Source organism: Catharus ustulatus, chromosome 33, assembly GCF_009819885.2.
Source record: "Catharus ustulatus isolate bCatUst1 chromosome 33, bCatUst1.pri.v2, whole genome shotgun sequence".
Lineage (NCBI taxonomy): Eukaryota > Metazoa > Chordata > Aves > Passeriformes > Turdidae > Catharus > Catharus ustulatus.
Window position 1 is genome coordinate 467,396 of NC_046253.1, and position 110,273 is coordinate 577,668.

A 110,273-nucleotide genomic window follows, 5' to 3' on the forward strand; every position below is an offset into this window, starting at 1 on the left:
TCCCGGTAACATCAGGATCCCAGTAACACCGAGATCCTGGGAACATCAAAACCCCAGTAACACCAGGATCCTGGGAACACTGAGATCATGGGAACAATGAGATCCCAGAAACACCAGGATCCTGGGAACAATGAGATCTCAGTAACACCAAGATCCTGGGAACACAAGGATCCTGGGAACAATGAGATCCCAGTAACACCAAGATCCTGGTAACATCAGGATCCCAGTAACACCATGATCCCGGTAACACCATGATCCAGGTAACACCAAGATCCCGGGAACACCAGGATCCCAGTAACACCGAGATCTCAGTAACACTGTGATCCCAGTAACACCGAGATCCAGGCAACACCGAGCTCCCGCGGTGCCAGTCCGTACAAGGGCCCAGCCCCATCCATCCCTGCCCTTAGGGACACTTGACAGACTCGTTCCTGAAGTGCGGCCACACCCGCAGCAGATCCCGCGGCCAGTAGTGGTGCACCATGACCAGCCGCGAGAAGCGACACTTGTCGTAGTCCAGCCGGTACATGTTGAACGCGCCGGCCGGCGGGTCGGTGACGGGCACGCCCAGGGCGTGCAGGCAGATACCCACGAACGCATCCTCCATGTTGATAACGGGCAGCAGCTGCGCCACGGCGAAGACCCGCAGCGCCAGCGGCCCCGAGAGCACGTAGGCCGGCCCGCCGCAGTACGGCGGGTACGTGTCGTTGGGGTACACCTCCCGCGGCACGAACCACTTGTAGGCCCGGTTCCGCAGCGGCCCCGTGTGCCGGTACACGTAACCCGTGGCCAGGTCCGTCCTGACCGGCCGCAGCAACCGCCACAGGAACTCCAGGTTGAGGAAGACGTCGTGGTCGGCCTTGACCACGTAGGTGGCGTTGGGGCAGAAGCGACTCACCCACTCCAACCCCATCAACGTCTTGAGCGTCAGGTTGTTGTAGGTGTCCAGGAAGTCCTGCTGGATGAGATCCCCGTAGAGCTCGTCCTCCTCGCGCAGCACGGAGCGCAGCTCGGCGCCGAACACGGGGTGCAGGCCCAGCAGGAAGAGCCGCAGCACGCTCAGCCCCGGCACCGCGCTCTCGTCGCCCCACGTGCGGCGCACGGCGTCCCGCGCCGCCAGGTCGGCCGGCGACGACACCACGAGGAGCACGAGGAACGGCGTGCGCTCCCGGCACTTGTCGGGGTGGTTGAGCAGCCAGCGGTACGGGTACGGGTACGGCGGCTGCAGCTCGTGCCGCGGCGGTCGTGGTGGTCGCGGCGCCGTCGTGGCGTTGCCGGAGCGTTGGGGGGCGGCTCTGGGGGGCTCGGGGGTGCTGCTGGGAGGGGGCTCCGAGCGTTGGGATTGCAGGGCCAGCAGCGCCAGCGCCGCGGCCGCCGGCAGCAGGAGCAGGCGGCAGCTCTGGGAGAGTTTCATGGTGATACCTGGGGGGAAAAGAGGGGTGAGGGTGGGGTTGGGTCTGGGGGGGGCAGCAGGAGCCCGGCGACACCGGAATGGCACCGGGACCAGAACCCCAATGACACCAGAATCCCACTGACATTGGAATGGCACCAGTACCAAAATCCCAATGACACCGGAATGGCACCAGGACCAGAACCCCACTGGTACCAGAATCCCACTGACACCGGAATGGCACCAGTACCAAAATCCCACTGGTACCAGAATGGCACTGGTACCAAAATCCCACTGACACTGGAATGGCACCAGGACTGGAATGGCACCAGTACCAAAACCCCACTGGTACCAGAATCCACTGACACCAGAATGGCACCGAGATCAGAATGGCACCGGGACCAAAACCCCAATGACACCAGTATGGCACCGGTACTGGAATGGCACCAGTACCAGAAACCCACTGACACCAGTACCAGAATCCCACTGACACTGGAATGGCACCAGTACCAGAAACCCACTGACACCAGTACTAAAATCCCACTGGTACCAGAATGGCACCAGTACCAAAATCCCACTGGTACCAGTACCAGAATCCCACTGACACCGGAATGGCACCGGGACCGGAATGGCACCAGTACCAGAAACCCACTGGTACCGGAATGGCACCAGTACTAAAATCCCACTGGTACCAAAACCCCACCAGTACCAAAATCCCACCAGTACCAGAATCCCACTGGTACCAGAATCCCACTGGTACCGGAATGGCACCAGTACTAAAATCCCACTGGTACCAAAAACCCACCAGTACCAAAATCCCACCAGTACCAGAATCCCACTGGTACCAGAATCCCACTGGTACCGGAATGGCACCAGTACTAAAATCCCACTGGTACCAAAAACCCACCAGTACCAAAATCCCACCAGTACCAGAATCCCACTGGTACCAGAATGGCACTGGTAACAAAATCCCACTGACACCAGTATGGCACCAGTACCAAAATCCCACTGGTACCAGTACCAGAATCCCACTGGTACCAAAATCCCACCAGTACCAGTATGGCACCAGTACTAAAATCCCACTGGTACTGGAATGGTACCGGTACCAAAATCCCACTGCTACCAGAATCCCACCAGTACCAAAATCTCACTGACACCAGAATGGCACCAGTACCAAAATCCTTCCAGTACCAGAATCCCACTGGCACCAGTATGGCACCAGTACCAAAATCCCACCAGTACCAGAATGGCACCAGTACTAAAATCCCACTGGTACCAGTACCAGAATCCCACTGGCACCAGTACGGCACCAGTACCAAAATGCCACTGATACCCCAATCCCAATCCCACCCCATTCACCCTCCCCATTCCCGGACCCCTCCCCATTTCCATTTCCCCATTCCCGACCCCTCCCCATTCCCCATTCCCCATTCCCGGACCCCTCCCCAACCCCAATCCCTCCCCATTCCCGGACCCCTCCCCATTCCCAATTCTCCATTCCCGGACCCCTCCCCATTTCCCTTTCCCATTCCCGACCCCTCCCCATTCCGCCCCCCCCTCCCCCCCCCCCGTTCCTGATAAGGCTCCACACGCGATAAGGGCGGAGGCGCCGCCGGGGCCGCGCCAGTTCCACCAGTCAGACCAGTTCGGGGGTCTCTGGGGAGCGCTGGGGGGCGCTGGGGCTGAGTCCAGCTCTGCCCAGTTCATCCCAGTTCATCCCAGTTCGCTCCTGGGCTTTCCCAGTTCATCCCAGTTCACTCCCGGGCTTTCCCAGTTCACTCCTGGGCTTTCCCAGTTCACTCCCAGTTCATTCCTGGGCTTTCCCAGTTCACTCCTGGGCTTTCCCAGTTCATCCCAGTTCGCTCCTGGGCTTTCCCAGTTCATCCCAGTTCACTCCTGGGCTTTCCCAGTTCATCCCAGTTCATTCCTGGGCTTTCCCAGTTCATCCCATTTCACTCCTGGGCTTTCCCAGTTCGCTCCTGGGCTTTCCCAGTTCATCCCAGTTCATTCCTGGGCTTTCCCAGTTCATCCCAGTTCACTCCCAGTTCACTCCCGGGCTTTCCCAGTTCGCTCCTGGGCTTTCCCAGTTCATCCCATTTCACTCCTGGGCTTTCCCAGTTCACTCCCAGTTCACTCCTGGGCTTTCCCAGTTCACTCCCAGTTCACTCCCGGGCTTTCCCAGTTCGCTCACAGGCTTTCCCTTCCAGTTCACTCCTGGGCTTTCCCAGTTCACTCCCAGTTCATTCCTGGGCTTTCCCAGTTCATCCCAGTTCACTCCCGGGCTTTCCCAGTTCGCTCCTGGGCTTTCCCAGTTCATCCCAGTTCACTCCTGGGCTTTCCCAGTTCATCCCAGTTAAACCCAGGTGCTGCTCCCATTTTGTTGCAGTGACTCACAGTGTATCCCAGTGCATCCCAGTTCATCCCAGTTAACTCCAGGTGCCATTCCCAGTTTATCCCAGTGCATCCCAGTCACTCACAGCGGCTCCCAGTTCAGTCCAGGCGCAGCTCCCAGCCCTTCCCAGTGCTCCCAGTAACTCCCAGTGATTCCCAGTAACTCCCAGTGCGTCCCAGTCACTCCCAGTAGCTCCCAGTTCAGTGCAGGTGCAGCTCCCAGCCCTTCCCAGTGCTCCCAGTAACTCCCAGTGTATCCCAGTCACTCCCAGTGTATCCCAGTTTATCCCAGTAACTCCCAGTGGCTCCCAGTTTAATCCAGGCACAGCTCCCAGCCCTTCCCAGTGCTCCCAGTAACTCCCAGTGATTCCCAGTTAATTCCAGGTGCCCTTTCCAGTGTATCCCAGTGCATCCCAGTTAATTACAGGTGGCAGTCTCAGCCCTTCCCAGTGCTCCCAGTGATTCCCAGTAACTCCCAGTGCGTCCCAGTCACTCCCAGTAGCTCCCAGTTCAGTGCAGGTGCAGCTCCCAGCCCTTCCCAGTGCTCCCAGTAACTCCCAGTGCATCCCAGTGCATCCCAGTCACTCACAGTGGCTCCCAGTGAAGTTTAGGTGCAGCTCCCAGCCCTTCCCAGTTTATCCCAGTAACTCCCAGTGTATCCCAGTTTATCCCAGTGTATCCCAGTGGCTCCCAGTTCAGTCCAAGCGCAGCTCCCAAACCTTCCCAGTGTATCCCAGTCCATCCCAGTCACTCACAGCAGCTCCCAGTTCAATCCAGCCGCGGCTCCCAGCCCTTCCCAGTGCTCCCAGTAACTCCCAGTGATTCCCAGTTAATTCCAGGTGCCCTTTCCAGTGTATCCCAGTTTATCCCAGTCCATCCCAGTCACTCACAGTAGCTCCCAGTAGCTCCCAGTTCAGTCCAGGTGCAGCTCCCAGCCCTTCCCCGTGCTCCCAGTAACTCCCAGTGTATCCCAGTGGCTCCCAGTTAACTCCAGGTGCCATTCCCAGTAATTCCCAGTGATTCCCAGTTTATCCCAGATTATCCCAGTCATTCACAGCGGCTCCCAGTTCAGTGCAGCCGCGGCTCCCAGCCCTTCCCAGTGCTCCCAGTAATTTCCAGTGTATCCCAGTTAACTCCAGGTGCCCTTCCCAGTGTGTCCCAGTGTATCCCAGTAATTCCCAGTGTGTCCCAGTCACTCCCAGTAGCTCCCAGTTCAGTCCAGGCGCAGCTCCCAGCCCTTCCCAGTGCTCCCAGTAATTCCCAGTGTATCCCAGTCACTCACAGTGTATCCCAGTTTATCCCAGTAACTCCCAGTGGCTCCCAGTTTAATCCAGGCGCAGCTCCCAGCCCTTCCCAGTGCTCCCAGTAACTCCCAGTGATTCCCAGTTAATTCCAGGTGCCCTTTCCAGTGCATCCCAGTCCATCCCAGTAACTCCCAGTCCATCCCAGTCACTCACAGCGGCTCCCAGTAGCTCCCAGTTCAGTCCAGCCGCGGCTCCCAGCCCTTCCCAGTAACTCCCAGTGTATCCCAGTTTATCCCAGTGTATCCCAGTTCAGTCCAGGCACAGCTCCCAGACCTTCCCAGTTTATCCCAGTCCATCCCAGTCACTCACAGCAGCTCCCAGTTCAATCCAGCCGCGGCTCCCAGCCCTTCCCAGTGCTCCCAGTTAACTCCAGGTGCCATTCCCAGTGCATCCCAGTTTATCCCAGTGCATCCCAGTCCATCCCAGTCACTCACAGCAGCTCCCAGTTCAGTGCAGCCGCGGCTCCCAGCCCTTCCCAGTGCTCCCAGTGTATCCCAGTTTATCCCAAAGGCTCCCAGTTCAGTGCAGCCGCGGCTCCCAGCCCTTCCCAGTTTATCCCAGTCCATCCCAGTCACTCACAGCAGCTCCCAGTAGCTCCCAGTAACTCCAGGTGCCCTTCCCAGTGCTCCCAGTTTATCCCAGTTTATCCCAGTCCATCCCAGTCACTCACAGCAGCTCCCAGTAGCTCCCAGTTAACTCCAGGTGCCCTTCCCAGTAATTCCCAGTGATTCCCAGTTTATCCCAGTGCATCCCAGTCCATCCCAGTCACTCACAGCAGCTCCCAGCAGCTCCCAGTTCAGCGCAGCCGCGGCTCCCAGTGCTCCCAGTGCTCCCAGTGCTCCCAGTTCCCGTCCCGCGCTGCCTCTGCGGTGGCCGTGCCCGCAGGGACAGAAATTTGCGGGCTCGGGTGACGCAGGTGCCACCACCTGGGCCGGGCCACGCCCCGGGGCCACACCCAGCGCTGCTCAAACTTCCGCCTGCGGTGCCACCGCCGGGTGACAGCGACACCGAACCGGGGTCACCCAGCTGGGGACACCGCACGGGTGTCACCACGGGCACGCGGGTGTCACCACAGAGAGGGGACACAGGTGACACTGACCACAGGTGACACCACGGAGAGGGGACACAGGTGACACTGACCACAGGTGACACCACAGACAGGTGACAAAAACCCCAAGTGCCACCACAGAGATGTGACACAGGTGACAAAGACCCCAGGTCCCACCACGGACAGGTGACACAGGTGACACTGACCCCAGGTGCCACCACAGACAGGTGACACAGGTGACACTGACCCCAGGTGACACCACAGAGAGGTGACACAGGTGACAAAAACCCCAGGAGCCACCACAGACCCCAGGTGACACCACAGAGAGGTGACACAGACCCCAGGTGACACCAAGGACAGGTGACACAGGTGACACTGACCCCAGGTGCCACCACAGACAGGTGACACAGGTGACACCGACCCCAGGTGCCACCACAGACCCCAGGTGCCACCACAGAGAGGTGACACAGGTGACACCGACCCCAGGTGACAAAGACCCCAGGTGCCACCATGGACAGGTGACACAGGTGACACCGACCCCAGGAGCCACCACAGACCCCAGATGCCACCACAGACAGGTGACAGAGACCCCAGGTGCCACCAAGGACAGGTGACACAGGTGACACTGACCCCAGGTGCCACCACAGACAGGTGACACAGGTGACACCACAGACAGGTGACAGACCCCAGGTGACACCAAGGACAGGTGACACAGGTGACACCGACCCCAGGAGCCACCACAGACCCCAGGTGACACCATAGACAGGTGACACAGGTGACAAAAACCCCAGGTGCCACCACAGAGAGGTGACACAGGTGACACAGAGGTCAGAGGTGTCCCTGTCACCCCCGGCCTGGTGGGACAAAGGGACAAGGGGACAAAGGGACAAAGGCCATCGTGGGAATGTCACCTGCAGGGAACCCCCTGCCAGTCCTGAATCCTCAGAAAGTGTCCCCAAAATGTGTCCCCAAAGTGTCCCCATTGTCTCCAAAATGTGTCCCCAAAATGTGTCCCCAAAAAGGGTCCCCAAAGTGTCCCCAGTGTCCCCAAAATGTCCCTAAAAATGTCTCCAAAAAGTGTCCCCAGTGTCCCCAAAGTGTCCCCGAAGTGTCCCAAAATGTGTCCCCAAAAATGCCCCTAAAAAGTGTCCCCAAAGTGTCCCCAGTGTCCCCAAAATGTCCCCAAAAAGTGTCCCCAAAAAGGGTCCCTAAAAAGGGTCCCCAAAAAGTGTCCCCATTGTCCCCACTGTCCCCAAAATGTCCCCGAAGTGTCCCAAAAGTGTCCCCAAAAAATGTCCCCAGTGTCCCCAAGGTCCCCAAAATGTCCCAAAAAATGTCCCTAAAGTGTCCCCAGTGTCCCCAAAGTGTCCCTAAAAAGTGTCCCCAAAATATGTCCCCAAAAATGTCCCTAAAGTGTCCCAAATGTCCCTAAAAAGGGTCCCCAAAAAGGGTCCCTAAAAAGGGTCCCCAAAATGTGTCCCCAAAAAGGGTCCCCAGTGTCCCCAAAGTGTCCCCGAAGTGTCCCAAAATGTGTCCCCAAAAAATGTCCCCAAGGTCCCCAAAATGTCCCAAAAAATGTCCCTGAAGTGTCCCCAGTGTCCCTAAAAAGTGTCCCCAAAATATGTCCCCAAAAATGTCCCAGAAGTGTCCCAAATGTCCCTAAAAAGGGTCCCCAAAGTGTCCCCAAAATGTGTCCCCAAAAATGTCCCCAAAGTGTCCCCAAGGTGTCCCCACCCCCACCGGAGCCGTTTCCCTTTTCCCTCCCGGACTTTTTTATTTCCCTTAAAAAAAAAAACCTCAAAAAAGTAAAAACAAAACAACAAAAAAATTTTATAAAAAAATATCCAGAGAAAGAGGGGGGACAAAGGGGGGGCTGAGAAATGAGGGGGGGGGGGTCCCTGGGAATGGGGGGGGCTCTGGGGGGGTCCCCTCAATCTGGGGGGTCCCTCCTCAATCCAGGGGGGCTCCCCTCAATTTAGGGGTCTCCCCTCAATCTGGAGGGTCTCCCCTCAATCCGGGGGGGCTCTGGGGGGTCCCCTCAGTCCAGGGGGTCCCTCCTCATTCTGGGGGGCTCCCCTCAGTCTGGGGGGGCTCTGGGGGGCTCCCCTGAATCTGAGGGGTCTCCCCTCAATCTGGGGGTCTCCCCTCAGTCTGGGGATGTCCCCTCAATCCAGGGGGTCTCCCCTCAATCTGGGGGTCCCCCCTCAATCCAGGGGGGCTCTGGGGGGTCCCCCCTCAATCCAGGGGTCTCCCCTCAATCTGGGGATGTCCCCTCAGTCCAGGGGGGTCTCCCCTCAATCTGGGGGGTCCCCCCTCACTCCAGGGGTCCCCCCTCACTCCAGGGGGGCTCTCCTCAATCTGGGGGTCCCCCCTCAATCCAGGGGGATCCCCACAGACCCCAGAGCCTCCCGTGCCCGGGGGGGGTCTCCCCTCAATCTGGGGGGGCTCTGGGGGATCCCCTCAGTCTGGGGGTCTCTCCTCAATCCAGGGGTCCCCCCACAATCCAGGGGGATCCCCACAGACCCCAGAGCCTCCCGTGCCCAGGGGGGGCTCCCCTCAATCCAAGGGGCTCCCCTCACTTTGGGGGGGCTCTCCTGAGTCTGGGGGCTCCCCTCAGTCTGGGGGGGCTCTGGGGGTCTCCCCTCAGTCCAGGGGCTCCCCCCTCAGTCCAGGGGGATCCCCACAGACCCCAGGGCCTCCCGTGCCCAGGGGGGGGCTCCCCTCAATCCAGGGGTCCCCCCTCAATCCAGGGGGGTTCTCCTCAATCTGGGGGGGCTCCCCTCAATTTAGGGGGCTCCTCTGAGTCTGGGGGATCCCCTCAATCCAGGGGTCTCCCCTCACTCTGGGGGTCTCCCCTCAATCCAGGGGGATCCCCACAGACCCCAGAGCCTCCCGTGCCCAGGGGCGGGCTCCCCTCAATCTGGGGGGGCTCTGGGGGGCTCCCCTCACTCCAGGGGGTCCCCCCTCAATCTGGGGGTCCCCCCTCAATCCAGGGGGGCTCTGGGGGGCTCCCCTCACTCTGGGGGCTCCCCCCAATCCAGGGGTCTCCCCTCAGTCCAGGGGGATCCCCACAGACCCCAGGGCCTCCCGTGCCCAGGGGGGGCTCCCCTCAATCCAGGGGTCCCCCCTCACTTTGGGGGGGCTCTCCTGAATCTGGGGGGGCTCCCCTCACTCTGGGGGTCCCCCCTCAATCCAGGAGGATCCCCACAGACCCCAGAGCCTCCCGTGCCCAGGGGGGGGCTCCCCCCCTCCCCCCGTACATCCTCTCCATGAACTCGCGCACGAACTCGGGGAAGCGCCGCTGCACGATGCTCTCCCTGATGGATCCCATCAGCTTCATCTGGGGAGGAGGGGGGGGGATTCCAGGGGGGTCAGCGAGGTGTTGAGACCCCCCAGCCCCTCCTCACACCCCCCAGAGCCCCCCCAAATCCCCCCCAGCCCACCTGGTAGGCGATGTTGTGCAGGGTCAGCAGGTGCAGCGCCGCCGTGTTGGAGCGCAGCAGCGCGTGCAGGTACGCCCGGGAATACCTGGGAAAGGATTTTGGGGAGGGGGTTTCTGGGGGGGTTCAGCCCCACTCTGGACACCCCCAGGTATCCCCCCGAGCCCCCCACACCCACCTCTGGCAGGTGGGGCAGCCGCAGTCGGCGTCGATGGGGCGGAAATCTTTGGCGAATTGGCGATTCTTCAGCTGCAGGGAGCCCCAGGGCACCAGGGCGGAGCCGAAACGCTGCGGGGTGAGGGGGGGGTCAGGACGGGTTGGGGAGGGGTCCCAAACCTTGAGGAGGGGTCGGGGGTCCCCAATCCCCCCTCCCAGACCCTCCCAGCCCCCTCCCCTTACCGCAGTGCGGGTGGGGAACACGCAGTCGAACATGTCGCAGCCCAGCGCCACGCACACCACCAGGTCCGTGGCGTAACTGGGGAGGGGGGAATTTGGGGGTGATTCCGGGGGTCTCCCCAGCTCAGAGCGCTCTGAGGGGGTGCTGGGGAAGCCCCCAGACTCACCCCACGCCCATCAGGTAGCGAGGTTTGTCCCTGGGCAGGAGCTCGGCGCTGAACTTCACCGTGCGCCAGAACTGAGCCTTGTCCTCGCCCCCGCTCAGGCCCCCGATGGCAAAGCCGGGCACGTCCCGCTGGGTCATGGCTGGGGAGGGGGAGAGACCCCTCCTCAAATCATCAATGAACCCCTGGGACCCCCCAGGTCACCTCTGAACCCCCCAGGTCACCCCTGAACCCCCCAAATCACCCCTGAGCTCCCTGAACCCCCTGAACCCACCCAGAGCCCCCAGTGCAGAGCCGGGCACGTCTCGCTGGGTCATGGCTGGGGAGGGGGAGAGACCCCCCCTCAAATCATCCATGAACCTCTGAGACCCCCCTCAAATCATCCATGAACCTCTGAGACCCCCCTCAAATCATCCATGAACCTCTGAGACCCCCCTCAAATCATCCATGAACCTCTGAGACCCCCCTCAAATCATCCATGAACCTCTGAGACCCCCCTCAAATCATCATGAACCCCCCAAACCACCCCTGAGCCCCTGGAGTCACCCCTGAGCTCCCTGAGTCACCCAGATCCACCCAGAGCCGGGCACGTCCCGCTGGGTCATGGCTGGGGAGGGGGATGGAGACCCCCCCCAAATCATTCCTGAACCTCTGGGACCCCCCTCAAATCATCCCTGAACCCCCCAAATCATCATGAACCCCCAATCACCCCTGAGCTCCCTGAGACCCCCCAAACCCATCCAGAGCTCCCAGTGCAGAACTGGGCACGTCCCGCTGGGTCATGGCTGGGGAGGGGGAGAGACCCCCCCTCAAATCATTCCTGAACCTCTGAGACCCCCCTCAAATCATCCATGAACCCCCCAATCACCCCTGAACCTCCTGGGATCCCCTGAGTCACCCTGAGCCCACCCAGACCCACCAGTGCAGAGCTGGGCACGTCCCGCTGGGTCATGGCTGGGGAGGGGGATGGAGACCCCCCTCAAATCATTCCTGAACCCCAAATCATCCTGGGACCCCCCCTCAAATCATCAATGAACCCCTCAAACCACCCCTGAGCCCTCCAGGTCACCCCTGAACCCCCCCAAACCAGCCCTGAGCTCCCTGAGACCCCCCAAACCCACCCAAAGCTCCCAGTGCAGAACTGGGCACGTCCCGCTGGGTCATGGCTGGGGAGGGGGATGGAGACCCCCCCCAAATCATCAATGAACCCCCGGGACCCCCCTCAAATCATTCCTGAACCTCTGGGACCCCCCTCAAATCATCCATGAGCCCCCCAAACCACCCCTGAACCTCCTAAGTCACCCTGAGCTCCCTGAGCCCACCCAGAGCTCCCAGTGCAGAGCCGGGCACGTCCCGCTGGGTCATGGCTGGGGAGGGGGAGAGACCCCCCCTCAAATCATCCATGAACCTCTGAGACCCCCCTCAAATCATCCATGAACCTCTGAGACCCCCCTCAAATCATCCATGAACCTCTGAGACCCCCCTCAAATCATCATGAACCCCCCAAACCACCCCTGAGCCCCTGGAGTCACCCCTGAGCTCCCTGAGTCACCCAGATCCACCCAGAGCCGGGCACGTCCCGCTGGGTCATGGCTGGGGAGGGGGATGGAGACCCCCCCCAAATCATTCCTGAACCTCTGGGACCCCCCTCAAATCATCCCTGAACCCCTCAAATCATCCATGAACCCCCCAATCACCCCTGAGCTCCCTGAGCCCCCCCAAACCCACCCCGAGCTCCGAGTGCAGATCCGGGCACGTCCCGCTGGGTCATGGCTGGGGAGGGGGATGGAGACCCCCCCTCAAATCATCAATGAACCCCTGGGACCCCCCCCAAATCATTCCTGAACCCCTGGGACCCCCCCCAAATCATCAATGAACCCCTGGGACCCCCCCCAAATCATCAATGAACCCCCCAATCACCCCTGAACCCCCCAGCACCACCTGAGCCCCCTCAGGACCCCCCAAGCCCCCCCTGAGCCCCTCCCAAGCAGGGTGAGGGTGATGAGGGGATGAAGGCCCAGGGCTGAGGATGAGGATGATGATGATGAGGAGGAGATGAAGGCCCAGGGCTGAGGGATGAGGATGATGATGATGAGGAAGGGCGGATGAAGGCCCAGGAGTGCAGGGTGAGGATGATGACGAAGAGGAGGGGGGGGATGAAGGCCCAAGATTGCAGGGTGAGGATGATGAGGAGGGGATGAAGGCCCAGGGTTGATGATGATGATGGGGGGGGGGGGATGAAGGCCCAGGAGTGCAGGGTGAGGATGATGAGGAGAAGGGGGGGATGGAGGTCCAGGGCTGAGGATGCTGATGATGAGGGTGCTGAGGATGATGAGGAGGGGATGAAGGCCCAGGGCTGAGGGATGAGGATGATGAGGAGGGGATGAAGGGTCAGGGTTGATGATGATGATGAGGAGGGGATGAAGGCCCAGGGTTGAGGATTCTGATGAGGATGCTGAGGATGATGATGAGGGGATGAAGGCCCAGGGCTGATAATGATGATGATGATGAGGAAGAGGAGGGAATGAAGACCCAGGGTTGATGATGATGATGATCAGGAGGAGGGGATGAAGGCCCAGGGCTGAGACTGATGATGATGAGGGGGAGATGAAGGCCCAAGGATGATGATGATGCTGATGATACTGAGGATGATGATGAGGGGATGAAGGCCCAGGGCTGAGGCTGATGATACTGAGGATGATGATGAGGGGATGAAGACCCAGGGTTGATGCTGATGATACTGATGATGATGACGAGGGGATGAAGGCCCAGGGTTGATGATACTGAGGATGATGATGAGGGGATGAAGACCCAGGGCTGATGATGCTGATGATGATGATGAGGGGATGAAGGCCCAGGGTTGATGATGATGATGAGGGGATGAAGGCCCAAGAATGATGATGATGATGGGGGGATGAAGGCCCACCTTGGATGCAGCGCCGCCGCAGCTCCAGGTCCAGCCCCCCCTGCACGATGGCGAAGAGCAGCTGCTGCTGGGGACGGGAGTGAGCGGCCAGGCAGCGATCCAGCCAGCGAACCGACCTGGGGAGGGGGACAGGGGGTCATGGGGAGGGGTCTCAGGGGGTCATGGGGTCATGGGGAGGGGTCTCAGGGGATCCTGGGGGGGTCTCAGGGGGAGCAGCTGCTGCTGAGGGCGGGAGTGAGCGGCCAGGCAGCGATCCAGCCAGCGAACCGACCTGGGGAGGGGTCAGGGGGGGTCAGGGGGTCATGGGGAGGGGTCAGGGGGTCATGGGGAGGGGTCTCAGGGGGTCCTGGGGGGGAGCAGCTGCTGCTGGGGACGGGAGTGAGCGGCCAGGCAGCGATCCAGCCAGCGAACCGACCTGGGGAGGGGTCCTGGGGTCATGGGGAGGGGTCCTGAGGGGTCAGGGGGTCATGGGGAGGGGTCAGGGGGTCATGGGGAGGGGTCTCAGGGGGCCCTGGGGGGGTCTCAGGGGGTTCAGGGGAGGGGTCAGGGGGGTCCTGGGGTTCCTGAGGGGTCCCAGGAGGGTCTCAGAGGATCCTGGGGGGTCAGGGGGAGACCTGGGGGGATCCCAGAAGGGTCTCAGGGAATCCCAGGAGGGTCTTGGGGGGGGGTCTCAGGAAGGTCAGGGGGTCCTGGGGAGTCTCAGGAGGGTCTCAGGGGTTGCTGGGGGGTCTCAGGGGGTTCCGGGAGGGTCTTGGGGGGTCCTGGGGGGTCCCAGGAGGGTCTCAGGGGATCCTGGGGGGTTCTGGGGAGGGGTCTCAGGAGTTCCTGGGGGGGTCCCAAGAGGATCTCAGGGGGTCTCAGGAGAGTCTCAGGGGGTCCTGGGGTTCCTGAGGGGTCCCAGGAGGGTCTCAGGGGGATCCTGGGGGGTCTCAGGAGAGTCTCAGGGGTTGCTGGGGGGGTCTCAGGGGGTCCCAGGAGGGTCTTGGGGGGTCCCAGGAGGGTCTCAGGGGATCCCAGAAGGGTCTTAGAGAATCCTGGGGGGGATCCCATGATGGTCCCGGGGGATCCCAGGAGGGTCTTGGGGGTTCCTGGAGGGTCTCAAGGTGTCCTGGGTGGTCTCAGGGATTCCTGGGGGGTCCTAGGGGGATCCTGGGGGGGTCTCAGGGGGTCCCAGGGGGTCCCCACCTGTGCATGGCCTCCTCCACGCGCGGCCCCGTCGTGGTGCTGCTCACGACATCGTCCAACTGCATCACGATATCGGCCCCTGGGAGGGGGGGCAGGGTCAGGGGGAGCCCCCAGACCCATCCCTGATCCCCTGAGACCCCCCCAGACCCATCCCTGATCCCCCTGAGACCCCCCCAGACCCATCCCTGATCCCCCTGGGGTTTTGGGGAGCCCCCAGACCCATCCCTGATCCCCCTGGGGTTTTGGGGAGCCCCCAGACCCATCCCTGATCCCCCTGGGGTTTTGGGGAGCCCCCAGACCCATCCCTGATCCCCCTGGGGTTTTGGGGAGCCCCCAGACCCATCCCTGATCCCCCTGGGGTTTTGGGGAGCCCCCAGACCCTTTCCTACGGGGTTTTTTGGGGGCTCACCCAGCGCGTTCTGGATCTCCATGGATTTCTCCGGGCTCAGCAGGATCTGCTCCCCGCCGTGGGGGGGCTGGAACCGAACCCCCTCCTCCGACACCTCCGACAGCTCCAGCAGGGAAACCATCTGGAACCCGCCGCTGTCCTGGGGGGACCCCAAAACCGGGAATCAGCGGGGCTCGGAGCTCCGGGACACCCCCGGCCCGAAAATTCGGGGAGTTCTGGGGGTCCCCCCTCACCGTCAGCAGGTTGTGGGGCCAGTCCATGAAGCCGTGCAGGCCCCCGGAACGTTGGACCAGCTCCGCGCCCTGCGGAGAGAAAAGGCGGAGATCGGGAAGGGCACCGGGAACCGGGAACCGAGGGGAACCGGGGAGGTTCCACTGGAAATTGAAAACGGAGGGAGCTCGCAGCCGCCAGTCGCGGCTTTGCGAGGGAATTACGAGGCACGGGGTGGAAGCCTGGAGCTCCCCGGTGCTCCCGGAGCCCTCCCGGTGCCCCTCACCGGCCGCGTGCCCAGGTGGAACGTGTTGCCCAGGCAGATGCGGCAGCCGAGCGCGGCCAGCTGCGCGGCCGTCAGGCCCTTGGCGGTGCCGCGGGTGCCCACGGGCATGAACACGGGGCACGGCACGGTCCCGTGCGGCAGCCGCAGCTCCCCGGCCCGGGCGCGGCTCCGCCCGCACTCGGCCACGACGCGCAGAACCGGGACCGGCAGCGCCGGGCCCGCCGCGGGCGCCGCCATCTTGGGAGCACGTGACCGGAAAATGCGTAAGAGGCTGCGCCGGAAGTGACCGTTACCACGGCAACGCGGCCGCCATGTTGGGCCTGGTGGGGCTGGGGAACGCCCGAGCCTGGAGACGCCCAAAACGCCCCCAGAAATGGCCCAAATTCAGCATAGAGCCCGCTAAACTCAGGCAGGACAGGGAGCGGAGCCATTTCCTGCTGTTTGTAATCCCTGGGGGGGTCCCAGGAGGTTCCCGGGGCGTTCCAGCCCCGGGTCTTCGCTTCGGGACTGTCGTTCCCCGTGAGCGAACACACGACGCTCGACAGTCACGGGAGGGGCAGGAAACAGCGGAACAGCCAATCGGCGGGAAGGAATTCGGGATTGATGGCTGGCTGATGCATTGCGAGAGGGTTTTCTCTCCCCTACGGTTCCTCTCTCGGTTGCATTGGTCAGACCGGTGGAGGGGCGGGGAGGGAAGAGCAGGGCGGGCTCGGGGCAGCGACTGCGCCGCGGCGCTGAGGGGAAGTTCTGCTCCCCAATGAAATGGCGGAAACGCCACTGGGGGGCGGGACCACAGCCCTGCCGCCTCAGCTGACACAGCAGCGCCGCCTCCCATTGGCTGACAGTGATGAGCGACGTGCGGCAGACCAATAGGAAACGAGCAGCGCTTCCCGGTGCCGCCCTTTGCCGTGATTGACAGCGCGCTGCTCCTATCCGCTGCGCGCGCTGTCCTGACGGGCAGCCCGGCCGGCCAATAGCGCGCGCGCGGCGGGAGGGGGCGGGCCCGGCCCGGCGGTGCCGGATGAGGAGACTCTGAGGGGAAGTTTGGCCGCCGCCGCCGCCGCGGGCCCCGTGAGGAGGAGCCGCCGCCTCCAGCGCGGTCCCGGCACCTCCGCGCCGCCATGGGCAACCGGGGCATGGAGGAGCTCATCCCGCTGGTCAACAAGCTGCAGGACGCCTTCAGCTCCATCGGGCAGAGCTGCCACCTGGACCTGCCGCAGATCGCCGTGGTGGGCGGGCAGAGCGCCGGCAAGAGCTCGGTGCTCGAGAACTTCGTGGGCCGGTGAGCGGCGGCGGGGCAGGGCGGCGGGAGCGGCGGGCGGATCGGGCGCAGCGGCGGCGGAAGGGCGCGGCCAGGGAGCGGGGCCGGGCCCGGGACTCGTCCGGGAACAGAACCGGGGCTGGGCCGTGCCCGGAACGGGAGGGGTCGGAGCGAAACCGGGGCCGGGCTGGGTACCGGGAATGCGTCCCGGAACGGAATCGCGGCAGGGCACCGGGAACGCGTCATGGAATGGGAGGGGTCGGAGCAGAACCGGGAACCTGTCCCGGAACGGGGAGGGGTCGGAATGGAACCGGACCCGGAACCGGGCTGGGAACGCGTCATGGAACCGGACCCGGGCCTGGGAACGCGTCATGGAACGGGAGGGGTCGGAGTAAAACCGGGAATCCATCCCGGAACGGGAGGGGTCGGAACGGAACCGGGAACCCGTCCCGGAACGGGAGGGCTCGGAATGGAACCGGACCCGGAACCGGGCCTAGGAACCCGTCCCGGAACAGAACTGGACCCGGAGCCGAACCAGGAACGGGAGGGCTCGGAACGGGAGGGCTCGGAACGGACCCGGGAACCCGTCCCGGAATGGGAGGGCTCGGAACGGACCCGGAACCGGCACCGGACCCGGGCCGGGCCCCCAGAACCCGTCCCAGAACGGGAGGGCTCGGAACGGAACCAGAACCGGGGCCGGGCTGGGCACCAGGAATCCGTCCTGGAACGGGAGGGCTCGGAACAGAACCGGGAACCCGTCCCAGAACGGGAGGGCTCGGAATGGAACCGGACCCGGAACTGGGCCTAGGAACCCGTCCCGGAACGGAACCGGGGCCGGGCCTGGAACAGGAGGGCTCGGAACGGACCCAGAACCGGACCTGGGAACGAGTCCCAGAACAGAACCAGGACCGGGGGAACCCGTCCTGGAACGGGAGGGCTCGGAACAGAACCGGGACCCCGTCCCAGAACGGAACCGGACCCAGCACCGGAGCCGGGCCAGGCCCCCAGAACCCGTCCCAGAACGAACCGGACTCGCTCGGAGGAGCCGGAACCGGAGCCGGAACCGGGGCCGGGCGGGGCGGGTTCGGCTCCGTTCGCTGTCCTGGCCAGCCGGGTTCGGTCCCGAATAATTCGGGGCAGTCGGTCCCTGGAGCGGGTCCGGTTCCTCCCGGGATTCCTCCCCTTCCTCCTCCTCCTCCTCTCGGCGGGGCTGTGCCCCGAGATAGCCCCGGGTGGCCGCCGCCGATAACGGGAGCGCAGAGCTCGGTGCTGTCCCGGCAGGGCGAGGGAATCGTGGCGGAAAATCCCCCCAAAAAAATAAACGGGGTGTGGGTGTGGCAGCAGAGCGCTGCTGCTGTGGGTGTCCTGCACAGTATGTGGGGCAGGTGTGACCCTATAGATCAGCTGTGTGTCCCTATGGATCAGCTCTGACCCTATAGATCAGCTCTGACCTTATAGATCAGCTGTGTGCCCCTATAGATCAGCTCTGACCCTATAGATCAGCTCTGACCCCATAGATCAGCTCTGACCCCATAGATCAGCTCTGACCCTATAGATCAGGTGTGTGCCCCCGTGGATCAGCTCTGACCCCATAGATCAGCTCTGACCCCATAGATCACCTGTTCCCCTATAGATCAGCTCTGACCCTGTAGATCAGCTCTGTGCCCACAGATCAGCTCTGTGCCCCTATAGATCAGCTCTGTGCCCCCATGGATCAACTCTGACCTCTGACCCCATGGATCAGCTCTGGGCCCCTATGGATGAGCTCTGACCCTATAGATCACCCGTTCCCCTATAGATCAGCTCTGACCCTATAGATCATCTCTGTGCCCCCATGGGTTAGGTGTACCCCTATGGATGAGCTCTGTCCCTATAGATCAACTCTGATCCTATAGATCACCTGTTCCCCTATGGATCACCTCTGTGCCCCTATGGATGAGCTCTGACCCTATAGAGCAGCTCTGACCCCATAAATCAAGGGTGTGTCCCTATGGATGAGCTGTGACCCTATGGATGAGCTCTGACCCTATGGATCAGCTCTGACCCTATAGATCACCTGTTGCCTATAGATCAACTGTTCCCCTACAGCTCAGCTCTGTGCCCCTATAGATCACCTGTTCCCCTATAGATCAGCTGTGTGCCCCCATGGATTAGCTCTGATCCTATAGATCAGCAGTGTGCCCCTATAGATGAGCTGTGTGCCTATAAATCAGCTCTGACCCCATAGATCAGCTCTGACCCCATAGATCAGCTGTGTGCCCCTATAGATCCCCTGTTCCCTATAGATCAACTGTTCCCCTATAGATCAGCTCTGTGCCCCTATAGATCCCCTGTCCCCTATAGATCAGCTCTGATCCCATAGATCAGCTGTGTGCCCCTATAGATCAGCTCTGCCCCTATAGATCAGCTCTGTGCCCCTATAGCTCTGCTCTGACCCCACAGATCACCTGTCCCCTATAGATCAGCTCTGTACCCTATAGATCACCTGTTCCCCTATAGCTCACCTGTTCCCCTATAGATCCCTCCCCCCATCCCCCTAAATCCCAAATTCCCAGCCCGGATTTGGGGCAGATTTGGGATTTCCCACCAGCCCTGGGCAGGACCATTGGGATTTTCCCCCATCCTGAATTCCTGCCAATTATCTCCCCTTTAATTAACTGCTAATTAACCCCCAATCCCCCCCCCACCTGTCCTGCAGCTTGTGTTAATTAGGGTTAATTAGTGTTAATTAGGGTGTGGCTGCTCTCACCCCAAATTTCAGGAGCGATTATGGGATTCTCACCCCAGGTTTATTTTTTATCCCAAATTTATCTGGGATCCCATTGATCAAAATCCGCCCCTGGGGCCGCCAATCTCTGCAGCTCTTGGAAATTTATTTCGATTTATTTCGATTTATTTCGATTTATTTCGGTTTTTCCGAGCCTGGGTCCCTGCTGGGAAATCACAGCTCTGGTTTTGTGGGGTTGGCACCTTCAGGAAATCCCAAATTTGGGGGGGTTTGGGGCTAAATCTGTGAATTTGGTGTGATTTTGGGTCTCAGTGTCCAAATTTATTGGGATTTTGGGTCTCTATCCCTAAATTTAATGGGATTTTGGGTCTCAGTCCCTAAATTTAGTGGGATTTTGGGTCTCAGTCCCCAAATTTAGTGGGATTTTGGGTCTCAGTCCCTGAATTTAATGGGATTTTGGGTCTCAATCTCTGAATTTATTGGGATTTTGAGCCTCATTCTCCAAATTTTGTGAGATTTTGGGTCTCAAATCCCAAATTTAATGGGATTGTGGTCCCCACTCCCCAAATTTATTGGGATTTTGGGTCTCACTCCCCAAATTTTGGGGGATTTTGGACCTCAGTCCCTGAATTTAGTGGGGTTTTGGGTCTCAATTCCTGATTTTAGTGGGATTTTGGGTCTCAGTGGCCAAATTTATTGGGATTTTGGGTCTCACTCCCCAAATTTTGTGGGATTTTGAGCTTCAATATCTAAATTTAGTGGGATTTTGGGTGTCAATCCCCAAATTTTGTGGGATTTTGAGCTTCATTGTCTAAATTTAATGGGATTTTGGGTCTCTATCCCTAAATTTAATGGGATTTTGGGCCTAAATCTCTAAATTTAGTGGGATTTTGGGTCTCAGTGTCCAAATTTATTGGGATTTTGGGCCTAAATCTCTAAATTTGGTGAGATTTTGGGTCTCAGTCTCCAAATTTAGTGGGATTTTGGGTCTCAATCCCCAAATTTATTGGGATTTTGGGTCTCAGTGTGTCAATTTATTGGGATTTTGGGTCTCAATCCCCAAATTTAATGGGATTTTGGGCCTCAGTCCCTGATTTTAGTGGGATTTTGGGTCTCACTCCCCAAATTTAGTGGGATTTTGGGTGTCAATCCCCAAATTTTGTGGGATTTTGAGCTTCAATGTCTAAATTTAGTGGGATTTTGGGCCTCAGTGTCCAAATTTAGGGGGGTGTTGGGTCTCAATCCCTAAATTTAATGGGATTTTGGGCCTCACTCCCCAAATTTTGTGGGATTTTGGGTGTCAATCCCTGAATTTATTGGGATTTTGGGTCTCAGTCCCTAAATTTAGTGGGATTTTGGGTCTCAGTGTCCAAATTTATTGGGATTTTGGGCCTCAATCCTCAAATTTAATGGGATTTTGGGTCTCACTCCCCAAATTTTGGGGGATTTTGGACCTCAGTCCCTGAATTCAGTGGGGTTTTGGGTCTCAATTCCTGATTTTAGTGGGATTTTGGGTCTCAGTGTCCAAATGTAGTGGGATTTTGGGTCTCACTCCCCAAATTTAGGGGGATTTTGTATCTCTGTCTCTAAATGTAGTGGGATTTTGAGCCCCACTCCCCAAATTTAGTGGGATTTTGGGTCTCACTCCCTGAATTTAGTGAGATTTTGGGTGTCAATCCCTGAATTTATTGGGATTTTGGACCTCAGTCTCTAAATTCAGTGGGATTTGGGGTCTCAGTCTCCAATTTAGTGGGATTTTGGGCCTTAGTGTCCAAATTTAATGGGATGTTGGGTCTCAATCCCTGAATTTATTGGAATTTTGGGTCTCAGTGTCCCAATTTAATGGGATTTTGGTCCCCACTCCCCAAATTTTGTGAGATTTTGGGCCTAAATCTCCAAATTTAATGGGATTTTGGGTCTCACTCCCCAAATTCAGCAGGATTTTGGTTCCCACTCCCCGAATTTCCCTGGATTTTGGCCCTCAATCCCGGAATTTCCCGGGATTTTGTTCCCCCCTCCCCGAATTTCCCGGATTTCACCCCCGGACAGGAGCTGGCCCCTCCCTGGGACTCTCTGCTCCCTGTCCCAGCCCCGGCTCGGGGACAATGGGGCCCTTGTCCCCAGGCTTGGGGACAGTCCCGAGGGCTCCCGGCCTCAAAGGGGCTTTGTGAGCCCGGGGGTGGGGGGAGGATGGGGGTCCTGACCCTGGAATCCCAAAAGTGGGGATGGGCACCCCAAAAATGGGGATGGACACCCCAAAAATGGGGATGGACACCCAAAAATGGGGATGGGCACCCCAAAAATGGGGATGGACACCCCAAAAATGGGGTTAAATCCCCCAAAAATGGGGCTAAATCCCAAAAAAATGGGGCTAAAATCCACAAAAATGGGGATGGACACCCCAAAAATGGGGATGGACACCCCCAAAATGGGGCTGGACACCCCAAAAATGGGGCTGAACTCCACAAAAATGGGGCTGAACCTCCAAAAATGGGGATGGACACCCCCAAAATGGGGCTGGACACCCCAAAAATGGGGCTGGAATCCACAGAAATGGGGATGGACACCCAAAAATGGGACTGGACACCCCAAAAATGGGGCTGGACACCCAAAAATGGAGCTGGACACCCCAAAAATGGGGATGGACACCCAAAAAATGGGGCTGAAATCCCAAAAATGTGTCTGGAATCCACAAAAATGGGGCTGAACTCCACAAAAATGGGGATGGACACCCAAAATGGGGTTAAATCCCCCCAAAAATGGGGTTGAATGTCCCCAGAATGGGGCTAAACCCCCCAAAAATGGGACTGGACACCCAAAATGGGGCTGGAATCCACAAAAATGGTGTTGAACCCTTCTCAGAATAGGGCTGAACCCCAAAAATGGGGATGGACACCCCAAAAATGTGTCTGAAATCCACAAAAATGGGACTGGACCCCCCAAAAAATGGGGCTGGACACCCCAAAATGGGACTGGACACCCCAAAAATGGGGATGGACACCCCAAAATGGGGCTGGACACCCCAAAAATGCTTCTGAAACCCTCAAAAAATGGTGTTGAAAGCCCCAAAAATGGTGTTTGTGTCCCCCCTCAGGTGTGTCCCCTCTCAGGTGTTTATTCCCCTCTCAGGTGTGTGTGTCCCCTCTCAGGTGTGTCCCCTCTCAGGTGTGTGTGTCCCCCCTCAGGTGTGTCCCCTCTCAGGTGTTTATTCCCCTCTCAGGTGTGTGTGTCCCCTCTCAGGTGTGTGTGTCCCCTCTCAGGTGTTTGTGTCCCCTCTCAGGTGTGTGTGTCCCCTCTCAGGTGTGTGTGTCCCCTCTCAGGTGTGTGTGTCCCCTCTCAGGTGTGTCCCCTCTCAGGTGTGTGTGTCCCCTCTCAGGTGTGTCCCCTCTCAGGTGTGTCCCCTCTCAGGTGTGTGTGTCCCCTCTCAGGTGTTTCCCCACAGATTTCCCGGATTCTGGGAAGTTCCCACGTCACTTCTCCACCCTGAGTCCTTTGTCCCTGTGTCCCTTTGTCACTGTCACACCTGTGTGTGTCCCCTCTCAGGTGTTTGTGTCCCCTCTCAGGTGTTTCCCCTCTCAGGTGTTTCCCCTCTCAGGTGTTTATTCCCCTCTCAGGTGTTTATTCCCCTCTCAGGTGTTAATTCCCCTCTCAGGTGTGTCCCCTCTCAGGTGTGTGTGTCCCCTCTCAGGTGTGTCCCCTCTCAGGTGTTGATTCCCCTCTCAGGTGTTTCCCCACAGATTTCCCGGATTCTGGGAAGTTCCCACGTCACTTCTCCACCCGAGCCCTTTGTCCCCGTGTCCCTTTGTCACTGTCACACCTGTGTGTGTCCCCTCTCAGGTGTGTGTGTCCCCTCTCAGGTGTTGTGTCCCCTCTCAGGTGTGTCCCCTCTCAGGTGTTGTGTCCCCTCTCAGGTGTGTCCCCTCTCAGGTGTTGTGTCCCCTCTCAGGTGTGTGTGTCCCCTCTCAGGTGTGTCCCCTCTCAGGTGTGTGTGTCCCCTCCCAGGTGTTTGTGTCCCCTCTCAGGTGTGTCCCCTCTCAGGTGTGTCCCCTCTCAAGTGTTTGTGTCCCCTCTCAGGTGTTTGTGTCCCCTCTCAGGTGTGTCCCCTCTCAGGTGTTTGTGTCCCCTCTCAGGTGTTTGTGTCCCCTCTCAGGTGTGTCCCCTCTCAGGTGTGTCCCCTCTCAGGTGTGTGTGTCCCCTCCCAGGTGTTTGTGTCCCCTCTCAGGTGTGTCCCCTCTCAGGTGTGTCCCCTCTCAAGTGTTTGTGTCCCCTCTCAGGTGTTTGTGTCCCCTCTCAGGTGTGTCCCCTCTCAGGTGTTTGTGTCCCCTCTCAGGTGTTTGTGTCCCCTCTCAGGTGTGTCCCCTCTCAGGTGTGTCCCCTCTCAGGTGTTTGTGTCCCCTCTCAGGTGTTCCCATCCCCTCTCAGGTGTGTCCCCTCTCAGGTGTTTATTCCCCTCTCAGGTGTGTGTGTCCTCTCTCAGGTGTGTCCCCTCTCAGGTGTGTCCCCTCTCAGGTGGGTGTGTCCCCTCTCAGGTGTGTCCCCTCTCAGGTGTGTGTGTCCCCTCTCAGGTGTTTCTGTCCCCTCTCAGGTGTTTGTGTCCCCTCTCAGGTGTGTCCCCTCTCAGGTGTTTATTCCCCTCTCAGGTGTTTCCCCACAGATTTCCCAGATTCTGGGAAGTTCCCACGTCACTTCTCCACCCTGAACCCTTTGTCCCCGTGTCCCTTTGTCCCTGTCACGTCACACCTGTGTGTGTCCCTTTGTCCCACCTGTGTCCCTGTCACGTCACAGCCGTGTCCCTTTGTCCCACCTGTGTCCCTTTGTCCCTGTCACGTCACACCTGTGTGTGTCCCTTTGTCCCACCTGTGTCCCTGTCACGTCACAGCCGTGTCCCTTTGTCCCCATGTCCCCGTGTCCCTGTCACACCTGTGTGTGTCCCTGTGTCCCTGTCACGTCACAGCCGTGTCCCCGTGTCCCTGTCCCACCCGTGTGTGTCCCCAGGATCCGGCCCGGTGCCGTCACTGCGGGCTGGGCTCCTGCTGGGCGGGGCCTGCCCGGAACGGGGCAGGGAATGGGGGCTGGGGGGGTTATTGATTAGGAATTGATGGGGTTAATTCATTATTGATCAGGAATTGATGGGGTTCATTCATTTATTGATCAGGAATCGATGGGGTTCATTCATTTATTGATCAGGAATCGATGGGGTTCATTCATTTATTAACCCAGGAATCAATGGGGGTTAATGAATTTATTGATCAGGAATTGATGGGGTTAATCCATTTATTGATCAGGAATCAATGGGATTAATTAATTTATTGATCAGGGATCAGTGGGGTTAGTGAATTTATTGATCAGGAATCAATGGGATTCATTATTGATCAGGAATCAGTGGGGTTCATTCATTTATTGATCAGGAATCAATGGAGTTCATTCATTGATCAGGAATCAGTGGGGTTCATTCCTTTATTGATCAGGAGTCAATGGGATTAATGAATTTATTGATCAAGAATCAGTGGGATTAATGAATGAATTAATTGCCCCAGGAATCAATGGGAATCATTCATTTATTGATCAGGAATCAATGGGGTTAATTCATTATTGATCAGGAATCAATGGGATGAATTCATTTATTAACCCAGGAATCAGTGGGGTTCATTAATTTATTGATCAGGAATCAGTGGAATTAATGAATTTATTGATCAGGAATCAATGGGGTTAATTCATTTATTAACCCAGGAATCACTGGGGTTCATTCATTTATTGATCAGGAATCAATGGGGTTAATGAATTTATTGATCAGGAATCAATGGGGTTAATCAATTTATTGATCAGGAATCAGTGAGGTTAATGCATTTATTGATCAGGAATCAGTGGGGTTCATTCATTTATTGATTAGAAATCAATGGGGTTATTGAATTTATTAACCCAGGAATCAGTGGGGTTCATTCATTTATTGATCAGGAATCAGTGGGGTTCATTCATTTATTGATCAGGAATCAGTGGGGTTAATTCATTTATTAACCCAGGAATCAATGGGGCTAATCAATTTATTGATCAGGAGTCAATGGGATTAATGAATTTATAGATCAGGAATATATGGGATTAATGAATGAATTAATTGCCCCAGGAGTCAATGATTAATGAATGAATTAATTGCCCCAGTAATCAATGGGATTAATGAGTTAATTGCCCCAGGAATCAATGATCAATTAATGAAATAATCACCCCAGTAATCAGTGATTAATGAATGAATGAACTGCCCCAGCAATCAATGATTAATGAATGAATTAATGAATGGATTGCCCCAGTAATCAATGATTAATTAATAAATTAATGACTGTATTACCACAGTAATCAATGGTATTAATAAATGAATGAATTACCCTAGTAATCAATAATTAATTAATGAATTAATGACTGTATTACCCCAGTAATCAATGGTATTAATGAATGAATGAATTGCCCTAGTAATCAATGATTAATTAATGAATTAATTAATTTTTATTTCCCTCCCTGCAGGGATTTCCTCCCTCGAGGCTCCGGCATCGTCACCCGGCGCCCCCTGATCCTGCAGCTCATCTTCTCCAAGACAGGTAATTAATCAATTATCAAAATATCCAAAATTAATCACAATTTATCTCAGAATTTATCAGAATTTATCACAACTCATCCCCAGCTCATCTTCTCCAAGACAGGTAATTAATTAATTACCAAAAATATCCAAAATTAATCACAATTTATCTCAGAATTTATCACAACTCATCCCCAGCTCATGTTCTCCAAGACAGGTAATTCATTAATTAATTATACAAAATTAATCACAATTTATCTCAGAATTTATCACAACCCATCCCCAGCTCATCTTCTCCAAGACAGGTAATTAATCAATTATCAAAAATATCCAAAATTAATCACAATTTATCTCAGAATTTATCAGAATTTATCAGAATCCATCCCCAGCTCATCTTCTCCAAGACAGGTAATTAATTAATTATAAAAAATATCCAAAATTAATCACAATTTATCTCAGAATTCATCACAACCCATCCCCAGCTCATCTTCTCCAAGACAGGTAATTCATTAATTAATTATCAAAAATATCCAAAATTTATCACAACTCATCCCCAGCTCATCTTCTCCAAGACAGGTAATTCATTAATTAATTATCCAAAATTAATCACAATTTATCTCAGAATTTATCACAACTCATCCCCAGCTCATCTTCTCCAGGACAGGTAATTCATTAATTAATTATACAAAATTAATCACAATTTATCTCAGAATTTATCACAACCCATCCCCAGCTCATCCTCTCCAAGACAGGTAATTCATTAATTAATTATACAAAATTAATCACAATTTATCTCAGAATTCATCACAACCCATCCCCAGCTCATCTTCTCCAAGACAGGTAATTCATTAATTAATTATACAAAATTAATCACAATTTATCTCAGAATTCATCACAACCCATCCCTAGCTCATCTTCTCCAAGACAGGTAATTAATCAATTATCAAAAATATCCAAAATTAATCACAGTTTATCTCAGAATTTATCACAACCCATCCCCAGCTCATCTTCTCCAAGACAGGTAATTCATTAATTAATTATCAAAAATACCCAAAATTAATCACAATTTATCTCAGAATTTATCACAACCCATCCCCAGCTCATCTTCTCCAAGACAAGTAATTAATTAATTATTCAAAGTTTATCAGGATTAATCACAATTTATCTCAGAATTCATCACAACTCATCCCCAGCTCATCTTTTCCAAGACAGGTAATTAATCAATTATCAAAAATATCCAAAATTAATCACAATTTATCTCAGAATTTATCACAACTCATCCCCAGCTCATCTTCTCCAAGACAGGTAATTCATTAATTAATTATCCAAAATTAATCACAATTCATCCCAGAATTAATCAGAATTTATCAGAATCCATCCCCAGCTCATCCTCTCCAAGACAGGTAATTCATTAATTAATTATACAAAATTAATCACAATTCATCTCAGAATTAATCAGAATTTATCAGAATCCATCCCTAGCTCATCTTCTCCAAGACAGGTAATTAATAAATTATCAAAAATATCCAAAATTAATCACAATTTATCTCAGAATTTATCACAACCCATCCCCAGCTCATCTTCTCCAAGACAGGTAATTCATCAATTAATTATACAAAATTAATCACAATTTATCTCAGAATTAATCAGAATTTATCAGAATCCATCCCCAGCTCATTTTCTCCAAGACAGATAATTAATTACCATAATTTCACCATTATAAGCCGCATCTTGACTAAAATTTTGGTCCAAACCCAGAAGTGCAGGTTATACTCAGTGCTTTAATTATGCTGTACTTTAATTACCTATATTACCGTAATTACCGTAATGACTGCTATTACCATATTTAGATATAATTCCAAATATTACCGTAATTACCGTAATTACCGCTATGGGGGGGCACCAGGAGAGGTTGTGGGGGCACTCAATTTTTGTAATTATGGTAATTTTGGTAATTGCAGTAATTTGGGTGGCAGCGACAGTACACACAGTAAATTACGGTAGCTGCGGCAATACACGGTTAATTACGGTATATACGGGAAATTACGGTAGAGCGCGTGCATATACGGGAAATTACGGTAATGCGTGTATATACGGGAAATTACGGTAGTGCGTGTATATACGGGAAATTACGGTAGAGTGCGCGTATATACGGGAAATTACGGTAGAGCGCACGTATATGCGGGAAATTACGGTAGAGTGCGCGTATATACGGGAAATTACGGTAGAGCGCACGTATATGCGGGAAATTACGGTAGAGCGCGTGTATATACGGGAAATTACGGTAGTGCGTGTATATACGGGAAATTACGGTAGTGCGCGTGTATATACGGGAAATTACGGTAGTGCGCGTGTATATACGGGAAATTACGGCAGTGCGCGTGTATATACGGGAAATTACGGTAGAGCGCGTGTATATACGGGAAATTACGGTAGCGCGTGTATATACGGGAAATTACGGTAGCGCGTGTATATACGGGAAATTACGGTAGCGCGTGTATATACGGGAAATTACGGTAGTGCGTGTATATACGTGAAATTACGGTAGTGCGCGTATATACGGGAAATTACGGTAGTGCGTGTATATACGGGAAATTACGGTAGCGCGTCTATATACGGGAAATTACGGTAGTGCGCGTATATACGGGAAATCACGGTAGTGCGCGTATATACTGGAAATTACGGTAGCGCGCGTATATACGGGAAATTACGGTAGCGCGCGTATATGCGGGAAATTACGGTAGTGCGCGTATATGCGGGAAATTTCGGTAGTGCGTGTATATACGGGAAATTACGGTAGTGCGTGCATATACGGGAAATTACGGTAGTGCGCGTGTATATACGGGAAATTACGGTAGTGCGTGTATATACGGGAAATTACGGTAGCGCGTGTATATACGGGAAATTACGGTAGAGCGCGTGTATATACGGGAAATTACGGTAAAGTGCGCGTATATACGGGAAATTACGGTAGAGTGCGTGTATATACGGGAAATTACGGTAAAGTGCGCGTATATACGGGAAATTACGGTAGAGTGCGCGTATATACGGGAAATTACGGTAAAATGCGTGTATATACGGGAGATTACGGTAGAGTGCGTGTATATACGGGAAATTACGGTAAAGTGCGCGTATATACGGGAAATTACGGTAGAGTGCGCATATATCCGGGTAAATACGGTAACAAGATTTTGAGTGCACGCATATTTGGGTAATTACGGTAACAAAATTTTGAGTGCGCCTATATTCGGGTAATTACGGTAATTTTTTTTTTTTTTTTTTTTTTTTTTTTTTTTTTTTTTTTTTTTTTTTTTTTTTTATCAGCATCCATCCCAGAATTAATCACAATTTATCAGAGTTTGTCCCAATCCTTCCCCAGCTCGTCTTCTCATTTTTTCACCTCAAATTTCTGGGTTTTTTTCCCCAAATTTTCTGGATTTTTCCCTTCAGAATCTCCTTTTCTCCCCAAAATTTCTCATTTTTACCCAAATTTCTCATTTTTTATCCCCAGAATCTCCTTTTTTCACCCAAATTTTCTGGGTTTTTTCCCTCAGAATCTCCTTTTTTTCCCCCAAATCTCCCATTTTTTACCAAAATCTGTGTTTTTCCCCCCAGAATACGCCGAGTTCCTGCACTGCTAATCTCCCAGAACACCCAAATTTCTCATTTTTTGCCCCCAGAATCTCCTTTTTTCACCCAGATTTCTCTGTTTTTTCCCCCAGAATCTCATTTTCTCCCCCCAAATCTCTCATTTTTTCCCAAAATCTCTGTTTTTTCACCCCAGAATACGCCGAGTTCCTGCACTGCTAATCTCCCAGAACACCCAAATCTCTCATTTTTTCACCCAAATTTCTCATTTTTTGCCCCCAGAATTTCTGTTATTTCCCCCAGAACACCTAAATCTCTCATTTTTTCCCAAATTTGCTGTTTTTTCCCCCCAGAATACGCCGAGTTCCTGCACTGCAAGTCGCGCCGTTTCACCGATTTCTCACCCCAGAACACACAAATTTCTCATTTTTTCCCCCAAAATTTCTGGTTTTTCCCCCAGAATCTCATTTTCTCCCCCAAATCTCTCATTTTTACCCAAATTTCTCATTTTTTCCCCCAGAATACGCCGAGTTCCTGCACTGCAAGTCTCCCAGAACACCCAAATTTCTCATTTTTTCACCCCAAATTTGCTGTTTTTTCCCCCCAGAATCTCATTTTTTTTCCCAAATTTCTGTTTTTTACCAAATTTCTAATTTTTCACCCCAGAATACGCCGAGTTCCTGCACTGCAAGTCTCCCAGAACACCCAAATTTCTCATTTTTTACCCCAGAATCTCCTTTTTTCACCCAAATTTCTCATTTTTTCCCCCAGAATCTCAATTTTTTCCCCCAGAATCTCATTTTTTTTCCCAAATTTCTGTTTTTTCCCAAATTTCTCATTTTTTCCCCCAGAATACGCCGAGTTCCTGCACTGCAAGTCGCGCCGTTTCACCGATTTCTCACCCCAGAACACCCAAATTTCTCATTTTTTCCCCCAGAATACCCCAAATTTTTTGGGTTTTTTCCCCCACAATCTCATTTCTTCCCCCAAATTTCTGTTTTTACCCAAATTTGCTGTTTTTTCCCCCAGAATACGCCGAGTTCCTGCACTGATAATCTCCCAGAACACCCAAATTTCTCATTTTTTCCCCTAAATTTCTGTTTTTTCACCCCAAATTTCTCATTTTTTACCCCCAGAATCTGCGTTTTTTCACCCAAATTTCTCAGTTTTTCCCCTCACAATCTCATTTTTTTTCCCAAATTTCTGTTTTTTACCAAATTTCTCATTTTTCACCCCAGAATACACCAAGTTCCTGCACTGCTAATCTCCCAGAACACCCAAATTTCTCATTTTTTCACCCAGAATCTCCTTTTTTCACCCAAAATTTCTCATTTTTTACCCCAGAATTTCTGTTTTTTCCCCCCAGAATCTCATTTCTTCCCCCAAATTTCTGTTTTTACCCAAATTTCTCATTTTTCACCCCAGAATACGCCGAGTTCCTGCACTGCAAGTCGCGCCGTTTCACCGATTTCTCACCCCAGAACCCCCAAATTTGCTGTTTTTACCCCCAGAATCTCTGGTTTTTCTCCCCAGAATCTCATTTTTTTTCCTAAATTTCTGTTTTTACCCAAAATCTGTGTTTTTTGCCCCAGAATACGCCGAGTTCCTGCACTGCAAGTCGCGCCGTTTCACCGATTTCGAGGAGGTTCGCCAGGAGATCGAGGCCGAGACCGAGCGGCTGACGGGGACCAACAAGGGGATCTCGGCTGTGCCCATCAACCTCAGGGTGTACTCGCCCCATGGTGAGGGGAAAACAACCTAAAAATGGGGAAATTTGGGGTGAAAAGTGGGAGATTTGGGAAAAAACTGAAAAAAAATGGGAGATTTGGGGTGAAAAATGGGGAAATTTGGGACAAAATCAGCACAGAAATGGGGAATTTGGGTTGAAAAATGGAGAATTAGGGGTGAAAAATGGGAAATTTGGGAAAATTTGGGTTGAAAAATGGTGAGTTTGGGAGAAAACACCAAAAAAATGGGGAGTTTGGGGTGAAAAATGGGGAATTTCGGGGAAATTTGGGGTGAAAAATGGGGAATTTGGGGTCAGAAATGGGAAATTTGGGGTGGAAAATGGGAAATTTGAGGTCAGAAATGGGGAATTTGGGTTCAGAAATGGGAGATTTGGGGTCAGAAATGGGAGATTTGGGGGTTTGGAGTCAACCTCAGGGTGTACTCACCCCATGGTGAGGGGAAAACAGCCCAAAAATGGCAAAAATGGGGAAATTTGGGGTGAAAAATGGGAGATTTGGGAAAAAAAAAAGAAAAAAAATGGGAGATTTGGGGTGAAAAATGGGAAATTTGGGGGAAAAACAAGAAAAAAAAAGATAAAAATGGGAAAATTTGGGGGGTTTGGGGTCAACCTCAGGGTGTACTCGCCCCATGGTGAGGGGAATTGGGGGGAAAAAGGGGGAATTTGGGAAAAAACAGAAAAAAATGGGGAGTTTGGGGTGAAAAATGGGGATTTTGGGGAAAAAACAGGAAAAAAAAAGATTAAAATGGGGAAATTTTGGGGGTTTGGGGTCAGAAATGGGAAATTTGGGGGTTTGGGGTCAACCTCAGGGTGTACTCACCCCATGGTGAGGGGAAAACAGCCCAAAAATGGCAAAAATGGCAAATTTGGGGTGAAAAATGGGGAATTTGGGTTCAAAAATGGGAAATTTGGGGTCAGAAATTGAGAATTTGGGTTCAAAAATGGGAAATTTGGGGTCAGAAATGGTGAATTTGGGGTGAAAAATGGGGAATTTGGGGTTAAAAATGGGGAATTTGGGTTCAGAAATGGGAAATTTGGGGTGAAAAATGGTGAATTTGGGATGAAAAATGGGAAATTTGGGGTCAAAAATGGAGAATTTGGGGTGAAAAATGGGGAATTTGGGGTGAAAATGGGGAATTTGGGGTGAAAAATGGAGAATTTGGGATGAAAAATGGCAAATTTGGGAAATTAGGGGTAAAAAAGGGGGAAATTGGGGTGAAAAATGGGAAATTTGGGGTCAGAAATGGGAAATTTGGGGTCAGAAATGGTGAATTTGGGGTGAGAAATGGGAAATTTGGGGGGTTGGGGTCAACCTCAGGGTGTACTCACCCCATGGTGAGGGGAATTGGGGGGAAAAAGGGGGAATTTGGGAAAAAACAGGAAAAAAATGGGAGATTTGGGGTGAAAATCAGCACAGAAATTGGGGATTTAGGGTGAAAAATGCAGAATTTTGGGAAAAAATCAGCAGAAAAATGGGGAATTTGGGGTCAGAAATGGGAAATTTGGGGTCAGAAATGGGAGATTTTGGGGGTTTGGGGTCAACCTCAGGGTGTACTCACCCCATGGTGAGGGAAATTGGGGTGAAAAAGGGCAAAAATGGGAAAAAACAGAAAAAAAATGGGAGTTTGGGGTGAAAAATGGGGAAATTTGGGACAAAATCAGCACAGAAATTGGGGATTTGGGGTGGAAAATGGAGAATTTGGGGTGAAAAATGGGGAATTTGGGGTGAGAAATAGGGAATTTGGGGTCAGAAATGGGAATTTGGGGTCAGAAATGGGAAATTTGGGGTGAAAAATGGGAAATTTGGGGTCAGAAATTGAGAATTTGGGGTGAAAAATTGAGAATTTGGGATGAAAAATGGGAAATTTGGGTTCAAAAATGGGAAATTTGGGGGTTTGGCATCAACCTGGGGGTGTTTTTCCCCACAACCCTGTAACTTTTTTATGCTTATTGACCCCTCCTGACCCCAAACCGTTCTCATTAACCCTTTCCTGACCCCTCACTGTTCTCATTAACCCCTTCAGTGCTGAACCTGACCCTCATTGACCTCCCTGGCATCACCAAGGTCCCCGTGGGGGACCAACCCCAGGACATCGAGCAGCAGATCCGGGACATGATCCTGCAGTTCATCAGCAGGGACAGCAGCCTGATCCTGGCTGTGACCCCTGCAAATGTGGATTTGGCCAACAGTGATGCACTGAAAATGGCCAAGGAGGTGGATCCCCAGGGTAATAAAGGGTTAATTAGCTGTTAATTGGGTGTTAATTGGGGTTTTAATGGGGTTAATTGGGGTTTGGGGTCAGGGACAGCAGCCTGATCCTGGCTGTGACCCCTGCAAACGTGGACCTGGCCAACAGTGATGCACTCAAAATGGCCAAGGAGGTGGATCCCCAGGGTAGGAAGGGGTTAATTAGGTGTTAATTGGGGTTTTAATTGAGTTAATTTGGGTTTTAATGGTGTTAATTGGGGTCTGGGGTCAGGGACAGCAGCCTGATCCTGGCTGTGACCCCTGCAAACGTGGATTTGGCCAATTCAGATGCACTCAAAATGGCCAAGGAGGTGGATCCTCAGGGTAATAAAGGGTTAATTAGGTGTTAATTGGGTTAATTAGGGTGTTAATTGGGTTTTTAATGGGGTTTAGGGGGGGTTTTGGGGGTTCAGGGACAGCAGTGACCACTGCAAATGTGGATCTGACCAACTCAGATGCACTGAAAATGGCCAAGGAGGTGGGTCCCCAGGGTAATGAAGGGTTAATTGGGTGTTAATTAGGTTAATTAGGTGTTAATTGGGTTAATTAGGGTGTTAATTGGGGTTTTAATGGGGTTTAGGGGGGGTTTTGGGGGTTCAGGGACATCAGTGACCCCTGCAAATGTGGATCTGGCCAATTCAGATGCACTCAAAATGGCCAAGGAGGTGGATCCTCAGGGTAGGAAAGGGTTAATTAGGTGTTAATTGGGTGTTAATTGGGGTTTTAATGGGGTTAATTGGGGTTTTAATGGGATTTAATGGTGTTAATTGGGGTTTGGGGTCAGGGACAGCAGCCTGATCCTGGCTGTGACCCCTGCCAACGTGGACCTGGCCAACAGTGATGCACTCAAAATGGCCAAGGAGGTGGATCCCCAGGGTAATAAAGGGTTAATTAGGTGTTAATTGGGGTTTTAATTGAGTTAATTTGGGTTTTAATGGGGTTTAGGGGGGGGTTTTGGGGGTCAGAGACAACAGTGACCTCGTCCAGCATGGACCTGGCCAACAGTGATGCACTCAAAATGGCCAAGGAGGTGGATCCTCAGGGTAATAAAGGGTTAATTAGGTGTTAATTGGGTTAATTAGGGTGTTAATTGGGGTTTTAATGGGGTTTAGGGGGGTTTTGGGGGGTCAGGGACAGAGGTGACCCCTGCAAATGTGGATCTGGCCAACAGTGATGCACTCAAAATGGCCAAGGAGGTGGATCCTCAGGGTAATAAAGGGTTAATTAGGTGTTAATTGGGTTAATTAGGGGTTAATTAGGGTGTTGATTGGGTTGATTGGGGTTTTAATGGGGTTTAGGGGGTTCAGGGACAGAGGTGACCCCTGCAAATGTGGACCTGGCCAACAGGGATGCACTCAAAATGGCCAAGGAGGTGGATCCCCAGGGTAATAAAGGGTTAATTAGCTGTTAATTGGGTTAATTAGGGTGTTAATTGGGGTTTTAATGGGATTTAATGGTATTAATTGGGATTTGGGGTCAAGGACAGCAGCCTGATCCTGGCTGTGACCCCTGCAAATGTGGATCTGGCCAACAGTGATGCACTGAAAATGGCCAAGGAGGTGGATCCCCAGGGTAGGAAGGGGTTAATTGGGTGTTAATTGAGTTAATTTAGGTGTTAATTGAGGTTTAGGGGGGTTTTGGGGGGTCAGGGACAGAGGTGACCCCTGCAAATGTGGACCTGGCCAACAGTGATGCACTCAAAATGGCCAAGGAGGTGGATCCTCAGGGTAGGAAAGGGTTAATTAGGTGTTAATTGGGTGTTAATTTGGTTAATTTGGGTATTAATTGGGATTTTAATGGGGTTTTGGGGGCTCAGGGACAGCAGTGACCCCTCTAAATGTGGATCTGGCCAACAGTGATGCACTCAAAATGGCCAAGGAGGTGGATCCTCAGGGTAATAAAGGGTTAATTAGGTGTTAATTGGGGTTTTAATTGGGTTAATTTGGGTTTTAATGGGGTTTAGGGGGGGGTTTGGGGGTCAGAGACAACAGTGACCTCGTCCAGCATGGACCTGGCCAACAGTGATGCACTCAAAATGGCCAAGGAGGTGGATCCTCAGGGTAATAAAGGGTTAATTAGGTGTTAATTGGGTGTTAATTGGGTTAATTAGGGTGTTGATTGGGTTAATTGGGGTTTTAATTGGGGTTTTAATGGGGTTTGAGGGGGTTTTAGGCCCAAGGAAGAGGATCCCAAGGTAAGGAAGTTGGGTTTTAATGTAAATCAAAATTAAAAAAAATAAAATAATCAAATTAATTAATTTAGATAATTTAAATAATTGTGGTTTTTTATAATTATTTTTTATTTTAGCATTTATATTTGCATTTATATTTATATTTATATTTATATTTATATTTATATTTATATTTATATTTATATTTATATTTATAATTCTGTTTGTATTTTTAATTCTATTTCTATTTCCATTGACATTAATGACCTTTAATTACTGAGTTAATTAATTAATGAATTAATTATTAATTAATTAATTAACCCCCCAGGGCTCAGGACCATCGGGGTCATCACCAAGCTGGACCTGATACTGAGTTAATGAATGAATGAATGAATTAATTAATGATTAATTAACCCCCCAGGGCTCAGGACTATCGGGGTCATCACCAAACTGGACCTGATACTGAATTAATTAATGAATGAATTAATTAATAATGATTAATTATCCCCCAGGGCTCAGGACCATCGGGGTCATCACCAAGCTGGACCTGATACTGAGTTAATTAATTAATGAATTAATTAATGATTAATTAACCCCCCCCAGGGCTCAGAACCAGGGATCATCACCAAGCTGGACCTGATACTGAGTTAATTAATGAATTAATGAATTAATTAATGATTAATTAACCCCCAGGGCTCTGAACCATCGGGGTCATCACCAAGCTGGACCTGATACTGAGTTAATCAATGAATGAATGAATTAATTAATGATTAATTAACCCCCCCCAGGGCTCAGGACCATCGGGGTCATCACCAAGCTGGACCTGATACTGAGTTAATTAATTAATGAATTAATTAATGATTAATTAACCCCCAGAGCTCAGAACCATTGAGGTCATCACCAAGCTGGACCTGATACTGAGTTAATTAATGAATGAATTAATTAATAATGATTAATTAACCCCCCAGGGCTCAGAACCAGGGATCATCAACAAGCTGGACCTGATACTGAGTTAATTAATGAATTAATTAATTAATAATGATTAATTAACCCCCCAGGGCTCAGGACCATCGGGGTCATCACCAAGCTGGAACTGATACTGAGTTAATTAATGAGTTAATTAATTAATAATTATTAATTAACCCCCAGGGCTCAGGACCATCGGGGTCATCACCAAGCTGGACCTGATACTGAGTTAATTAATGAATTAATTAATTAATGAATGATTAATTAACCCCCAGGGCTCAGAACCATCGGGGTGATCACCAAGCTGGACCTGATACTGAGTTCATTAATTAATTAATTAATTAATGATTAATTAACCCCCAGGGCTCAGGACCATCGGGGTCATCACCAAGCTGGACCTGATGGACGAGGGCACCGACGCCCGCGACGTGCTGGAGAACAAACTGCTGCCCCTGAGGAGAGGTGGGGACACCTGTGTGTCATTGTCACCTGTCTGTGTCACCTGTGTCACCTGGGTGTCCTCAGTGTCACCTGTGTGTCGTTAATGTCACCTGTGTCACACCTGGGTGTGATCCGTGTCACCTCAGAGAACAAACTGCTGCCTTTGAGGAGAGGTGGGGACACCTGTGTCATTAATGTCACCTGTGTCACCTCAGTGTCATCTGTGTCACCTCAGTGTCACCTCAGTGTCACCTGGGTCACCTCAGTGTCACCTGGGTGTCCTCAGTGTCACCTGTGTGTCATTAATGTCACCTGTGTCACACCTGGGTGTGATCTGTGTCACCTCAGAGAACAAACTGCTGCCCCTCAGGAGAGGTACCTGTGTCATTAATGTCACCTGGGTGTCATTGTCACCTGTCTGTGTCACCTGTCTGTGTCACCTGTGTCACCTGTGTCACCTGGGTGTCCTCTGTGTCACCTGGGTGTCCTCAGTGTCACCTGTGTGTCATTAATGTCACCTGTGTCACACCTGGGTGTGATCCGTGTCACCTCAGAGAACAAACTGCTGCCCCTGAGGAGAGGTGGGGACACCTGTGTGTCATTGTCACCTGTGTGTGTCACCTGTGTCACCTCAGTGTCACCTCAGTGTCACCTGGGTGTCCTCAGTGTCACCTGTGTGTCATTAATGTCACCTGTGTCACACCTGTGCATGATCCGTGTCACCTCAGAGAGCAAACTGCTGCCCCTCAGGAGAGGTACCTGTGTCATTAATGTCACCTGTGTGTCATTGTCACCTGTGTGTGTCACCTCAGTGTCACCTGGGTGTGATCTGTGTCACCTGTGTCACCTCAGTGCCACCTGTGTGTCATTAATGTCACCTGTGTCACACCTGGGTGTGATCCGTGTCACCTCAGAGAACAAACTGCTGCCTTTGAGGAGAGGTACCTGTGTCATTAATGTCACCTGGGTGTCACCTGTGTCACCTCAGTGTCACCTCAGTGTCATCTGTGTGTGATCTGTGTCACCTGTGTGTCATTAATGTCACCTGTGTCACACCCGGGTGTGATCCGTGTCACCTCAGAGAACAAACTGCTGCCCCTGAGGAGAGGTACCTGTGTCATTAATGTCACCTGTGTGTCACCTGTGTCACCTCAGTGTCACCTGGGTGTCCTCAGTGTCACCTGTGTGTGCTCTGTGTCACCTGTGTGTCATTAATGTCACCTGTGTCACACCTGGGTGTGATCTGTGTCACCTCAGAGAACAAACTGCTGCCTTTGAGGAGAGGTGGGGACATCTGTGTCATTAATGTCACCTCTGTGTGTCACCTGTGTCACCTCAGTGTCACCTGTGTGTCCCCAGGGTGTCCCCTGACCCTGTCCCTATGTCCCCAGGGTACATAGGAGTGGTGAACAGATCCCAAAAGGACATCGATGGCCGCAAGGACAGTGCCCAGTGTGTCCCCAGTGTGTCCCAGTGTGTCCCAGTGAATCCCAGTCAATCCCAGTGTGTCCCCAGTGTGTCCCAGTCAATCCCACTGTGTCCCCATGTCCCCTGACCCTGTCCCCATGTCCCCATGTCCCTTTAGGGTACATTGGAGTGGTGAACAGGTCCCAAAAGGACATCGACGGCCGCAAGGACAGAGCCCAGTGTGTCCCAGTGAATCCCAGTGAATCCCAGTCAATCCCAGTGTGTCCCAGTGAATCCCAGTGTGTCCCCATGTCCCCATGTCCCCAGTGTGTCCCTGACCCTGTCCCCATGTCCCCAGGGTACATTGGAGTGGTGAACAGGTCCCAAAAGGACATTGATGGCCGCAAGGACAGTGCCCAGTGTGTCACAGTGTGTCCCAGTCAATCCCAGTGTGTCCCAGTGTGTCCCAGTCAATCCCAGTCAATCCCAGTGTGTCCCAGTGAATCCCAGTGAATCCCTGATCCTGTCCCCATGTCCCCCCTGACCCTGTCCCCATGTCCCCATGTCCCCAGGGTACATAGGAGTGGTGAACAGGTCCCAGCAGGACATCGATGGCTGCAAGGACAGTGCCCAGTGTGTCCCAGTGTGTCCCAGTCAATCCCAGTCAATCACAGTGACTCCCAGTGTGTCCCCATGTCCCCATGTCCCCCCTGACCCTGTCTCCATGTCCCCATGTCCCCAGTGTGTCCCTGACCCTGTCCCCATGTCCCCAGGGTACATAGGAGTGGTGAACAGGTCCCAAAAGGACATCGACGGCCGCAAGGACAGTGCCCAGTGTGTCCCAGTCAATCCCAGTGTGTCCCAGTGTGTCCCAGTCAATCCCAGCAAATCCCAGTCAATCCCAGTGTGTCCCAGTCAATCCCAGTGTGTCCCAGGGTGTCCCCTGACCCTGTCCCCATGTCCCCATGTCCCCATGTCCCCCCTGACCCTGTCCCCATGTCCCCATGTCCCTTTAGGGTACATAGGAGTGGTGAACAGGTCCCAAAAGGACATCGACGGCCGCAAGGACAGTGCCCAGTGTGTCCCAGTGTGTCCCAGTCAATCCCAGTCAATCCCAGTGTGTCCCAGTGTGTCCCCATGTCCTCTCTGACCCTGTCCCCATGTCCCCATGTCCCCATGTCCCTTTAGGATACATTGGAGTGGTGAACAGGTCCCAAAAGGACATCGATGGCCGCAAGGACAGACCCCAGTGTGTCCCAGTGTGTCCCAGTGTGTCCCAGTCAATCCCAGTCAATCCCAGTCAATCCCAGTCAATCCCAGTCAATCCCAGTCAATCCCAGTGTGTCCCCATGTCCCCATGTCCCCAGTGTGTCCCTGACCCTGTCCCCATGTCCCCAGGGTACATTGGAGTGGTGAACAGGTCCCAAAAGGACATCGACGGCCGCAAGGACATCCGCGCGGCGCTGGCGGCCGAGCGCAAATTCTTCCTGTCCCACCCGGCTTACCGGCACATGGCCGAGCGCATGGGCACCCCCCACCTGCAGAGGGTCCTCAACCAGGTGAGACCCCCTCCCCAAACCCCCTCTGGATGTCCCCAGTGTCCCTCTGACGTCCCCCTGTCCCCGCAGCAACTCACCAACCACATCCGCGAGACGCTGCCGGCGCTGCGCAGCAAGCTGCAGAGCCAGCTGCTCTCCCTGGAGAAGGACGTGCAGGAGTACAAGAACTTCAGGCCTGACGACCCTGCCAGGAAAACCAAAGCTCTGCTGCAGTGGGTTCAGGGCCTGGGGGGCACTGGGGGTGTGGGGAAAAGCTCAAAACCTTGGGGGAAAAAGCTCAAACCTCAAGGGAAAACCTCAAAACCGTGAGGGAAAAGCTCAAAATCTTTGGGGAATATCTCAAATCTTGGGGGAAAAGCTCAAACCCTTGGGGAAAATCTGAAATCCTTGAGGGAGAAGCTCAAACCTTGAGGGAAAAGCTCAAAACCCCAAAATCTTGGGGGAACACCTCAGAATCTTGGGGGAAAAACTCAAAACCTGAAAACCTTTTGGGAAAAGCTCAAAACTTTGGGAGAAAACCTCAAACCTTTGGGAAAAAATTCAAACCTTGAGGGAAAAGCTCAAACCTTGAGGGAAAAGCTCAAAACCCCAAAATCTTGGGGGAAAAACTCAAAACCTTTGGGGAAAAGCTCAAACCTTGGGGGAAAAACTCAAAACCTTGAGGGAAAAGCTCAAACCTTGGGGAAAATCTGAAAACCTTTAGGGAGAAGCTCAAAACTTTGGGGGAAAAGCTCAAACCTTGAGGAAAAAGCTCAAAACCCCAAAATCTTGGGGGAAAACCTCCAGACCTTGGGGGAAAAGCTCAAGCTTTGGGGAAAAAGCTCAAACCTTGGGGGAAAACCCAGAAACCTTTAGGGAAAAGCTCAAACCTTGAGGGAAATCTGAAAACCTTGAGGGAAAAGCTCAAAACCCCAAAACCTTGGAGAAAAGCTCCCCTGGAAATGGTCCTGGGGGTGTGGGACAGGGCAGGGATGGAGAAAAGCTCAAACCTTGGGGGGAACCTCAAAACTTTGGGGGAAAAGCTCAAAACCTGGGGGGAAAAATCTTAAACCCTTGAGGATAAACCTCAAATCCTTGGGGGAAACCTCAAACCTTTGAGAAAAAATTCAAAACTTTGGGGAAAAGCTCAAAAGCTTTGGGGAAAACATCAAATCTTGGGGGATAAAACTCAAAACTTTTGGGAGAAAACCTCAAAACCTTGGGGGAAAATCTCAAAACTTAGGGGATAAACCTCAAAACTTTGGGGAAAAACTCAAACCTTGAGGGTCCCACACCTCAGCAAAATCGGGATTTTCCCTCTCCTGCCCCAGCTGGAGGAATTTTGGGATTTTTCTGATCCCATTTGGGATTTCCCCTCTCCCATTGGGATTTCCCCTCTCCCATTGGGATTTCCCCTCTCCCATTGGGATTTCCCCTCTCCCATTGGGATTTCCCCTCTCCCATTGGGATTTCCCCTCTCCCATTGGGATTTCTCTGATCCCATTGGGATTTCCCCTCTCTCCCATTTGGGATTTCTCTCATTTTCCCCCTTTCCCTGCCCAGGATGGTGCAGCAGTTCGGGGTGGATTTTGAGAAGCGCATCGAGGGCTCAGGGGACCAGGTTGACACCCTGGAGCTGTCGGGGGGCGCCCGAATCAACCGAATCTTCCACGAGAGGTTCCCCTTCGAGCTGGTCAAGGTGGGGTGAGCTGGGCTTGGGTGGGCTGAGCTTGGGTGAGCTGGGCTGGGCTGGGCTGGGCTGGGCTGGGTGAGCTGGGCTTGGGTGAGCTGGGCTGAGCTGGGCTTGGGTGAGCTGGGCTGGGCTGGGCTGGGCTGGGCTGGGCTGGGCTGGGTGAGCTGGGCTGGGCTGGGCTTGGGTGAGCTGGGCTTGGGTGAGCTGAGCTTGGGTGAGCTGGGCTTGGGTGAGCTGGGCTGAGCTGGGCTGGGCTGGGCTGGGCTGGGCTGGGCTTGGCTGGGCTGGGCTGGGCTGGGTGAGCTGGGCTGGGCTTGGGTGAGCTGGGCTGGGCTTGGGTGAGCTGGGCTTGGGTGAGCTGGGCTGGGCTGGGCTGGGCTGGGCTGGGCTTGGGTGAGCTGGGCTGGGCTGGGCTGGGCTGGGTGAGCTGGGCTGGGCTGGGCTGGGCTTGGGTGAGCTGGGCTTGGGTGAGCTGGGCTTGGGTGAGCTGGGCTGGGCTGGGCTTGGGTGAGCTGGGCTTGGGTGGGCTGGGCTGGGCTGGGCTGGGCTGGATTGGGCTGGGCTTGGGTGAGCTGAGCTTGGCTGGGCTGGGCTGGGCTGGGCTGGGCTTGGCTGGGCTGGGCTGGGCTGGGCTGGGCTGGGCTGGGCTTGGGTGAGCTGGGCTTGGGTGAGCTGGGCTTGGGTGGGCTGGGCTTGGGTGGGCTGGGCTTGGGTGAGCTGGGCTGGGCTGGGCTGGGCTGGGCTGGGCTGGGCTGGGCTGGGCTGGGCTTGGGTGAGCTGGGCTTGGGTGAGCTGAGCTTGGCTGGGCTGGGCTGGGCTTGGGTGAGCTGGGCTGGGCTGGGCTTGGGTGAGCTGGGCTTGGGTGAGCTGAGCTTGGCTGGGCTGGGCTGGGCTGGGCTGGTCAAGGTGGGGCTGGGCTGGGCTTGGGTGAGCTGGGCTTGGCTGGCTGAGCTGGGCTGGGTGAGCTGGGCTGGGCTGGGCTTGGCTGGGCTGAGCTGGGCTTGGGTGAGCTGGGCTGGGTGAGCTGGGCTGGGCTTGGCTGGGCTGGGCTGGTCAAGGTGGGGCTGGGCTGGGCTTGGGTGAGCTGGGCTTGGGTGAGCTGGGCTGGGCTGGGCTGGGTGAGCTGGGCTGGGCTGGGCTGGGCTGGGCTGGGCTGGGCTGGGCTGGGCTGGGCTGGGCTTGGGTGAGCTGAGCTTGGCTGGGCTGGGCTGGGTTGGGCTTGGCTGGGCTGGTCAAGGTGGGGCTGGGCTGGGCTCATTCCCAAAGCCCAGATCCTCAATCCCAAACCCTCAATCCCAAATCCTCAATCCCAAACCCTCAATCCCTATCCACAATCCCCAATCCTCATTCCCAAATCCCAAACCCTCAATCCCAAACCCTCATTCCCCATTCCCTAATCCCAAATTCTGATCCCCAAATCCTGATTCCTCATTCCCAAATCCCAAATCCTCATTTCCAAATCCCAAATCCTCATTTCCAAATCCCAAATCCTGATTAGCAAATCCCAAACCCTCATTCCCAAATCCTCAATCCCAAATCCACATTCCCAAATCCTCATTCCCCATTCCCAAATCCTGATTCCTCATTCCTCATTTCCAAATCCCAAACCCTCATTCCCAAATCCACATTCCCAAATCCTCAATCCCAAATCCACATTCCCAAATCCTCATTCCTCATTCCCAAATCCTGATTCCTGATTCCCCATTCCCAAATCCTCATTTCCAGATCCCAAATCCTGATTCCCAAATCCTCATTCCTGATTCCTGATTCTTCATTCCCAAATCCTGATCTGTGATTCCCCAATTCCCCATTCCTCAATTCCCAATCCCAATCCCCAATCCCATTTCCCAATTCCATTCCCAGTTCTCAATTCCATTTCCAAATCCCAAATCCTCATTCCTGATTCCTAATTCCTCATTCCCAAATCCTGATCTGTGATTCCCCAATTCCCAGTCCCAATTCCCAGTCCCAATTCCCAATCCCATTCCCCAATCCCATTCCCAGTTCCCAATCCGCAATTGCCAATCCCAAACCCTCATTCCCCATTCCCAAACCCTCATTCCCCATTCCCAAACCCTCATTCCTCATTCCCCAAATCCCAAATCCTGATTCCCCAGTCCCAAATCCTGATTCCCCAATCCCTCTCCCTGCAGATGGAGTTTGATGAGAAGGATTTGAGGCGGGAGATCAGCTACGCCATCAAGAACATCCACGGGGTGAGGTCAGTACTGCCCTAAATACTGCCCAAAATCCCAAATCTTGCCCCAAATCCCAGATCCCAGATCCTGCCCCAAATCCCAAATCCTGACCCAAATCCTGCCCCAAATCCTGCCCCAGGGAACTCACTCAAACTCCAAATCCAGCCACAAATCCCAAATCCTGCCCCAACTCCCAAATCCTGCCCCAAATCCTGCCCCAGGGAACTCACACAAACCCCAAATCCTGCCCCAAATCCCAAATCCTGCCCCAACCCCAAATCCTGCCCCAAATCCTGCCAGTCCAAAATCCTACCCTAAATCCCAAATCCTACCCTAAATCCCAAATCCTGCCCCAACTCCCAAATCCTGCCCCAAATCCTGCCCCAGGGAACTCACACAAACCCCAAATCCAGCCACAAATCCCAAACCCTGCATGAGGGAACTCACACAATTCCAAATCCTGCCCCAAATCCCAAATCCTGCTCAAACCCCAAATCCTGCCCCAAATCCTGCCCCAAATCCTGCCCTAAATCCCAAACCCTGCCCAAAATCCCAAATCCTGCCCCAACCCCAAATCCTGCCCAAACCCCAAACCCTGCCCCAAATCCTGCCCCAGGGAACTCACACAATCCTAAATCCTGCCCCAAATCCCAAGTCCTGCCCCAGGGAACTCACACAAACCCCAAATCCTGCTCCAGGGAACTCACACAAACCCCAAATCCAGCCACAAATCCCAAACCCTGCCCAAAATCCTGCCCCAAATCCCGCCTGAACCCCAAATCCTGCCCCAACCCCAAACCCTTCCCCAACCCCAAATCCTGCTCAAACCCCAAATCCTGCCCTGAATCCTGCCCCAATCCCAAATCCAGCCACAAATCCCAAATCCTGCCCAAAATCCTGCCCTAAATCCTGCCCCAACCCCAAATCCTGACCCCACATCCCAAATCCCACCCCCTGACCCCAATCCCTGACCCCATTTCCCCCCAAATCCCAATCCCTGACCCCATATTCCAATCCCACATCCTAAATCCCATATCCTGACCCCATATCCCCCCCCAATCCCATATCCTGACCCCAATCCCTGACCCCATATCCCAAATCCCACATTCCCAATCCCACACCCTGACCCCAATCCCTGACCCGAATCCCTGACCCCACACCCCATTCCCTCACCCCAATCCCCCTCCTGATCCCCCTCCTGACCCCATACCCCAAATCCCAATTCCTGACCCCACTCCCTGACCCCACACCCCAATCCCTGACCCCATTCCCTGACCCCAATCCCACCCCCTGACCCCATATCCCAAATCCCACCCCCTGACCCCAATCCCTGACCCCACTCCTGACCCCATATCCCAAATCCCACATCCCCAATCCCATACCCTGACCCCAAATCCCAATCCCATTCCCTGACCCCATATCCCAAATCCTGCCCCAACCCCAATCCCTGCCCCAATCCCTGACTCCATATCCCAAATCCCACATCCCACATCCCCAATCCCTGACCCCACTCCTGTCCCCACACCCCAATCCCACCCCCTGACCCCACTCCAATCCCTGACCCCACACCCCAGTCCCACTCCTGACCCCACTCCTGACCCCAATCCCACCCCCTGTTCCCCCTCCTGACCCCATATCCCAAATCCCACATTCCCAATCCCACCCCCTGACCCCAATCCCTGACCCCATATCCCCAATCCCACATCCCCTGTCTCCACTCCCTGTCCCCATTTCCCCCCAAATCCCAATCCCTGACCCCAATCCCTGACCCCATATCCCAAATCCAATATCCCAAATCCCAATCCCTGACCCCACACCCCAATCCCATATCCCAACCCAAATCCCTGACCCCACTCCTGACCCCAATCCCTGACCCCACCCCCTGATCCCCCTCCTGACCCCATATCCCAAATCCCAATCCCAAATCCCACTCCCTGACCCCAAATCCCCCCCCCAGGACCGGTCTGTTCACCCCTGACCTGGCGTTCGAGGCCATTGTGAAGAAGCAGGTGGTGAAACTCAAAGAGCCCTGCCTGAAATGTGTGGATCTGGTGATCCAGGAGCTGATCAACACCGTGCGCCAGTGCACCAGCAAGGTACAAACCAGTATAAACCAGTATGAACCAGTATAGACCAGTATAAACCAGTATTAACCAGTACAAACCAGTATAAACATGTATAGACCAGTATAAACCAGTAACACCAGTACAGGACCTGGTGATCCAGGAGCTGATCAACACCGTGCGCCAGTGCACCAGCAAGGTACCCACCAGTACAAACCAGTACAAACCAGTACAAACCAGTACAAACCAGTATGAACCAGTACAGACCAGTACAAACCAGTAAAAACCAGTATGAACACATATAGACCAGTATAGACCAGTAACACCAGTACAGGACCTGGTGATCCAGGAGCTGATCAACACCGTGCGCCAGTGCACCAGCAAGGTACCCACCAGTATGAACCAGTATAAACCAGTATGAACCAGTATAGACCAGTACAAACCAGTATAAATCAGTATAAACACATATAGACCAGTATAGACCAGTAACACACCAGTAACACCAGTACAGGTGATCCAGGAGCTGATCAACACCGTGCACCAGTGCACCAGCAAGGTACCGACCAGTATGAACCAGTATGAACCAGTATAGACCAGTATAGACCAGTATAAACACATATAGACCAGTAACACACCAGTAACACACCAGTAACACCAGTAAGGCACTGGTGAACCCAGTAAAACCAGTAGCAGGGACTGTTCCAGGGCAGGAAACTGGGGGGTTTTGGGGTTTGGTTTTTTTGGGTTTTTTTTTTTGGTTTTTTGGATTTTTTGGGGTGGTTTTGCGGTTTTGGAGTTTTTAGGATTTTGGATTTTTAAGGGTTTTGAGCTGGTTTTCTGTTTTTAGGATTTTTTTTGGGTGTTTTCTGATTTTTGGGGTGGTTTTCTGGTTTTTAGGTGTTTTTAGATTTTTGGGCTGATTTCAGGTTTTTGGGCTGTTTTGGGGATTTTTTTGTGCTGTTTTTGGGATTTTTTTTGTTTGTTTTTGGGGTTTTTGGGGCTGGTTTTGGGCTGGTTTTGGTTTTTTGGGTGTTTTGGGTTTTTTAGGGATGTTTTTGGGGCTCTTTTTGTGCTGGTTTTGGGCTGGTTTTAGATTTTTGGGCTATTTTTGGCTGGTTTTTTGGGTTTTGGAGTTTTTTGGGCTGTTTTTGGACTGTTTTGGGGCTGGTTTTGGGCTGTTTTTGGTTTTTTGGGTGTTTTGGGTTTTTTAGGGATGTTTTTGGGGCTGTTTTTGTGCTGGTTTTGGGCTGGTTTTAGATTTTGGGGCTGTTTTGGGGGGTTTTTTTGGGTTTTTGGGCTGGCTTTGGGTTTTTTAGGAGTGGTTTTGGGCTGGTTTTGGAGGTTTTTTTTTGTTTTTGGGCTGGTTTTGGAGTGGTTTTTTTTGTTTTTGGGCTGTTTTCGGGTTTTTTTGTGCTGTTTTTGGGGCTGTTTTGGGGATTTTTTTGGTTTTTGGGCTGGTTTTGGGGCTGTTTTGGGGATTTTTTTGGTTTTTGGGCTGGTTTTGGGCTGTTTTTGGGGCTGTTTTTGTGCTGTTTTGGGTGTTTTGGGTTTTTTTTGGTCTGTTTTTGGTTTTTTTGTGTCTCCTGTCCCACCCCAGCCCCTCTCCCCGGCTCTCCCCTCTGTTCCAGCTCGGCTCCTACCCCCGGCTGCGCGAGGAGACCGAGCGCATCGTGACCACGCACATCCGCGAGCGGGAGGGCAAGACCAAGGACCAGGTGAGCCCTGAGCCGGGCCTAAACCGGGCCTGAACCAGGCTTAAACCATTCCTGAACCGGGCTTAAACTATTCCTGAACTGGGCCTGAACCAACCCTGAGCTGGGCCTGAACCGGGCCTGAATCAGACTTAAACCATTCCTGAACCGGGCCTGAACCTGGCCTAGACCAGGCTTAAATCATTGCTGAGCCAGGCCTGAACTGGGCCTGAACCAGGCCTGAAGTGGGCCTGAACTGGGCTTGAACTGGGCTTGAACCAGGCCTGAGCGAGGCCTGAACTGGGCCTGAACTGAGCCTGAACTGAGCCTGAACTGGGCTTAAACCAGCCCTGAACCAGGCCTGAACCAACCCTGAGCTGGGCCTGAACCAGGCCTGAACCAGGCTTAAATCATTCCTGAACCAGGCCTGAACCCGGCCTAGATCAGGCTTAAACCATTGCTGAGCCAGGCCTGAAGTGGGCCTGAACTGGGCTTGAACTGGGCTTGAACCAGGCCTGAGCGAGGCCTGAACTGGGCCTGAGCGAGGCCTGAACCGGGCCTGAACTGGGCCTGAACCGGGCCTGAACCGAGCCTGAACTGGGCCTGAACTGGGCTTGAACGAGGCCTGAACTGGGCCTGAACTGGGCCTGAGCGAGGCCTGAACCGGGCCTGAACCAGGCCTGAACCAGGCCTGAACCGGGCCTGAACTGGGCCTGAGCTGGGCCTGAACTGGGCCTGAACTGGGCTTGAACTGGGCCTGAACTGGGCCTGAACCAGGCCTGAACCGGGGCTGAACGAGGCCTGAACCAGGCTTGAACCATCCCTGAACTGGGCCTGAACCGAGCCTGAGCTGGGCCTGAGCTGGGCCTGAGCTGGGCCTGAACTGGGCCTGAACCGGGCCTGAACCGAGCCTGAACTGGGCTTGAACTGGGCTTGAACGAGGCCTGAACTGGGCCTGAGCGAGGCCTGAACTGGGCCTGAACTGGGCTTGAACCAGGCCTGAACTGGGCCTGAATTTGGCCTGAACTGGGCCTGAACCAGGCCTGAAACCATGCTAAACCACCTCTAAACCAACCCTAAACAAACCCTAAACCGTAGACTGGGTGGGCCCTAAACCAGGCCTAAACCAAGGATCAGGTGAGCCCCAAACCAGGCCCAAACCAGGCCTAAACCAGGCCTAAGCTGAGCCTGAACCAGCCCCGTCCCTGCCCAGATCCTGCTGCTGATCGACATCGAGCTCTCGTACATCAACACCAACCACGAGGGATTTCATCGGCTTCGCCAAGTGAGTGCGGCCTGGGGGGCAGTGCAAACTGGGAGGGGACCAGTTCAAACTGGGGGGATTCCAGTTCAAACTGGGAGGGGACCAGTTCAAACTGGGGGGATTCCAGTTCCCTAAACTGGGGGGGAATCCCAGTTCCCCAGACTGGGGGAGTCCAGTGCCCAAACTGGGGGGGTTCCAGTTCCAAACTGGGGGGGATCCATCCCCAAATTCATCCCCCAAATTCATTCCAAACTGGGAGGGGTTCCAGTTCCCACATCCCAAACTGGGGGGATCCCAGTTCCAAACGGGGGATCCCAGTTCCAAACTGGGGGGATTTGGGCTGGATTTGGGATGGATTTGGGATTAATTTTGGGGGTGGATTTGGGGTGAATTTTGGATTAATTTTGGGGTGGATTTGAGATGAATTTGGGGTGAATTTTGGGGTGGATTTGGGGTGAATTTTGGGGTGAATTTGAGATAAATTTTGGATGAATTTTGGGGTGAATTTGGGATGAATTTTGGGATGAATTTGAGATAAATTTTAGATTAATTTTGGGGTGAATTTGGGGTGAATTTGGTCCAGGAACCCCCTGGAGCTCCCCGTGCCCCTCCCCTCCTCTCTCCCAGGACATTCCTGGGGTTTTCCCAGCCCCAAACCTTTGGGAAGTTCCCAAACTCCAGGTCAGGTGTCCCTGAACCCTTCAGCTCCTCCTCCCCACCCTGGGTTGTTTTTTCTCTCTTCCCCTTTTTATTTCCTCTTTTCCCTTTTTCTCTTTTCCCTTTTTCTCTCTTCCCCTTTTTTTCCCTTTCCCCTTTTTCTCTCCTCCCCCTTTTTTTTTCTCTCCCTTTTTTCTCTCTCCTTTTTTTCCCTCTCTTTCCTTTTTTTTCCCTTCCTCCCTTTTTATTTTCTCTCCCTTTTTTCCTCTTTCCTTTTTTTTTCTCTGCCTTTTTTTCTCTGCCTTTTTTCTCTCTCCTTTTTTCTCTCTTCCTTTTTCTCTCCTTCCTGTTTTTTCTCTCCCTTTTTCCTCTCCCTTTTTTTTTCTCTCCCTTTTTTCTCTCTACTTTTTTTTCCTCTCTTTCCCTTTTTTCTCTCCTCCCTTTTTATTTTCTCTCCTTTTTTTCTCTCCATTTTTTTTCTCTCCCTTTTTTTTTTCTCTCCCTTTTTTCTCTCTCCTTTTTTTTCTCTCGTTCCCTTTTTCTGCTTCCTCCCTTTTTATTTTCTCTCCTTTTTTCTCTCCATTTTTTCTTTCCCTTTTTTTTCTCTCCCTTTTTTTCTCTGCCTTTTTTTCTTTATCCTTTTTTTTCTCTCTCTCCCTTTATTTTTTCTCCCCTTTTTTTTCCTCTTTCCCTTTTTTCTGTCTTTCCTTTTTTTCTCTTTTCCCTTTTTTCTTTCTCTCCCTTTTTCTCTCCTCCCTTTTTATTTTCTCTCCCTTTTTTTCTCTCTCCTATTTTTTTCCTCTTTCCCTTTTTTCTCTCCCTTTTTTTTTCTTTCTCTCCCATTTTTTCCTCTTTCCCTTTTTCTCTCCCTTTTTTTTTTTCTTTCTCTCCCATTTTTTTCCTCTTTCCTTTTTTTCCTCTCCCTTTTTTTTCTCTCTCTCCCTTTTTATTTTCTCTCTCTTTTTTTTTCTCTCCCTTTTTTTTTCTCTTCCCTTTTTTTTCTCTCCCTTTTTTTTCTCTCTCTCCCTTTATTTTCTCTCTCTTTTTTTTCTCTCCTTTTCTCTCTCCTGTCTGTCCCGGCCCCGCTCTGGATCCGTCACCTCTGTCCCATCCTGTCCTGTCCTGTCCTGTCCTGCCCTGTCCCAGCTGTTTCACTGAGCAGCACGTGGCCAGCGCGGCCCCCGGGTGGGTACTGGGGAAACTGGGACAACTGGGGGAACTGGGACAGCTGGGACAGCTGGGGGAACTGGGGGAACTGGGAGAACTGGGGGAACTGGGAGAGCTGGGACAGCTGGGGGAACTGGGGGATGAGAACTGGGAGAGCTGGGAGATGGGAACTGGAGAGCTGGGAGATGGGAACTGGGAGAGCTGGGAGATGGGAACTGGGAGAGCTGGGAGATGGGAAACTGGGAGAGCTGGGAGAGCTGGGAGATGGGAACTGGGACAGCTGGAGGAACTGGGGGGAACTGGGAGAACTGGGGGAACTGGGGGAACTGGGAGATGGAAACTGGGAGATGGGAACTGGGAGAACTGGGGAACTGGACAACTGGGAGAACTGGGGGAACTGGGACAGCTGGGGGAACTGGGAGAACTGGGAGAACTGGGAGATGGGAACTGGGAGATGGGAACTGGGAGAACTGGGAAGATTCCTGCTCGGGGCTGGGATCTGGGAATTTCTCCTCTGGCTCTGGGATCCTGGAGCTTCTCCTGGTTGGGATCAGGGTTATTTCCCCTCCCAGTTCTCCCAGTTCTCCCAGTTCTCCCAGTTCCCCTATGCCCAGGGATCCTGGAGTTTGCCCCCCAAACCCAAATCCCCAAATCCAATCCCCAAGCAAATCCCAAATCAAATCCCAAATCCCCAAATCCCAATTTCCCCAAATCCCCAAATAAAATCCTCAAATCAAATCCCAAATAAAATTCCCAAATCAAATTCCCAAATCAAATCCCAAATATAATCCCCAATCCAATCCCAAATCCCAAATCCAATCCCAAATCCCAATCCAATCCCAAATCAAATCCCAAATAAAATCCCCAAATCCAATCCCAAATCCAATCCCAAATCCCCAAATCAAATCCCAAATCCCAAATCCCAATTTCCCCAAATCCCCAAATAAAATCCTCAAATCAAATCCCCAAATCCCAAATCCAATCCCAAATAAAATCCCCAAATCCCAAATCCAATCCCAAATCCCCAATCCTTCCTTTCTCTCCTCTCTCTGTTTTGTTTCCCTGTCCCAGTGCTCAGCAGAGGAACACCCAGGCCAACAAGAAGAGAGCGATCCCCAACCAGGTAGGGCCGGAATTCCTGATCCTAAATGGGATCCCTGAGGGAATTCCTGATCCCAAATGGGATCCCTGAGGGAATTCCTGATCCTAAATGGGATTCCTGATCCTAAATGGGATTCCTGATCCTAAATGGGATCCCTGATGGGATTCCTGATCCTTGTTGGGATTCCTGATGGAATTCCTGATCCCAAATGGGATTCCTGATCCTAAATGGGATTCCTGAGGGAATTCCTGATCCCAAATGGGATTCCTGATCCCAAATGGGATTCCTGATCCCAAATGGGATTCCTGAGGGAATTCCTGATCCCCAATGGGATTCCTGATCCTAAATGGGATTCCTGATCCTAAATGGGATCCCTGATCCCTGAGAGAATTCAATTCCTGATCCCTGAGGGAATTCCTGATCCTAAATGGGATTCCTGATGGAATTCCTGATCCTTGTTGGGATTCCTGATGGAATTCCTGATCCTAAATGGGATTCCTGATCCTAAATGGGATTCCTGATCCCAAATGGGATTCCTGAGGGAATTCCTGATCCCAAATGGGATCCCTGAGGGAATTCCTGATCCCAAATGGGATTCCTGATCCCAAATGGGATCCCTGAGGGAATTCCTGATCCTAAATGGGATTCCTGATTCTTTATGGGATTCCTGATCCCAAATGGGATTCCTGATCCTAAATGGGATCCCTGAGGGAATTCCTGATCCCAAATGGGATTCCTGATCCTAAATGGGATTCCTGAGGGAATTCCTGATCCTAAATGGGATTCCTGAGGGAATTCCTGATCCTAAATGGGATCCCTGATGGAATTCCTGATCCTAAATGGGATTCCTGATGGGATTCCTGATCCTAAATGGGATTCCTGAGGGAATTCCTGATCCTAAATGGGATTCCTGATGGAATTCCTGATCCCAAATGGGATTCCTGATCCTAAATGGGATTCCTGATCCCTGAGAGAATTCAATTCCTGATCCCTGAGAGAATTCCTGATTCCTGGTGGGATTCAATTCCTGATCCTTTTTGGAATTCCTGATCCTTTATGGAATTCAATTCCTGATCCCTGAGAGAATTCCTGATCACAGTTGGAATTCCTGATCCTTTTTTGGATTCCTGATTATTTTTGGAATTCCTGACCCTTTTTGGGATTCCTGATCCCTGAGGGAATTCAATTTCTGATCCTAAATGGGATTCCTGATCCCCAATGGAATTCCTGATCCTTTTTGGGATTCCTGATCCTTTATGGGATTCCTGATTCTTTTTGGAATTCCTGATCCCCTATGGAATTCAATTTCTGATTCCTGGTGGGATTCAATTCCTGATCCTTTATGGGATTCAATTCCTGATTCTTGGTGGGATTCAATTCTTGATCCCAGCTGGAATTCCTGATCCTTTATGGAATTCAATTCTTGATCCTTTATGAAATTCCTGATTCTTTTTTGAAATTCCTGATCCCCAATGGAATTCCTGCTGGAATTCCTAATCCCTGATGAAATTCAATTCCTGATTCTTTATGGGATTCCTGATCCCCTGAGAGAATTTCTGGTCCTTTATGGAATTCCTGATGGAATTCCTGATTATTTTTGGAATTCCTGCTCCCACTCCAAGCTCTCAGAACGGGATCCAAGCCCAAATTTTGGCAACCAAACCCATCCAGGAAATGGAAAATTCCCAAACCCACCCCAGGAAATGGAAAATTTGGGATTTTTGAGAGCAGAATTCCAAAACCCATCCCAGGAAATGGAAAATTTGGGATTTTAGGATCAGAATTCCCAAACCCCCATCCCAGGAAATGGAAAATTTGGGATTTTTGGGAGCAGAATTCCCAAACCCCCACACCAGGAAATGGAAAATTTGGGATTTTTGGGAGTAGAATTCCCAAACCCCATCCCAGGGGATGGAAAATTTGGGATTTTTAGGATCAGAATTCCCAACCCCACCCCAGGAAATGGAAAATTTGGGATTTAGGGGATCAGAATTCCAACCCCTGCAGGATTGGGACCATCCAGCTCTGGGATTTTGGGGCTGGGAGGGTCCCAGGCTCTGCCCCTCCCCCCTGGCTGCCCTGCAGGATTCATTAATGGAATGAGAATTAATTAATGGAATGATCATTAATTGCATGTAACAGGTTTTCTGCTTTTTTCCTCTTTTATTTTGAATTTTTTTTTGTGCTTTTCCTGCTCTCTGTTACTTGCTTCCCTGTCCCATTTCCCTCTTCCTGCTTTTTATTTTATTTATTTTTATTTTATTTTATTTTATTTAATTTTATTTTTTTTTTTTCGTTTATTTTATTTACTTTATTTATTTTATTTATTTTATTTTATTTTATTTTATTTTTTTAATTTTGTTTATTTCCTTTTATTTTACTTTATTTTGTTTTAGTTTATTTATTTTTGCTTTATTTTATTTTAATTTTTGTTTTATTTTTATTTTTTATTTTATTTTATTTTATTATTTTTATTTATTTTTTATTTTAATTTTAATTTTATTTTATTTTATTTTGCTTCATTTTATTTTATTTTATTTTATTTTTGTTTATTTTATTTTATTTTGTTTTGTTTTATTTTATTTATTTTATTTTATTTTATTTTTAATTTTATTTATTTTATTTTTTTATTTTGTTTTGTTTATTTTATTTCTTATTTTATTTTATTTTATTTTATTTTATTTTATTTTACTTTATTTTATTTTTACTTTATTTTATTTTATTTTATCTTTAGTTTATTTTATTTTATTTTTATTTTTGTTTTATTTTATTTCATTTTTTATTCTATTTTATTTTATTTTTGTTTTATTTTATTTTTATTTAATTTTAATTTTAATTTAATTTTAATTTTATTTTATTTTTTAATTTTATTTTTTCAAATTTTATTTTATTATTTTTATTTTATTTTATCTTTTCCCCTCAATTTGCACAGGGGGAGATCCTGGTAAGTACAACGGGGTGGGAAAATTTTGGGACAGCACCTGGCCCAAATTCCCCCAAAAAAAACCCCAAAAAAATCCCCAAAAAAATCCCAAAATCACCCAGGAGGGAGGAGACAGTGGGGGAAGGGGGGGAGGAAATTCCCAAAAAAAATTCTGGATTGGGATTTGTCCCTCTGGGGGGACTTTGGGGAGTTTCTGGGAGTTTTTTACTCCCCCAAAATTCAAATTTTTATGGGGATTTTAATGGGATGGGAACCAAAAATTCCTCCCCCAGAGCTCCTCCCTGCTGGGCCAGGGAATCCCAGAAATCCCAGTTTGGGAATTCCAGAAATTCCAGTTTGGGAACCCCAAAAATTCCAGTTTGGGAACCCCAAAAATTCCCAGTTTGGGAATCCCAGAAATTCCCAGTTTGGGAACCCCAAAAATTCCCAGTTTGGGATCTGGGGAATCCCAGAAATCCCAGTTGGGAACCCCAGAAATCCCAGTTTGGGATTTCCAGAAATTCCCAGTTTGGGGAACCCCAAAAATCCCAGTTTGGGAACCCCAGAAATTCCCAGTTTGGGATCTGGGAACCCCAGAAATTCCCAGTTTGGGATCTGGGAAATCCCAGTTTGGGAATCCCAGAAATTCCAGTTTGGGATCTGGGAACCCCAGAAATTCCAGTTTGGGGAACCCAGAAATCCCAGTTTGGGAACCCCAGAAATCCCAGTTTGGGAATCCCAGAAATTCCCAGTTTGGGAACCCCAAGAAATTCCAGTTTGGGATCTGGGAAATCCCAGTTTGGGAATCCCAGAAATCCAGTTTGGGAACTCCAGAAATTCCCAGTTTGGGATCTGGGAAATCCCAGTTTGGGAACCCCAGAAATTCCAGTTTGGGATCTGGAAATCCCAGTTTGGGATTTGGGAATCCCAAAAATTCCCAGTTTGGGAATCCCAGAAATTCCAGTTTGGGAATCCAGAAATCCCAGTTTGGGAATCCCAGAAATTCCAGTTTGGGATCTGGGAAATCCCAGTTTGGGATCTGGGAACCCAGAAATTCCCAGTTTGGGAACCCCAGAAATCCCAGTTTGGGATCTGGGAAATCCCAGTTTGGGAACCCCCAAAAATTCCCAGTTTGGGAACCCAGAAATTCCAGTTTGGGATCTGGGGAATCCCAGTTTTGGGAATCCCAGAAATTTCCAGTTTGGGAAACCCCAGAAATTCCAGTTTGGGATCTGGGAAATCCCAGTTTGGGAATCCCAGAAATTCCAGTTTGGGATCTGGGGAATCCCCAGAAATTCCCAGTTTGGGATCTGGGAAATCCCAGTTTGGGATCTGGGGAATAATTCCCTAAAAATTCCCTAAAATTCCCTGCAATAATTCCCTAAAATTCCCTAAAATTCCCTGCATTAATTCCCTGCATTTCCCTGCAATAATTCCCTAAAATTCCTGCATTAATTCCCTAAAATTCCCTGCAATAATTCCCTAAAATTCCCTGCAGTAATTCCCTAAAATTCCTTGTAATAATTCCCTGCAATTCCTGAGCTTTTTCAGCTTTGCTCTTTCCTCAGCCCTGGATTCTGAGGTGGTTCCTGTGCTGGGAAAATGGGATTGAGAAAAAAATGGGAAAGAAAAAAAAAAAATGGAAATGAGAAAAAATGGGAATGAGAAAAATGGGAAAGAGAAAAAAATGGAATGAGAAAAAAAAAAAGGAATGAGAAAAAAACAAAAAATGGGAATTACAAAAAAATGGGAATGACAAAAAAAAATTGGATGACAAAATGGGAATGACAAAAAATGGGAAAGAGAAAAAAATGGAATGAGAAAAAAATGGGAATGGGAAAAAAACTAAAAATGAGAATGACCAAAATGGGAATGACAAAAAAAAAATGGGAATGACAAAAATGGGAATGACCAAAAAAAAAAAAGCCAGGAATGAGAAAAACCAGGAATTAAAAAATTGGGATCCCAGAATTCCCCTGGGAGCCACCTCAGGTCCAGGATTAACCCAGCACTAACCTGGGCTGGGGTCACGCTGGGTTTGGGGTCACCCAGAGTTTTGGGATCACCCCAACCCTTGGGATGGGATCCCCCAAACCTGTGGGATCACCCCAGATTTTTGGGATGGGATCTGTCAGGCGTTGGGATCCCCCAAACCCTTGGGATGGGATCACCCAGATCTTTGGGATCACCCAGAATTTTGGAGTGGGATCCCCCAGGCTTTGGGATCACCCTAAACCCTTGGGATGGGATCCCCCAGACCTTTGGGGTCACCCCAGGCCTTTGGGATCACCCAGATCCATGGGATGGGATCACTCTGGGTTTGGGATCCCCAGACACTTGGGATCACCCCAGGCCTTTGGGATCACCCAGAATTTTGGAGTGGGATCTGCCAGCTTTGGGATCACCCTAAACCCATGGGATGGGATCCCCCCAAACCCTTGGTTCCCCCAGATTTTTGGGATGGGATCACTCTGGGTTTGGATCCCCAGACCTTTGAGGTGGGATCTGCCAGGTTTTGGGATCCCCCAGGCTTTGGGATCCCCCTAACCCTTAGATCACCCAAAATTTGGGATGGAATCACCCTGGTTGGGATCCCCCGACCTTTGGGGTGGGATCTGCCAGGCTTTGGGATCAACCCCAAACCCTTGGGATGGGATCACCCAGATCTTTGGGATCACCCAGATCTTTGGGATGGGATCTTGCCAGGGTTTTGGGATCCCCCAATCCATGAGATGGGATCCCACAAATCCATGGAATGGGATCTCTTTGGGATGGGATCATCCAGAGTTTTGGGATCCCCCAGTCCATGGGATGGGATCACTCTGGGTTTGGGATCCCCCAGAACCTTTGGGATGGGATCTGCCAGGTTTGGGGATCACCCCAAACCCTTGGGATGAGATTCCCCAAACCCTTGGATGGGATCACCCAGATCTTTGGGATCACCCAGAATTTTGGAGTGGATCTGCCAGGCTTTGGGATCCCTCCAGACCTTTGGGACCACCCCAGAATTTTGGGGATGGGATCACCCTGGGTTTGGGATCACACAGACCTTTGGGACCACCCCAAACCCTTGGGATGGGATCCCCCAAACTTTGGGATCACCCAGATCTTTGGGATGGGATCTACCAGGCTTTGGGATCCCCCAAACCCATGAATGGGATCTCTTGGGATGGGATCCCCCAGACCTTTGGGATCACCCCAGGCCTTTGGGATCACCCAGATCCATGGGATGGGATCACTCTGGGTTTGGGATCCCCAGACCTTTGAGGTGGGATCTGCCAGGCTTTGGGATCCCCCAGACCTTTGGGATCACCCCAGAATTTTGGGATGGGATCACCCTGGGTTTGGGATCACACAGACCCTTGGGATCCCCCAAACCCTTGGGATCCCCATACCTTTGGGATGGGATCTGCCAGTCTTTGGAATCCCCCAGACCCTTGGGATCACCCCAGAGCTTTGGATCACCCCAGACTTTTGGGATCAACCCCAGATCTTGGGATCACTCAGATCTTTGGGATCCCCAGGTGATCCGGCGGGGCTGGCTGACCATCAACAACATCAAGCTGGGTTTGGGATCCCACAGATCTGTGGGATGGGATCTCTTGGGTTGGGATCACCCAGAATTTTGGAGTGGGATCCCACAGAACCCTTGGATCACCCCAGATCTTTGGGATCACCCAGAATTTTGGGATGGGGATCTCTTGGGATGGGATCCCCAGGCTTTGGAATCCCCCAGACCCTTGGGATCACCCCAGGCCTTTGGGACCACCCCAGATTTTTGGGATGGGATCACCATGAGTTTGAGATCACCCAGATCTTTGGGATTGGATCTCCCTGGGTTTGGGATCACCCAGAGCTGTGGGATCACCTCAGATCTTTGGGATCACCCAGAATTTTGGGATCACCCAGATTTTTGGGATGGGATCACTCTGGGTTTGGGATCACTCAGAATTTTGGGATCCCAGGTGATCCGGCGGGGCTGGCTGACCATCAACAACATCAGCTGGGTTTTGGGATCCCCCAGAGCTTTGGGATGGGATCCCTTGGGTTGGGATCAACCCAAACCCATGTGGATCATCCAGATCTTTGGGATTGGATCTCCTGGGTTTGGGGATCACCCAGAGCTTTGGGATGGGATCTCTTGGGTTGGGATCACCCAGAATTTTTGGAGTGGGATCACTCTGGGTTTGGGATCACCCCAGAGTTTTGGGATGGGATCTCTTGGGTTGGGATCACCCAGAATTTTTGGAGTGGGATCACTCTGGGTTTGGGATCACCCCAAGAGTTTTGGGATGGGATCTCTTGGGTGGGATCACCCAGAATTTTGGAGTGGGATCCCCCAGACCCTTGGGATCACCCCAGATCTTTGGGATCACCCAGAATTTTGGGATGGGATCTCTTGGGATGGGATCCCCCAGGCTTGGAATCCCCCAGACCCTTGGGATCACCCCAGAGCTTTGGGATCACCCCAGAATTTTGGGATGGGATCACTCTGGGTTTGGGATCACCAATTCTTTGGGATCCCCCAGGTGATCCGGTGGGGCTGGCTGGACCATCAACAACATCAGCTGGGTTTGGGATCACCCCAAATCCATGGGATGGGATCTCTTGGGTTGGGATCAACCCCAAATCCATGGGATGGGATCTCTCTGGGTTTGGGGATCAACCCAGAGCTTTGGGATCACTCAGATTTTTGGGATTACTCAGATCTTTGGGATCCCCAGGTGATCCGGCGGGCTGGCTGACCATCAACAACATCAGCTGGGTTTGGGATCCCACAGATCTGTGGGATGGGATCACCCAGACCCTTGGGATAACCACTGGGTTTTGGGATCCCCTAAACCCTTGGGATGACCCAGATCTTTGGGATCACCCAGAATTTTGGGATGGGATCTCTCTGGGTTTTGGGATCACCCCAGATTTTTGGGATCACCCCAAACCATGGGATCACCCCAGATCTTTGGGATCACCCAGAATTTTGGGATGGGATCCCCCAGGCTTTGGAATCCCCCAGACCTTGGGATCACCCCAGAGCTGTGGGATGGGATCTCTTGGGATGGGATCACTCTGGTTTGGGATCACCCCAGAATTTTGGGATGGGATCTCTTGGGTTGGGATCACCCAGAATTTTGGGATGGGATCTCTCTGGGTTTGGGATCACCCAGACCTTTGGATCACCCAAACCCATGGGATGGGATCCCCCTGGGTTTGGGATCACCCAGAATTATGGGATCACCCAGAGCTGTGGGATCACCCCAGACTTTTGGGATCAACCCCAGATCTTTGGGATCACCTCAGATATTTGGGATCACCCCAGTTTTTGGGATGGGATCACTCTGGGTTTGAGATCACTCCAATCCTTTGGGATCACCCCAGAATTTTGGGATGGGATCCCCTAGATCTTGGGATCACCCAGAATTTTGGGATCACCCAGATTCTTTGGGATCACCCAGAATTTTGGGATGGGATCACTCAATCTTTGGGATTACTCAGATTTTTGGGATCCCCAGGTTGATCCCGGCGGGCTGGCTGACCATCAACAACATCAGCATCTGAAGGGCGGCTCCAAGGAATATTGGTTCGTGCTGACGGCCGAGTCCCTGTCCTGGTACAAGGACGAGGAGGTAGGGGGGGAAAAATGGGGAAAAATTGGGGGAAAATGGGGATTTAGGGAAAAATGGGGAAAAATGGGGCAAAAATGGGATTTGGGGGAAACAAGGGGGGAGAAATGGGGGGAAAATGGGGGGGAAATGGGAAAAATTGGGATTTAGGGGGAAAAAAATGGGGGAAATGGGATTTGGGGGGAAATGGGGAAAAAATGGGGAAAAAAATGGGAAAATTGGGAGATTTGAGGAAAAATGGGGGATTGGGGGAAAAAAAATGGGGGAGAAATGGGGAAAAAAAATGGGGATTTGGGGAAAAAATTGGGTGAAAAAATGGGAATTTGGGGGAGAAATGGGGAAGAAATGGAGGAAAATTGGGAGATCAGGGGGAAAAATGGGGGGGAAAAATGTGGATTTGGGGGGAAAAATTGGGGATTTAGGGGTGGGAAATTGGGAATTTGGGGTGAAAATGGGGGAAAAATGGGGATTTGGGGAAAATGGGGAGATTTGGGGAGATTTGGGGGAAAAATGGGGATTTTGGGGTGTGGATTCCCAAATTCAGGATTTTGGGTCTGGAATTCCAAATTCAGGAATTGATCCTTGGGACCTTTCCCTAATTCAGGATTTTGGGGTCTGGAATTCCCAAATTCAGGATTTTTGGGGTCTGGAATTCCCAAATTCAGGATTTTGGGGTCTGGAATTCCCAAATTCAGGAATTTTTAGGATCTGGAATTCCCAAATTCAGGATTTTGGGGTCTGGATTCCCAAAATCAGGGGATTCATCCAGGGAATCTTCTCCAAATTCAGGATTTTTGGGTCTGGAATTCCCAATTTCAGGGGATTAATTTAGGGAATCTTCTCCAAATTCAGGATTTTGGGGTCTGGAGTTCCCAAATTCAGGATTTTTGGAGTGTGGATTCCCAAATTCAGGATTTTTGGGGTCTGGAATTCCCAAATTCAGGATTTTGGGGTCTGGATTCCCAAATTCAGAGAATTCATCCAGGGAATCTTCCCCAAAATCAGGATTTTTGGGGTCTGGAATTCCCAAATTCAGGATTTTTTGGTGTCTGGAATTCCCAAATTCAGGATTTTTGGGGTCTGGAATTCCCAATTCAGGTTTTTTGCCCCATTTCCTCCCCAGGAGAAGGAGAAGAAGTACATGCTGCCCCTGGACAACCTGAAAAATCCGGGATGTGGAGAAAGGATTCATGTCCACTAAGCACGTGTTTGCCATCTTCAACACCGAGCAGAGGTGGGGTTTGGGATTTTTGGGGATTTTTGGGATTTTTTTAGGATTTTTCTGGGATTTTGGGGATTTTTTGGGATTTTTTGGGGATTTTTTGGGATTTTTTGGGGGTTTTTTTTTTTGAGATTTTTTTTTTAGGATTTTTTTGGGATTTTTTTTAGGATTTTTTTAGGATTTTTTAGGAATTTTTTAGGATTTTTTTAGGATTTTTTTTAGGATTTTTTTGGGATTTTTTGGAGTTTTTTGTTTTGTTTTTGGGATTTTTTGGGGGATTTTTGGGTGGATTTTTGTTTCTGTTTTTGTTTTTGTTTCATGTCCACCAAGCACGTGTTTGCCATCTTCAACACCGAGCAGAGGTGGGGTTTGGGGATTTTGGATTTTTTTAGGATTTTTCTGGGATTTTGGAGATTTTTTGGGGATTTTTTGGGGGTTTTTTGGGGATTTTTGGGGGGTTTTTTGAGATTTTTTTGGATTTTTTTAGGATTTTTTTAAATTTTTTTAGGATTTTTTTAGGATTTTTTTTAGGATTTTTTTGGATTTTTTTTTAGGATTTTTTAGGAATTTTTTTTAGGATTTTTTAGGATTTTTTGGGGATTTTTGGGGAATTTTTGGGGGATTTTTTTGGGATTTTTTGGGGGATTTTTGGTTTTGTTTCATGTCCACCAAGCACGTGTTTGCCATCTTCAACACCGAGCAGAGGTGGGATTTGGGGATTTTGGGGGATTTTGGGGATTTTTTTAGGATTTTTCTGGTATTTTTGGAATTTTTGGGGATTTTTTGGGGATTTTTTTGGGATTTTTTTTGGATTTTTGGGGGATTTTTTGGGGATTTTTAGGATTTTTTTAGGATTTTTTGGGGTTTTTTTGGAATTTTCTTGGATTTTTTTAGGATTTTTTTGGGAATTTTTTTAGGATTTTTTTTAGGATTTTTTTAGGATTTTTGGGGGGTTTTTTTGGTTTTTGGGATTTTTTGGGGATTTTTTGAGGATTTTTTGGGGATTTTTGTTTTTGTTTTTGTTTCATGTCCACCAAGCACGTGTTTGCCATCTTCAACACCGAGCAGAGGTGGGATTTGGGGATTTTGGGGATTTTTGGGATTTTTTGGGGATTTTGGGGGGTTTTATGGGTTTTTAAGGATTTTTTGGGGGGATTTTTGGGGGATTTTTTTGGGTTTTTTAGGATTTTTTGGGGATTTTTTAGGATTTTTTGGGGATTTTTGGGGGATTTTTTGGGGATTTTGGGGGGATTTTTTTAGTATTTTTGTACGATTTTTTTAGGATCTTTTTGGGATTTTTTGGGGATTTTTTGGGTTTTTGGGGAATTTTGGGGGATTTTTTGGGATTTTTGGGGATTTTTGGGGGGTTTTTTTGGAATTTCTATTGGGTTTTGGAGAGGGTTGGGATTTTTTAAATTTTTATTGGGGGTTTTTTGGGGGTTTTGGGTTTTTGTGGCTTTTTTGGGGTTTTTTGGGGAGATTTTTTGGGGTTTTGGGGGTGGTTTTTTTGGTTTTTAGGGATTTTTGGGGGGGATTTTTTTGTTTTTAGGGGGTTTTTTTAGTTTTGTTTTTTTTAATTGTTTTTTTTGGGGGGGGGTTGGGGAATTTTTTTTATTTTTGGGGTTTTTGGGGGGTTATTTTGGTGATTTTTGGGGGTTTTTTGGGGGTTTTTTTTGGGGTTTTGGTGGCCAGCCCTGTGGGGATTTGGGGGTTTTTTTAATGGGGATTTTTGGGATTTGGGCTCAGTCCCTGTGGGATTTTTGGGGTTTTTTGGGGGGGATTTTGGGGATTTTTTTGTGGGGATTTTTGGGATCTGGGGCTCAGTCCCTGTGGGGATTTGGGGTTTTTCTGGGGGGATTTTTGGGATTTTTTTTGGGGGATTTTTGGGATCTGGGGCTCAATCCCTTTGCGGATTTGGGGTTTTTCTGGGGGGATTTTTGAGGGGATTTTTGTGGGGATTTGGGTTGGGTTTTTTTTGTGGGGATTTTTGGGATTTGAGGCTCAATCCCTGTGGGATTTTTGGGGTTTTTTTGGGGCCAGGAATGTGTACAAGGACCTGAGGCAGATCGAGCTGGCCTGTGACTCCCAGGGGGATTTTGGGGATTTTTGGGGGGATTTGGGGTTTTTTTGGGGGGGATTTTTGGGATTTTTTTGTGGGGATTTTTGGGATTTGGGGCTCAGTCCCTTTGAGGATTTGGGGTTTTTTGGGGGGGATTTTTGGGATTTTTTTGTGGGGATTTTTGGGATTTTTTTGTGGGGATTTTTGGGATTTTTGGGGGGATTTGGGTTTTTTTTGGGGGGGATTTTTGGGATTTTTTTTGAGGGGATTTTTGGGATTTGGGGCTCAGTCCCTGTGGGATTTTTGGGGTTTTTTTTGGGGCCAGGAATGTGTACAAGGACCTGAGGCAGATCGAGCTGGCCTGTGACTCCCAGGAGGACGTGGACAGCTGGAAAGCCTCGTTCCTCAGGGCTGGGGTTTATCCTGAGAAAGACCAGGTACAAAATCCCAAAATCCCAAAATCCCCAAAATCCCCAAATCCCAAATTCCAAAACCCCAAATTCCTGATCCCCAAACCCCCAAATGCCCAAATGCACAGACCCTCAAAATCCCAAAAACCCAAATCCCTAAATCCCAAAATCCTCAAATTCCTGATCCCCAAACCCCAAAATCCCCAACCCCAAATCTCCAAATCCCCAAATCCCAAATCCCCAAATCCACAAATCCCAAAATCCCAAAATCTCCAAAATCCCCAAATCCCCAAATCCTCAAAATCCCCAAATCCTCAAATCCAAATCTTCAAACCCAAAATCCCAAAATCCACAACCCCAAATTCCTGATCCCCAAACCCCCAAATGCCCAAATCCACAAACCCCAAAACCCCAAATTCAAAAACCCCAAATCCACAGATCCCAGATCCCCAAAATCCCCCAAATCCTCAAGTCCCCCAAACCCACAATTCCCCAAATCCTCAAATCCCAAAATCCCCAAATTCCCCAAATCCCCCAAAATCTCCAAATCTCAAATCCCCAAAACCCCAAATCCCCAAAATCCCCAAACCCCAAATCCTCAAACCCCAAAATCCCAAATTCCAAAACCCCAAATTCCTGATCCCCAAATCCCCAAAATCCCAAATCCCCCAAATCCCAAAATCCCCAAATCCACAAATCCCCAAAATCCCCAAACCCCAAAATTCCCAAATCCCCCTGACCCCAGTTTGTCCCAGTTTGTCCCAGTTTGTCCCAGTCTGTCCCAGTCTGTCCCAGTTTGGCCCAGTTTGGCCCAGTTTGGCCCAGTTTGGCCCAGTTTAACCCCATTTTCCCCCCTGCAGACGGAGAGTGAGGAGGGGCTCAGGAAAACACCTTCTCCATGGACCCCAGTCTGTCCCAGTCTGTCCCAGTCTGTCCCAGTTTGTCCCAGTTTGGCCCAGTCTGTCCCAGTTTAACCCCTCCTGACCCCAGTCTGTCCCAGTTTGTCCCAGTCTGTCCCAGTTTAACCCCTCCTGACCCCAGTCTGTCCCAGTTTGGCCCAGTTTGGCCCAGTTTGACCCATTTTTTCCCCCCTGCAGACGGACAGTGAGGAGGGGGCTCAGGAAAACACCTTCTCCATGGACCCAGTCTGTCCCAGTCTGTCCCAGTTTGGTACTGGGATCCCTCCCTGACCCCAGAACTGTCCCAGTTTATCCCAGTTTGGCCCAGTCTCTCCCAGTTTGACCCCAGACCCATTTTCTCCCCTGCAGACGGAGAGTGAGGAGGGGGCTCAGGAAAACACCTTCTCCATGGACCCCAGTCTGTCCCAGTCTGCCCCAGTCTGTCCCAGTTTGGTACTGGGATCCCTCCCTGACACCAGAACTGTCCCAGTCTGTCCCAGTCTGTCCCAGTCTGTCCCAGTTTAACCCCTCCTGACCCAGTCTGTCCCAGTTTAACCCCCAGACCCATTTTTCCCCCCTGCAGACGGAGAGTGAGGAGGGGGCTCAGGAAAACACCTTCTCCATGGCCCCCAGTCTGTCCCAGTCTGTCCCAGTCTGTCCCAGTTTAACCCCTCCTGACCCCAGTTTGGCCCAGTCTGTCCCAGTTTAACCCCCAGACCCATTTTTCCCCCTGCAGACGGAGAGTGAGGAGGGGGCTCAGGAAAACACCTTCTCCATGGACCCCAGTCTGTCCCAGTCTGTCCCAGTTTGGTACTGGGATCCCTCCCTGACACCAGAACTGTCCCAGTCTGTCCCAGTTTATCCCAGTTTGACCCCAGACCCATTTTCTCCCCCTGCAGACGGTGAGTGAGGAGGGGGCTCAGGAAACACCTTCTCCATGGACCCCAGTCTGTCCCAGTCTGTCCCAGTTTGGCCCAGTTTGGCCCAGTTTGACCCATTTCTCCCCCTGCAGACGGAGAGTGAGGAGGGGGCTCAGGAAAACACCTTCTCCATGGACCCCAGTCTGTCCCAGTCTGTCCCAGTCTGTCCCAGTCTGTCCCAGTTTATCCCAGTTTAACCCCCAGACCCATTTCTCCCCCTGCAGACGGAGAGTGAGGAGGGGGCTCAGGAAAACACCTTCTCCATGGACCCCCAGCTGGAGAGGCAGGTGGAGACCATCAGGAACTTGGTGGATTCCTACGTGGGGATCATCAACAAATCCATCCGGGACCTCATGCCAAAGACCATCATGCACCTCATGATCAACAATGTGAGGGGGAAATGGGGAAAAAAGGGGAAATGGGGTGGGAAATGGGTGGGAAAGGGGAAATTCCTCTCCAGAGCAAGGATTGCAGCCAAAAATACCCCAAACAAACTCCAAATCCCAAACAAGCCCCAAACAAATCCCAAATCCCAAACAAACCCAAACCTTGAACAAACCCCAAACCTTGAACAAATCCCAAATCCCAAACAAATCACAAATCTCACACAAACCCCACACAAACCCCAAATCCCACACAAACTCCACACAAACCCCAAATCCCAAACAAGCCCCAATCCCAAACAAACCTCACACAAACCCCAAATACCAAACAAATCACAATCTCACACAAACCCCAAATCTCACACAAACCCCAAATGTCACACAAACCCCAAATCCCAAACAAACCCAAATCTCACACAACCCCACACAAACCCCAAATCCCAAACAAATCACAAACCCTGAACAAATCCCAAATCCCGAACAAATCCCAAATCCCAAACAAATCACAAATCTCACACAAATCCCACACAAACCCCAAATCTCACACAAACCCCAAACAAACCCCAAATCCCAAACAAATCCCAAATCTCACACAAACCCCAAATCTCACACAAACACCAAATCCTTTTTTTCACCAGACCAAGGATTTCATCCACTTGGAGCTGATGACCCCAAAAATACCCCACAGAAACCCCAAACAAACCCTGAACAAATCCCAAATCTCACACAAACCCCAAATCCCAAACAAACCCCAAACCCTGAACAAATCCCAAATCTCACACAAACCCCAAACCCCACACAATCCCTGATTTCTCCTCCCAGACCAAGGATTTCATCCACTTGGAGCCGCTGCCGTTCCTGTACTCGGGCTCTGACCAGGCCCCAAATCTCACACAAAAACCCCAAACAAACCCCAAATCTCACAGAAAAACCCAAATTCTGGTTCCCCAGACCAAGGATTTCATCCACTCGGAGCTGCTGCCGTTCCTGTACTTGGGCTCAGACCAGGCCCCACACAAACCCCAAATCTCACACAAAAACCCCAAACAAACCCCAAATCTCACAGAAAACCCCAAATTCTGGTTCCCCAGACCAAGGATTTCATCCACTCGGAGCTGCTGGCGTTCCTGTACTCTGGGTCTGACCAGGCCAGCCTGATGGAGGAGTCCCCCGAGCAGGCCCAGCGGAGGAGGAGATGCTCCGCATGTACCACGCGCTGCGCGAGGCGCTCGCCATCATCGGCGACATCAGCACCAGCACCGTCAGCACCCCGTGCCACCCCCCGTGGATGACACCTGGCTGCAGCCTGGGGGCCCACAGGTGGGTTTGGGGGGATAGGGGGTTTTGGAAAGGGTTTGGGGGTTTTGTAAAGGGGTTGGAAAGGGTTTGGAAAGGGTTTGGGGGGATTATAAAGGGGTTGGGGGATTTTGTAAAGGGTTTGGGGGGTTTGGAAAGGGGTTGGAAAGGGGTTGGGGTGGGTTTGGGGGTTGGAAAGGATTTGGGAATGGGTTGGGAAGGGTTTGGGGGGTTTGGAAAGGGGTTGGGGGGGTTTGGGGGGTTTGGGGGGGTTTTGGAAAGGGTTTGGGGGTTTGGGATGGGGTTGGGAAGGGGTTTTTGGGTGGGTTCGGGGGAGTTTTTAAAGGGTTGGGGTCGTTTGGAAAGGGTTTGGGGTGGTTTGGAGTGGTTTAGAAAGGTTTGGGGGGTTTGGGAAAGGGTTGGGAAGGGGTTGGAAAGGTTTGGGGTGGTTTATAAAGGGTTTGGGGTGGTTTTGTAAAGGGTTTGGGGGGCTTTATAAAGGGTTTGAGGGATTTGGAATTATTTGGAAAGGATTTGGGAGTGGGTTGGGAAGGGTTTGGTGGATTGGAAAGGGTTGGGAAGGGGTTGGAAAGGGGTTTGGGTGGTTTTGGAAGGGTTTGGGGGCTTGGAAATTGGAGTGGTTTGGAAAGGATTTGGGAGTGGGTTGGGAAGGGGTTTGGGGGGCTGGGGGGTGCTGGGAAGGGTTTTGGGGGGGTTTTATAAAGGGTTTGGGGGGGTTTGGGAAGGGATTGGGGGTGGGTTTGGGGGGTTTATAAAGGGTTTTGGGGGTTTGGGATGGGGTTTGGGGGGTTGGGAAGGGATTTGGGGTGGTTTTGTAAAGGGTTTGGGGGGGTTTATACAGGGTTTGGGGGGCTTGGGAAGGGGTTTGGGGGTGGGTTGGGAAGGGTTAGGGGGATTTGGAGTGATTTTGTAAAGGGTGTGAGGGTTTATAAAGGGTTTGGGGTGGTTTGGAGTGGTTTGTAAATGGTTTGGGGAATTTGGGGAGGATTTGGTTGGTTTTGTAAAGGGTTTGGGGGGTTTGGGAAGGGTTTGGGGGAGTTAGGGGGATTTAGAATGGTTTGGAAAGGATTTGGGAGTGGGTTGGGAAGGGGTTGGGAGGTTGGAAGGGTTTGGGGGCTTTGGAAAGGGTTTGGGTGTGTTTTATAAAGGGTTTGAGGGGTTGGGGTGTTCCCATGGGGGGGTTGGGCTACTCCAGTGTGTTTTGGACTACCCCAGTGGGGTTTGGGCTATCCTAGGGGGGTTTTGAGCTCCCCCAGCAGTTCAGGCTCCCCACTGTGGGGTTTTGGGCTACCTCAGTGAGGTTTGGGCTACCCCAGCAGCTCAGGCTCCCCCTGTGAGGTTTGGGCCATCCTAGGTGGGTTTGGGCTGCCCCAGTGAGGTTTGGGCTATCCCAGTGTGTTTTGGGCTACCCCAGTGGGGTTTGGGTACCCCAGGGGAGTTTGGGCTATCCCAGGGGGGATTTTGGGCTACCCCAGTGGGATTTTGGGCTACCCCATTGTGTTTTGGGCTATCCCAGTGGGGTTTGGGCTACCCCAGGTGGGTTTGGGCAATCCCAGAGGGATTTTGGGCTATCCCAGGAGGGATTTTGGGCTATCCCAGGGGGAATTTTGGGCTATCCCAGGGCATTTTGGACTATCCTAGGTAGGGCTTTGAGCTCCCCCAGCGGGCTCAGCCCCCTCTCTGACGCCCCCTCCCCTCTCAGCCCCCCTCCCCAGCGCCGGCCGCCCTCGGCGCTGCCCCCCCCGGGCCGCCCCCCGTCCCTTCGAGCCGCGGCCCCGGGGCCGCCGCCGCTGCTGCTGCCCTGCCCGGGGGGGGCCCCGCGCCCTTCGCCGCCCCCCCCATCCCCTCCCGCCTCGGCCCCTGGGCCCCCAGCGACCCCTTCACGGCCCCCCCCCAAATCCCCGCCCGGCCCGCCAGAGTCCCGCCCGGCATCCCCCCGGGAGTGCCCAGGTGAGAGGGGATGGGGGGTGGGGTATGCTGGGATGGACTGGGATGGACTGGGATATACTGGGATATACTGGGGTACAGATGGGAGGGGCTGGGATGCACTGGGGTATGCTGGGGAGGGAGTGGGATACACTGGGGTCACACTGGGATACACTGGGATGGACTGGGATGGACTGGGATGGACTGGGGGAGGAGTGGGGTACACTGGGGTCACACTGGGATGGGCTGGGGTCACACTGGGATACACTGGGATACACTGGGATCCATTGGGGTCACACTGGGATGGACTGGGATGGGCTGGAGTCACACTGGGATGGGGTGGAGTCACACTGGGGTCACACTGGGGTCACACTGGGATACACTGGGATGGGCTCTGGTCACTGGGATACACTGGGGTACAGCTGGGATACACTGGGATACACTGGGAGGGACTGGGATACACTGGGATCCATTGGGGTCACACTGGGATGCACTGGGGTACAGCTGGGATGGGCTGAGGTCACACTGGGATACACTGGGTCACACTGGGATGGACTGGGGTCACACTGGGATACACTGGGGTCACACTGGGATACACTGGGGTCACACTGGGAGGGGCTGGGATCACACTGGATGGGTTGGGGTCACACTGGGATACACTGGGGTCACACTGGGATACACTGGGATACACTGGGATGGACTGGGGTCACACTGGGATACACTGGGATGGACTGGGATGGACTGGGATGGACTGGGGTCACACTGGGATGGACTGGGATGGACTGGGGTCACACTGGATGGGGTGGAGTCACACTGGGATGGACTGGGATACACTGGGGTCACACTGGGGTCACACTGGGATACACTGGGATACACTGGGGTCACACTGGGATACACTGGGATGGGAATTGGATATACTGGGATACACTGGGGTCACACTGGGATGCACTGGTGGGGAGTGGGGTCACACTGGGGTCACACTGGGATGGACTGGGATATACTGGGGGGGAGTGGGATACACTGGGATCCATTGGGGTCACACTGGGATACACTGGGAGGGGCTGGGGTCACACTGGGATGGACTGGGGTCACACTGGGATCCATTGGGGTCACACTGGGAGGGAGTGGGATACACTGGGGGGGAGTGGGATACACTGGGGTCACACTGGGATGGGGTGGGGTCACACTGGGATACACTGGGATGGGCTGGGGTCACTGGGATGGGGTGGAGTCACACTGGGGTCACACTGGGGTGGACTGAGATACACTGGGATGGGCTGGAGTCACACTGGGATACACTGGGATATACTGGGATGGGCTGGAGTCACACTGGGGTGGGCTGAGATCACACTGGGATACACTGGGAGGGGCAGGGGTCACACTGGGATACACTGGGATGGAGTGGAGTCACACTGGGATACACTGGGATGGGCTGGAGTCACACTGGGATACACTGGGATGGGCTGGGTCACACTGGGATACACTGGGAGGGCAGGGGTCACACTGGGATACACTGGGATGGAGTGGAGTCACACTGGGATACACTGGGATGGACTGGGTCACACTGGGTGGGCTGGGGTCACACTGGGATTCACTGGGGGGGGGCTGGGATCACACTGGGATACACTGGGTGGGAATTGGATATACTGGGATACACTGGGATGGGTTGGGGTCACACTGGAGGGAGTGGGATCACACGGGAGGGGCTGGGATACACTGGGGGGGAGTGGGGTACACTGGGGTCCCACTGGGATGGACTGGGGTCACACTGGGATACACTGGGATGGGCTGGGGTGGGAATTGGATATACTGGAATACACTGGGATACACTGGGGTCACACTGGGATGGGCTGGGGTCACACTGGGGTCACACTGGGATACACTGGGGTCCACTGGGATCCATTGGGGTCACACTGGGATGGACTGGGAGGAACTGGCATACACTGGTGGGGATGGAGTCATTCTGGGGTCACACTGGGGTACACTGGGATCCATTGGGGTCACACTGGGATACACTGGGAGGGGCTGGGTCCCACTGGGAATCCCAAACTCTCCCCCCCCTCCCCAGGAGACCCCCAGCGGCCCCGAACCGCCCGACCATCATCCGGCCCGCCGAGCCCTCCCTGCTGATTAACCCACGGGGTCTGCTGGGATCTGCTGGGATCCACTGGGGTCTGGGGTTAACGGGGTCTGGGGGATCCAGAGAGATCTGTGGGATCTGTGGTATTAACTGGATCAGTGAGCTTGATGGGATCTGTGGGATCCACCAGATCCATGGGATTAATGTGATCTACAGGATCCACAGGGTCTGTGGGATCCACAGGATCCACAGGGTCATTGGGACCCCCCCATACCCGGGGATCATTGGGATCCATGGGATCATTGGGACCTATGGGATCAACTGGACCTATGGGATCAACTGGGACCTATGGGATCCAACCCCACCCGGGAGAAAAAACCGACCCCAAGCCCAGCCAGAACTCCTGGAGCTGATCCCAGGGGCGGATCCCAAATCCTGGGGCTGATCCTGGGGTTGATCCCAAATCCTGGGACTGATCCTGATCCAGTCCTGGTCCTGGGGCTGATCCCAAATCCTGGGGCTGATCCCAAATCCCAGGACTGATCCCAAATCCTGGGGCTGATCCCAAATCTGATCCCAGGGCTGATCCCAAATCCTGGGGCTGATCCTGGGGTTGATCCTAAATCCTGGGACTCATCCTGATCCAGTCCTGGTCCTGGGGCTGATCCCAAATCCTGGTCCTGATTCCAAATCCTGGGACTGGTCCCAAATTCTGGGACTGATCCCAAATCCCAGGGTTGATCCTGAATCTCAGGGTTGATCCTGAGGCTGATCCCAATCCAGATCCCAAATCCCAGGGCTGATCCTGCCTGGAATCCCAGGGTTGATCTTGAATCCTGGACTGATCCAAATCCCAAATCCAGGGTTGATCCTGAATCTCGGGGTTGATCCTGGCCCTGATCCCAATCCCAAATCCCAGGGTTGATCCTGGCCCTAATCCTGGTCCCAGGGTTGATCCCGAATCCTGGGGTTGATCCTGGGGCTGATCCCAATCCCAGATCCCAATCCCAGGGCTGATCCTGGCCCTGATCCCAATCCCAGATCCCAATCCCAGGGCTGATCCTGGCCCAGATCCCAGATCCCCTTCCCGTTCCCGGCCGGCGGCAGCTCCAGGGCTGATCCAAATCCCAGATCCGATCCCGATCCCAGGGCTGATCCCAGATCCAGGGTTGATCCTGGCCCAATCCCCGTTCCCCGGCCGGCGGCAGCTCCAGGGCTGGTCCCGCAGCGCTCCTGGCAGCTCCCGGAGCCCCCCAGCCCCCCCCCGGCCGGGATTTGGGGGGTGGGAGGGGGGTGGGGGAGGGGAACATTGCACTTTGTCCTGGGGGGGGGTGGGCTCTGACCCCCTCCCCCTCCTCCTCCTCCTCCTCCTCCTCCCGGATTCCACTCTTGGATTCCCTAAAAAATTTGGGGGGGATTCACCCCAAAACCCACCCAGAGCCCCTCCCCCCCCCAGGGATTTTTTGGGGTTTTTTTGGAAATTTTTGGAATTTTTTTTTTGAGAATTTCGGGGTTTTTAGAGCTGGGGAAAATCCTGGAATTCCCAGAGGGATTCACACGGATGAATTCAGCTCAGGAATTTCCTCTGGGGAGGAGGAGGAGGAGGAGGAGGAGGAGGAGGAGGAGATAGAGGAGGAGGAGGAAGCTGTGACCCCCCCCCCAAAATTCCCAATCCCACTCCGCCGGCTCCGGCCGGAGCCGAGTTTGTAAATATTTTTACAGACTTGTATTAATTGTATAAAAAAACAAAAAACCACAAAAACGGAGGGAAAAAACCACCAAAAAAAATCACAAAAAATAAAAAACCACACAAAAAAAAAATTTTAAAAAAATCCACAAAAAAAATAAAAAAAATCACAAAAAAAAATCAACAAAACATAAAAATCCAGAAAAAAAAGGAACCAAAAAAAAAAAGAAAAATAATCCCGGCCCAGCATAATGTGGATTTTTCCAACCCCCCCCCGGCCCCGGTGCCTTAACGACCCCCCCGGCTCGGGGGGCCAATTAATCCAATTAACGAGCCGGGGGCGGATTTGGGGGGGCGGCTCCGCCCCCCCCGGGGTCCCCGAAGTGCCTCCGCTCCGCGTCCCATTAATGAACTAAAAACCGGCAAAAAAATCTGAATAAAGTGGAAAAAAAAAATAAAATTTATTGAGTGAGGTGTGTGGAATTCTGGGGGGTTTTCACGTTTTTGGGGTTTTTGGGGGGGGGGATTCAGTGGGATCCAGTGGAAGTTTGGGATCGGGAATCCCTCAGAATTTTGGGAATTTTGGGATCAGGAATCTCTCAGGAATTTTGGGAATTCGGGATCGGAATCCCTCAGGAATTTTTGGAATTTCGGGACCGGGATCCTCAGGAATTTGGGAATTTCGGGATCAGAAATCCCTCAGGAATTTTGGGAATTTCGGGATTTTGGGGAATCCCTCAGGGACCCCCCGGGCCGCCGCGCCCGCGCGACACCGCATCAGGAAGGACCCCCCGGGGCTGCCCGCGGCGCCGCCTGAGGCGGGAGCGGACGCGGGACCCGGTGAGGGGATGAGGGGACGGTGAGGTGGCGGATCCCGGTGAGCGATCCTGCTGTTGGATCCGGTTGCCGCTGAGGCGGCGGATCCCGGTGCTTGATCCCGGTTGTCAATCCCGGTTGTCGATCCCGGTGACGAATCCCAGAATTTTTTTCAGGCGGCGCCGCGGCCGCCCCAGGCGCGGGGTCCTCGCCTGTCCCGGCCTCACCCTGAATCCCCCGCGCTGATTGGCTGCTCCCTTCCCGGCGCCCTGAACGCTGATTGGTCAGCGCGACCCTGGCCCCGCCCCTTGGAGAAGCCGGGTCCCCAATGCACCGCGCGTGGGGGGCTTTGGGGGCAAATTTGGGAGATTTTTGGGGCAAATTTGGGGAATTTTGGGGCAGATTAACAGGTCCAGGGGATAAATGGGGGCAGATTTGGAGGTCTGGGGGCAGGCCTGGGGAAATTCGGGGCTGGCTTGGGGCTGGGGGGCAGATTTGGGGTATTTCAGGGCAGATTTGGGGTATTTCAGGGCAGATTTGGGGTATTTCTGGGCAGATTTGGGGGATCTAAAGGTGGATTTTGGACATCTGGGACACATTTTGGGGTGCAGGAGCAGATTTTGGAGTCCCTGGGGCAGATCTGCGTGTCCAAGATCCCTTCTTTTATCCTTGTCCTGTGAAAGTCACAACTGCCACCCACAGAAATTTCTCCCCTCCTGAGCTCAGAGCTTTGGGTGCACAAAAAAAAAAAAAAAAAAAAAAAAAAAATCCATTATTGTGCAATGGGTGAAAAACTCAATTTCCTGGGGCCGAGCGGCCGCTTCCTTCCTGTGCCCGAACCCCCGGCCTGGCTCATCCCGGCTCTTCCGGCACATTCCGGCACATTCCGGCACATTCCGGCTCTTCCCTCGTTCCCGGGAGCTCCAGGAGGAGGATGAGGATGATGATGATGAGGTTGGAGTTGCTGCTCCTCGTGGCTGCGGCGTTTTCCTCGTGCTTGAGCCAGACGGGCCACGAGTCCGGCCAGGATTCCCAACAGAATTCCCGCCAGGATTCCGGATTCCCACCACGATTCTGGCCAGGATTCCCGCTTGGATTCCTGGGATTCCCGCCAGGATTCCCACCAGGATTCCCGCTTGGATTCCCACTTGGATTCCCACTTGGATTCCTGGGATTCCCGCCAGGATTCTCAGGATTCCCGCCAGAATTCCCGCTTGGATTCCCAGGATTCCCACCAGGATTCTCCCCAGGGTTCCCCCCATGATTCTCGGGATTCTCTCCAGGATTCCCACCAGGATTCCCGCCAGGATTCCCATCAGGATCCCGTGTTCCCCCCAGGATTCTCAGGATTGCTGCCACAATTCCCGCCAGGATTTCCACCACGATTCCCAGGATTCTCCTCAGGATTCCCGCCAGGATTCTCCCCAGGATTCCCAGGATTCTCCCCAGGATTCCTGCCAGGATTCCCAGGATTCCTGCCATGATTCCCAGGATTCTCCCCAGGATTCCCACCAGGATTCCCACCAGGATTCCCACCACGATTTCCAGGATTCTCCCCACGATTCCCTCCAGGATTCCCAGGATTCCCCCAGGATTCTCTCCAGGATTCTCCCCAGGATTCCCACCAGGATTCCCACCAGGATTCTCGAGGTTTCCCCCAGAATTCCCGGGGTTCTCCCAGGATTCTCACCCGGATTCTTGGGATTCCCACCAGGATTCCCGCTTGGATTCCCCCCAGGATTCCCACCAGGATTCTCCCCAGGACTCCCCCCAGGATTCTCCCCAGGATTCCCACCAGGATTCCCGCCACGATTCCTGGGATTACCCCCAGGATTCCCCCCATGATTCCCGGGGTTCTCCCCAGGATTCCCCCCAGGATTCTAGGGATTCCCACCAGGATTCCCGCTTGGATTCCCGGGATTCCCACCAGGGTTCCCCCCAGGATTCTCAGAATTCCCCCCAGGATTCCCACCAGGGTTCCCCCCAGGATTCTCAGAATTCCCCCCAGGATTCCCACCAGGATTCTCGGGGTTCCCCCAGGATTATCCCCGGATTCTAGAGATTCCCACCAGAATTCCCGCTTGGATTCCCGGGATTCCCGCCAGGATTCCCTCCATGATTCCCCCAGGATTCTCAGAATTCCCTCCACGATTCCCCCCAGGATTCCCGGGGTTCCCGGGGTTCCCGCCGCCGTCCCCCCCCTCCCCCCGTCGCCCCCCGAGGCTCCTCCCGGCCCCGCTGCTGCTCCAGCTCCCCCCGGCCCCGGGTCCCCCCCGGCTCCGCTGCCTGGCCCCACGGCGCTTCCCGGGCAGCACCTTCGAGCTTTTCCAGGGAACCCCAGAACTCCCAGTTTGGAGCGTCCCGGCCGCTCCCGACCAGCACTGGGCCGAGTTCCCGGCGGCCGGAGCCGCGCGGTGCTGGCGGTGCCGGTACCGGAGCCACAACGGCAGCGCCTGGCTGGAGTCGGAGCTGAGCCCCGTGGGTGTCGGGGGTTTGTCCCGCTGGGAATTCCCTTCCCTGGTCCCACAGCCAAATTTGGGGTTTTTCTCCTCAGATTTGGGGGATGCCGAGTGTCAGCGCGGTGACGGCGTCGCCACTGGAGCCGCGCCCATGGCCGGGACCACGCGGGACGGGAACGGGAACGAGAACGGGAATGGGAACGGTACCGGCACTGTCCTGGGATCCCTAAGCTGCTCCTGGGGCTGGATCCTGGGGCTGGATCCCAGTGCTGGATCCTGAGGCTGGATCCCAGAGCTGGATCCCGGTGCTGGATCCTGGGGATGGATCCTGGGGCTGGATCCCAGTGCTGGATCCTGAGCCAATCCCAGTACTGGATCCCTGAGCTCCCAGTGCTGCATCCCGGGCTGGATCCCAGGCTGGATCCCTGAGCTGATCCTGGGGTTGATCCCAAATCCTGGGACTCATCCTGATCCCAGTCCTGGTCCTGGGGCTGATCCCAAATCCTGATCCTGGCATTGATCCCAGACCTGGTCCTGGTCCTGATCCCAAATCCTGGGACTGATCCCAAATTCTGGGGCTGATCCCAAATCCCAGGTTGATCCCGGGACTGGATCCCACTGCTGGATCCCTGAGCCACTCCTGGTGCTGGATCCCAGAGCTGCTCCTGGTGCTAGATCCCTGAGCTGATCCCAGTGCTGGATCCTCGAGCCACTCCCGGGCTGGATCCCTGAGCCGATCCCAGGGCTGGATCCCAGTGCTGGATTCGAGGGCTGGATCCTGGTGCTGGATCCCTGAGCTGGATCCCTGAGCCAATCCCAGTGCTGGATCCCAGTGCTGAATCCCTGAGCTGGATCCCAGTGCTGAATCCCTGAGCTGGATCCCAGTGCTGGATCCCTGAGCCAATCCCAGTGCTGGATCCCAGTGCTGGATCCTGAGGCTGGATCCCTGAGCTGATCCTGGTGCTGGATCTGTGAGCTGATTCTGGTGCTGGATCTCAATGCTGGATCCCATGGCTGGATCCTGGTTCTGGATCCCTGTGCTGGCTCCTGGGGCTGGATCCCAGTGCTGGATCCCTGAGCGGATCCTTGAGCCACTCCCAGTTCTGGATCCCTGAGCTGGATCCCTGAGTTGATCCCGGGGCTGGATCCCCTGAGCTGATCCCGGTGCTGGATCCCTGAGCTGGATCCTGGTGCTGGATCTCAATGCTGGATCCCACGGCTGGATCCTGATTCTGGATCCCAGTGCTGGATCCCTGAGCCAATCCCTGAGCTGCTCCTGGTGCTGAATCCCTGAGCTGGATCCCAGGGCTGGATCCCTGAGCCGATCCCGTTTCTGGATCCCAGTGATTCCACCCCCATCCCCTCTCCCTTCCAGATCTTTCCTGGCTCCTCCCGGCCTCGCTCGGCGTCGCCGTCCTGGCGCTGCTGCTGCTGCTGGGGGCGGCGGCCGCGGCCTGGAGAGGTGGGAGGGGGCTCGGGGTGGGAATTCGGGGGGGAAAACGAGAATTCCAGGGGTTCAGAAACGAGAATTCCTGGGGTTCTGAACTGGGGATTTTGGGGTTCAATACTGGGAATTCTGGGATTCAGAACTGGGAATTCTGGGCACTCAGAACTGGGAATTCTGGGGAGAAATGAGAATTCCAGGGTTCAGAACTGGGAATTCCAGGGGTTCAGAAACGAGAATTCCTGGGGTTTTGAACTGGGGATTCTGGGGGTTCAGAACTGGGATTTCTGGGGACTCAGAACTGGGAATTCTGGGGGTTCAGAACTGGGAATTCTGGGGTTCAGAACTGGGAATTCTGGGTTCAATACTGGGAATTCTGGGGTACAGAACTGGGAATTCTGGGATTCAGAACTGGGAATTCTGGGATTCAGAACTGGGAATTCTGGGGTTCAGAACTGGGAATTCTGGGATTCAGAACTGGGAATTCTGGGGGTTCAGAACTGGGAATTCCAGGGATTCAATACTGGGGATTCCTGGGTTTCAGAACTGGGAATTCTGGGGGTTCAATACTGGGAATTCTGGGGGTTCAGAACTGGGAATTCTGGGGTTCAGAACTGGGAATTCTGGGGGTTCAGAACTGGGAATTCTGGGGGTTCAGAACTGGGAATTCTGGGGGTTCAGAACTGGGAATTCTGGGGTTCAGAACTGGGAATTCCAGGGGTTCAGAACTGGGAATTCCTGGGGTTCAGAACTGGGAATTCTGGGGTTCAGAGCTGGGAATTTTGGGGGTTCAATACTGGGAATTCTGGGGTTCAATACTGGGAATTCTGGGGCTCAGAACTGGGAATTCTGGGGTTCAGAACTGGGAATTCTGGGATTCAGAACTGGGAATTCTGGGGGTTCAACACTGGGAATTCTGGGGGTTCAGAACTGGGAATTCTGGGCACTCAGAACTGGGAATTCCTGGGGTTCAGAACTGGGAATTCTGGGGTTCAGAACTGGGAATTCTGGGGACTCAGAACTGGGAATTCCTGGGGTTCAGAACTGAAATTCTGGGGGTTCAGAACTGGGAATTCTGGGGTTCAGAACTGGGAATTCTGGGGATTCAGAACTGGGAATTCTGGGGTTCAGAACTGGGAATTCTGGGATTCAGAACTGGGAATTCTGGGGTTCAGAACTGGGAATTCTGGGGGTTTAGAACTGGGAATTCCTGGGATCTCACTGCCCAGTTCCCCCAGTTCTCCCAGTTCCCCCAGTTCCCCCAGTCCCACCAGTTCTGTTCCTCACAGCTCTCCAGCGCCGTGCCCAGAACCTCCAGCTCCCAACCCCGGTAAGGCCGGACCCCGAGACCCCCAATCCACCCCCAGACCCCTCAATCCCCCTCCCTGCACCCCCAAAATCCTCACCCGTGTCCCTCCTGTCCCAGCAGAGCCTCCCCATGGCCCCCAGGCCGTCGCTGTCCCGCTGAGGGGTCCTGGGGGGGTCCTGGGGTCCCTGGGGGGGTCCTGGGGGTCCTGGGGGTCCTGGGGGGTCCCGGCTGTGCCCCCTCCCCCCAGGGGTCCCCAAGGATCGAGGCTGGACCCGGACCCCCCCCCGGACCCTGCGGTGTCAATAAAGATTTGGGGTTTGTGTGCGGCATTCTCGGGGTGCTGCTGGTGCTGGGGCCAGTCCCAGTCCCAGTTCTGGGGCAGTTCCCAGTCCCAGTCCCAGTCCCAGTCCCAGTCTCAGTCCCAGTCCCAGTGCTGGTTCCAGTCCCAGTGCTGGGGCAGTTCCCAGTCCCAGTCCCAGTCCCAGTCCCAGTGCTGGTTCCAGTTCCAGTCCCAGTCCCAGTCCCAGTCCCAGTCCCAGTTCTGGGCAGTTCCCAGTCCCAGTCCCAGTGCTGGGGCAGTTCCCAGTCCCAGTTCCCAGTCCCAGTCCCAGTGCTGGTTCCAGTCCCAGTCCCAGTTCTGGGGCAGTTCCCAGTCCCAGTCCAGTTCTGGGGCAGTTCCCAGTCCCAGTCCCAGTCCCAGTTCTGGGGCAGTTCCCAGTCCCAGTTCCCAGTCCCAGTCCCAGTTCTGGGGCAGTTCCCAGTCCCAGTTCCCAGTCCCAGTCCCAGTTCTGGGGCAGTTCCCAGTCCCAGTTCCCAGTCCCAGTCCCAGTACTGGGCAGTTCCCAGTCCCAGTGCTGGTGCCAGTCCCAGTCCAGTTCTGGGGTGGTTCCCAGTCCCAGTCCCAGTTCTGGGGTGGTTCCCAGTCCCAGTCCCAGTGCTGGTTCCAGTTCCAGTCCCAGTCCCAGTTCTGGGGTGGTTCCCAGTCCCAGTCCCAGTTCTGGGCAGTTCCCAGTCCCAGTCCCAGTCCCAGTGCTGGGGCAGTTCCCAGTCCCAGTCCCAGTCCCAGTGCTGGTCCCGTCCCAGTGCTGGGCAGTTCCCAGTCCCAGTCCAGTGCTGGGCAGTTCCCAGTCCCAGTCCCAGACCCAGTGTCCCATTCTTGTGTCCCAGTGCCCCATTTCCAGTATCCCATTCCCATTCCCAGTGTCCCATTCCCATTCCTGTTCCCATTCCCAGTGTCCCATTCTTGGTGTCCCAGTGTCCTATTCCTAATCCCAGTGCCCATTCCCGATATCCCAGTGTCCCATTCCCAGTGTCCCATTCCCAGTCCCAGTGTCCCATTCCCATTCCCAGTGTCCTGTCCCCATTCCTGTTCCCGTTCCCATTCCCTGTGTCCCATTGCATCCCCATTATAATCCCTATTATTATTCCCATTATTCCCATTATTATCCCACTATTATCCTCATTACTATCATTATTATCCTCATTATCCCCATTATTATCCCCATTGCTCCCACTATTATCCATATTATTATCCCCATTATTCCCATTATTATTCTTATTATTATCCTCATTATTATTGCCATTATTATCCCCATTATCATTCCCATTATTATCCCATTATTATTCCCATTATTATCCCATTATTATCCCACTATTATCTCTATTATTATCCCCATTATTCCCACTATTATTCCCATTATTATCCCCATTATCATTCCCATTATTATCCCATTATTATTCCCACTATTATCCCCATTATTGTCCCCATAATTCTCATTATTATCCCATTATTATCCCATTATTATCCCATTTTTATCCCATTATTATCCCATTATTATCCTCGTTATTATCCCACTATCATTCCCATTATTATCCCCATTATTCCCATTATTATCCTCATTATTCCCACAATTATCCCCATTATTCCCACTATCATTCCCATTATTGTTCCCTGTTATTATTCCATTATTATCCCATTATTATCCCATTATTATCCCATTATTATTCCCATTATTATCCCATTATTATCCCATTATTATTCCCATTATTATCCCACTATCATTCCCATTATTATCTTCATTATCCCCACTATCACTCCCACAATTATCCCCATTATTCCCACTATCATTCCCATTATTATTCCCGTTATTATTCCATTATTATCCGCATTATTATCCCATTGTTATTCCATTATTTTCCCATTATTATCCCATTATTATTCCTATTATTATTCCCATTATTCCCGTTATTCCCATTCCCCTCCCTCCCGCCAGGGGCGCCCCTCTCCCGCCCTTTTGAGGGGCGTGGCCTGCCCTGAGTGGGGCGTGACCACACGTAGGGGGCGTGACCACGCACGGTGGGCGTGACCACGCACGCACGGTGGGCGGAGCACGCACGGTGGGCGGAGCCAAAAATGGGCGGGGCACGCAATGGGCGGATCACGCTCAGTGAAAGCGGCGCACGCAATGGGCGGAGCCAGCGGTGGGCGGAGCACGCACAGGGGGCGGGGCCCGCGGGGGGCGGGGCCGCGGGGGGCGGGGCGCGGCGCGGTCCAAGATGGCCGCCGTGTCGGTGTTCCCGGCGTGCGGCTCCTCACGGTCGGGGACGCCAACGGGGAGATCCAGCGGCACCAGGAGCAGCAGCCGCTCCGCCTCGAGGTCCGCACCGGCCCCGACAGCGCCGCCATCGCCCTCTACGGCCGTGAGTGCGCCGGGGACGGCCCCGGGAGGGGCGGGGGGCCCGGCGAGGGGGAGGGGGGTGGCGAGGGAGCTGAGGGGATGTGAGGGGATGGGGGAGGGGCCCTGAGGGTCAGTGGGGCTGGGAGAGGATGAGAGGAGGCCCTGAGGGGATTTGAGGAGGCTTTGAGTGGTCTGGGGGATTTAGGGGGAGCCCTGAGGGGTCAGGGGTCGGGAAGGGGCCCTGAGGGGATTTGGGGAGGCGCTGAGGGGTCTGTGAGGAGATGGCGGGGCCTGAGGGGGCTGAGGGGATTTAGGGGAGGCCTGAGGGGTCTGTGAGGATCTGAGGGAGCTCTGAGGGGTCACTGAGGATTTAGGGGCGCCCTGAGGGGTCTGAGGAGATTTGAGGGGCTCTGAGGGTCAGTGAGGATTTAGGGCGATTCTGAGGGATTTAGGGGGTCCTGAGGGGTCTGAGGAGATTTGAGGGGGCTCTGAGGGTCACTGAGGATTTAGGGGGCCCTGAGGGGTCAGTGAGGATTTAGGGGGCCCTGAGGGGTCTGTGAGGATCTGAGGGGGCTCTGAGGGGTCACTGAAGATTTAGGGGGGATTCTGAGGGATTTAGGGGGTTTCTGAGGGGTCTGAGGAGATTTGGGGAGCCCTGAGGGGTCTGTGAGGATCTGAGGGAGCTCTGAGGGGTCACTGAGGATTTGGGGGGGATTCTGAGGGGATTTAGGGGGTCCTGAGGGCTCTGAGGAGATTTAGGGGCGCTCTGAGGGGTCTCTGAGGATTTGGGGGAGCCCTGAGGGGTCTGAGGGGATTTTGGGGGTCCCTGAGGGGATTTGGGGACCCTGAGGGGTCTGTGAGGATTTGAGGGAACCTTAAGGGGATTTGGGGGTCCCTGAGGGCTCTGAGGAGATTTGAGGGGTCCCTGAGAATTTGGGGGGGGGTCTGTGAGGATTTTGGGGTCCCTGAGGGGATTTAGGGGGTCCCTGAGGGGTCTGAGGAGATTTTGGGGTCCCTGAGGGAATTTGGGGATCCTGAGGGTCCCTGAGGGGATTTTGGGGGTCCCTGAGGCTCTGAGGGGATTTAGGGGAATCTCCTGAGGGTCCTGAGAATTTGGGGGGGCTGTGAGGATTTGGGGGTCCCTGAGGGGATTTAGGGGCGCTCTGAGGGGTCTGTGAGGATTTAGGGGAGCCCTGAGGGGATTTGGGGACCCTGAGGGGTCTCTGAGGGGATTTAGGGGCGCTCTGAGGGGTCTGAGGTGATTTTGGGGGTCCTGAGGGGATTTGAGGACCCTGAGGGGTCTCTGGGATGGGGATGAGGCAAATTCGGGGTCTGGGGGCACTTTTGGGGTCACTTTTGGGGGTTTTGGGGTGCTCAGGGCTCCCGAGGGTCGAGGGGGGATTTAAAATTCCCGGCACTTTTTTTGGGGAGGGGTCTCGGCCCCGCCGGCTCCTCTTTGTCTCCGCTGATTTCCTCCTTTTTGTAGCTTTTTCTTTTTTAATTTTTAGTTTTTTTCCCTGTTTCTGTTTCTCCAAACTCAGCTCTTTGTGCTTTAATTTTTATTAAATTTTATTTTAATTTTTTTCCGGGTTTTTCCTCATCCCCCCCTCCCTCCCCTCGTTGTTAATTAATCAGCGGCGCTAATGAGGGAAACTGAGGCACGGCAGCCTTTGTGTGTGCTGGGGGAACATCTGCTCTTTTATTTTATTTATTTTAATTTAATTTATTTAAATTTTTAATTCACCTCCAACCTTTCGTTCCGCGCAACTTTTTAGGAATTTTTTTATTTATTTATTTTGGAGATCAGAGCGGTTCAACCCCCCCCCCCCCCCCCCCAGGACCCAAAATCCTCATTCTGACCCAAATTTCGGCTCCTCCCCCCCGGGGCTCGGCTTTGGGAGCTGTAATAGAGGTTAATTAGGTTAATTGGGTTAATTGTGCTTCGGAACCGGCGTGGGGCGGGGTTTGGCCTCGTGCTCACCTCGCGATTTTTTTTTTTTTTTTTTTTTTTTTCCTCTCTGTCCCCTCCCTTTTTTCCCTTCATCCCACCCGGTCCCGTTTTTCCCTCCTCATTTCTGATTTTTTTTCCCCTCTCATTCCTGATTTTTATTTCCTTTTTTTTCATTTTTTTCCCTCCTCATTCCTGATTTTATTTCTTTTTTTTCATTTTTTTCCCTCCTCATTCCTGATTTTTTTCCCTCTCATTCCCCATTTTTTATTTCCTTTTTTCTGTTTTTTCCCTCCTCATTCCTGATTTTTTTTCCCTCTCATTCCCGATTTTATTTCCTTTTTAAAATTTTTTTCCCTCCTCATTCCTGATTTTTTTTCCCCTCTCATTCCCGATTTTATTTCCTTTTTTTTCATTTTTTTCCCTCCTCATTCCTGATTTTTTTTTTCCCTCTCATTCCGATTTTTATTTCCTTTTTCTCATTATTTTTTCCCCTCATTCCCATTTTTCCCTCCACTCTCATTTCCCCCCTCATTCCCGATTTTTTTTTTTTTTCCTGATTTTTTTTTTCCATTTCATTCCTGATTTTTTCCCCTCTCATTCCCAATTTTTTTTCCTCTCATTCCTGAATTTTCCCTCTCCATTCCTGTTTTTCCCTCCTCTCTCTTTTTCCCTCTCATTCCAATTTTTTTTCCCCCTTCATTCCCAATTTTTCCTCTCCTCATTCCCAATAATTTCCCCCCTTATTCTCCATTTTTTCCTCTTTTTTCCCCATTTTTTCCCCTTTTTTTCCCTGAATTTTTTTCCTTTTTTCCTGATTTTTTCCCCGCCCCATTCCCAATATTTTTCCTGTCCCCATTCCCATTTTCCTCCCTTCATTTCCCAATTTTTCTTTTATCAATCCCAAATTTTTAACTCATTCCTGTTATTTTTCCTCCTCTCACTCCCAATATTTTTCCACTTTCTATTCCAAATTTTTCTCCTGTAAATCCCAATTTTTTTTTAAATTCCTGATATTTTTTCCCACCTCATCCCCAATATTTCTTCCTCTCATCCCCAATATTTTTCTCCTTCATTCCCAATATTTTTCCACTTTCCATTCCCAAATTTTCCCCTGTCAATCCCAATTTTTTTTTAAATTCCTGATATTTTCCTCCTCTCACTCCCAACATTTTTCCCCCTCATTCCCAATTTTCCTTTTATCAATCCCAAATTTTTTTTCCCTCATTCCTGATATTTTTCCCCTCATCCCCAACATTTTTTCCTCTCATCCCCAATATTTTTCCCCTCTCATTCCAAATTTTTCCCTTGTCAATCCCAATTTTTTTTTAAATTCCTGATACTTTTCCTCCTCTTATCCCCAACATTTTTCCATTTTTCATCCCCAATTTTCCTTTTCATTCCCAAATTTTTTTCCTCATTCCTGATATTTTTTCCCCCTCATTCCCATATATTTTTCCACTTTCTATTCCAAATTTTCCCCTGTCAATCCAATTTTTTTTTAAATTCCTGATACTTTTCCTCCTCTCATCCCCAACATTTTTCTACTTTTCATTCCCAATTTTTCTCCTGTTGATCCCAATTTTTTTCCTCATTCCTGATATTTTTTTCCCCTCATCCCCAATATTTCTTCCTCTCATCCCCAATATTTTTCTCCTTCATTCCCAATATTTTTCCACTTTCTATTCCCAATTTTCCTTTTATCAATCCCAATTTTTTTTCCTCATTCCTGATATTTTTCCCCTCTCACTCCCAATATTTTTCCCCTCTCAATACAAATTTTCCTCCTGTCAATCCCAATTTTTTTTCTCATTCCTGATATTTTTTCTCCCTCATCCCCAACATTTCTCCCTCTCATTCCTGATATTTTTCCCTCTCATCCCCAATACTTTTCCACTTTTCATTCCCAATTTTTTTCCTCATTCCTGATATTTTTTTCCCCTTATTCCAACATTTTTCCCTTTCATTCCTGATATTTTTTTCCCACATCCCCGATATTTTTTCCCCTCATCCCCCACATTTTTCCCTGTGATCCCCAACATTTTTCTCCCTCATTCCTGATATTTTTCCCCCTCATTCCTGATATTTTCCCCCCTAATTCCTGATATTTTTTCCCCTCATTCCTGATATTTTCCCCCCTCATCCCATTTTTTTTTTTCCCTCCCAGATGAAGACCTGTGCGTGTTCAAGTGCTCCGTGTCCCGAGACACCGAGTGCAGCCGGGTGGGGAAACAATCCTTCATCATCACCCTGGGCTGCAACAGCGTGCTGCTGCAGTTTGGGACCCCCAACGGTACAGAGACCCCCAAAATCCTCCCAAAATCCACCCTGGGACCCCCAAAATCCTCCTCAAAATTTACAGAGAAACCGCGAAAATTCCGCGCAAAATTCGCAAAAAATTCTTAAAAAATTCACAAAAAATCTTCATCATTACCCTGGGCTGCCACAGCGTGCTGCTGCAGTTTGGGACCCCAAGGGTGCAGAGACCCCCAAAATCATCCTCAAAATACACCCAGGGACCCCCAAAATCCTCCCCAAAATACACAGAGAAACCGTGAAAAATCCGCAAAAATTCACAAAAATTCTTAAAAAATTCACAAAAAATTCACTCAAAATTCTTCATCATCACCCTGGGCTGCAACAGCGTGCTGCTGCAGTTTGGGACCCCCAATGGTACAGAGACCCCAGAATCCTCCCCAAAATCCATCCAGGGACCCCCAAATCCTCCCCAAATCCACAGAGAAACCGCGAAAATTCGCGCAAAATTTACTCAAAAATTCACCAAAAATTCATCCAGGGACCCCCAAAAATCCCACTGGGACCCCCAAAATCTCACTCAGACCCCCCTGGGGACCCCCAAAATCCTTCCCAGGCCCTGCTGGGACTCCCAAATTCTCACTGGGACCCCCAAAATCCCACTCAGGGACCCCCAAAACCCCACTCAGACCCTCTGAGGACCCCCAGAATTTCCCCCAGGGACCCCCAAAATCCCCCTGGGACCCCCAAAGTCCCCCCCAGGGACCCCCAAATCCCTGCTGGGACCCCCAAAATCCCACTGGGACCCCACTGGGACCCCAGAATTTCCCCCAGGGACCCCCAAAATTCCAGTGAGACCCCCAAATGACCCCCAGCAACCCCCAAATCCCCACCCAGCCACCCTGGGGACCCCCAAATCCCTGCTAGGACCCCCCAGGGGACCCCAAAATCCCTCCCAGAGACCCCCAAATCCCCACTCAGCCACCCTGGGGAACCCCAAAATCCCACTGGGACCCCCTGGGACCCCCAGAATTTTCCCCAGGGACCCCCAGTCCTCTTTGTGACCCCCCTGGGGACTCCCAGACCCTCCATGGACCCCCAAAATCCCCCCAGGGACCCCCAAATCCCCACAGAGACCCCCAAAATCCCACTGGTACCCCACTGGGACCCCCAAAATCCCCCCCAGGGACCTCCAAATCCCCACTGAGACCCCCAAAATCCACTGGGACCCCCCTGGGGACCCTCAGAATTTCCCCAGGGACCCCCAAATCCCTGTGTGACCCCCCAGGGACCCCCAAATCCCACTCAGCCCACCTGGGACACCCAAAATCCCACTGGGACCCCCAAAAACCCGTCCCAGGGACCCTCAATCCCTGCTGAGACCCCCAAATCCCCACTCAGACCCCCTGGGGAACCCCAAAATCCCACTGGGACCCCCCTGGGACCCCCAGAATTTTCCCCAGGGACCCCCCAGTCCTCTTTGTGACCCCCCTGGGGACTCCCAGACCCTCCATGGACCCCCAAAATCCCCCCCAGGGACCCCCAAATCCCCACTCAGACCCCCTTGGGACCCCCAGAATTTTCCCCAGGGACCCCAAATCCCCCGTGTGACCCCCCCAAATCCCCCCCAGACCCCCGTGTGACCCCCCCACCCCCCATTTTTCCCAGATTTCTGCTCCTTTTACAACATCCTGAAGAACTGCCGGGGCACAACACGGAGCGCTCGTGTTCAGCGAGAGGACCGAGGAGTCCTCGGCCGTGCAGTACTTCCAGGTGGGGCTGGGGCAGTTCCTGCTCCTGGGGGGGCAATTCCTGCCCCTGGGGGGGTAATTCCTGCTCCTGGGGGGGCAATTCCTGGGGCAATTCCTGCTCCTGGGGGCAGATCCTGCTCCTGGGGGGCAAATCCTGGGGCTGGGGGGTAATTACTGCCCCTGGGGGGGCAAATCCTGGGGCTGGGGGGCAAATCCTGCTCCTGGGGGTAAATCCTGGGGCTGGGGGGTTAATTCCTGGGGCTGGGGGGGCAAATCCTGTTCCTGCTGGGGCAAATCCTGCTCCAGGTGGGGCAGATCCTGCTCCTGGGGGCAGATCCTGGGCAGTTCCTGCCCCTGGAGGGGTAATTTCTGCTCCTGGGGGGGTAATTCCTACTCCTGGGGTAAATCCTGGGACAATTCCTGGGGCTGGGGGCAATTCCTGGGGCTGGGGGGGCAAATCCTGCCCCTGGAGGGGTAATTCCTGCTCCTGGGAGGACAGTTCCTGCTCCTGGGGGTAAATCCTGGGGCTGGAGGGGGCAATTCCTGGGGCTGGGGGCTAAATCCTGCTCCTGGGGGGCAATTCCTGCTCCTGGGGGGGGGTAAATCCTGCTCCTGGGGGGGCAAATCCTGCCCCTGGAGGGGCAAATTCTGCTCCTGGGGGGGTAAATCCTGCTCCTGGGGAGGCAATTTCTGCTCCTGGGGGGGGGTAATTCCTGCTCCTGGGGGCAATTCCTGCCCCTGGGGGGCAATTCCTGGGGCTGGGGGCAGTTCCTGGGGCAATTCCTGCTCCTGGGGGTAAATCCTGGGGCTGGGGGGTTAATTCCTGGGGCTGGGGGGGCAAATCCTGTTCCTGCTGGGGCAAATCCTGCTCCAGGTGGGGCAGATCCTGCTCCTGGGGGGGTAAATCCTGGGGCTGGGGGGCAAATCCTGAGGCAATTCCTGCTCCTGGTGGGGCAGATCCTGGGGCTGGGGGGGCAAATCCTGCCCCTGGGGGGGCAATTCCTGGGGCTGGGGTCAAATCCTGCCCCTGGAGGGGCAATTCCTGGGGCTGGGGGTCAAATCCTGCCCCTGGAGGGGCAATTCCTGCTCCTGGGGTAAATCCTGGGGCAATTCCTGGGCTGGGGGGCAAATCCTGCTCCTGGGGGGGCAATTCCTGCTCCTGGGGGGGCAAATCCTGGGGCTGGGGGGGTAAATCCTGCCCCTGGGGGGCAATTCCTGCTCCTGGGGGGGTAAATTCTGGGGCTGGGGGGGGCAATTCCTGCTCCAGGTGGGGCTGGGGGCAGTTGCTGCTCCTGGGGGGCAAATCCTGGGGCTGGGGGCAGATCCTGGGGCAATTCCTGCTCCTGGGGGGGCAGTTCCTGGGGCTGGGGGGGCAATTTCTGCTCCTGGGGGCAGATCCTGGGGCAAATCCTGTTCCTGGGGGCAATTTCTGATCCTGGGGGCAATTCCTGCTCCTGGGGGGGCAGATCCCGGAGCTGGGGGGTTAATTCCTGGGGCTGGGGGGGCAATTCCTGCTCCTGGGGACAAATCCTGGGGCAATTCCTGGGTCTGAGGGACAATTCCTGCTCCTGGGGGCAAATACTGGGGCTGGGGGTCCCAGGGTCCCTGTGTCTGTCCCTGTGTCCATCTGTCCCTCTGTCTCTGTGTCTGTCCCCGTGTCCGTGTGTCCGTCCCTGGGGGTCACATCTGTCCCTGTGTCCATCCCCTTGTCCGTCCCTGGACTCACGTCCATCCATCTGTCCCTGTGTCCATCTGTCCCTGTGTCCCCATGTCCGTCCCCATGTCCTCTATCCATCCCTGGGCTCATGTCCCTGTGTCCCTGTGTCCCTGTGTCTCTCTGTCCCTGTGTCCCCATGTCCATTCCCAGGCTCATGCCCGTCCATCCATCGGTCTCTCTGTCCCCATGTCCCTGTGTCCATCCCTGTGTCCATCCCCATGGCTCACATCCGTCCGTGTGTCCCTCTGTCCCTCCATGTGTCCATCTCTGGGCTCATGTCTGTGTGTCCTTCTGTCCATCCCTGTGTCCGTCCCTGGGCTCATGTCCCTGTGTCCATGTGTCCCTGTGTCCCTCTGTCCCCATGTCCCTGTGTCCATCCCTGTGTCCATCCCTGGGCTCATGTCCCTGTGTCCCCGTGTCCCTGTGTCTGTGTGTCCATCTGTCTGTCCCTGGGCTCACGCCTGTCTGTCTGTCCGTGTGTCCCTCTGTCCCTCTGTCCATCCCCGGGCTCATGTCCCTGTGTCTGTGTGTCCATCTGTCCCTGTGTCCATCCCTGTGTCCATCCCTGGGCTCATGTCCCTGTGTCCCCGTGTTCCTGTGTCCATCCCTGTGTCCATCCCTGGGGCTCACGTCTGTCTGTCCGTCTCTGTGTCCCTCTGTCCATCCCCGTGTCCCTGTGTCTGTCCCCATGGTTCAAATCCGTCCGTCTGTCTCTCTGTCCTGTGTCCATCCCATGTCCATCCCCAGCCTCACGTCCATCTGTCCATCCCTGTGTCTGTCTGTCCCCATGCCCATCCCCGTGCTGAGGTCCGTCTGTCTGTCCCTGTGTCCTCTGTCCCTCCCTGTGCTCCTGTCTGTCTGTCTGTCTGTCTGTCTGTCTGTCTGGCAGTTCTATGGGCAGAACATGCTGCAGGATCCCTGTGCTCACTGTCTGTCTGTCTGTCTGTCTGTCTGGCAGTTCTATGGGGCAGAACATGCTGCAGGATCCCTGCTCACTGTCTGTCTGTCTGTCTGTCTGTCTGGCAGTTCTATGTTCAGAACATGCTGCAGGATCCCTGTGCTCACTGTCTGTCTGTCTGTCTGTCTGTCTGGCAGTTCTATGGACAGAACACGCTGCAGGATCCCTGTGCTCACTGTCTGTCTGTCTGTCTGTCTGTCTGGCAGTTCTATGGGGCAGAACATGCTGCAGGATCCCTGTGCTCACTGTCTGTCTGTCTGTCTGTCTGTCTGTCTGTCTGGCAGTTCTATGGGCAGAACATGCTGCAGGATCCCTGTGCTCACTGTCTGTCTGTCTGTCTGTCTGGCAGTTCTATGGGGCAGAACACGCTGCAGGATCCCTGTGCTCACTGTCTGTCTGTCTGTCTGTCTGTCTGTCTGTCTGGCAGTCCCATGGACAGAACATGCTGCAGGATCCCTGTGCTCACTGTCTGTCTGTCTGTCTGTCTGTCTGTCTGTCTGGCAGTTCTATGGGACAGAACATGCTGCAGGATCCCTGTGCTCTCTGTCTGTCTGTCTGTCTGTCTGTCTGGCAGTTCTATGGACAGAACATGCTGCAGGATCCCTGTGCTCACTGTCTGTCTGTCTGTCTGTCTGTCTGTCTGTCCTGCAGTTCTATGGGTACCTGTCCCAGCAGCAGAACATGATGCAGGATCCCTGTGCTCACTGTCTGTCTGTCTGTCTGTCTGTCTGGCAGTTCTATGGACAGAACATGCTGCAGGATCCCTGTGCTCACTGTCTGTCTGTCTCTGTCTGTCTGTCTGTCTGGCAGTTCTATGTTCAGAACATGCTGCAGGATCCCTGTGCTCACTGTCTGTCTGTCTGTCTGTCTGTCTGTCTGTCTGCAGTTCTATGGGGCAGAACATGCTGCAGGATCCCTGTGCTCACTGTCTGTCTGTCTGTCTGTCTGTCTGTCTGGCAGTTCTATGGATAGACATGCTGCAGGATCCCCTGTGCTCACTGTCTGTCTGTCTGTCTGTCTGTCTGTCTGTCTGTCTGTCTGGCAGTTCTATGGATAGAACATGCTGCAGGATCCCTGTGCTCACTGTCTGTCTGTCTGTCTGTCTGTCTGTCTGGCAGTTCTATGGGGCAGAACATGCTGCAGGATCCCTGTGCTCACTGTCTGTCTGTCTGTCTGTCTGTCTGTCTGTCTGGCAGTTCTATGGGGCAGAACATGCTGCAGGATCCCTGTGCTCACTGTCTGTCTGTCTGTCTGTCTGTCTGTCTGTCTGGCAGTTCTATGGCAGAACATGCTGCAGGATCCCTGTGCTCACTGTCTGTCTGTCTGTCTGTCTGTCTGTCTGTCTGGCAGTTCTATGGGCAGAACATGCTGCAGGATCCCTGTGCTCACTGTCTGTCTGTCTGTCTGTCTGTCTGTCTGGCAGTTCTATGGGCAGCACATGCTGCAGGATCCCTGTGCTCACTGTCTGTCTGTCTGTCTGTCTGGCAGTTCTATGGACAGAACATGCTGCAGGATCCCTGTGCTCACTGTCTGTCTGTCTGTCTGTCTGTCTGGCAGTTCTATGGGGCAGAACACGCTGCAGGATCCCTGTGCTCACTGTCTGTCTGTCTGTCTGTCTGTCTGTCTGTCCTGCAGTTCTATGGGCAGAACATGCTGCAGGATCCCTGTGCTCACTGTCTGTCTGTCTGTCTGTCTGGCAGTTCTATGGACAGAACATGCTGCAGGATCCCTGTGCTCACTGTCTGTCTGTCTGTCTGTCTGTCTGGCAGTTCTATGGGCAGAACATGCTGCAGGATCCCTGTGCTCACTGTCTGTCTGTCTGTCTGTCTGTCTGGCAGTTCTATGGGGCAGAACACGCTGCAGGATCCCTGTGCTCACTGTCTGTCTGTCTGTCTGTCTGTCTGGCAGTTCTATGGGCAGAACACGCTGCAGGATCCCTGTGCTCACTGTCTGTCTGTCTGTCTGTCTGTCTGTCTGGCAGTTCTATGGGCAGAACTTGCTGCAGGATCCCTGTGCTCACTGTCTGTCTGTCTGTCTGTCTGTCTGTCTGTCTGGCAGTTCTATGGGCAGAACATGCTGCAGGATCCCTGTGCTCACTGTCTGTCTGTCTGTCTGTCTGTCTGTCTGTCTGGCAGTTCTATGTAGGGCAGAACATGCTGCAGGATCCCTGTGCTCACTGTCTGTCTGTCTGTCTGTCTGTCTGTCTGTCTGGCAGTTCTATGGACAGAACATGCTGCAGGATCCCTGTGCTCACTGTCTGTCTGTCTGTCTGTCTGTCTGTCTGGCAGTTCCATGGGCAGAACATGCTGCAGGATCCCTGTGCTCACTGTCTGTCTGTCTGTCTGTCTGTCTGGCAGTTCTATGGACAGAACATGCTGCAGGATCCCTGTGCTCACTGTCTGTCTGTCTGTCTGTCTGTCTGTCTGTCTGGCAGTTCTGTGGGCAGAACATGCTGCAGGATCCCTGTGCTCACTGTCTGTCTGTCTGTCTGTCTGTCTGTCTGGCAGTTCTATGGGCAGAACATGCTGCAGGATCCCTGTGCTCACTGACTGTCTGTCTGTCTGTCTGTCTGTCTGTCTGGCAGTTCCATGGACAGAACATGCTGCAGGATCCCTGTGCTCACTGTCTGTCTGTCTGTCTGTCTGTCTGTCTGTCTGGCAGTTCTATGGGGCAGAACATGCTGCAGGATCCCTGTGCTCACTGTCTGTCTGTCTGTCTGTCTGTCTGGCAGTTCTATGGGGCAGAACATGCTGCAGGATCCCTGTGCTCACTGTCTGTCTGTCTGTCTGTCTGTCTGTCTGGCAGTTCTATGGGCAGAACATGCTGCAGGATCCCTGTGCTCACTGTCTGTCTGTCTGTCTGTCTGTCTGTCTGTCTGGCAGTTCTATGGACAGAACATGCTGCAGGATCCCTGTGCTCACTGTCTGTCTGTCTGTCTGTCTGTCTGTCTGTCTGGCAGTCCCATGGACAGAACATGCTGCAGGATCCCTGTGCTCACTGTCTGTCTGTCTGTCTGTCTGTCTGTCTGTCTGGCAGTTCTATGGGCAGAACATGCTGCAGGATCCTGTGCTCACTGTCTGTCTGTCTGTCTGTCTGTCTGTCTGTCTGGCAGTTCTATGGACAGAACATGCTGCAGGATCCCTGTGCTCACTGTCTGTCTGTCTGTCTGTCTGTCTGTCAGTTCCATGGGGCAGAACATGCTGCAGGATCCCTGTGCTCACTGTCTGTCTGTCTGTCTGTCTGTCTGGCAGTTCTATGGACAGAACATGCTGCAGGATCCCTGTGCTCACTGTCTGTCTGTCTGTCTGTCTGTCTGTCTGTCTGTCAGTTCTGTGGACAGAACATGCTGCAGGATCCCTGTGCTCACTGTCTGTCTGTCTGTCTGTCTGGCTGGCAGTTCTATGGGCAGAACATGCTGCAGGATCCCTGTGCTCACTGTCTGTCTGTCTGTCTGTCTGTCTGTCTGGCAGTCTCCATGGACAGAACATGCTGCAGGATCCCTGTGCTCACTGTCTGTCTGTCTGTCTGTCTGTCTGTCTGTCTGTCTGGCAGTTCTATGGGACAGAACATGCTGCAGGATCCCTGTGCTCACTGTCTGTCTGTCTGTCTGTCTGTCTGTCTGGCAGTTCTATGGGGCAGAACATGCTGCAGGATCCCTGTGCTCACTGTCTGTCTGTCTGTCTGTCTGTCTGTCTGGCAGTTCTGTGGGGCAGAACATGCTGCAGGATCCCTGTGCTCACTGTCTGTCTGTCTGTCTGTCTGTCTGTCTGGCAGTTCTATGGGCAGAACATGCTGCAGGATCCCTGTGCTCACTGTCTGTCTGTCTGTCTGTCTGTCTGTCTGGCAGTTCTATGGGGCAGAACATGCTGCAGGATCCCTGTGCTCACTGTCTGTCTGTCTGTCTGTCTGTCTGGCAGTTCTATGGGACAGAACATGCTGCAGGATCCCTGTGCTCACTGTCTGTCTGTCTGTCTGTCTGTCTGTCTGGCAGTTCTATGGGGCAGAACATGCTGCAGGATCCCTGTGCTCACTGTCTGTCTGTCTGTCTGTCTGTCTGTCTGTCTGGCAGTTCTATGGGGCAGAACATGCTGCAGGATCCCTGTGCTCACTGTCTGTCTGTCTGTCTGTCTGTCTGTCTGGCAGTTCTATGGGGAGAACATGCTGCAGTCCCGTGCTCACTGTCTGTCTGTCGTCTGTCTGTCTGTCTGTCTGTCTGTCTGGCAGTTCTATGGGGCAGAACATGCTGCAGGATCCCTGTGCTCACTGTCTGTCTGTCTGTCTGTCTGTCTGTCTGTCTGTCCTGGCAGTTCTATGGGTACCTGTCCCAGCAGCAGAACATGATGCAGGATTACGTCCGCACCGGCACGTACCAACGCGCCATCCTGCAGAACCACAGCGACTTCAAGGACAAGGTGGGGAGGGCTGGGGTCCCTTGAGGGTCTGGGGTCCTTCTGGGTCATTTTGGGGGGATTTGGGTCCTTTTGAGGGAAGTTTGGGTCATTTTGGGGGTTTAGGGGTGATTTGGGTCCTTCTGGGGGGATTTGGGGTCCTCTGGGGGGGTTTGGGTCCCTTTGGGAGGTTTAGGGGGATTTTGGGCCCTTTTGGGGGGGTTTCAGGTCCTTCTGGTGTCATTTTGGGGGGAGTTTGGGGAATTTGGGTCTTTTTGGAGGGGATTTAGTGGGGATTTTGGGTCCCTCTGGGGGGATTTGGGGTCCTTCTGGGGGGGTACATGGTCTTTTGGGGTCCCTCTGGGGGGTTTGGGGTCTTTCTGGGGGTTTTTGGGGGGAGTTTGGATCCCTTTGAGGGGGTTTAGGGGGGATTTTGGGTCCCTCTGGGGGGTACAGGGTCGTTCTGGTGTCATTTTGGGGTAATTTGGATCCTTTTGGGGTCGTTTTGGGGGGGATTTGGGGTAATTTCAGAGGGATTTGGGTCCTTTTGGGTCATTTCCAGGGGGCTTCAGGTCCTTTTGGAGTTTCAGGGGGCATTTTGGGTCTTTTTTGGGGGGACAGGTCCTTTTGGGACCCTCTAGGGGGAGTTTGGGGGGATTTGGGTCCTTTTTGGGGGAGTTTGGGTCATTTTGGGGTCATTTTGGGGGGAGTTTGGGGGGATTTGGGTCCTTTTGAGGGAAGTTTGGGTCATTTTGGGGGGTTTAGGGGGTGATTTGGGGTCCGTTTGGGGATTTTGGGGGGGAGTTTGGGTCTTTTGGGGTCCCTCTGGGAGGTTGGGGGCCCTTTTGGGGGAAAGTTTGGGGAATTTGGGTCCTTTTGAGGGATTTGGGTCATTTTGGGGGGTTTGGGGTCCTTCTGGGGTCCCTTTGGGAGGGTTTGGAGGGGCTTGGGTCTTTTTGGGGCAGTTTGGGTCCTTTTGGGGGGATTGGGGGGGATTTGGGGTCCTTCTGGGGGAGTTTAGGGACGGCTTGGGATCCTTCTGGGGGTTTCAGGTCCTTCTGGGGCGGTTTGGGGCTGTTGGGAGCTTTTGGGGGAGTTTGGGTCTTTTTAGGGGGGTTTGGGATCATTTTGGGGTTGTTTCAGGGGGCTTCAGGTCCTTCTGGAGGGGTTTAGGGGGATTTTGGTCCTTCTGGGGGGTACAGGGTCCTTTTGGGGTCATTTTGGGGGGCTTCAGGTCCTTCTGGTGTCATTTGGGGGGAGTTTGGGGGAATTTGGGTCTTTTTGAGGGATTTAGGGGGGGATTTTGGGTCCCTCTGGGGGGTTTGGGGTCCTTTTTGGGGGGAGTTTGGGGGGGAGTTTGGGTCATTTTGGGGGGTTTAGAGGGGGCTTGGGTCCCTCTGGGGGGTTTGGGGTCCTTCTGGTGTCATTTTGGGGGAGTTTGGGGGAATTTGGGTCTTTTGGGTTCCTCATGGGGGATTTGGGGTAATTTCAGAGGGATTTGGGTACTTTTGGGGTCCTTTTTGGGGGGATTTGGGTCCCTCTGAGGGGTTTGGGGTCCTTCTGGGGGATTTTGGGGGGGTTTGGGTCTTTGAGGGCATTTAGGGGGGATTTTGGGTCCTTCTGGGGTCATTTTGGGGGAGTTTGGGGGATTTGGGTCCTTTTGAGGGAAGTTTGGTCATTTTGGGGGGGTTTAGGGGGTGATTTGGGGTCCTTTTGGGGTCCCTTTGTGGGGTTCAGGTCCTTTTGGGGGTAATTTGGATCCTTTTGGGTCGTTTTGGGGGGATTTTGGGTAATTTTAGGGGGGTTTGGGTACTTTTGGGGTCGCTCTGGGTGGCTTCAGGTCCTTCTGGGGGTTTGGGGGGAATTCTGGGTCCTTCTGAGGGGGACAGAGTCCTTTTGGGGTCATTTTGGGGTTGTTTCCAGGGGACTTCAGATCCTTTTGGGATCATTTGGGGGAGTTTGAGGAATTTGGCTCCTTTTGGGGTCATTTTCAGGGGGCTTCAGGTTCTTTTGGCAGGGGGATTCATCCAGGCTCCAGCAAGATCCCTCACCCCTTTGTTTGAGCCCCCCACCCCATTTTCTCCCCCTCAGATCATTCTGGATGTTGGCTGTGCCTCCCCCCACCCCATTTTCTGAGCCCCCCACCCCATTTTTTCCCATAGATTGTTCTGGATGTTGGCTGTGGCTCCCCCCACCCAATTTTCTGAACCCCCACCCCATTTTCACCCCATTTTTTCCCATTTTTTCCCCTCAGATCATTCTGGATGTTGGCTGTGCCTCCCCCACCCCATTTTCTGAGCCCCCCACCCCATTTTTTCCCCATAGATTGTTCTGGATGTTGGCTGTGGCTCCCCCCACCCCATTTTCTGACCCCCCCACCCCTTTTCTGATCCCCCTACCCCATTTTTTCCCCATTTCTCCCCATTTTTCCCATTTTTTCCCCATAGATTGTTCTGGATGTTGGCTGTGCCTCCCCCCACCCCATTTTTCCCCCTTTTCACCCCATTTTCACCCCATTTTTCCCATTTTTTCCCCCCAGATTGTTCTGGATGTTGGCTGTGGCTCGGGCATCCTCTCGTTTTTTTGCAGCCCAGGCCGGGGCCAGGAAGATTTACGCCGTGGAGGCGAGCACCATGGCCCAGCACGCTGAGGTGGGGACAAAAAAAATAAATGGGGAGGGGTCTCTAAAGCTGGGGAGGGGTCCCTGAACCCTGGGAGGGGTCCCTGAAACAGAGAGGGATCCCAAAAAAACTGGGGAGCACCATGGCCCAGCACGCTGAGGTGGGCAAAAAAACTGGGGAGAGGTCCTCAAAAAACCTGGGGAGGGGTCCCTGAAACTGGGGAGGGGTCCCAAAAAAAACTGGGGAGCACCATGGCCCAGCACGCTGAGGTGGGGGGAAATTACTGGGGAGGGGTCCCTAAAACTGAGGAGGGGTCCCTAAAACTGGGGAGGGTCACCAAATTGGAGGGTCACCAAAAAAAACTGGGGAGGGGTCCCTAAAAACTGGGGAGCACCATGCCCAGCATGCTGAGGTGGGGGAAAATAAAACTGGGGAGGGGTCCCTAAAGCTGGGGAGGGGTCCCAGAACTGGGGAGCACCATGGGCCCAGCACGCTGAGGTGGGGACAAAAAATAACTGGGGAGGGGTCCCTGAAACTGGGGAGGGTCTCTAAAAACTGGGGAGGGGTCCCAGAGCTGGGGAGCACCATGGCCCAGCACGCTGAGGTGGGGGGAAAAAATAACTGGGGAGGGGTCCCAAAAAAAAACTGGGGAGGGGTCCCAGAAAAACCTGGGAGGGGTCCCTAAAAAACCTGGGGAGGGGTCCCAGAACCTGGGGAGCACCATGGCCCAGCACGCTGAGGTGGGGGCAAAATAAATGGGGAGGGGTCCCTGAACCCTGGGAGGGTCTCTGAACTGGGGAGGGGTCCCTGAACCTGGGAGGGTCACCAGAAAAAACTGGGGAGGGGTCCCAGAGCTGGGAGCACCATGGCCCAGCACGCTGAGTGGGGAAAAAAATAAATGGGGAGGGGTCCCAGAACCCTGGGAGGGGTCTCTAAAGCTGGGGAGGGGTCCCTAAAACTGGGGAGGGGTCCCAGAACTGGGGAGGGTCCCTAAAACTGGGGAGGGGTCCCTAAAACTGGGGAGACCATGGCCCAGCACGCTGAGGGGGGGGAAAAAATAACTGGGAGAGGTCTCTAAAAAATACTGGGGAGGGGTCCTCAGAAACCTGGGGAGGGGTCCCCACCCTCAACCCTTTTCCCCCCCACTTTTTTCCCTTTTATTTCCCCCCTTTATTTTATTTTTCTCTTTATTTTATTTCTCTTTCCTTTCTTATTATTTATTTTTTCCTTCATTTTATTTATTTTTTCCCTTGGTTTTATTTATTTCCCCTATTATTTTTTCCCCATTATTTTTCTCCTTTATTTTTCCTCCCCTTTATTTTTTCCCTTTTTTTGCCCCTTTTTTGTCCCATTATTTTTTTCCCTTTTCTTTTCCCCTTTTTTTCGTTCTCTTTTTTCTTTCTTTTTCTTTCTCTTTTTTCTTTTTTTCTTTCTCTTTTTTTCTTTTTTTCTTTCTCTTTTTCTTTTTTTTCTTTCTCTTTTTTTCTTTCTCTTTTATTTTCCCCATCAATTTCCCCTTTTTCCCCCCTTTTTCCCCCTTTTTTCCCCCTTTTTTCCCCCTTTTTTCCCCCTTTTTTCCCCCTTTTTTTCCCCCTTTTTTCCCCCTTTTTCCCCCCTTTTTTCCCCCTTTTTTCCCCCTTTTTTCCCCCTTTTTTCCCCCTTTTTTCCCCCTTTTTTCCCCCTTTTTCCCCCTTTTTTCCCCCTTTTTTCCCCCTTTTTTCCCCCTTTTTTCCCCCTTTTTTCCCCCTTTTTTCCCCCTTTTTTCCCCCTTTTTTCCCATTTTCTCCAATTTTTTTTCCTATTTTTCCCCAATAAATTCCCCATAAATTCCCCATTTTTTCCCCCATTTTCCCCATTTATTCCCCATAAATCCCCCATTAATTCCCTATTTTTTCCCCCATTATCTCCATTTTTTTCCCATTTTCTCCAATTTTTTCCCCATAAATTCCCCTAATTCCCCATAAATCCCCCATTTTTTTCCCATTCTCTCCATTTTTTCCCCATTTTTTCCCATTTTTTCCCCATTTTTTCCTCCAATTTTTTCTCACCTTTTTTTCCTCCTTTTTTCCCCATTTTTCCCCATTTATTCCCATAAATCCCCCATAAGTTCCCTATTTTTTCCCCATTATCTCCAATTTTTTTCCCATTTTCTCCAATTTTTTCCCCATATTTTCCCCATATTTCCCCATTTTTTCCCCATTTTTTTCCCATAAATTTCCCATTTTTTCTCCATTTTTTCTCCATCTTTTCTCCATATTTCCCCCCATTTTCCCCCATTTTCCCCCCATTTTCTCCATTTGTTTCCCATTTTTTCCCATTTTCTCCAATTTTTTTCCCCATAAATCCCCCATAATCGTCCATTAATTCCCTATTTTTCCCCCATTTTTTCCAATGTTTTTTCCCCATTTTCTCCATTTTTTCCCCATAATTCCCCATAAATTCCCATAATTCTCCATTTTTTCTGCATTTTCTCCCCAATTTTTTCCCCCATTTCCTCCAATTTTTTTCTCATTTTTTCCCCATTTTCCCCAATTTTCTCCATTTTTTTTCCTCATAAATTCCCTTTTTTTCCCCACTTTTTCCCCATTTTTCCCCCTTTTTTTCTTGCCCAGGTGCTGGTGAAGAGCAACAACCTGACGGAGCGCATCGTGTGATCCCGGGCAAGGTGGAGGAGGTGTCCCTACCTGAGCAGGTGGACATCATCATCTCGGAGCCCATGGGCTACATGCTGTTCAACGAGCGCATGCTGGAGAGCTACCTGCACGCCAAAAAATACCTGAAACCTACAGGTGAGAGCATGAAACATACAGGTGAGAACATGAAACATACATGTGAGTTACCTGGGATCGCAGGTAAGGGGGCTGGAGAGCTACCTGCATGCTAAAAAGTACCTGAAACCTACAGGTGAGAGCATGAAAACAACAGGTGAGAGCATGAAACATACAGGTGAGAACTGAAACATACAGGTGAGAACATGAAACACACAGGTGAGAACATAAAACACACAGGTGAGAACATAAAACACAGGTGAGGGGCTGGATCACAGGTAAGGGGCTGGAGAGCTCCCTGCATGCCAAAAAATACCTGAACCTACAGGTGAGTTACCTGGAAATACAGGTGAGAACATGAAACACACAGGTGAGTGCATAAAACATACAGTGAGCACATAAAACACACAGGTGAGCACATGAAATACACAGGTGAGCACATAAAACACACAGGTGAGCACCTGGAAATACAGGTGAGTGCATAAAACACACAGGAGCTACCTGCACGCCAAGAAGTACCTGAACCTACAGGTGAGAGCATGAAACATACAGGTGAGAACATGAAACATACAGGTGAGCACCTGGAAATACAGGTAAGTGGGCTGGAGAGCTACCTGCATGCTAAAAAGTACTGAAACCTACAGGTGAGAGCATGAAACAACAGTGAGAACATAAAACATACAGGTGAGTGCATAAAACATACAGGTGAGAACATGAAACACACAGGTGAGAACATGAAACACACAGGTGAGAACATGAAACACACAGGGGAGGCTGGAAATACAGGTGAGCTCATAAAACACACAGGTGAGAGGGGCTAGGGGGGCTGGAGAGCTACCTGCATGCCAAAAAGTACCTGAAACCCACAGGTGAGTGCATGAAACATACAGGTGAGAACATGAAACACAGGTGAGACATGAAACACACAGGTGAGCACCTGGGATCACAGGTAAGGGGGCTGGAGAGCTACCTGCACGCCAAAAGTACCTGAAACCAACAGGTGAGAACATGAAACATACAGGTGAGTGCATGAAACACACAGGTGAGAACATAAAACACACAGGTGAGAACATGAAACACACAGGTGAGAACATGAAACACACAGGTGAGAACATAAAACACACAGGTGAGGGCTGGGATCACAGGTGAGAACATAAATCCCACAGGTGAGCACCTGGAAATACAGGTGAGGGGTCCTGGGGGGGCTGGAGAGCTACCTGCATGCTAAAAAATACCTGAAACCTACAGGTGAGAGCATGAAACACACAGGTGAGTGCATGAAACATACAGGTGAGAACATGAAACACACAGGTGAGCACCTGGGATCACAGGTAAGGGGGCTGGAGAGCTACCTGCATGCTAAAAAATACCTGAAACCAACAGGTGAGGGCATGAAAACAACAGGTGAGAACATGAAACACACAGGTGAGAACATGAAACACACAGGTGAGAACATGAAACACCAGGTGAGGGACTGGGATCACAGGTGAGGGGCTGGAGAGCTACCTGCACGCTAAAAATACCTGAAACCTACAGGTGAGGGCATGAATACATAGGTGAGAACATAAAACACACAGGTGAGAACATAAAACACACAGGTGAGGGCTGGAAATACAGGTGAGTTATCTGGGATCACAGTGAGGGGGCTGGAGATCTCCCTGCACGCCAAAAAGTACCTGAAACCCACAGGTGAGTGCATGAAACATACAGGTGAGAACATGAAACATACAGGTGAGAACATAAAACATACAGGTGAGGGCTGGGATCACAGGTGAGAACATAAATCCCACAGGTGAGCACCTGGAAATACAGGTGAGCACATAAAACCCACAGGTGAGAACATAAAACACACAGGTGAGAACATAAAACACACAGGTGAGAGCATGAAACACACAGGTGAGGGCCTGGGGGGGCTGGAGAGCTACCTGCATGCCAAAAAGTACCTGAAACCTACAGGTGAGTGCATGAAACACACAGGTGAGCACATAAAACACACAGGTGAGAACATAAAACACACAGGTGAGGGGTCCTGGGGGGGCTGGAGAGCTACCTGCATGCCAAAAAGTACCTGAAACCCACAGGTGAGAGCATGAAACACAGGTGAGAACATGAATACACAGGTGAGCACATGAAACACACAGGTGAGAACATAAAACACACAGGTGAGAACATGAAACACACAGGTGAGTGCATGAAATACACAGTGAGAACATAAAACACACAGGTGAGAACATGAAACACACAGGTGAGGGGCTGGGATCACAGGTGAGGGGGCTGGAGAGCTCCCTGCACGCCAAGAAGTACCTGAAACCTACAGGTGAGAACATGAAATACACAGGTGAGAACATAAAACATACAGGTGAGAACATGAAACATACATGTGAGTTACCTGGGATCGCAGGTGAGGGGCTGGGATCACAGGTGAGGGGGCTGGAGAGCTACCTGCATGCTAAAAAGTACCTGAAACCCACAGGTGAGAGCATGAAACACACAGGTGAGAACATGAAATACACAGGTGAGCACATAAAACACACAGGTGAGAACTAAAACACACAGGTGAGCACATAAAACACACAGGTGAGCACCTGGAAATACAAGTGAGCACATAAAACATACAGGTGAGAACATGAAACCACAGGTGAGAACATGAAACCCACAGGTGAGAACATGAAACACACAGGTGAGAACATGAAACACACAGGTGAGAACATGAAACACACAGGTGAGAACATGAAACACACAGGTGAGAACATGAACACACAGGTGAGAACATGAAACACACAGGTGAGAACATGAAACACACAGGTGAGAACATGAAACACACAGGTGAGAACATAAACACACAGTGAGAACATGAAACACACAGGTGAGAACATGAAACACACAGGTGAGAGCATGAAACACACAGGTGAGAACATAAAACACACAGGTGAACACATAAAACACACAGGTGAGGGTCCTGGGGGGACCTGGGGGTCCCTGAACACCCAGAAGTTTCTGGAACCCTCAGGTGAGAGGCTGGGAGGACCTGGAGGGGCTGGAACCACAGGTGAGGGGTCCTGGGGGGTCCTGGGGGTCTCTGCACACCAGGAAGTGCCTGGAACCCACAGGTGAGGGGTTTGGGAGGGGCCTGGGGGGTCTCCAGGATGTCCCCCCAGGGTGTCCCCTGTCCCTCACCTGTCCCCCCCCCACAGGTAACATGTTCCCCACGATCGGGGACGTTCACCTGGCGCCCTTCACGGACGAGCAGCTCTACATGGGCAGTTCACCAAGGCCAACTTCTGTGAGTCCTGATCCTAATATTGATCCTAGTCCTGATCCTGATCCTGATCCCAGTCCCTGATCCTGATCCTGATCCTGGTCCCTGATCCCTGATCCCAGTCCCTGATCCCAGTCCCAGTTCACCAAGGCCAACTTCTGGTGAGTGCTGATCCTAATCCTGGTCCTAATCCTGATCCTGATCCCAGTCCCTGATCCTGATCCTGGTCCTGGTCCCTGATCCCTGATCCCAGTCCCTGATCCTAATCCTGATCCTGATCCCAGTTCACCAAGGCCAACTTCTGGTGAGTCCTAATCCTGGTTCTAATCCTGGTCCTGATCCCAGTCCCAATTCCTGATCCTGATCCTGATCCCTGATCCTGATCCTGATCCCAGTCCTTGATCCCAATCCCTGATCCCAGTCTCAGTTCACCAAGGCCAACTTCTGGTGAGTGCTAATCCTGGTTCTAATCCTGGTCCTGATCCCAATCCTGATCCCAATCCCTGATCCTGATCCCAGTCCCTGATCCTGATCCCAATCCCTGATCCCAGTCCCAGTTCACCAAGGCCAACTTCTGGTGAGTGCTGATCCTAGTTCTAATCCTGGTCCTGGTCCTAATCCTAATCCTGATCTCAGTCCCAATCCCTGATCCCAATCCCAATCCCTGATCCCAGTCCCTGATCCTGGTCCTGGTCCTGGTCCCTGATCCCTGATTCCAGTCCCTGATCCCAGTCCCTGATCCTGATCCCAGTCCCTGATCCTGATCCTGATCCAATCCCTGATCCCAATCCCAGTCCCTGATCCCAGTCCCAGTTCACCAAGGCCACTTCTGGTGAGTCCTGATCTGATCCTGATCCTGGTCCTAATCCTGATCTTAGTCCTAATCCTAATCCTGGTCCTGATCCCTGATCCTAATCCTGATCCCAGTCCCTGATCCCAGTCCCTTCACCAAGGCCAACTTCTGGTGAGTCCTGATCTGATCCTGATCTAATCCTAATCCTGGTCCTGATCTCAGTCCCCAATCCTGATCCCAATCCCTAATCCTGATCCCAGTCCCTGATCCCAGTCCCAGTTAACCAAGGCCAACTTCTGGTGAGTGCTGATCCTAATCCTGGTCCTAATACTAATCCTGATCCTGATCCTGATCCCAGACCCTGATCCTGGTCCTGATCCTGATCCCAGACCCTGATCCTGGTCCCAATCCCTGATCCCAATCCCTGGTCCTGATCCCAGACCCTGATCCTGGTCCCAATCCCTGATCCCAATCCCTGGTCCTGATCCTGGTCCTAATCCTGATCCTGATCCCAGTCCCTGATCCTGATCCCAATCCCAGTCCCAGTTCACCAAGGCCAACTTCTGGTGAGTCCTGATCCTAATACTGATCCTAATCCCAATCCTGGTCCTAATCCTAATCCTGATCCCAATCCCTGATCCCAGTCCCAATTCACCAAGGCCAACTTCTGGTGAGTGCTGATCCTAATCCGGTCCTGATCCTAATCCTGGTCCTGATGCTGATCCCTGATCCCAGTCCCTGATCCCAGTCCCAATCCCAGTTCCCATTTGGGGTCTCTGAGCCCCCTCCCACCATTCCCCCTCCTCTCCCCAGGTACCAGCCCTCATTCCAGTTCCCACCCCAATTTGGGGTCTCTGAGCCCCCTCCCACCCCCATTTCCCCTCCCCAGGTACCAGCCCTCATTCCCAGTCCCTTTTCCCAGTCCCAGTTCCCATCCTGGGGGTCTCTGAACCCCCTCCCATCATTCCCCCCTCTCTCCCCAGTTCCCAGTCCCAGTTCCCACCCCAATTTGGGGGTCCCTGAGCCCCCTCCCACCCTTTCCTTCTCTCCTCAGTCCCAGTTCCCACCCCATCCTGGGGTCCCTGTGCCCTGTTTGGGGGTCTCTGAGCCCCTCCCACCCCCATTTTTTCCCCCTCCCCAGGTACCAACCCTCATTCCCAGTTCCCAATCCCAGTTCCCACCCCATTTTGGGGGTCCCTGAGCCCTGTTTGGGGGTCTCTGAGCCCCCTCCCACCCCCTTTTCCCCCTCCCCAGGTACCAACCCTCATTCCCAGTTCCCAATCCCAGTCCCTGTGCCCACTCTGGGGGTCCCTGTGCCCTGTTTGGGGGTCTCTGAGCCCCCTCCCACCCTTTCCTTCTCTCCCCAGTTCCCAATCCCAGTTCCCACCCCAATTTGGGGGTCCCTGAGCCCCCTCCCACCCCCATTTGCCTCCCCAGACCCCACTCTGGGGGTCCCTGTGCCCCATTTTGGGGGTCTCTGAGCCCCCTCCCACCCATTTCCCCCTCCCCAGGTACCAGCCCTCATTCCCAGTCCCAGTTCCCAATCCCAGTTCCCATTTGGGGGTCTCTGAGCCCCCTCCCCCATTTCCCCATGTCTCCCCAGTTCCCAATCCCAGTTCCCCCCCATTTTGGGGGGTCTCTGAGCCCCCTCCCACCCATTTCCTCTCCCCAGGTACCAGCCCTCATTCCCAGTTCCCAATTTGGGGGTCCCTGTGCCCCAATTTGGGGGTCTCTGAGCCCCCTCCCACCATTCCCCCTCTCTCTCCCCAGGTACCAGCCCTCATTCCCAGTTCCCTATCCCAGTTCCCACCCCAATTTGGGGGTCTCTGAGCCCCCTCCCACCATTCCCCCCTCTCTCCCCAGGTACCAGCCCTCATTCCCAGTTCCCAATCCCAGTTCCCACCCCACTCTGGGGGTCTCTGAGCCCACTCCCACCCCCATTTTTCCCCCTCCCAGTACCAGCCCTCGTTCCAGTTCCCAGTCCCAGTTCCCACCCCATTTTGGGGGTCTCTGAGCCCCTCCCCTCTCTCCCCAGGTACCAGCCCTTGTTCCCAGTTCCCTATCCCAGTTCCCACCCCATTTTGGGGTCTCTGAGCCCCCTCCCACCCCCTTTTTCCCCCTCCCAGGTACCAGCCGTCGTTCCACGGCGTGGATCTGTCGGCGCTGCGCGGGGCGGCCGTGGATGAATACTTCAGACAGCCCGTGGTGGTGAGGGACAGGGACAGGGGACAGGGGACAGGGGACAGGGACAGGGGAGGGGTCCTGGGTCAATCCTGGGTCCTGGGATCAATCCTGGGGTCCTGGGATCAATCCTGGGGTCCTGGGATCAATCCTGGAATCAATCCTGGGATCCTGGGGTCAGTCCTGGGGTCCTGGAATCATCCTGGGGTCCTGGGATCAATCCTGGGGTCCTGGGATCAATCCTGGGGTCCTGGGATCAATCCTGGGGTCATGGAATCAATCCTGGGGTCATGGAATCAATCCTGGGGTCCTGGAATCAATCCTGGGATCCTGGAATAATTTCCTGGGATCCTTCATGGGATCCTTCTTGGAATTCCTGGGATCCTGGAATCAATCCTGGAATCATCCTGGAATTCCTGGGATCCTTCTTGGAATTCCTGGGATCCTTCCTGGATAATTTCCTGGAGTTTTGGGACCCTGGGATCCTTCATGAAATCCTGGAATAATTTCCTGGGATCCTTCATGGGATCAATCCTGGAATCAATCCTGGGATCCTTTCCTGGAATTCCTGGAATCAATCCTGGAATCCTTCCTGGGATAATTTCCTTGAATTTCTGGGATCCTTTCCTGGAATTCCTGGGATCATTCCCGGAATCCTTCCTGCAATCCTTCAATTCTTCCTTCCTGAGATCCTTCCTTCCTTTTCCTCCATCCCTCCCTCCCTCAAGTTTGGGACCCCAGGATCCATTTTGGGCCCCCAGGAGCACTTTTGGGTCTCTCTGTGCCCCCACCCCAAATTTCCTCATTTTCCCCCAATTTCCTTTTTCTCCCTTTTTTTCCCCTTTTTTTCCCCCTTTCCACCAATTTTTTCCCCATTTTCCTTTTTTCCCCTTTCTCCCCTTTTTCCGCCATTTTCCCCATTTTTTCCCCTTTTTTTCAATTTTTCCCCCACTTCCCCCCTTTTTCCCCCTTTTTTCCCTTTTCCCCATTTATTTCCCCATTTCCCCCCTTTTTTTTCCCATTTTTGCCATTTTCCCCCAATTTTCGCGCTTTTTTTTTTCACATTTTCCCCATTTATTTCCTTTTTTTCTCCATTTTTTCCCCCAATTTTTCCCTTTTTTCCATTTTTCCCCATTTATTTCCCCATTTTTTTCCATTTTTCTCCATTTTTTCCCCATTTTTTCCCCAATTTTTCCCATTTCCCTCATTTTTCTCCTCTTTTTTTTTCTTCACATTTTCCCATTTATTTCCCATTTTTTCCATTTCCCCAATTTTCCCCAATTTTTCCCCTTTTTTTTCCATTTTTCCCCCAATTTTCCCTTTTTTTTCCACATTTTCCCCATTTATTTCCACCATTTTTCCCCATTTATTTCCCCTTTTTCCCCATTTTTTCCCCATTTTTTCCCATTTATTTCCATTTTTTCTCCTTTTTTCCCCATTTTTTCCCCATTTTTTCCCCATTTTTTCCCCTTTTTTTCGCCTTTTTTCCCCATTTTTTCCCCATTTATTTCCCCTTTTTTCCCATTTTTTCCCCATTTATTTCCATTTTTTTCCCCATTTATTTCCATTTTTTCCCCAATTTTCCCCATTCTCTCCCCATTTATTTCCCCCTTTTTTTCCCCATTTATTTCCCCATTTATTTCCCTTTTTTCCATTTTTTCCCCATTTTTTCTCCATTTTTTCCCCAATTTTCCCCATTTTTTCCCCATTTATTTCCCCCTTTTCCCCCATATTTTTCATTTTTCTCCCAATTTTTCCCCATTTATTCTATTTTTTCCCCATTTATTTCCCCATTTTTTTCCCCATTTATTTCCATTTTTTCCCCATTTCCCCCCCAGGACACGTTTGACATCCGGATCCTGATGGCCAAATCCGTCAAGTACACCGTGAACTTCCTGGAGGCCAAGGAGGGCGACCTGCACAGGTGGGGCTCAAAATGGTCTGGGGGCTCAGAGAGGAATTTGAGGGGTGGTCTCACCCCCCCCAAAGCCCCCAGACCCATTTTATCCCCCCTCCCCAGGATAGAAATTCCCCTTCAAGTTCCACATGCTGCACTCGGGGCTCAGTTCAACGGAGCGGGTCTGGGTGCCAACATGGGTCTGGGGTCTCACAGGAGGGGGATTTGTGGGTCTGGGGGCTCACAGAGTGAATTTGAGGGTGTCTCACCCCCCCCAAAGCCCCAGACCCATTTTATCCCCCTCCCCAGGATAGAAATCCCCTTCAGGTCCACATGCTGCACTCGGGGCTGGTTCACAAATGGTCTGGGGGCTCACAAATGGGTCTGGGGTCTCACATGGGGATTTCTGGGGGCTGGGGGCTCACAGAGGGATTTGAGGGGTGGTCTCACCCCCCCAAAGCCCCCAGACCCATTTTCCCCCCCCTCCCAGGATAGAAATCCCTTCAAGTTCCACATGCTGCACTCGGGGCTGAGTTCACAAATGGGTCTGGGGGCTCACAGGAGTGGGTACTGGGGCTCACAGGGGGTTTGAGGCTCACAGAGGGAATTTGAGGGGTGGTCTCACCCCCCCCAAAGCCCCCAGACCCATTTTCCCCCCCTCCCCAGGATAGAAATCCCCTTCAAGTTCCACATGCTGCACTCGGGGCTCGTTCACGGCCGGGTCTGGGGTCTCACAGGGGGGATTTGTGGGTCTGGGGTCTCACAGGGGGGATTTCTGGGTCTGGGGGCTCACAGAGGGAATTTGAGGGGTGGTCTCACCCCCCCCAAAGCCCCCAGACCCATTTTATCCCCCTCCCCAGGATAGAAATCCCCTTTGAGTTCCACATGCTGCACTCGGGGCTCGTTCACGGCCGGGTCTGGGGGTGTCACTGTGGGGATTTGTGGGTCTGGGGGCTCACAGAGTGAATCTGAGGGGTGGTCCCAGCCCCCCCCAAAGCCCCCAGACCCATTTTCTCCCCCTCCCCAGGATAGAAATCCCCTTCAAGTTCCACATGCTGCACTCGGGGCTCGTTCACGGCCTCGCCTTCTGGTTCGACGTCGCCTTCATCGGCTCCATGTGAGCTCTGGGGGTCTTGGGGAGGGAATTTGGGGAGGGGTCTCGTGCTCCTGGCTGACCTTTGACCCCTCCCAGAATGACAGTGTGGCTCTCCACGGCCCCCACGGAGCCCCTGACCCACTGGTACCAGGTGCGCTGCCTCTTCCAGTCGCCGCTCTTCGCCAAGGCGGGGGACACGCTGTCGGGGACGTGTTTGTTGATTGCCAATAAAAGGTGGGTCTGGGGGCTTCAAGAGGGGTCTGGGGGGTCACAGAGGGGATTTGGGGGGTCACAGGGGGGTCTCAGGGGTCACAGAGGGGTCTGGAGGGGTCTGAGGGGGTTTGGGGGGGATTTGGGGGGTTTGGGACACGCTCTCAGGGACATGTTTGTTGATTGCCAATAAAAGGTGGGTCTGGGGCTTCAAGAGGGGTCTGAGGGGGGATTAGAGCAGGTCTGGGGGGTCACAGAGGGATTTGAGGGGTTACAGGGGGGATTTGGGGGGGATTTGGGGGGGTCACAGGGGGGTTTGGGACACGCTCTCGGGGACGTGTTTGTTGATTGCTAATAAAAAGGTGGGTCTGGGGGCTTCAAGAGGGGATTTGGGGGGTCTGAGGGGGGATTAGAGCGAGTTTGGGGGTCACAGGGGGGATTTGAGGGGTTACAGGGGGGGTCTGAGGAGGATTTGGGGGGTTTGGGACACGCTCTCGGGGGACATGTCTGTTGATTGCCAATAAAAGGTGGGTCTGGGGGCTTCAAGAGGGGTCTGGGGGGGTCACAGGGAGGATTTAGGGGGTCTGGGGTGGATTTGGGGGTCACAGAGGGGATTGAGGGGGGGTTTGGGGGC

At 52.4% G+C, this 110,273-nt stretch overlaps 5 protein-coding genes and 1 long non-coding RNA gene across 6 annotated transcripts in view; 4 read left to right on the forward strand and 2 right to left on the reverse strand.

Annotated features, from left to right (window-relative positions):
* Nucleotides 1–406: 406 nt before the first annotated feature.
* LOC117009444 (beta-1,3-galactosyltransferase 2-like) lies at nucleotides 407–3,097 on the reverse strand. Its single transcript, XM_033083678.1, has 2 exons — nucleotides 2,982–3,097; nucleotides 407–1,313 (listed from the first exon to the last, which is right to left on the reverse strand). The coding sequence occupies exons 1-2, from the start codon at nucleotides 3,095–3,097 to the stop codon at nucleotides 407–409; spliced, it is 1,023 nt and encodes a 340-aa protein (XP_032939569.1).
* A 6,166-nt stretch (nucleotides 3,098–9,263) lies between these two features.
* Nucleotides 9,264–15,386, reverse strand: QTRT1 (queuine tRNA-ribosyltransferase catalytic subunit 1). The gene is made up of 10 exons (XM_033083774.1): nucleotides 15,150–15,386; nucleotides 14,887–14,955; nucleotides 14,654–14,792; nucleotides 14,245–14,323; nucleotides 13,060–13,175; nucleotides 10,137–10,275; nucleotides 9,973–10,048; nucleotides 9,752–9,861; nucleotides 9,577–9,661; nucleotides 9,264–9,473 (listed from the first exon to the last, which is right to left on the reverse strand). Exons 1-10 carry the CDS (start codon nucleotides 15,384–15,386, stop codon nucleotides 9,321–9,323), a joined length of 1,203 nt encoding a protein of 400 aa, XP_032939665.1. The 3' UTR covers nucleotides 9,264–9,320.
* Nucleotides 15,387–16,193: 807 nt separating this feature from the next.
* On the forward strand, nucleotides 16,194–72,246 carry DNM2 (dynamin 2). The gene is given in 27 exon segments (XM_033083805.2): nucleotides 16,194–16,431; nucleotides 25,652–25,725; nucleotides 30,884–31,033; nucleotides 33,063–33,266; nucleotides 36,786–36,884; nucleotides 39,669–39,829; nucleotides 39,899–40,041; nucleotides 41,372–41,507; nucleotides 43,655–43,722; nucleotides 45,657–45,795; nucleotides 47,391–47,477; nucleotides 48,667–48,717; nucleotides 48,719–48,738; nucleotides 51,613–51,664; nucleotides 54,576–54,587; nucleotides 58,532–58,573; nucleotides 60,116–60,190; nucleotides 61,311–61,349; nucleotides 61,351–61,421; nucleotides 63,794–63,905; nucleotides 65,922–66,086; nucleotides 67,172–67,268; nucleotides 67,271–67,351; nucleotides 67,354–67,399; nucleotides 69,097–69,212; nucleotides 69,215–69,347; nucleotides 71,392–72,246. Coding segments are annotated over 27 exon segments (2,991 nt in total). The 5' UTR covers nucleotides 16,194–16,270; the 3' UTR covers nucleotides 71,849–72,246.
* A 3,775-nt stretch (nucleotides 72,247–76,021) lies between these two features.
* LOC117009445 (sulfated surface glycoprotein 185-like) lies at nucleotides 76,022–76,645 on the forward strand. The gene is made up of 2 exons (XM_033083679.1): nucleotides 76,022–76,385; nucleotides 76,461–76,645. Exons 1-2 carry the CDS (start codon nucleotides 76,022–76,024, stop codon nucleotides 76,643–76,645), a joined length of 549 nt encoding a protein of 182 aa, XP_032939570.1.
* Nucleotides 76,646–77,743: 1,098 nt separating this feature from the next.
* LOC117009560 lies at nucleotides 77,744–79,276 on the forward strand. The gene is made up of 3 exons (XR_004420495.1): nucleotides 77,744–77,827; nucleotides 79,099–79,139; nucleotides 79,239–79,276. It is a non-coding gene; the product is annotated as an uncharacterized LOC117009560 (long non-coding RNA).
* A 2,398-nt stretch (nucleotides 79,277–81,674) lies between these two features.
* The window catches only part of CARM1 (coactivator associated arginine methyltransferase 1), a 29,560-nt gene continuing 961 nt past the window's right edge, over nucleotides 81,675–110,273 (forward strand). Inside the window, 16 exon segments of the mRNA XM_033083680.1 lie at nucleotides 81,675–81,690; nucleotides 81,693–81,818; nucleotides 85,912–86,037; nucleotides 87,669–87,705; nucleotides 87,707–87,773; nucleotides 94,734–94,838; nucleotides 97,354–97,392; nucleotides 97,394–97,465; nucleotides 100,048–100,081; nucleotides 100,084–100,224; nucleotides 103,398–103,486; nucleotides 103,598–103,623; nucleotides 106,382–106,463; nucleotides 108,275–108,360; nucleotides 109,361–109,450; nucleotides 109,526–109,663. Coding sequence (XP_032939571.1) covers nucleotides 81,675–81,690; nucleotides 81,693–81,818; nucleotides 85,912–86,037; nucleotides 87,669–87,705; nucleotides 87,707–87,773; nucleotides 94,734–94,838; nucleotides 97,354–97,392; nucleotides 97,394–97,465; nucleotides 100,048–100,081; nucleotides 100,084–100,224; nucleotides 103,398–103,486; nucleotides 103,598–103,623; nucleotides 106,382–106,463; nucleotides 108,275–108,360; nucleotides 109,361–109,450; nucleotides 109,526–109,663 — 1,274 coding nt within the window.

Bases quoted from the DNA above. Each gene is read 5' to 3' on its own strand.
- LOC117009445 (XM_033083679.1), top strand. From the start codon at position 76,022: ATGATTCCCCCAGGATTCTCAGAATTCCCTCCACGATTCCCCCCAGGA. The intron at 76,386-76,460 runs TGGGTGTCGGGG...TTTTCTCCTCAG, and splicing joins GGAGTCGGAGCTGAGCCCCG to ATTTGGGGGATGCCGAGTGT.
- LOC117009444 (XM_033083678.1), bottom strand. From the start codon at position 3,097: ATGAACTGGGCAGAGCTGGACTCAGCCCCAGCGCCCCCCAGCGCTCCC. The intron at 1,314-2,981 runs GTGTGGAGCCTT...CCCTCCCAGCAG, and splicing joins GGCGCCTCCGCCCTTATCGC to CACCCCCGAGCCCCCCAGAG.
- QTRT1 (XM_033083774.1), bottom strand. From the start codon at position 15,386: ATGGCGGCGCCCGCGGCGGGCCCGGCGCTGCCGGTCCCGGTTCTGCGC. The intron at 13,176-14,244 runs GTGGGGACCCCC...CCCCCTCCCCAG, and splicing joins GTGGAGGAGGCCATGCACAG to GTCGGTTCGCTGGCTGGATC. The intron at 10,049-10,136 runs GTGAGTCTGGGG...CCCCCTCCCCAG, and splicing joins CGCTACCTGATGGGCGTGGG to TTACGCCACGGACCTGGTGG.